General features: G+C 38.1%; 1 protein-coding gene across 4 annotated transcripts; it reads right to left on the reverse strand.

Moving 5' to 3' along the window:
* Positions 1-249: 249 nt before the first annotated feature.
* On the reverse strand, positions 250-120,151 carry ANKRD28 (ankyrin repeat domain 28). 4 transcript variants are annotated; one of them, XM_051610938.1, is made up of 28 exons: positions 120,059-120,145; positions 75,911-75,994; positions 59,295-59,373; positions 48,521-48,591; positions 45,401-45,601; positions 44,531-44,618; positions 40,070-40,212; positions 39,131-39,343; positions 32,544-32,622; positions 32,060-32,174; positions 31,541-31,623; positions 29,082-29,145; positions 27,701-27,769; positions 26,017-26,157; positions 21,990-22,101; positions 21,367-21,393; positions 20,293-20,367; positions 18,779-18,980; positions 16,694-16,781; positions 16,119-16,236; positions 15,331-15,550; positions 13,887-13,974; positions 13,707-13,790; positions 13,103-13,248; positions 12,836-12,918; positions 12,612-12,694; positions 10,311-10,402; positions 250-2,271 (listed from the first exon to the last, which is right to left on the reverse strand). In XM_051610938.1, the coding sequence occupies exons 1-28, from the start codon at positions 120,083-120,085 to the stop codon at positions 1,985-1,987; spliced, it is 3,162 nt and encodes a 1,053-aa protein (XP_051466898.1). In that variant the 5' UTR covers positions 120,086-120,145; the 3' UTR covers positions 250-1,984. The 4 variants fall into 4 exon arrangements, with proteins under 4 accessions (XP_051466898.1, XP_051466897.1, XP_051466900.1 ...); XM_051610937.1 differs by lacking the exon at positions 120,059-120,145 and adding an exon at positions 77,061-78,567; XM_051610940.1 differs by lacking the exon at positions 48,521-48,591 and having other exon boundaries at positions 120,059-120,151.
* Between the last annotated feature and the right edge of the window lie 24,028 nt (positions 120,152-144,179).

Raw genomic sequence — 144,179 nt, forward strand, 5'->3', positions numbered from 1 at the left:
AAACGTACTGCATATATAAACAAGGAACACAGGCACAAATGGTTAAGAAAGTAATAGTTAAAAGGGAGCCTAAGGGAATAATGAAGTAATTTAACATTTGAAATTACTTTAGATTTAAATGTCTCACCTTCAGTTTAGAACTAAAATGCTGGTCTAGCCTTTGGGAAGTAAATTTTACAAATTCCAACAGTCCAACAAAAGAAACTTTGTAATTAAGTGTTTCATAGATAGAAATAAATTATTCATTAGTAGAACTCACATTTGGGTTTTATTATACTCCGTAAAATATACAGGAATCTTGAAATACTGAAAGAGTGCAGGTAAATACAGTATTCAAGCAGTCACTATTTCTATGTACATGCTCATTAATTTTTCAAAACCCCCACAAAATTATCAAATAGATCAAAATATTGTCCCATGTTTCCACACTATGTTCAGAAAACCAGCTGATAATTTACAATATCATAAAGATTTCCAGTTTCACAATACAAAAAGGATAAAAAGGAAATTGGAATCAGTTTGTAGTAATTTATTTGTACTTGACCAGGACATGCAAGGATTCCTTGCATGTACATAAACAAATTCACTTGAAAATTAACAGTTATAGTTAAAGCAGAGCCAAATAAAGTAAATATCCGTATTTAACAGACAAAACTTCAGCTTACTTATGTCAGTTTTTCATTCTTCAGGCAATGAAAAAAATAACAGTAGTCTGTTATAAATTAAAAAAAAAATAAAAAATCTTCGGGCAAGTCTGAACTACATTTACAGGGACCTTCTTTCTGCTGTTTATTTTCTAAATGGAGCACAACAAAGATACACAGCTCTTCCCACAGACCAGACACTGTACTTTTTTTTCTAATAGGGAAATATACTTTTAAATTCAGCTCCCCCCCTTGTAACTCCAGGGTTTTTGGAAAAAAAAGGTGATAGGGATATACAATTTTAATCTTGCATACGTATTTATGATGAAAGGAAAGTGGACAAATTATTGAAAAGAACTCTCAGTCACAACAGGGTTATCAAGACATTTCAATTTTATAAGCAGTTTTGTAGTTTCCAAGTTACTCATGTATTTTTAAATTAAAGAAAATCTCAATCCAAACCCCAGAAGTTAAAAATCTAAATGTGTGCAACAATTACTGCTTCCCTCCCACATCTCCCACCCCTTCCCTTGTTTATTACACTGTACATTTTTCACCCTGACTTCACCTTGTTAGCTGGTTTAATTTTAGTATTATAAAAGTATTACGACAAGTTAATTTTCATTTCTCCTAAAAGAAAATAAAACTTAAAAGTACATCTGCTTTCTTTCATGGTACGTTTAATAGTGTCGGAAGGCTTGCAGATGATAAGATAAAAAATTAAAAAAAAAAAAAAAATCAACATTTGAAACCAACTCTAAGCTTCTTTTCCAGAAGTAATTAAGGTTTGGTTAAAACAACTTCTCAACCTATTCCAGTTTTCACAAAAACATTTTTAATTAAAAAAAAATCTTTAAGTTATTTGGTCCTTTGGCAATTTGCAGAAAACAATGCCTACTGTACCAAACTCATTTATTGCCTTCAAAATGGTTTTAATTTTATTGATAATATTTAAATCTAGAATCCTTTGTGTTGTAGAATAGTGTTGTTCATTTACATCAAGTAGGGTGCCCAGACTGCAGAATTTACTCCTGGCACCAGAAACAGAATGGCAGAATACAGTTAAATAAAACAGTTTTGACATTCTTTATTTTATTTGTTTTTGCCATGGATTCCAAGAACTTATTCAAGAATTTATGCTTCTTCTGCAAAATATGCTCTTAAAAATCCTCCTAAGAGTCTCACAGATTTTTTTTTTATATGCAGTCATAATAAAAAACATCTTCTCAAAGGTCTGCTCTCTCTTCTTGCATTCAAACACTGACAGCTTTATTTTTCAAAAGCACAAGCCTGACCTTCCAGCGTGAGGGTTCACTCTTCAGACCAACAAAATGTAGTTTCTAATAGGTCTCAGAATCAGAGTCATTTAGTTCGTCTTCTTCTGTATAGGGGTAGCCATCTTCCCTGCCAATATTGTTGAAAGTACAGTAGGAGCTATGGTCACTCCTCATGATTGGCAAGGAATCAAAGGTGACAGTTTTTGAGGTGTTGGTGTAATGATTAATGGCATTGAATGTAAGGGAAGGTATCGTGCTGCTCGATGAAACAGGCATCATCGTGGCCAGAATGAGAGCCAGGCAATCAGCCACATCCTTAGTGGGCGCACAGGCCAAAGCTGGTGTGTAACCTGGAAAGTCAAGAAAAAACAAAACCTCCATTTAAAATAACGATTATGTCAGAATTTCCCCAAGATCATGTCATCTTTCACTGGCAAAAATATTTTATACTGCTTAGTTCTGCACCATTTTTATAAAAACAAACACAACCCATAAAATTAAGTGCATTATCAATTAGTATTTTTAAACTTTCCATTACAAAAACAACCTGGAAGTGAGTGGACTTTGGAACAGACACATAATTGTGTGGTTAAGCAAAGTCAGACACTCCAGGCCAGCAAGAAAAGCCTGGATTTGACAATGGTGAGGAAGTCAACTGGATAAGGAGAGAGAACTAATGGCAGCCAACAGTGATAGGTGAAGGCATCAACTGGAAAGCCACTGCAGAAACTACAGCTAAACATATTAAATATTTCTTAATCCAGAAACTTCCACCAAGTTTTTAATCACCAACAGTTATTTTAATAAGACTGTCCTCTCTCAGTAACAAGCTGGCTAAATCAGCAGGGGCAGTTAATTGAAAAGGAAGCGTATACAATTTCAACCAACCTATATTAGAGTATACAGTAATATACAGTAATCTAAACTATAAAGCCAATGCCTAACTTGTATTTGAGGGATATCAATGAAGAAATCACAGAAGTCTGAGGAAACATCAACTGGATTAGTAGGCTAGGACTTGCAGAGAGAAACTACACCTCTTGGTTGCCCAACTGGTCCAACCAAACTCCTTCTGCCAGGCAATGCTGCTGCGACAATACCCACGTGCAGGAGGTCTTGGGCTGTGGAATGATTTGCAGCCAGGTCATATAGCTGTGAAATTGCTTCTGGATAACTGTGGCTCTAATAACCCTACAACACATCTCCTTCTGCACCTTCCCCCTTCCCTATGTACTTGCCTCTACTCATTAAATGTCAATAAGAACGCTTCAGATCCTCCTCAGTGGAGATCTGCACATTGCTCCTGTCTCAGGCTTTAGGCTTAACCGTTCAGCAAGGCACCTGAGGATAAGTTTTGTCACAGGTCTCCAGGTGTATCTACAACACTGAGGTACTGCAATTGGTGGTGACAATAGCAGTTCTAGGAGCATGGCAGTCACACAAGTACAATGACAGATGACAACTGATTCTGCCACCAAGGCCGAAGTAAGTTCCTTTTACCTGGCTCCTCACAGAAGCGGATGGCCAGATCACCTGGCAGCACCCTTGCAGTATCTCTCACAGCAGGTGCCCAGATATGCATGATGGATTTCTATCCACACCTTAAGAAGTCATGGAAAATGAAGCAATACCTGTTCTACCAGCATTTCAACTACTAAGGAATCATCTTTATTGCAGAAGTAGATCCAGGTCAAGTTTTATGTTAGAGCCTAGGAGTAGTTATTGTGTTGCACAACTGCACAGAAGTTTTAAACAAGGAGGCACGTTACAGACAATTGCAGCTAGAAATTAAGAAAAGAGCAAGCAGAGGACAATCTTGCAGTTGAATTATTATTTGCTCAGGACAGACTTTGTGCTTGATGCTTGGAACAGAGTAAGGCAACAGTCCCTGCCCAAAGGAGCTAGCATACAACCCAAGGAAACACACAGATAATCCAAGCACAAAACGCACCAGCTGACCAAGCGACAGGGCTGGACAGAAGTGCAGCGCAGCAGATCTTTTCATTGTTAGTAAGGGGTCACAGCACTTAAACAGCTCAGAGCTAATAGTGACAATCTGCAGGAGAGATACATTTTGAAAGGATTCAGAAGCAAGGGCCAGAGCTTGCTACACTTGGATGAAGACTGTATTTCAGGCATGTAAGGCAGAACAGAAGGCTCAAAACTGATACTCAAAGGCACACAATTTAACATCCACAGTTGCTGGAGACTGTATGAAGGTAAGATAACACAAAATAAGTTTATTCAAGCTGGCCATATTCAACATAATGTCTTTCACTATCGTGATTTGATGGAAGTTCAAAGAAGAAAAATGAACATTCACCAGCTACCTTTTTAGGTGTTTTGTTGGTTTTGCTTTTGTTTTCCCCCCTCCCTCCTTTTTTAAAGATTGCTTCTTGCTAGTCTTTGAATAGCTTTGAATATTCTTGAATACTTATGTTCTTTCTGGAACAGAGTATCCCAGTTCATCTTAAAAAAAAAGAAATACAGGCCAATATAAAGACTATATAGATTATTTGCTTCTGTTGAAAGTTCTCTAAAAACAGTGGTTGCACAAATATTTGATTGTAGGTCTTAAGCTCCTGGCTTTCATAAGTAGGAATTAAACATCACAGTTTTATTCTTGCCTTAAGACATAGCAAGATGAAGTAACTGCTTGCCCCATGAAAGACTGACATCTGTGTCCTCCACCACTTGATTTTAGTCTATGGTATTTTAAAATTATAAGAACAAATTATATTTTTACATCCCTTAATGTCAACGCAACAATAGGTATAAACAGGCTAAATTTTCTGTTAAGACGTTGGTAAATGTACTGACTCCACCAAAATACTCTTAGGCAGTTCTTCTACACTGATCCCCATAATCTGTACTTGTATCTGCATGAGCCTTCACACAACAACAACAAATTACGATCTTCATTTGTAGATGGGACAACAGAGGCAGAGTGAGGTGAAGCAGTTTCCTTGCACAACAGAAAATGGAGCCTGTGTCTTGGATGCTGACTTAAGACCAGGGCTCCCACCCTCCACATGTGGAGCTGCTCCCTCCCCTGGGGCTTGAAAGTTTCCATCAAGGCACCAATAGGAAAATCAGAGGGTTATTAATGCCGTCAGAGCAAAGACAGTTCTCGAGATAAACTGAATGAAGTCTTACACTTGGGAAAGAGAAGAAAGTGAGCTGAGGCATGATGAGTCATCTCGTAAGCATTTACAAGAAAAATTTCTTCCAGAAAACTGGAAATCTCCAATATGCACTAGAATATGAGTAAAGGAAAGCTTGGAAAAAAAAAAAATCATAAATAAAACAAACTTGAAAGGCAAATGATCACTGTAAAATCTCCATGCTGTGTCAGCTTCTGGAGTTAGAGAATTCCTCCTCTCACTACTGAGGTGCATATTAATACAAGAAATAAAAGACAGACTGTACCAGGAAATGCAGCTAGCCTGTTATAGCCTGGAAATAACCCCAAACAAGAAAAATATTTAGAAGTTGGCTGAGCGATCAAACCCAAAACTTTCAATAGTGTACAATTTCTTTTAAGACATGTAAACTTGTGTAAATAATGTCAAATTCAAACAAGTTTTTGTATCTGCAGGTGATGGCAAAGTTTCATGGTGAGAAGTGTGGAAACATGGGAAAGAACTGAAAGACAGGAGTGAGAACTGATACAGAACTGAGAACTGACCCTTAGTATGACTGCTTTGGGGAAGTATATCAGACAGTTAATTCGCTGATCCAGTTGCATTTAATCTTAAAGAGCCAAGAAGATTACATTTTTTCCAAAGATGTTAGTTGTTAAACATCTCAAAAAGTGATTTCACCACTTTAAGAGATGCTCTGTAACAAAAGCAGTATGACTTCAAATCTAGAGTTTTAAGTATTTTACAAATTATTTCTAAATTGAAATGCAGATAATTGGAGTGATGTTGGCTTTTTTCAAAACTCATGTTTTTCCGTAATTTTTTGCAGCCCAGACATAGCAGCAGAGGACCATTAAGTAGTTTTATACAGATATAAATACAAGTAGAGACTGCTTGCAAAAAAAGTCAACACAGCCTTTACAGAAAGGGACAATTTCAAAGACAAAAACGGATCACCACTCCATATCAGCTGAGGTTCTCCTGGTTACCTGTTCTAAGACACACTTCCATGTAAACACTAAAACTTTACCTTCAGTTTCACCTGATCCTACCTGAAATGCCAAGTTTGCTTGGCAAATCATTGAACTTACCTGAACTATGCTAAAGAAAGAGAATGTCAGTGTTGTGATGCAAAAGATTCCAGCACCTAGTTCTTCAGTCTGCTTTGCTAAACAGCGTTCACCCCAAAAATGCATGAAACAGTATTTAAAGCCTTTCTAAAAAAAACCAAACCAACAAACAACTTTCTCACATATTTTTACTTTAGTAGAATTAAGTAAATGTATGCTTTTTGTGGTTTTTTTTGTTTTTTTTTGTTTGTTTGTTTGTTTTTTCTTCAGAAACACACATACTCTAGCAATAGATGCTAAAATCAAAGACAAGCAGACTTGAAGCAGAACCTGGGTATCACTGCTGCCAGCTTTTCTATTTAATATAAAAGGTACACTATGGAAATCAAGAAGACTTTTGCAACAGGTTTAGCAAGTCTGATGACATACTAATACTTCTAAGGATTAAGAAAAAAATTAAATTACAGTGACAGGTGAAATCGGTTGATAAACCTCATGAAAGTTACCCTTGCTCCATCAGAGCTCAAACTATTAATCACTTTGCACAGACTGTACTTGAAGCTGGCACACTCATCCAACAGAAGAATTAATTTTTAATATTGTCAAGGCTGCTTACAATTTTGTAAACAAAGCAATTGCTATTAGAAAGAAAAGAACACACTGACGAACCAGATTAGGCAGCATTCAGAGTCACATTAACATTTAAAATCTGAGAAGAATTAAAAAGAAGTTTTAACATGCTGCAGTTAGATCCCCAGGCTGCCAGAGGAGAGTGACTTCTATGCAAAGAACATTCTTCTCTGTTATGTCAGAGATCCACCCTAACCAGGAACTGGCTGGCTGCACATCAAAAGCCCACAAAACTACAAACTACAGTTAGCATACTTGTGATGAGAAACAGAGATAAAAAAGATACATTTTCCAATCTCTTCATTTTAGGGAGTTTCACTTAGCAGTTACCCCTGCCCCCTATTTTAGGCAAGGAATGCTCTTTAAATCACCCATGTGACATTAAGTAGGGTAATTGCAAAAACACACAAAGTCACAGTAAACACTAAGAAATGAATAAACTGGAAATGTAATTTGAACCATTAATTAGCACCTCCCTTCTGGCAAAAAAAACCCCACAATAACAACAACAAAACAAACCCAAAAAAGCAACCCCCCAAAGCAGCCCCCTTCCCCCCTAACCTCAGCTGTTGCTTTCATTTCAGACACACCAGAGCATGCCGTAAGAGCTGGAGCTCTGACGCTTTTAAAAGCACATAGAATCATAGAACCATTCAGATTGGAAAAGACCCTTGGGATCACCAAATCCAACCATCATCCCTACTCTACAAAGTTCTCCCCTAAACCATATCCACCAACACCACATCCAAACAACCCTTAAACACACCCAGGGATGGTGACTCAACCACCTCTCTGGGCAGCCGATTCCAGTGTCTAACCACTCTTTCTGTGAAAAAATTCTTCCTAATGTCCAGTCTAAACCTCCCCTGTTGCAGCTTGAAGCCATTTCCTCTTGTTCTGTCACTGATTACCTGTGGAAAGAGACCAGCACCAACTCCTCTACAGCCACTTGTCAATCAGAACCCCCAGGTCCTTTTCTGCCAGACACTTTCCAGCCACACTTCCCCAAGCCTGTAGCATTGACTGGGGTTGCTGTGGCCCAAGTGCAGGACCTGGCACTTGGCCTTGTTGAAGTCCAGACCATTAACATTAGCCCAACTATCTATTCTATCCAAGCCTCTCTGTAGAGCCTCCCTATCCTCATGCAGATCAACACTCCTGCCTAGCTTGGTGTCATCTGCAAACTCACTGATAATACACTCTATGTCCTTATCAAGATCATCAATAAAGATGTTAAACAGAAACAGCCCCAACACTGAGCCCTGAGGAACACCACTTGTGACTGGCCACCAGCTGGATTTGACTCCACTGACCACCACTCTTTGGGCCTGACTGTCCAGCCAGTGCTTGATCCAACAGATCGTGTGCTCATCCAGGCCATGAGCAGCCAGGTTTTTTATGAGAGTTCTATGGGGAACTGTGTAAAATGCTTTTTGGAGGTCCAGACAGACAATATCCACAGCCTTTCCCTCGTCCAATAATTGGGTCATCAGGTCATAGAAGGAGATCAGGTTTGTTAGGCAGGACCTGCCTTTCATAAACCCATGTTGACTGGGCCTGATCCCCTGGTTATCCTCTATATGTCTTCTAATAACACTCCAGATGATCTGCTCCATGACCTTCCCTGGTACTGAGGTCAGACTGACAGGTCTATAGTTTCCCAGATCCTCCTTTCTGACTTTCTTATAGATGGGTGTTACATCTGCTACCCTCCAGTCCATTAGGACCTCCCCAGTTAGCCAGGACTTCAGGTAAATAATGGAAAGTGGCCTGGTGATCACATCTGCCAACTCTTTCAGCACCCTTGGACGTAGCCCATCCAGTCTCATAGACTTGTGTGTGTCTAAGTGGTGTAGCAGGTCTCTGACCACTTCCTCTTTAATTGTGATGACCTCATTCTGCATCTCCTCCCTGTCTCCTAGCTCACATGGCTGTATATCCATGGAACAGCTGGTTCCGCTGCTAAAGACTGAGGCAAAGTAGGTGTTGAGCACCTCAGCCTTTTCCTCATCCTTTGTTACCAAGATTCCCTCTGCATCCAATAAAGGATGGAGATTTTCCCTAATCCACTTTTTGCTGTTAATGAACTTATAGAAACATTTTTTATTATCCCTAACAGCTGTAGCTGCTTTGGCTCTCCTAATTTTCACCCCGCATAGGTTCACTTCTATAGACTTCATGAGTGACCTCCTGTCCCCTCTTCCAAAGGTCATAGACTCTCTTTTTGTTCTTAAGGTCCAGCCGAAGGTCCCTATTTAGCCAGGCTGGTCTCCTACTCCGCTTACTGGTTTTCCGGCACACGGGGACAGCCTGCTGCTGTGCCTTTAAAACTTCCTTCTTGAAGTATGTCCAGCCTTCCTGGAATCCTCTGTCCTTCAGGGCAGCCTCCCAAGGGACTTTGTCAATCAGTCTTCTGAGCCAGTCAAAGTTTGCCCTCCGGAAATCTAAGGTGGCAGTTTCACTAACCCCTCTCCTTGTTTCTCCAATGACCAAAAACTCAATCATGTCATGATCACTGTGCCCTAGACGGCCTCTAACTTCTACTTCCCCCCCAAGATCTTCCTGGTTCACCAGAAGCAGGTCCAGGAGGGCACCCTCCCTGGTTGGCTCACTTATCAGCTGTGTGAGGAAGTCATCTTCCACACATTCCAGGAACCTCTTGGAATGCTCTCTCTCTGCTGTGTTGTATTCCCACCAGATGCCTGGGAGATTCAAGTCCCCCACAAGAACAACAGCAAGTGACGGAGATTTCTCCCAACTGCTTATAGAAAGCTTCTTCCACCTCACTGCTTTGGCTGGGAGGTCTATAGCAGACTCCCACAGCAATATCAGCTTTATTGGGCCTTAACCTAATCCCAACACTCTTAACGTCATCTCAACTTGCTTCGCAAGCTCTCACAGCATTCTCTAACATACAGGGCCACTCCACCCTCTCTCCTTCCCTTTCTATCCTTCCTGAACAGCTTGTAGCCATCGACTGTGGCACTCCAGCTTTGGGAGACCACAGATGTTTGACATGACAGTATGCAAATAAGAAGTCAGTACATCTAATTTTCTTTTGCTCTTTCAAGGAATAGGATTTATCCTCAGTCACAAGGCAGTTACTTTTTCTTATTTCTATGTGCCAAAAAGCTCTAAAGAGCCAGAAGCTTGAGACCAGTAACTGAGATCTGTAACACCAATATACCTACCGTGAAAAAATGGCAATTCATCCCAGCTAAAGAGCTGAAAGTTACATTTTACTTTGAGCATTTTATTTTTCTGACCATTTTCAGTATGCCAAAACTGGTTTATTTATAGGGCATACTTTATAAAACTACAAATGCAAACCAAACATTTCAGTGCTGTGACCTGCATGGTTCTTAGCGTTTTCACTCTCCTTACACTTCTGCTGCTTTGCTAAAATGTCCTGTCACTAACACGTTTTTTTTCCATGGGGGAACCTATTGCTAGGCCAATATGAAATTTCCAAAGGGTTGCTGCTTTTCAGAGAGCCGAGTTTAAAACCACAGTTCCTATAGGGAGAAAAAGTTAAATTGTTCTTACCATTTTCATCTACAGCAAGTACACTTGCTCCCTTCCCTAAAAGCTCTTGAACTACAACCGTTAGTCCATTCCGAGCAGCAACATGCAGAGGTCTGTGAAGACAAGCAAACTCATGTATAAACCTTAGAACAAGATATTAAGATAGGTAGCTTGCACCTAGTTGAATGTTTAAGTATTTATACTTGTGTGTTATTTACACATTATATAAATTTTGTAGATACAACCGCTAAGATGGGAAAAATAGCAGGTATTTCCTTATTGCAAACAAGTTGTACAATAACAATTGTGCACCTTCTTCTTTTTATGGCACCACACATTAAGGAAGTAGCTACTAGAAAAGACCTGCCTGCTTATGAACTTTATAATTGTAAGAAGTTAGAAATATCTAGTACCCAGCTGTTGAGGAACCCCCTTCACTGAACTGTTGTACCAGGTACCATCCCACCTGAGAGTTACTGTGTATCACTGGCAATAACCAACAGAACACTAAATGCAGAATGGTAGTCACTGTACTGCATGTAAACGCTTCTAAGATATGCAAAAGCAACTCCTCAATCCACCTTTTGGAAACCAGTATATTCATTATGACTAGAGATTTAAAAAATATTTTACACTATAATGCACGAAGCAAGCAGATTACTGTTCAAAACCTCAAACTATTAACCATTAACTGTTTTGCAGTGATTTGACCTATCAAGCATGGCTTTACCTCAAATATTTCAATGATCTATTTTTCAAATGCAAGTTTTTCAAAATTGGTTTCCACTGGCTGAAATAAAACTCCACCACCACTCAGCAGGAAACAGAATACTCAGCTTACTTCCCCTTCTGCTTTATGTTGCTCTTAATTTCTTTTGAGATTCTTTAATTTGGTTTAAGTAACTGTGAACTATATTTTGATTTGTAAACAATTGCCTTACTTAGAGACCAGAAATGCAAAAGATACAAATAGGAGTAACTGTATCTATGGTGCTTACATTAAAGTTTTAAAATTCAAGAACTAATGCACACCACAGATATCCTGAAAATATACTGTAATTAAAATGACTTTAATATAGAGGCCAACAATTGTAATCCATATCTTACCACAAAGTAGGACATCATTTAAGCTTTGTAGTAAGTCAGTTTAGTTACTAAAAAACATTTACTAAACCAATAGTATTTTAAACAACTGTTAAAATCTTGCAATTTTGTATAAATATTTCAATGTGTACCTAATTCTCCCCATGACATCTCTTGATCAGACTGTATGAACAAAGGCATGGGGAATTAGAGAAGCCTGTGGTAGCATACTTTCCCACTTCTGTTCCCAACTCATTTTTTGCCTTTTCTTCTCTTGAGACATTTCTGCTTCAAGCCAGAAATGAGGGAATCAGTCCCTTTCGTGCTTCTTGGTTATTTCATGCTGCCTGAGGTGCACCATGGTGAGCACGAAGAGCAGAGAAAGAAGTCTGACTACCTTAACTACTTAGTTCAAAAAGATATTTGGAAATGGTTGGGAGGACTGTAGGAGTTTGAACATGACAGATTTCAGAAGGGATGTAAGGCCAGAGAAATATGCAAGTTGCTTACAAGTTCTGTTGTTTATTTTCTAAAAGATCTGTGCTAGCATTATTAAAACAGTCCAACAATTCGTGTACATAACTCAGTTACGTATCTGGTGTCAAATACTGCCTGTAACACTAATACATTCTTTAAGGGAAAAAAATGAAAAACAGTGATTTTAATAGCCCATCCTGACCTCTATTCCCCAGGATGTTGCACCACTACATTATTTTAAGTTTTCCTTATGTTCGGTCTTAATTCTACTTGAGAGAAGATCTTCAGGAAGCATTAAGAATACTGTATTCTCCATAATATTTAATAGAAGATACAATACAGTCTTTCATCCTAGCAGGAATAGGTGTCTTTTGCTAACAGCATCCTGAAGAACAGAAGCACATTTCAGGTAGGTTTGGTTTCTTTCTTAGCTAGCTTTGAAGACAAAGTCTTAGTTTGGCTCAAATGACTTGTTAAACTGAAGTGAATTTAATGGAAAAATTAGATAATTTATAACACAGAAAAATGTTGTTTACATACAAACCACTGAGGGGTTTGCAGTAATTCAACCAGGATTCCATGAATCAGAATACTGTAAGTTTTATTTATCATCCCTTTCACCTAGCTAAAACTAGAACTTTAAGTATAAGCAAAAACACTGTTTCACTTCAAGATGGTTCAACTCTTGATACCTATTAAGCAATTAAAATTCAATCAATTTGGAAAAAAGTATTTCCTGCTGTACTCCCTGCTGATACGTACGTTTGCAAGGCTGCATTGGTGGCATTGATGAGGTTTCTATCTGTAATCTTCTCCAGTATTAACAAGGCACTAGTTTCATGACCCTTAACAGAGAACAAACATCAGTTATATAACAAATATTCTCCAAAAATTGCTTTGAAGGCCATTTCAAAGTAACAAGTTAATATTTTCAAACAGTGCTTGCTAACCCAAAGCTCAGCACTGATAAATCAGACTACACACACCTTGCTGCATGCCAAATGGAGTGCTGTGTTCTTAGAACTGTCTTGCAAAGTCAGATCAGCTTTAGCACTGCTAACCAGCACCTCTGGGGAAAGAAAGATTTCTATTAACCAGAAGCATATTCATTAAAGTCTTAATGGCTTACATTTGTGCAAAATGATACCCAATTTTGACAAAATAGATCCACAAGAACATTAAGTATATGGGAAATTTACCCATAGTAAGATTAACAAACTTAAGAGAAGACTTATATAAAGCTTTCTCTTTACCAACTGTGTTCGTCTGTCCGTTTTCTGCAGCCATCATTAAAGGTGTTTTCCCAGAAGAATCTACAGCATTTACTTGAGCATTATGGCTGAGGAGAAGCTGTAGACACTCAACGTGATCTGTAAAAGCTGCTGCATGAAGAGGAGTCCTACAACAGATCAGAAGACAATATGGTCACATTCAGCCATGCTTTCTACTTTATTCAAAGGGGCATCCTGACTGTGATCCTGCAGATACAAAAGACTGGGTAGTCCCTCCCACTGGTCCTTTGAAATCAGTATTGCTGGAGCTGTGACTGCTGCCTTTAGCAAGTCAGCTTCAAATTTCAAATAATTCCCTCTGTGTTGTTTATAAGAGACACAATTTGATTCAGAAATAAAAAGCAGCATAAAATACTGCTCACAAAGTGATACCATTTAAAACATGCTCAAATTTGCCTATAGAATAAAAAGCCAATTCACATTTATTGATTCAGGACAGGATTTAAAAAATTAAAAATCTATTTCTAGACAGAATAAAAAAAATACAAAACCCCCAAATGATTATAGGATTTGGTAGAGCCATTCTATTACATTACATTCTTCCAATGTGCATTTACATTCTTACCTTCCTTTTGAATCTGTTGAATTTACAATACCAGCACCTAGTGTATCAATTAACATCTCTGCAGCACCTTCATTGTCATTTATCCTACAATGAATTAAACAGGCTGTTACTTACAGAATGATAAATCTTTTGTTAAATACAGCATTGAAATCTATTAATAATAATTTTGCACTTCCTTACACAGCACAATGCAATGGACTGAAAGAATTTCCTTCCATTTTCTGGAAAACTTCCTGTTCCAGGAGGAGCTCTACACAACTGTCATGACCTAAAGTAAATATAAGAGTTAGGTATTAAAAAAACAGGGAAAAGGTCTGTTTATGGATTACAACAAAAGTATGGATCTAAATTAGATTACACAATATTTTCTTTGAAAGCTGCAAAGACATATTGGCTGTATTTGATAGGGCTACATTTAGGAACTAAGCCATTTTTAGAAATCTGAAAATGAAACTGTAAGCTCTGTGAAATTTAGAAGGGACATCATGCTGTCTGAATAACATCCAGAACACGGAATTTAGCTCTTTACACTTCCACTTTTCAAACTCTTCTGTACATTCACCTCTTAGTCTACATGAAGAAGTCTCCACCATTTTAGAGTTACTTTATTAAACTGTCTTGCTAAACTAAAAGAAAACGCAAGTTGATAGTCAAAACAAAAGCTCAAAAAGAACATATTAAACCTACCCTGCTATTATTTTCAAAATTCAATAGCCTGCTGCTGTAGGGGTAGCTAACAATTGTAACTATCTGCTTGATTTTTGATACATATATGCAGAGAACCTCAGTTCAACATTCACTCATCTCTGAAGATTTGTATTTTCACAAGTCTTGCTAAATTTTCAACAAATCAAGCGTATTTCAGATCTGTTTTATTCAGACACTTTGGTCACTCTTCTAATTTTATCAATGTGATAAAGAGATGTTATTCTAATTAAAATTATCAGAGTATTACCCAGTCGCTTCAGCTGTGAAGTCAGCTTAGTTAGTTATTCACTTAAAAATAATTGGTAAAATGAAGTTCTAAGCCCTTACTTCTTGATCTTTCTGAACTATGCAACTCATAGGTGAAATAAATGAGAATCTCTGCAATGTTGGAAAGGAACACAGAGCAAAATCTTCAGCAAAGGAGCCAAATGAGTTTCCTACCTTTTAAGGCCCCCCCTCATCCCCAAATCAAAGAAAAATGTAAGTGAAGAAAAAATAAACTATTTAATCACATCTGTATACTTTAGCTTCTTATGCCTATTGAGGTTGATTTTAAGGAAGTTTAAAAAAAAAAAAAAAAAAAAAAGATTTAATCTGAAACTTCCTTCCAAGACTTCCTGTGAAGGTTATTTTTCTGACACGTGTGGCACATTTCTATTGCCAGGTACTACGCTGAATTTCTTGCAAGACTCCACGAGGAACTAAGGTGGTTTATAACAAAGCTGTAGAACGAAAAAATAAACACCTCATATTATGTGTTAGGTGTTACTGCATTCCCACTCAAGATAGCATGTTGTCACATTGACTAATATGAACTCAAAGAGGAGACTTTATATGTTGCTTTTGTAAGTAGTAACAACTTCTGTCTTACCAAGAAACCAGGACAGACCTCTATTTTAACTTGAATGTATTTTACCATTATAGCAGGCCCAATGCAGTGATGTGTAGCCGTGATTGTCTGCTAGGGCAGGTACTGGATCTGCAGATGTAGCTGACTGCAGGAGAGCTCCTAGAACACCTATATGTCCACATGCAGCTGACAAGTGTATAGGGGTTCGTCCCCTACAGTCTCGTAGCAAGGACTTAGCACCATGTTGAAGCAAAGCTTCCACACATTCTTCATGCCCAGTAACTGCCTGGGAGAGAGAGACAGGAAATAGCAAGTTTGTACATATTCATATATGTAAGACAATGTGTATAACTAAAGCAAGCAAACTTCAGACAATTTCTTACACTTTTAAGTAATAACGAAATAAGCACCATTACTATTTTTATTCCTGGAAACAGTCATTCTGTTGGAAAAATAGTAACATATTAGAATACTGATGACAGAATAATTTCTTAGGATAACTGCTAATCTCTAGGGCTCATTCAATTGTCTGATCTGGCAGAGACTACAAAAAAAAAATTTGGCATATAGCATGCATCATGCTTATCTTTCTCCCATAACAAAAAGCTGTACTCTGGGATCTCTCCTGTTAACATTTCACAGCAAGATTAAGAGACTCTAGAAGTCAAAAAGAATTCTGAAGGTATGTAGCAAAAGGGTAAAAGCTAGTCCTTTCAAAGCAGCTAAAAAGACAATTAAAAACTAAGAATGGCGAGCCGAGAATAATGAGAAATTAATTGACACTACATACTAACTCTGTATTTGAAATTACTATCTATAAAACTGGAAAGGACAGAAAAGGCATATTCTCTTACCCCTCTATGTAATGCAGTCCTTCCCCACTTATCTTTGGCATCTACATTTGCTCCTTTGTTAAGGAGTGAATAAACGCAGTCGGTGTGCCCATTGAGAACTGACAACATCAGAGGAGTCCTAAGCAGAGAGACAAACAAAGTGTAATCCACGTGGAAATTTAACAGACCAGCAGTCAGCTGAAATAGAACAACTACTATCCCTCTGGACAATGCTGTTAAAATTTACAGCACCTGTGATCTTCTCTAGCACTACCTTTGCTCTGAGAATGCCACTCACATATGCTTTTTAAATGCAAAAAAACAAATTAATATCCCCCAATTCAGAAGTCATGATAAAGTTATTCGAATCCATTTTTCAGTGTCTGGAAAATAAGACACATTGTTTCCTCCCAGCTGAGTAAGAACATTTTTCACTCCCAACATTATCGCAAAATACACAGTCACATTTGACCAAATTCAAATATCATCTCCCTTAAAAGTAATAAATTAAAAACCACCAATGTAGAATACTTAGTTTTTTGTTTTATAAAACTCAGTAACTTGTGAAGAACAGAATACGTATCATTTAAACTCACTGTCCATTTCCATCTTGAATGTCCACTGCATTCTGTGGTTCTGCATTTCCTATCAATAGCCGCAAACATTCTGAGTGACCATTTGTAGCTGTAAAACATAATAAAAATGAGTTTTACATTCATTGCCTTTGAGTATACAGCCCAGACAGAACAGTAACCTGCTCAGACTGAAGCCCGTTAGCTTGAGAGCCCACTATACAGCTTTGCCATTGTTTTAACTTAAATAAAAAACAAAAATTATGAACACTAGGAAATGTCAGAAATCAGACGTTTTCAGCTGTAAAGTATTAAGAGTAATTGATTTCAGTTGTCAGTTCCCAATAGGTGTGTTTTTTTTACATATAAATGAGGTTGCACAAATTAACGATAGTTAGAATATATGCTTATACTTTTGCTTCTTTTAAGGCACAAGTAAACACATACCTAGCCTATCACACAGAGATTCTGTTAACAAGTGTAGCATACGCATAGTTACGAAATATTAACTGACATCACATTTAGAAAGAGAGGAAGGAAATGTAACGCACAGACTAATTAACCAAGCAGTAAAAAAAAAAATAACAAGAAAAGAAACAAAAATTGAGAAATCACATTTAAATGCAACTCGTGAAAGACAAATGGCTGCTTGTTGGAGGGGAAATTATTTCTGACATATAGCTGCTGTATTCAGCCCACAAAGAACAGTGATAATTCATCTTTCTCTAGCTGACAGCAATGCTAACAGAAGTTAGGAGGAGCTAAATCAAATAGAAGAACACAGCTTGTGCTCATGGGCAACAAATTACGTGGTTAGAATGATGATGTTTTGTACATAATGCTCTTTTTACTGCAACATTTCTCTAACACTGTAACTATAAATGTCAATTTAAGTAAGTTTATTTTCAAAGAGAGAAAAAAAAGAATATAGAAGGAACTCTCAAGAAAAGTAGGCTTACTGTAGTTTTCTAGAAAATGTAGTGAGAAAATATTGCAAAGGACTGCTGTTATTTTGAAAACACTTAGGAATCATTTAAATCCTTGGAAAAAAGCAAAAGTATAGTTTTCATGTCTCTTCTCAAACTGACAAAATTCTCAGAGACTCAAGTAATTTTTAGAAGTATTTTACTGCCATGGCAGGCAACACAATTCATGTATCTAAATTTGGGCCAACAGTTAGGGCTGCATGAAAGATGAGGAGAGAAACAGGAACATGTCACTAACACCTGTCAGCACAGCCAGCCTAGCTAGCTGAATGGACAAGGACAACCCACCCTTCCAGAAATCTGTGTGGAACAGCCAGCCCTCCTCTTGAGCCAAAACGACTTCTTGGGTTAATACTGGTTTCTACTTGCAACTGCTTTGTTATACCTTTCTCAGCGTAGCATATAACGTAGAAACATGGAACGGTTTGGGTTGAAAGAGATCTTTAAAGGTCACCTAGTCCAACCCCCCTGCAATGAGCAGGGACATCTTCAACTCGATCAGAGCCCAGCTCAACCTGACCCTGAATGTTTCCAAGAATGTGGTTTCTACCAGCTCTCTGGGCAGCCTGTTCCAGTGTTTCTCCACCTTCATCATCATCAAAAAAAAAAAGTCTTCCTTATATCTAGTCTGAATCTACCTGCTTTTAGTTTAAAACCAGTACCCCATGTCATATTGCGACAGGCCTTGCTATGAAGTTTGTCCCCATCTTTCTTGCACAATAAGATCTCAACAGAGCCTTCTCCAAGCTGAACAAACCCACCGCTTTCAGCCCCTCCTCATAGGAGAGGCTCTCTGATAATTTTTGTGGTCCTCCTCTGGACCCACTCCAACACGCCCCTGTCTTTCATGTGCTGAAGACCCCAGAATTGGACACAGTACTCGAAGTAGGATCTCACCAGAGAGGTGTCAAGTGGCAGAATCACCTATCTTGACCTGCTGGCCATGCTGCTTTTGATGCAGCCCAGAGTACGTTTGGCTTTCTGGGCTGTGAGAGACACACCTTCAAAAGTCATAATCTGTTCCTAAATACCATTTCTTGTAATATTAATGACAGAGACTTCTAAACATGAAGATGATCCAATTCAAAAGCCAAAATTATACAAGTTAGCTGTTAGCACATACCTGCAGCATGTATTGGGGTCCTCTTTACAACATAATCTTTCACCAAGATTGATGCTCCCTGATTAATGAGCACATCTACACATTCCACGTGTCCCTTAAAGGCAGCAAGATCCAATGGTGTCCTTCCATTGTTATTCCTCACATCAAGGTCCAGCAATGACTGTACAAGAACTTCCAGAGCTTGATGGTGGCCATGATAGGCCTACAAAAATAAGAAAATTCATCAGTTTTTGCCATCCTTCACATTTTTCACTTTCTTACCAGAATTATATAAACAAAACTGAAGACAGTATTTTTGATCTAACATGTGGAAGAGCTACTGATGCAGCATGTAAATACTTACAACAGCTGCAACTACTTTTGAGAAAACCTCACAATTTCAGCAATAAGATTGGTGGGTTTCTTTCCATTTTATCCTTTCAGTCAGCAACTGAAACTACTTTCAGAAAATCACCTGACTCCAATTTGTGTAACTACCAGTATTTTTAATACTGTCTGTTTTATTGCTTTGTGTTATAGTTACACCACTCTCAGATTATTTCAAGTGAGGAACATATGGAAACTTAGCAAATTCCCATTAGTTTTTTAATAAATTATTTTTTTCTAAAGGCAGCAAAATGTGTAAATAAAAATAACACAGTACAAATAGCTACAGTTAACATTACTGGTAAAATAGAAGGGACTTAAGGGATGAATCACTCAGGAGATCAGAATGGCCATACAAGGATAAAAAACCAGCATAGACAATACTTTGGTGGTGTATATGAAGACAAAGTGTCAATTAGTAATGAAAATAAAATTCTACAATTATGGTTTCATACTTTGCAAAATAATTTTTAAATGCTTACTCATAGATACATAACCCTCGACACCCAGACAAAGCTAATTTTTGGGAAGTCTCTTCTAACTGATTCATTTACCAGTAATAAAGATTACTTTTTATTTTGGAGATATATATATATATATATATGTATGTATGTATATAAAAAACATACTGCATGAGACTTAGGGTACTTTCAGAAAGTACACTGTGGTTTTTCAGTTGCTCAAAGTCCTGTAAAAAGATGAAAGCTACATATTGAGCTGGTTACTCTGCATATTGTATAGACAGTTTAATCAGACCCTCTTCTACACTACTCCTTGTGCAGATCTTTCTTGAAGTGTTAGGGACAAACATTGTTCATACTAAACAATGATGAGAGTAAAAAAATTATGATGATGATCAAAGAAAAGTAATCAATACTTATAGAACAAGTCTTCTAAAAGCTTCATTAGTATAAATTACAACATAAATCTTCATTACAAGATTCCACATGAAAGCTGTTCCACAAAGCAAGTTTCAAGTGAAATGCAAAAATTGCCCTGTATAGCTCATTCAGGAATATTAGCATGGTATCATTGCATTTAATTTATTGTTAGTGACCTGTTTTAAAAAAAATCAAGAATGAATAAATTATGTCAACAACCGTTTGCAATTAGATGAGCTATCAATCACTAACAAATGAAATACTTACAGCTAAATGTAGTGGACTTATTGGTGCTCTGTTGTCTGAATCATTCAGCATGTCAGTACCTGATGTTTCCATCAGCTTAGCAGAGACAAAAATCAGAGTGAGATCAAAATCCCCTCACCTTTAGAAACATTCAGCAATATTTGCTACAGTTTCCATTATACGCAGATTGAAAAATAAAGGAAGAAAAATAGCAGGAGTAATATAAGATTTTAATTTCCTTAGGAATAGTAGATCTCCTTCAACCTTTTAAAGAGGTTGTATTGCAAATATTGCCACCCCTCCCCCATATTCACCTCCCAGGCAGTTGTTTAATTTTTCTTAACAACGCGTAGGGACACGGTTTAGTGGTGGACTTGGCAGTGCTAGGTTAATGGTTAGACTTGATGATCTTAAAAGGTCTTTTCCAACCAAAACGATTCTATAATAATTAAATAAAAAACTAATCTATAATCATTATTTTTCCTCAAGCACTCATATGAATTAATATAGATAAAAGCATACAAAGGTAAGAAGAGGACAAGTGAGAGCAGCTGTAGTAGGAAAAAACCCCAACAAACAAATAAGCATTCGGATTAGGTGAAAAGTCAGCAAGAAACTGTATTAAAAGCCAGAAGGCAGGATTTATTTCTCAGAACACAACATTTTCCAAGGAGAAGAAAACAACCCAAAAAGGCACAAGAGTTACAAAAAGGATTAAAATATCTGTGTATATACATTTCTATTGGTTACTTTCAGATCTGTTCTAAAATTTTAATTCTGGGTCTTTTTCAAGACCGTATTTAATTTAGCACACTAATGTTTAGTTAAAACATTCAAGGTGTTTGAAGAACACTACATACATTCAGATCTCTCTCACTTCTTACTATCATATTTTTATAACATGGTTATATGAAGGTTTGAGTAAAAAAAAAGGCTTAAATAATTTCTATTTTAAAATTCTGAATTGCAATTAAATCTAAATTGTAATTGCAATTATACATCTATGTTGAATAAGTCTAAAAATAAGCAGTATTTAAAAAATTGTTTCTTTTTGCTGTACAGTAATACTTTAACAGTGAGAAATAACAGACTTACAACATCTAGAGGCGTTTCGCTTGCAATCTGCAATTAAAAACATTCAGAATTCATGTTTGAATACATTTGAATATAAAAGTATAATTTGTATAAAAATACTAAGTTGCAGAACACAGAGTAGATAAAATTAGCATATCAAATAAAAGACACATTTGTGCAAAGGGATTAATAAACTATCTGAGGCTTCATTATCTAAAATTAGGTGGTCATTAGTTACTGTAACTTTACAGGTTTCTCCTACATTTTAAGTTGCTCCTTCAAATGACATTTATGAAATCTATTAACACTTTTCAGTGGGATAACCTGTGGTTATTTTATTTCAGCCATCAGAAAAAAAATTAGCAGTGTATTTTAAGTTAAGAAACAAAACTAATATACCACATACTCAATATTTTACCTTTTCATTTCAAAACGTATTATCTTTTTAAGCCAGTATCTAGGTATCTCAGCTTGCCCGTTTTCAGAGTACCAAGTGCTTAAATATTTATCCTCACAGGGGCTGAAAAACATGACTGACCTAGCTTACAAATAAAGAACCAAGGTGCAGGAATCCCGTGGCCACTGTATCATACTGTGTAAGAGCAGCTTTTACAGCTTGCATCTATGATGAAATGTCATCTTACCAATTCAAGACATAAGCGATGACCATAGGCAGCAGAATAATGAACTGCATTGTATCCTTGTTTGTCTCGGATCCCCGGATTGGCATCGTTTCTTAGCAAGTATTCCAGGCACCTATTTAAATTGACATATGCAACCATGTATCTAAATGTTGAAATGCAACTTTACATTAAGTGATAAATTGTTCCAATTCAATTGGAAAACACAATACAGCACACAGGAACACTGATTTAATGCACACTTCATGTTTGGACTAGAGAACACCTAACTCATTACAACAAGTGTTAAGGTCAATCACAAAGCTTCCAAAATTTGAAACAATGCTTCTCTGCAGACATCCTGCATCCTCTGAATTGTAAGACTTGGTTAAAACTAGTATTTCATGGCTATCTTCCTCCTAGCTAATATAACTGCAGTTACCTTTGTTAATATAAAGATTACTGGGCTTGTATGTTTTTCTGTATCAGTACATTTTTCTGTGTTTAATACAAAAGGAAGGGAACCAATAGCTGAGCTCTTCATGGCATGTATTCAAGAGTCACACACACATACACTTCCACTACCAGATACTAATTTATTCATTTACTTATATAGTAAACACACTTAGTTGTTGGCATACTTACATCCTATCATTCCTTACATTCATTACACAAAGTTGTAAGTCAGAGCACAATCAGCAGCTTCAACATAGACACTCATTCAGGAGGATAAAAGGGTAGTATCTGTTCCCTCTCAATTTTTTCTGCTTTTATGGGACTTCATGAATGCACACTAAATTATTCTACCCAATAACCCTACTTAATAATAATTTTACATTGTCTTTAATTTCAACAACATTTTACAAAGTCAGCATCATGACGGTGAAATTGCTGGAGAAGCCACTTGGTTTTATGAAATGCTCAACAGGTCACCATCCCTTCTCCTCTCTTGGATTATGAAATACTCCTTTATCAGTTAAATAAAATGCATGTGAAGCTAAAAACCACCTTATCTTGTAAAATCCAGCTTGGAATCTTTCCCCCTTAGCACAGTTTTTCTAAAGGTCTCACAGATCACCCTTATCAGTAGTGACAAATGGGGCAGTTGGATACACTGAAGATAGTTCCTGTTTATCTCAAGGAAAATGGTTTGGTAGAAAGTTAAAGGAAATGCCAACATTTGTAGTTGTATGATATGGCTACACTGTAGGGTCACATGAAAAACTTGCAGTAGGATATGGCAGGTTTAGATTTGAGAGGCAGGAATCCTAACATGACCTCTGATCAATGCCATTAAAGAGTAGAAACTTGATCATTCAAAAACCCTAGAGAAAATTCAGACCTTGGAGAAATACAGGCAGAAATCCTACAAAAGCAGCCATCTCCTGAGGGAAGAGAGCATGACCTTGTAACATCAGAACTCTTTGTAAGCTCTTTCAAGGAAAGGCCTGGAGTCAGCAGAGGGAACAGTGCAAATTCAACATCTGAATGAGATCCAGTACCAGCTGTGAGGAAATGGAAATGCATTTCAACAGAAGTAAAACAGCAGTACTGGGTCAAGGACCTGATACATTAATGTGCAACAACAGCAATTTGCTATAGTGAAGACCTGACATTAGCTTTTCCAGACAACGGTTGGAAGTAACAAACCAGGTGAGTAAAGATTAAAGGGGCAAAAAGCTGCAGAAAACACTGCGAACAAGGAAGTGTCTAATTAAAAGTACTCTGTCTCATAACACAGTAAAACATATCTGTGTTTTTAACCAATTAATTTGCACTTAATTTACCCAGGCTTTCATTAACAGCAACTGTGCTTGCATGTTTTTAATTGTAACAGGATGAGACTTCTGAGAATCCAAAGACAAGTCAGTTTGTCTCATTGAGCGAGAATTCTTATCCCTACATTTTATTTGTCCAATAATCTAACTTTGTTTGTTAATTTTAATAAATAATTCTATATTAACATTTATAGCTCATTAATAAACATTAAACATCACTGGCCTTGGTTAGTGAAATTTCTATACTTGTGTACTTTCTATATTTGTGTGCTCACAAAAAAATCCAAAACACTAAATACCCATTCTTTCTATCCAAAACAGAATTATTTTTTTGTTTCTTCTCATCCAGTAAAGAGATTAACTTTGCATCTTTTGTATACTTAAATGTCCTCAACAGGCTTCTTTAAAAGAAGATGAATCAAAGTTTCTGAAAGCCCAGATAAGTGAAAATAATTTTTCTATCTATTTATTGGTGCACTGTCTAATAAATAATTCTAACATAGGAGTGTTTTTTTTTCCTCCCCTAAAATGCTGCTTGGTTTATGTCATTCTGTGATTATGTTTCTCTCTCTAATCTTGTCAAAATTAAGCTTAACTGGTGTTTATTCCAGATCAGAAGCATTTGTTAAAGATAAAAAAGAAACATTTCCAAACAGGAACAAACCGGAAAATAATTTTCAACAAAAACATCCTTGTCCCTAAAATTTGTCTTTAAAGATGTCTCAACAAAGATGATAAAAATGCACACAAATATCTTTGGATTCTCTATATAGATAATTTCCTGACTTCCCCCCCCAGGCTTTATATTTCAACTCAGTTATCATTTTTAGCTTCATTCCTATTTTGAATATGAGCTGAGCAGTACTGGCTTTCCAGCTGTTACTAATCATTCTGCTACATCAATGTAAAAAGCTTCTCCTCAGGCCATTCTGCTTTGCAGCCTGTTTTCCACAGCCAACTGTTAATCAAGAAGGGCAATATCGTGTGGGTCTCAGAGAAGATTCTTTGAGTGATCTCCCAAAGCTCTGCAGTGCTGCCACCACCATTCTCGCTCATGCCTTCTATAAAACAGATGGCAAAAACTATGTCATCTGAAGAGCCATTATAGTTTGGAGGTTTTCAGAGCAACTGTGAAGCTAAAATTAATCCTAGCTCAACTTGTAAGAGGGCAATCAAAGCAAAATTATCTCAGCAAACTGTAGCGGGAATTGAAAGTATATCTAAAAAGCTGCAACTTCCTTTTGAAATTTGGCTTTACATAAAAAAAGGCATGTGCTTAAAGTATTAGTTAAATGGCCACTAAAGTATTCTTTACCTTTCAAAACCCAATCTGTAAGTTATATGCCACCCTGTTCCTACTGCTACCTCACTTTTTAAAAGGTGCTGTATTAAAACAAGATGCCGTGGCGCTGAGCAGCACACTCCTCCAGGGAAGGCGGAATGAAATGCAACGCTGCACACACCAGCTTATCTTGACCTCTTTGTGAGCGTGTGCACATGCAAGTGGTTCTCTTCTCTAGTCTCCTCAATATATACAATGTCTGGAGCTTAAGTAACCTCATCAACTTTGTGCTATCTATAGAAGCTTTGCGTGTAAAGCATTTAAGTCCTTAATGACTGCATTAAATGTAACTACTAGTTACAAAATAAACAAGCACAAGAGACATTTATGGATTTACGGAAGTTTCTGGGTACATCTCATTAATAAAAGTGTAACTACTTCACAAAAATTCACACTAACAAAATGCCACATATGAATAGACTAATCAAACACCAAATGGATAAAGCAACTTACAATGAAATGTCAAGTTAATTTCTATGCTGATAGAGGCCTACTCTAACCGTCAGTTTAGTTTTACAGTGGATTTTTAACTCACATTAGGAACCCTCCATAAAACATATCATCCTTCACCAGAATTTTATTTTTAAGCAAAATACCTTACTGCTCACAACTGTCGTACTAAACCCTACAAACACTATTTACTCAACCACTACAGAGCAGGTGGGATTAAAAACTACATTCCCAAAGAATTCTTGAATTAGGACATCTGCGTTATGGGGCATAACAAAAAAATCACCATACATTTTACTATGGTTAATTTTTCTCAGAAATATTTGTTACACAAAACATATATACAATATATAAACTCTCATGTTTGCTCTTTAAAAATATAAAAATATGCATTTGGCAAATCTGAAGGCAGGAAGTATACAAAACTCAGAGCTCAAATGTTTCTAAGGAGAAAGGCTTTAGTACAGAGCATGTCACTTACTTTCCATCTGTGTCTGATGCAGCTGCATAGTGCAGAGGTGTACAACCCCTCTCATCAAGGTCATTCACACTAGCTCCAGATCCCACAAGGGCAAACAGGCACTGATAATTACAATTGGCAGCAGCATAATGGAGTGGAGTTCTTTAGTACACATTCAAATAAAAAGTACAATGGTAAATAACAACAAAATAATATTATAAAGACAGAAAAAGCAAACCAAAACAATACTCCAAGCCTCCTTACAAGTTTTAACAAGTATTTGTGGTGAAGAATGCATAATAAAATATTAAAAAATGGGACCATTTACAGAACAGTATCTAGGGAATCTATTTGCCAGCCAAAATATGCATAAACTTTCTATTAAGGGAAGCTTTATATGAATTTTTTTGTGCAAACATAAAGAGGAAAATCAAATTTACATTAAGTAAGTAATTTCAAGCCACATGGAAAAATACGGACAAATCAAAGAACTGCATAGCAAGTAAGCAAGGTCAAAATAAAACTGTTAAAAGAAGTTTTTGACAAACAGATCAAAACAGATCGGAATTTTGTCTGACAGGCAAGTATAATTTATTTACTTTTAATGATACTAGCATAGCAGAGATATTGTTAAAGAAAATTTTCAAAAATATACCTTGTCTTATAACAAAATAATGAAATATTAATACTGAAGTGATGTCTCAGAGGAAACTTACTTCAGCTTCCAATACATAAACAATTGTTTATATAAACCAGTTAAGATAAAATTTCTAAAGCACCAAGATTACTCATAAATCCATTTTCTATCTTATAAAAAGTGATTGCTACCATAAATATCTCAATTTTGAGCCGACAGTCAGGCAGGTTACAGTGTCCTACCTGTTCCCACTCCCTTAAAATGACTTTTCCCCATTTTTCTCCATTTTTAACTATTTTAATCTTCTCCCTTACCTGAAACAATTGCTCTGTATAACATACATGTTAAACCAAAAACCAAGTCGACAAAAAAACAAATTGTGACAAAAACAACAGTTGTGACACATAGTTGTTCCCTTCTCACTAAAGAATTTAAAGGAAAATACAACTTTGTATCCATAACATTCTCCTAAAGTCCTAACTCCTGCCCTTCACATTCTGGAAAATAATATTTTCCATTATGTGATGTGAGATTTTACACAAGTACTGATCATGCCATCTAAACTTAAATAATCCTATACTATAAATAGAAATTAACGTAATTACAAAAGAGTTCAGAGCACAGACTAGGAAACAGAAAGGGACAGATATAAAAAAAGGAAAAGGTGAAGTAGTTACAGTAAAATAATGGATTTTTTAAATAAAAAAAGCTTAGAAATAGTAATGGATATATAGGTTTGACTAATACGTTATCTGGAAAATATCATTAATGTCCTTGGATGAAAGCAACTTTAACTCAATAGATCCCTGTTATAAGCAAAAAAGGCTCTTAAAAATTACAGTTAAATATGGAACTCGGTCTTAAAAACAAGACTGAGCATCTATTTAAAACACAATAAACAAAGTATGTTTGTAACACTTCATAACATATGCTGAAGCATAGTATATTAGAGACATCATATCTACAAACCATTTAAACTGGAACACACAGCCATGCCCACATAACAATATGCTACTTCTGTAATACTTTTAACAGTCCTTTACTATCTGCAGCTCTAGAATGTCTTACCTCCCAAATCTGTCCTTTTTGTTGAAGTCTGCACCAGTATTTAGCAGAAGATTTAGGCACTCCAAATTCCTATTAAATTAATTTAATGTTACTTGCGATTGCAAATTTTATTTCCTTAACATCGGCCTCTGCAAATACCAGAACTGCTACACTTAAACATCTAATACATTATTTTTAATCACACTGAATTATCATATTAATTTTTTTATAAGTGTATTTTAAAGTGTAAAATATATTTTATGATTCTCAGGAAACTAAACCCAGAAAGAATAAAAATTATTTCAATATTGACATTTTATTGATATCAAATGGCATGCATAAAGGCACATAAACATGAACATAATTCATAGAAATTTCAAATCTTCAAAGCACAAACAGTAACACCTGTGAGTCTCCTGCTTTTTGCTACCAGGATTCCACCACAGAGGCAAGTTTTCAGTCTGTATTTTTTCAGGCCAAATGTAAGTTGCAACATAAAGATTTTGCTTTTTAGTGTAATTAATTTTCAATACATTATGATCATCATAACAGATGTACAATACTGCTTATAGTTTAAACACTCTCTTAGTAGAGGTACAATACTGCTTATAGCATAAACAGTATCCAAGTAACTTTCCTAAACTGGACATGAATGAGGAAATGTGTCACAAATCATGTGTTTTTATATGAAAAGATAGCTTAATCATTTGCAACGAGGATGTATCTGTCAATATTTTTTGACTTAGAATGATTATGCAACAGTATTACTTAAACAACATTGAAACAGAAAAATGAAAATATCAGTATCATGGAGTTCTTGTGTCCCACAAAGTGTATCATGAAATTTATTACCCAATTCTTCCAGGCAATTTTGAGTAGCTGCTATAGAAAACCAAACCTACAATACAATAACAATAATCAATATGGATCACAACTTAAGTGATGAGCAAGTAGTTCTGACTACTTCATCCACCTAAACTCTGGAATTTAATTAAGCCTTCTGTTAGATCAGTCTTTTGTTTATGGATATGGTGGAAAACATATTTTCCGAAGTTCTTGTTCTCCACCTCATGTCCTACAGTGATCTTAGCATGTGGTAAATTCCAGAAATACCATAATCCATGGGAATTTAAAATAAAATTCAGTTCATCCCCAAGCATAAACCTAAGGCACTGCTGATTATGCTTGTACTCCCAACAATTACTTATTAAGCTGAATATTTAAAATTTTTTTACTGCTTGCACATAGAATCCATATATAAAAGCTATTTTCATGTTTACACAAATCCTAAGGGGAGAGGGGGCAGGAAAAGCAGAGTGAGGAAATAATTAAAAAGAACAGGAATGATCAGCAATTGAAAAAAGAACACTAAATACAAAAGCATGAATGCTTTTTTACATACCCTCCAGCTGCAGCTGCATGAAGACAAGTCCTGCCAAAGTCATCTGGTGTGTCAATGTCAAAACCTACAAATCAAGTCTTTTGTAAAATCATTGTGTAACACAACCTTCACAAAACTGCTCTCAGCTACTCCTAAGTTTGCTTAGCAAGCATTTCTCTTCACAGCTATTCACAAAAAAGCACTTAAGCTCTGAAAATGTAGTACTTCATTTGAAACACATCCTTGCTATTTGGAATTGAAAAACAGGTGTTCAAGTATAACTGAAAGGGTAAAAGACTTGCACTGAGGCAAGAGGCTGTATGCTTACCTATCCAATTTGCCTCCTAATATTTTCAGTGAAATTTTGTATAGAATATAAAATATATGAAGGTAATAGGAAAATATGCTAGAATTTATCAGTGTTATACAGATACATATATACATTTAACAAAGAGGGGGATGTCAGCATTGCTAAATTCAGAAGATACTTAGGTTTGATCATTGGGTCGAGCTCTTTGTCTCAGAGAAGTAACTTTGTTACGCTGGAGTGAAGGCTGTGAACAGCCCTTTAGAGAACACTGGTTTTCTCCTCACAAAATCTGCAAACTACGGAACTTCAAATTTGAGATCACAAACTTTAGTCGTGCAATTCCATCTAACCAGCTACTTCAACATGAAGATTACTATTCAAATCAGGTTTCAAAGGTACATTTTTGGTTTGAGAAAACTATGATATTCTCCTAAGAGTCTTGCTTTTGTATAACAAAACTTACGCATTCATTCATTAAATCTCCAGCTTTGGTACTTTTTACTTTTGCCTAGGAATGCAATTTTTTTCCCCTTTTTTAATAATTGCTCAACAACAATAAATAGTGAAAATCACAGGATGTGTTATTCAAGAATACTACTATGCACGACTGTTTTCCTACTGCATATCCCCCCCAACACAGGTTTTGTATGTGCCACTACGTTCTCTTCCCATTTCTATAGGCAATAACATACAGCACACAATCCAAGATCATTTACCAATCTGATCAGAAAAGTAGTCTTTGATGCCTTCCCACATCCCTAAGTTGCTTTTCTAACACCACTAACCACTTGAATGTCATTCAGTACTGGGACAAAGCAGATTGATGATTTTTTTTTTAAGGTTTGCATATAAGTATTAATGAATTTAAAAATAAGAGATTCTTAATTCACATAAATCAGATTTTTCCACCCAAAACCTAAAGGGCACACAGTCTGCAGATACCAATCCTCAGACCAAGAACTAACGTACTAATACGCTGTTGGCAGTATCTTGTCTTTCCAGTCTGAAGGCTGAACATAGTTTTCAAGTTCTTATCTGCTCCAGGCTGAATTTACATCCAAGTTCGGACAACTCATGTAAAAGTCACAGAAGGCACTTGCAAGTCTTCTGCAGGGATTCCTTTGCCATACTGAATTTCCATTAAGGACTCTGTCAGCACAGCATTGTGTGCTGAAAGGAGCCAGAATGTTCCTCATTTTGAATGCATCCAATTGAAATGTAGTCAACTATAGTACCGTTCTTTTCTGGAGTGAATTGTTGCAATGCAGGCTTGTCCAGTGAAACAAAATGCCTTAAGAGTGGTAGTTTTAGTTATACTCCTTTAGTTCTTCTCCCAGGCCTTCCTAGTGAACAATATAAAGCTGGGGAAGCAATTTCTTACTCTTCCTTTTCCCCCCACCCTTTGTCCCTCACTTCTTTATTCAAAAAACATGAAGTGCCTTCAGATTAATGTAGAACTGTTTAGTTTCTTCTTCTGTTCCAGAAGCTTCCATAATCCTTCAGACAAATCTACTTTCTCAGAATTGCAATGGTTCAAAGAGCTCAGAATTCACACTAGAGCAGCCTCCGGACAACAAGGGAAGTAATAATCTTACAACCCTCTGCAACTTCAGGGAAGAATCAAACAATGAGGGCAAAGCGCAGTTCAGGTTGCATTTAATTAACAATAAAGCACCACAATGCAACAGTTTCTCAATGCAGCAGTCCACAGTCATCAGAGCTATTAGATGCCCACTTCAGAACAGAAATAGACTGACCTGTACTAAAGCTAAAGATTTCATGGAAGGGAAATGGAGGATGCTCCATTAAGTCATTTAAAGGAACATTAGTCTTCCTCCTCGGTCTAAAACATTCATCCCATCATTATCGTCTAAAACAGTCATCCCACCTCAACACAAACTCAAAACACACAAACACAACACTTGATAGCTTACAGACGCATTATTACAACTTGGATGATGGGTTTTTTGGAAAAAATTACTTCTCTAAACATTTGCATTCACTTTAACTATGGACTGCCCATTAAGAAAACAAGCACTGGCCTTGGGCTACTAGTAAACTATAAAGATTTTTATGTATTACTAAATTAAGACTTAATTGGAAGCTATTATATGGAATAAAAAACAAGGCACAGAGCACCCACAAGATTTAAAAAAAAAAAAAATCCTACCTGATGAGAGGAGCTTTCTGCAGCAGTCTGAAAATCCACTTAATGCTGCCAAATGGAGAGGAAACATCCCATGTATACCCCGCCTAAGATACACCATAATCAGGTATCACAGTTTCATTACAATTAAAATAAAACAAACATGTTTGTGCACCAAACTGCATGAGCAAGGTGGGTTCAGCAAACGACCTAATTAGAACACTGAGCCTTACAAAAACTTCACATACTAAACACTTTCTTACAAGCTAGCAGGATGCATTACAGCAAGGGCAACAGACTATTAAAACTTTGAGAGCTTTTACTTCAAATATGTTAAGAGGAAAACCTATTCCTCATTCTTTTTGTATAAAATGCGAGGTACTAAGTAGCTACGTAAAAGTACAGTACAGGATGATACACAAAGTATTTCCTATTTCAAGTTAAAGACATCATTAAAAAAAAAAAATCATACTACTCTTGTTAATCTAACAAATACATTCCTAAATTCTCTCGGCTTGCACTCTTACCAGTGAAGTTACCTACTTTGCAGTGTCAGCACCACTCGTAATCAGTGTGTTGATTAATAGCTCATGGCCATATCTAGCTGCTATGTGCAAAGGAGTATTTCCATTCTTATCTTCACAGTCTATTTCAGCTCCTATAATAAAAAATAATTACTAAGAATATATATACATAGGCACATAGATACATTTGTTAGTGGCATTTAGTATTATTAATAGTAAGCAAAGCAGAGAAGCATTTTATTAGGTAACCATATGGGACAAACTGACTGCAACCAGGTTATGGAAGAGAAATTAGTATTTTCCTGCATTCTGAAAAATAAACAATTCTTCAATGTGATTAATTAAATTTTATAAGCAGATTTACCAGATTCCACCATTAACTGAACTATTACTGGACACTGGATATTTTAAAAAAATTCAGTACATTGTTAGTAATACAAGAGGAGGAAAATATTTATAATACTGGAAAGCTGATGACAAAACTACTCCCTCCCCTTTTTTACCATTTTGAATGATGGTTTGAGATCTTGAAAATCTACCATGGATTGCCGTCATGTGCAAAGGTGTTTTCCCATCTTTACTCTGGAAAAAATACACAACAAAAACACAGTGTTTGTGTATGGGCAGGAACAGTAATCCAACAGAAGTGCCACAAAAAAAAAAAAAAAAAGATAAAAGAGACATTATTTTACTTTCTTCAGTAGTCCCTCCTTGAAATTGTTTCTGTGCACTTCTGCAAGACAGATGCTGACAATGACAAGTCAACACGACATGGCAAGCTTTTCAGAAGAGCTGCTCTTAACGACTCTTCCAGCTAAAAGTGACAAGTCAGTGATGCCCACTCACTCAGTGTCATGCCTTTAGGACAATAATCCTCAAGAGGCTGGTGACAGCACACAACTTCAGCAACAAGCCTATGTCCAACTCTTCCCCCACCCAAGTCTAAAACGAACAATGTTTCTTTAATTTAAAGAAAGTCTGTTTCTTTATAGTAAATACAGCTATTTTATTTCAAGTTTTACACATCGTATTAGAAGACAACATATTAAAAGCTCATGTGTTCCACGGAAATTTCTGTAAAGTGCTATGTGTAAGCAGTTTTTCATAAACCGCAAGTAAACCTACTATTCAACCATAATTGGTACTATACATTTGACACACATATCAAATATGCAAATAGTCATTCACCCAGCAGAGATACCCTTCAAGCAGGCCAACAGTAATGCATAAGCAAATTTCAATTTATGACAGCACAATTTCAAAATAGTTTTTGCTATTATTATTACTTTAGGATGATTTTTTTCTCCTGTATTTTATCACAGGTAAAAGGAAAACTTAACTGCAGAAAAGGGTTCCTAGAAATGCACACATAAAATTGCAAACATGACACTCAGAAAAAAGTAAAAGCACTCTTGTATCCATCTGCATACTACATCTTTAAATTTCAAACATTGCCTTTGAAGGGTATAAAATCTTCAAGAAATACAGAGTTAAAGCCAAAGATGGTGGGGGGAACATAAAGTATGAATACAGGTATTGAAATATCACAAATTGCTGTCACATGCAAAAATGTCTTCCAGTCTTTAATCTTCCTTTGGAACCAAATGGCGAAGCTTCTGTGGATGCGTTACTGAAAATCTGCTGAAAACCCTTTTAGACAGAGCTGGATGTGGAATTTTTAGTTGTGGCACTGCAGAGAACAGCATACACTGCCTAAAACAATAAAATTATGGGAAACATTGTCTGCTCAGACCTAGATTGAAAAAAATAAAACACTTAACGACAGTCATCTTCAGATGTTTCAGCTAGCAGATTTCTTTGACTGTAAATAATCCAAAATGCACATCCACATATCCATAGCAGACACAAAGAAAGACAGAAAACGAGGTTGAAACCCACTTGATTAATTGGACTATCAATTTTTCTTGTGTCACTGGAGGCCTGAAGAAAAGGCCAAATAAATACATCGTAAGTGATGACTTCCCCAAGCAATCTCTGTGCTCTGGTTTTCTTACAGAGAGATTTTTCTTCTAATGTCTACCTTTCATCTTTCTCCCCACATTTTAGTTCTAGTCTCTTCATCCAACTGTTAAAATTCTCTGTGTCCAATTATTTTCCTCCTTTAAAACAACTGCGCATAGCTGGCAGCTCCTTTCCTCACTTTTTTTCCTTCTTTAAGCTGAAGAATCAATTAATTTAAAGAGAAATTATAATGTAAAATAAACATCATTGGAGTGAGTGACCAAAAGCTGCTTTGATAACTAATGTTCTAAACTTAAAAGGGGAAACTTTGAGAAAGTAAGGAAATAAATTTGTGAAGTAACAAGAATTTAAGGGCTCATATAACGAAGTCTGCAATTTCACTGGCTCAGACATATTAAATTTGTATCTCGAAGCACAGCTAATGAAGAGTAAGAAAATGGAGCAGAAAAAAGTAGATACAAGCCTCATCAAGCACATGAATAAAGTACCTTATAAAGACATAGGAATAACTTAACATGACAGTATTAGAAGCTAAGGAGCATTATGGTCAAGTGAGAACAGTCACAAGACTACCCAACAGGGTAGGTTTAGACTGGACATTTGGAAATATTTCTTCACAGAGAGAGTGGTTAGACACTGGAACAGGCTGCCTAGGGAGGTGGTTGAGTCACCATCCCTGGGTGTGCTTAAGAGTCGTTTGGATGTGGTGTTGGTAGATATGGTTTAGGGGAGAACTTTTTAGAGTAGGGATGATGGTTGGACTCGGTGATCCTAAGGGTCTTTTCCAACCTGAATAGTTCTACGATTCTAAGACCACTTGAGTAAGATCTTGCAAAGGACAGCAAATAAGTTACAAAATAATATTCCAGCCGTAAATGAAAAAACATAGTACAATCGAGAATGGATCTCTAGATGAACTCTCCTCACATTTACTTTAAAATGCACTTAGTGCAGATTTCTAAGACAATGTATTCAATTATCCATATCTAATCTAAAAGCCTCAGGTTCCTTTGCTACACAGGAATAACTTAACATACAATTTGTCTATCAACCTATAAACATAGAACAGATATAAAGTTAAATGAAGGTGATAATTTCCATGTTGAAACTGAACTGTAAGTAGGATTGTATTCAGAACTCTCTCCATAGACACTGTATCTAGGGAGTGATATACAGGATCAGAATCAGTAGGCAGAGAGTTCTTTAAGCAATGAAACAGCAAAGTTCTACTTACTGAGCTAGGTACTTTTTCCTGTGATGCCAACAGGTTGGACTGCATAAGCAAGGAGGTATCTTCAAAACTTTCGCTTCAATTTCCTTCTGCCTTTGGAGTCATCTATCTTAATTTAACTACAGCTATCTGATTTTACAAGATCAGATAGAATCAGATCATGTGATAATACAGCTATGGACTAATTATAACTTTTGTTGTCTTCACTGAAACTCAATGAAGCACGGTAACCAGAAAGAAATCACTCAAATTTCCTTTATCACTAAGAGAAAACGCATCCACAAAATACTTAGGATGATATGAAGTTTCCTAAGAACAGTAACCGTTTCTAGACAGAATTAACAGACAGCACAAGATGTTCTATCAAGTGATTACTCAGATATTAACTGCAGTCACACTACTGAGCTTTACTGAGGCTCAGGGGAAATGGGAGTCTATCATGTCCTAGCATTCCTCCAAGTGAGGTCTCTCCCTAGCAACAATTTCTATGTTGTAGAATCACCAATGGAAGCAAAACACTCTTTCTATTTAGGTCACTGAATTTTCAAGCAGCAAGGGGGCCCATAAAACAATTAATACTGTCCCATTACATACTAATTTCAACATGTTCTTTCATGCATGGAAAACCTGATTAGCGAGGAAAGTGCTGCAATAATGAGCAACACTTAATAAGATTCACTGTTCTACAATACTAAACAAGACACTGACAAGGTCACAAAAACAAGCAGAAAATTATTTTCTCTGCCTACAGAGGTGATAAAAACTGTATCTCTACTGTTCCAGTATCTTCTGCTACATAGTCTCTTATTGACAGGAGGCCAGCACCCACAGATATGTACAAGCACTTACTCCATCTGCCATCAAGAATAGAAGTGTTTTCCCTTTTGCTCTCCTTACTAGGTCACGCACAGCAGAAAGTGCTCTAATAGTACAGTCTAGTCTGCACCTGGATTACTAGCCACTCCCATTTCTGTTACCTCTGAAAACACAGAAACAGTTGCACATGGGAGTGAACTACTGAATCAGATTACCCAAAACATTTAATAACGATGAAAAATAAATCTTACAGCAATTATAAGAACTACTTTGAAATTCAGCCTCAGTGTTTGGAAACTGAACAGGCTTGCATTCAATTACCGCTTGGTAAGAATGCTCTAAAAGCATCCCATTTTAACTCTACAAATTATTCTTAGCTACACAACATATTCTGATTCAATTTCCTTTTGCTATTTTTAGGGATTGTTCTTCTGATTAAATCCAAGATTTACCTATATAGGTCTTTTCATTGAAGCAGAAGTCAAATTGGAAACTATTTTCTTTTGCCGCAGTTCTTGAACTTTCCAACAGTACAAGTGTTTTTCATATACAAAGTAAGGCCATTCACACTTTCAGGCACAAATTCACAGGCCAAATTCAGTCATACTGGTATAAATCCACAGAAATGCCATTAACAGAATTACAGCGGAGACATATACTGGTGTGGAAACAGGGGATAAATAGTTGCTTGAAATTGCTACACACCCCTACTTGCTTAATTTTGCACTCAACAGTTTTGGTATTTCCTAAATCAAGACATTTTAATTACAGCCAACCTATAGCTAAAGCTAGCTACTAACCTTTTCCCCAGTAAAGACATTTTCTTCTGAAGCAGGATAACTTCAGTAGCCAAACCTTTAATAAGCTCTCAGATTTCAGCTGAAATTCTTAGCTCTCTGATATGCTTCAGGCTGCATTTCCCAGCCTAATCACTGTCATGTTTCAGAAAAAAGATTCTGTCATCTCAGAGTATGGTTAAGAGAAAACCTGGGCTTACCCATACTAAATATAAGGATGTATTTTTTTTTTTAAGTTACAGAAACTGACAAATCTATGCTTTGGATTACAGAACTTAAAATTGAATGGGAAGGAAGGCAATGATATACGTCTCTGATGTTAAAACATCTTTTGTCACCTCTGAACAAAAGTTCACTCACATTATAAACTTCAAAGAATTCAGGAACATTACCACTCAGTTTGAAAATACTAGCCATTCTCTGCACAATTTCTAAGGTTACTTAGTTTTGTAACTGACTAAATGTAGCTAGCGTCTACAGCCTATGCTATCCATAAAACAAAGATTCTTATTTCCAACATAAATTATAGTACTCTTCAACCATGTTTAGTTATCCTCATAGAATGCTGGGAGTTCTTCATTTTAATTCTTAACCTACAATTAAGGTGTATTTGAAAAAACCCCCAACCACTATTACTTGCTGCACTTTGAAACAAAGCCCTCCCCACTTCTTTCTTCTGCCTCAGAAATATGCACAAAGTCATATGCAACCCAGCATGTAGGAACACAGTAATTCTTTGTAATACTTATGTTTATTATTATAAACATTATATGTATTTATTATTTATGGTTCTCTTTTTTTTTTTCTTCTTATTTGTGCAAGTTAAATATGTACTAAGCTACTGAGAAATGATGTTCAAGACCGCAGCACAGAAGTCAACCGTGCACGGCAAAACCCTCAGTCAAATCCAGCCTGGGACATTATACGGAGCAGAAAGCTGACAATAAAAATAAAGGCACCACGACCTGTGTATTTTAGGACAAGCTGGCAAGAAATGCTGTAGCACAGCTCCTTACTTCTCCAGAGCACTCTGGTTACGAATTTTTCCACAACTAAGTAAAAGTACGTTTTAATTAAATGAGCTGCATATTTAAATATATGTAAAAGTGAGCAGTAGCACACACCTAAGACTTTTCCACATCAAATAGTTGATTTTTAAAGTACTCCCAAGTTTTCAGTGGACTGTGGATTTTTTAATTACAATGGATATAAAACAGTATTTTAGAATTACCTGAAAAGCAGTGTCTTACATAAAGTGAGCCACAAGCCCCATGACTTTTGACAGAAATGTTAGCTTTTCTTATTATTCACCTCTTATCAAAATTGTGCTGAAATTCAGGCATAACCCTATTAAATATATATTTTTTTAAATGTATCTTTTAAAGAAACAAAAGGATAATTCTCTTCCTACCATGCAGGCAGCAGTACAGGCAATTAGATAATTTGCAAGAGGAACAGTTGGACTCTTCATTCCACATAACTATTTCCCACTTCCCCCAGCCTGAAACCTGTCAGGACACCAGATTCTTCCACTGAATATTTCTGAACAGTTTTCATTGCTAAATAAAATTAAAGTAATACCAAATAGGAGGTTTCACAGCTCTCTGTCACATCTCAAGATCTTATTTGACACACTTGAAAATAATAAGATTTAGGCTGTAGTTTGCTTTTATGCTTATGTGGATTAAGAAATTCTACCTACATTAAGACTAGAATCTAAGGAATATTCTGCAGCCAAAGACTTGTGACCAAGTAGAGATGTAAAATGTACCTGCTCACAATTTTTCGCTGTAATAATTAAAAAACCAGCTGTTTAAGACTTTCTCAATCTACCTACCTTTCTATTTGTAAATATACCCTTCACAGCTCTCCTTATTATTGGATTTTTCATTAATGCTGCTTATTTGCAAGAAAAACATGTCCTTCTGCATTTTTCTATATGATTTACTCTTACTTGTATGAATAGACTAGGGAAGACAAGTTAGGTAGAATTCTGGCATTTAAATATAAACAAGACCAAAAAGACAGTATTTATCTCTTTTTGGGGGGCTATTTACTACATCCCATTGAGGCTTTCAGATTCAGATCAAGTTCCTTGAAGCAACATACTAGTTCATTTTTTCCTACAGTACCTTTCACAAAAGTACACCAATCAATCATTGGGCACTTCTAAACATCATCGTAACAGCGATTTTTAAAAATTAGGTCCGATAAAGATGTATTGGATCTTTAAGAACGAATGGAGGGCTTTGGATTCACCTACCTTCCTATTTACATCTGCTCCGTTACAGACCAAAAGCTCTAAACACAATGCTCCATGCGTTGATGCAGCAGCGAAGTGCAAAGGTGTAAAACCCTTCTCATTCATTTGATTTACATTAGCACCGCAGTCTATGAGTTCGTTCACTACAACATCTTGCCCATTGTAGCAAGCTACATGGAGAGGGGTATTTCCATAGGCATTCGGTTCGTTCATCTGGCAGAGAAAAAAACACAACAAAAAAACACAAGAAAAATTAGTAGGCAAAAAACCTGCATTACTGCAGCATTGAATTATGACAAAGAAAAATCCCATGTTGTGAGACAATTTCTTCCTTACACTTGAAAACCAGAAAATAAAAGCAAGTTCTGGATCTAGTGATTGAGAAGTGTGTGTCAGGGAAGAGTACAACTGCTTTACAAGTGAGCCAACCTCCTCCAATTGTCTCCACACCAGTTTCCTGTATGCAGCATGCAACTTGACAGAACAGATATACTAACCTATAGATTTCCACTTTGTGAAGGAGGCTTACAGAAGTAAATTTTTTTGTGTCAGTCAAATGTTTTACAAATTATTTTTTACAAATAACTGGAGCAAGCAAGTTTAATTTCCTGTAGTTCAAAAAGGATTGTGTGGCAAAGCTAGGAACGGAATTCCTATTTCCTGAATTCCAGTCCAATGAACTAAGGGTAAGAAATATCAAATCAACAAAAAAACCCTACTAAATGCAAATTAATTTCCAAATGATTGTGCAAAATTTGCAAGGCTCTTAAGTTATCTTGGGGAATGAGGTTTTATAACAAAAAAGCATGTGAATGAATGTATTTGGAAATACCATTTTCACAAAGTAACCTGCCTCTAAACAAAGGGAGCGCTACAACACTAACAAGAGCATTTCAAACAACAAAAAAATACTTATACATTTGTTTCATTATTCCTTACATCAACTCCAAGATCTAGAAGATATTTGACTACACTGATCATCCCACTAGATGCTGCAGCATGTAAGGGTGTATATGATTTTTTGTCTTTGCATGTCACTTCAGCTCCATGAGCCACGAGTATTTTCACAACTTCAATATGACCTAAAAGAATAAAGACAAAAAGAATGAAGCTGCATTTTATATTAGTGAGCACAAATTTACAAACTTAAGAATTGTACAATCATTATAACATGAACAAGACAAAATTCATTTGGACTTAATCTGGAAAATAAATAATTATTCTTGTATTCTAATTGTATCATGAACTATAAAAGCAACGTAAAACATTCATCTCCAGAAGAGATGCACATAGCCTCTCCAGTAATCATAGTACTTATACTGCAAAAATAATCTTGTATATTAAAAAAAATAATCACCTCTTCTGCATACACAGAAGGATTTTTTGGGAAAGATTTGAGAACTTGAGAGGTAAAATAACTTTTTAATTATTAAACATTTACTGCAAATTTCTGTTAACAACTTGAGAGAGAATGTGACTGTCAGTCTTCCACCTTCACCTCAACTGCAAAACATACCAATTCAGGTTTTTAAGACTTTGAACATAAACTTTAAATAAATTACACAAGCATGAAAAGAAAAAAACATTGTATTTAAAAAAAAACAACAAACACCTCCCCAAAATTGAAATTCCTTTACTTGCAAAGACTTTAAAATGCTGACACAAATCATACAGGATTTAGCAAAGCTCTGTTTTCAAAACTGACTCAGGCCTTTGAGGAACTGGAGCCTTTTGAAAGCCTCAACTATTCTCTAAGTCACTGGGAGTAGAGTAAGAGCCAAAGGGGGATCTTGGGGAAGGGATGACCTGGTGGAGGCTCCAGGGAAGGGAGGGCAGGGAGCCCACCCTGAAGTATGAGGCAGTTGCTCTCACCGCCAGCTGTGTGGCTGGGCCAGGGGCCCCAACTTGGCACTGCTGCTGCGGAGGGTAACCCAGCTTTCCCCCCCCTCTCCACGCCCACACTGCTTGCTTGTGTGCACTTGGGACACTGCACACACTAAGAGAAGAACTATGAAAATGAGGTAACCAAAAAACTTGTCATTCTTGCTCAGCTCTTCATTTAACTGCCAAACAAGTCACTCACTAAAACCACACAGATAATCATAACAAAGTGTCCGAACAAAGGAGCACCATTCAGTTAAATAGACCACAACCGAGTTAATGCTTTACCTTTGTAACTCGCCCATACAGACAGATGAGAGATTCTTTGTTTTACCTTTCAAGTGACACACTTCAACCTTGGTTAAAAGAGTGGTGAGGGGCACATATAAAACTTATGCTTACCCACTCAGACATGTAAGTTAAAGGTATCGAAACCAGCCTTCGGTTTAAGTGCTTAATAAAAAGTGAAGGTCTTTGCTTTTTGCATTACTAAGAGAATTTGCAAAAGTTTGAGTAGGAAGTATCTACCCAAAGGAATCCAGACAAAGCTGTTTTGATAAACATTTAGGCACCATGATACCTTGCATGCCCAACAATATACAGAATGATCCTTCCCCTAGCTATACTGATCAGAAACAGAGTTTATCTGTGCAATGTGAAGTGTTGCAATATTTCACTTCTAAATTACTTCAGTATTGTATGAAAGGAGAAAAAAAAGAGAAATATCAACATCACACTCATCTTCTGACCCAAATATAACGGAGACAAGAATGAAAACAAGCCCTAAATGAGAGACAGAAGTACAGAAGATATTGAAAGCAGTGAAAGGAAGAGAGACACCAAACAGAAAAGTGGCAGAAAAACTTTGAAGAGAAGAAAAAAACAACCCAAAAACTCCCTGACCTGCATTGAAAACGCAAGCAGCAATCAGTGGAAGACACTCAAATGGAAGAGCAAGGCATTTGCAGCGGGAAGCACTGAGGAGATATCCTGATATACGAATGAGGGCGATGCTCACACGCAGGAATAGAAACCCATTTTAGCCTCAGCTTTGTGGCTGGACAGCAATGGAGTCAGGTGGAACGCAGGAAGGAAGGGAAACAATGGATATAACCCTAGAAAGTTATTTATAGTACACTGACGAAAACCTTAACGTAGTTGTTTCCCCTCCTCCCGCCCTCCTATGGTCAGTTTTATATTGTTGAAAAGCTTTAAGGTTTTCTTCAAACAATTGGAGCCGTATAAAATGGTTCTGAATTATGAGAGTGAATGGCACAGGTTCTTTTCCTTGTTTGAAGACTTTTAAAAGCTTTTTCTGCTCTATTCTCAGCAAGGGTTTTTAGGTTGATGGACATTAGATAAATTATATTTTTCCACCCAAACACTGTTTTTTAAGTTTCCTGTTAATAGCCTATGCAATAGCACTGACTAATATTGGAATAAATGTAGCTTATCTGAAAAATAGACTTTTATCTCATCTAGGTTTGCACAAGCTATAAAACATCTCCGTCTCTGTCATCTCAAGTAAAGGTTCGATTAAACAAAATTTTGCAAATAATCACCTGAAGCAAGGTGGTTGGACAGCCTATGGCAGATACTGCTTTGCATATGTACATAGATTACAAAATATCATAAAGAACGTTGGATCAATAACGAAGATTCTTCTTGAACTTCTCCGCTTCAAGTACAGGTATCAGGTTCAAATTGTAAGTTAGAGTATTAATATGCTGTGATGATAACTTCATAATTTGCTGGCACATTTCAGTCTTTTCCTCTGAAGACAGCTCAAGAGAGTCACGCTGGGGATTTTACAGCCTTATTCTACATTGCTGTCATGTTACTTCAAACCTGTCCTGTCAGGGACGTAAGACTAATGTGAAATTGGCCTGAAACACTGAGTTGTGCAAAGACAACAGTTAATAATTCTGCTTTCATGTGAATAGAGATGTTTGTGAGAAGATCCCTTTTACAACCACTGAGATCTTACAAACAAGTCCAATTTTGTAAATGTGTGGTTTTCTATTTGTAAAGACCAGAATTCTCAGGCCTGGGACCAAAGCATCCTTTATACAATAACAACTTCTTATCAGCCCCCAAAACTCACCATAAGGGTTTTGGTGACTGTATTTACAGAGGTACTGTCTTTTGTTTTGCTCAGTAAGTTACTTTAAAATTGTCTTTTCACTCTTAAGTTACTGCTTCCATTTGGCCTTACGTGGCAAGACTGGAAAACAGTCACATACGATACTCAGTGCCACAAGAATCAGAGATGAGATGTACGTATAATTAGCAACATAAAATCTGTTTTTAAGAACCACCACCATCCCCCCATCACATGCACTGCAAAGCATTATGCCTATTTATAAGTAATTTACTCCATAATAATAATAATCATTAATAGGAGGCTGCATATGGAGGGGCATTTTGTCTAAGATAAAAGACTTCCCAGGCAGAGTTATCCTAGACATAGAGATGTCAATGTAATGAGTCCATGTAATTTCCCAGTTTATACGTGTTTGTTTTTTGGTTTGGTATCAGATGCAGTAAAATTAGTTTGGTTTACTCTAGGAAGTAGAAATTACTCTCTTTGTATTTAAATTTAACATTTGTAAAAAATAAACATGTTTCTTTATAAACCCTATATATAAATGTTTTTACCAAGACAGTCATTCCAAGTAGCATTATCCTTTTACAACTGGAATAAAAATATTCAAATCTTTAGATCCCATTAGACATTCTCTAGAAGTTAAAAGAGGCTGTTTTGCTTCTGAGCAGGCCCAACATATTCTGCAATGACAAATACAATCAGCAGTTGCATGTGATTAGCCGAAGCTAAGAAGTCTTTGTCAGTGCCAGCCCAGAACTCTTAATCTACTTTTTCTATGATTTCCCTTCCAATGGTTTATCTTGCTCATGTTTTAAATGAAGCTGGAGATACAGAGCTCTACTATTTATTATATATATGCCAACGTAAACAATTCCTACCACTTAATAAAATGAGAGTTTGATAAAAGGCAAGGAAATACATCACTGACAAGAATGCCACTGCATTAATCAATACCATGAGAAGAATAATTACCCACTCCTGGACTAAGAATGGCAACGTAAGAATTTGGAGGTTTAGAGATGAAATACTCTTTTAAAATGCAATCCCCAAGTTTGTTGTAAGGACCCTCTGCTTCAGGTGCCCCTTTTATTGATTGCTTACTTTTTACTTAGCTTCATTACAGAAGCCTTCAACTACAACTGGATTTCTGATAATTGAGGAAGAAATTTCCTTTATTTTTCAAGAACAAAGTTACTTACCTTACTTTTCCTTTTACAACACATTTATTTTCTCACCACAAAAGCATATTTACAAGGCAGTTTGAAGTACAATATTAATGTGTTTCTGACAGGCACACAGATAACCTTAATGCTTATACTACAAATATTTTTCCTAGAAATAGATAAAACCACTAACCATAAGGGGATTTTTCTTTAATACCACAATAGAAATCAACTGAAATTGGTACATACCCATATATGCTGCCCAATGTATAGCTCGTCTGTCTTTCTTGTCAAATGCATTAATATTGGCCCCTCTAGACAACAGTAAGCTGACCATCTGAGATAAACAGAAATAAAAGAAATCCCCTGTTCATAACGGAAAGCTCTGCATAATGCTAGACAAAGAAAATCATACAATAAAACAAAAATACATGCATCTTCAAAGGATTTAAATGTGTGTTGGAATATGTTTAAATGTTGTTTGAATATTCCATAAGCTTGAAAAAACTGGTTGCCCGCCTTGGCAGCGATAATCAAGTCACAGTAAGGAACATAAAACTTGATGTCAGCAAAAATACTTCCAAGTTAAATATGGCAAAGCTGTGAATCTTTGAAATCTTTGAATCCGATTACTAAGGGATTCACTAAAATTAATTACCAAAAGCAAGCCTACTGCAAATGTCTCCAATTACCTATACAAAGTTAAAATGGGAATTTTTCAGTGGTCATTTTTCAGGGTCTGAACACAGGCAAGTTAGTTTACTAGATGTATTTCCTCCATACTTCACACATTCACTGTCTACAGAACAGGAGAATAGATTCTTTTTTCCATTTTAAATTTATCTATTACTAGTTTAACTCCAGCTAACTCAGGCAAATTTGTTTCTGTCTTAAGGGTGAATGCTGTAATAACCTTTCAACTAAATGACGTAACATGCATTTTGTACAACCATTCAGTACACAGACAGATTCAGTACACAAAAGACAAATCCAAATACAAAATGGGGATTGAGGTTTTTTGAGGAGATGGGAGAAATATGATTTTAAACCAAGAAACTAAATATTAGACATGTGAGAGACAGAACAAGTGAGAAATGAGCTAAGGAAAATAACTCTTACCTCCACATGCCCACTGAAGGCTGCATGGTGCAACGCAGTTCTGCCTGCTCGATCAGACACATTTACGTTGCTTAGGAGAGGCACCAAAGCTTCAGCACATTTCACAGCTTTGTTTGCTGCTGCTATATGTAGGGGTGTCTGCCAGTTTTTATCACGAGCATTCACATCTGCTGAATGCTTTAACAACACCTGAACAGCATCCTGAAAGCATTTACAAAAAGAACCAGCAAGCCACTTAGTAAAGATTTGAAACGCTAGCTTTTAATCCAAGGACAGTGTAATGAAATAGAACTATTTGCAATCTGTTCTTTTGTAGATATAATTTTATGCTTTGGGACTTGTATTTTATAATAAATCCAGATTTGAGGATGTTCTCAAGAACATGAACAATACATTCCCTACAGAATTCAACTGAATCAAACATTTCCAGGTCTTTTATCCAATTTCTTAAGCTGGCTGGCAAACTGTTTTGTCATCACAACTAATTTCTAAAGCTCAATAAACCTCCTTAGGATTTCTTCCATTGTTAAGAATTAGTGAAGTTCTATGAACTTATAATGCATTTTCAAAATTTTGCGAGGCAAAATTTTTGAACTGTCAAGGTCTAGAAATGGCCAAGGGAAGAACAGCTTATTAAATGCACATTTAGAGAACCACATACAAAACAGAGCATGGTCACAAGAAGTTGCAACATATACAGTTGCAAAACTCCTGAAAACCATTTTAAAATGTTGTGCTGAATTCCAAGTCATGAAAAGATTATTCATTCCCTTTTGTTAAATGTACAGGCTGTGAAAATTTTACAAATAAAATTAATTCTTACAGAAAGATAAACAAAACCCCATTAAAATTTGTGCACACAACTGGAATGCATGAAATATATCCATTAGTGGTATCAACATGACAATGAATACTGCAATTTACATTAACTTTGTGACCTTCCCACAATTCACTAATTGCTTTCAGTGACTTTCAACTCAAACACTGAGCATGCAACTAAATGGTTGGCACTTTGAACTTAAAACATGCTACCAGAAGGAGTTACTGGAAATTCTGAACTACACTGTGGTACAATAGCTCGGTATTCTTCTCAGCAACAAGTAGAATGCCAAGCAGCACTTCATTCTATTTATTAAAAAAAATATAAAATATTTTAAATCTTCAAATCTCTTCTCCTTTCAATAAGAAAGAAAATAAAAACAAACATAAAAGTGAAAATTCTGCATCACAGGCTTGTAATTTAAATGGAATTAAATGGCTACTAAATTGAATAGCTCTTGTGTTCTCTAAGACACTTCGGTAGATTTAATACTTTAAAAATCTAAAAGTTATTTTGAACTCTTGTCTTTTTTTAACCAAATATTAGGAAAAAACATGATCAGAACAAGGAAATTTTAAAACAGCTATTATCCCTTTTGTAGAAGAAAGCACCATAGTGCTAGTATAAAAATAATGTATCTTATCTTTATGTGCCTATGCATTAATGAATTTCAAGAATTAGTGAATCTGCTTAGAGTTGAGGTTCTTTTTTCATTGTTTTTTTTGTAACATAAGCATACAAATACAAAAGCCTGGAGTGTGACAGTCTTGAACTTGACAGTTGACAGCTAAATCTGTAATTCCAGTTAATTTGGAGTTTCAATGTCCTTGTTTAATTGCAGCTGTCTTTGCTTCAAGAGGAAGTCTACATGTCTTCCTGAAATCATTATCAAGAGTTTTTCACTACAGCTGTTTTTATCTAATGCCCACAACTCATATATGTCTGTCACATGGAACACAGTGCCTACACACACCAGCCACCTATGTGGGTTCCTAGGACTTACTGTGTTTATAAATAGAAAATTCTGAGAAGTGCCTATCATTGGGTAAATAGTTTGATTGGTTTACATGTGTTGTTTCCCTTTGGTTAGTATTCTGTTGGAAATATTCCACATTTAAAAAATATGACCAGGGTTGTATTTTCTTGAAGTCATCATGTGTCTGCAGCATTCCTCTTTGCAAGCCTTACTGATATAAGGAGCTTTTATTGTCCCTCAGCTCTGAAGAATGCAGCTTTTGGTGCTTTGGTCAGCTCCCATAGAGAAGCAGCCTAAATATGTCTCAATAAAAACAAATACCATTTTGGGAATAAGGCACCCTTGAAGATTAATTTTCAAACACTGTTTTGAATAACACTATCACCAAGTAAGTTAGCTATTAATGCTGGTGACAAAATCTTGTAATTTATTCAGGGAATTAAAAACCAAATACTGAAACAAGGCTTGTTTAGATAGTTCATGGATCATATACTTGAAGTTCAATCCTTGTCAAAACCAAAATATCCAACTTTATCTTCTTGAACAAAAACGTACTCAGAATCTTAAAAAAAAACTTTATTTTTTGAAACCTACTGAAATGAACATAAATTTGACTCACAATCTCAAAGGAGACAGTTTTGCATAAACTCTTCCAAATAAGAAGCTCAGCACTTCTGTTTGCTTTGATTTTCTATGGGCATTTAAATTTTTTATTAGGACATCAACAATACAGGAACAGTAACAAATTCATTTCTTATATTATTATATTCTCACAATGGAGTAACTGGTATACTTCAAAAAACTTTCTACATATTTAATTTATAACTTTTAAAGTTATTTTAAATACTATCATTACTCATTAATCACTTCTCAAAAAAAGGGTTTTTTTTGCAGGCCTTATGTAACCATTTATTTATTTAAAGCCTGAACAGACAAGCATGTAAAAAAGATGAAGAAATTAAAAGATTATACTGTAAAAGCTGTACTAAATTTTAGTTCATTTCTACTTGCCTCATGCTGAACCATTCTGGTTACTTTATGAGAAGTAAACTGGACTTGAGAACACTGCAGGCAGAATCCTGTGCTACAGAAATGGCAGAGAGCAAAGCTGAGAATTGAAGTTTATGCAGTTTTCCCCCTTTCTTCCTACTCAGGCATGTGATACATATACACATACCCTCAACAGGTCAAACAAACTGTTGCAAAAATGTTCTGCAATTCCAAACGTTTGGAGTAGTTTCACTGTGTAGAAATGGAACAAATAACAGAAGGCAATTTTAGACGCCTTATTTTAACATAAAAATAGCAAAAAAACACCCCATACCTCACTACAAGATGCCACAGCTCTGTGTAAAGGAGTCAACCATTTGCTGTCTTTGGCATTAACTCTAGCTCCTGTAACAAAAAATAACAGAAATTTATAATATATTTACAGAAAGACTGAAATATTTACAAGTACAGACATAGAACTCGTGGACACTCTAGGCTCATTTAATACAGTACAATATAAAAAAATGGAAAGGAGTCTTTTCTCCAGCTGAAGTCTACCCTTTGAGGAAATTATTTTAACCTGCACCCATCATACTCTTCCATCAAAATGGACTCATCTTTTTACACTAGGTAAACCTCTACAATTTTTGCCCTTCCAAAGGCACATAGAAGACAGTTGGGTAAGAAAGATGGGTTCCTTGCCTTAATTCAGCAACAGAAGTCTCCTACTTTCACACTACAGTTGAAATTCTCCATTAAAATAGAGAAAGAAACAACACTCCCTATGCCCCCTATTTCCATGTGGTTGGTGAGTCTGAGGCATAGATATAGAGAACACTGCTGCTGCTTCTACTAGGAATTTGGAAATTTATCTTCCCTACTCCTGTGGGTCACCCAGACTACCTCAAGACCTCCCCTTCTTGAGCTAGACTGTAACAACCTTACCTCTCTGCCTCTAAAGGCTTACCTGAGAAACAGCTGTCCCCACTCCCAAGGAGAAAGTCCCCCAAATAACTGTAAGGGACACAAGCCTGAGTTTGGCTTTTAGCATTTTTCTTCAAAATAAAGAGGAAAGAAGGATTTGGGAAATCTCCTGAAGGAAGCAACTGAACTACAGTCTAAGTTCCAGTGGCTTCAACAAACAAGAAAACTTGATTTAATGATTTAATTTCTTACTGATACACACACACATATACATATACATACACGTGTGTATATATACACACGATTAACCTTATACCTTGAGTGAAAATTTGAACAGCTTTATTTGAAAACTGCCAAGACTGACAGCTTAGACAAAATATCACATTTTTGAAAAAATATTTTGGAAATAGATGTTAACAGACCCATACATGGTATCACATGTTATCATTAACTTCTTAGTTAGAGCTTATTAACTTCTCAGGCTAAACATAATACTGTTAAGTCAAAAACAATTTTCATTTTTTTTCTCTACAAAGAATAGAAGAGAATGCAGGCTGGTCAGGATATTCAGCTGAGAAACAGAGCATTTTGATCCAAGTCTCCCAGACTTGCACCAGCAATTAAGTCTCTCCCAGTGCAGCTTAACAACCTAAGAAACTTAGCAGTCTGTATAAAATCATGGTTGTATATATTGAGCAAATAAAATATTTTAAGTCATTTCTCTGAATTAATCAGTTTCTAGTTAATCCATCCATTTAATGCTTAAAAACACAACATGGAATCTGATGCTGGATCCAAACTCCCACTTTGATCCTAGGTCTCCCAAGTGCCAGACAGAGCCTGAAGTCTAATCACTGGCTACAATTTCAGGGATTTCCCTCTTTCCCTACCCAAATTTCAGAGCTTTGTGTGTCAACCTATTTTCCAAGCCTAAAAGTTTTTGAAAAATAAGTTTGAAGGAATGGAAAGTCTAAATCAATTTAAAGAAAACCCCCACAATCTACAAAAGTAGAAGAGATTTAGTCTTACCATAAATAGCTTCCTCCTTCAACAATGACAAGGACCTAGTGTACTGCACTATATAATGTACCAACCACAACATGTTGTATCAAATTCTGCACAGAACCCAAGCAAAAAGACTCAGAAAAATGTAAAAGTCACCAGAAATGTCATGGGATTTTTGGTAAACCTTCCCAAAAGACAGCAACCTGAATGAACAGTAAGTGAGAATCTACTCAATGTATTTTTAAATTAATCTGCAACCCATGACCATCTTCCAGGTAACTGTTAGCTACACCTTGTTTCTAGCAGATGAGACAAAAATAAGAGCCAAAATGGTACTCCAAGATCCACCTGACTTCAGACCCACAGCCAACAGCCAAGGAATAAAGACCTACAAAGACTAACTGATTTCTATTTCTCATTTTAGGATACAAATGCCTTTGAAGTGTTTTAAGGATTCCTAGGTCACTAATCACCATCCTGATTTTCCTCAGGAAAATGCATTTGCAAGGTCTGAGGTCAAGTCAGGTGATGGAAGCCTGAGATAGGAGAAGCACCATGCCCAGCACAATGGGGGAAATGCACATTTCCACTGCAAGGAGTCAGGAGTCACCTAAGCTCTAGTAAGAATGTGGTTAGAGTCCAAGCTGTGTTTATGGGTTCAGCTAAGTCATTCACTGACATTACTGGTACTTCAACACGCAGCCTAAAAATAGCATCAGAAGAGAGCAGCAGCAAATACAGAAATATATAATGAAAAAGATTTTTCCAGTGGGAAGTTAGTCCCACTAGGACTGAATAAAAAATACCTGAAAGTGTTTGCTGTTTCTGGTACGCAAGCGAGCCAGCATTAGCCAAAGAAACACTTAAGGAAATCTAAAGCAATACCTAAAACTAACTAAACACAGTCCTCTCAAAAGAACAAAACAAACACAGTATCTGCCCCACAGCCCAAGTTATCTTCCACCCAGAGCAGCAAGAAAGCTTAGGTCTACGACATCCCATAGATAAATTAGTGTAATATGTAGACACTAAAATAAGTTAACTTTTCAAAAGTTAACACAAAAAGTTAGCACCAAAAAAATTGTAGGCTATGTGACAAAGGAATAAACAAATCTGACTTTTGAAAAAAAATATAAATCTCTGATGGACTTAGTTAAGAAAGAACTACCAAGCTTTTCCCCCCACAACAAACTTGTTTCAAAATTGTTACACTGAAAGACAAAGTTTTAAAGTAATAACCAGAATAAGCATACTACCAGAAAATCCATTTGTACTATTAATGTGAGAATTGTGAACCCTTTAGCTCTAGATATGTTAAACAAAATAGTATTTTACATTAACACAGATACTTCTCCCTTACATTTCTCCAAGATGACATGCTGCAAATAATTATTTAAATTTTATAAAACAGCTTCTCCAAACAGCCTTGTATCTGAAGTCATAATGCTTCTCTAGGCTGTTCTTCACTCCCTGGCACTTGGTTTCGGGAAAATGTTACCATTCTTCCCTCCCCCTTCAGATGTTCTCCATGACACACAGCTCCTTGAAACCTATTGCACTCCTACCATTGAACAGTGAGAAATTGTACAGCCTTCACCCTCTGGGGTAAAGCTCTACTCTAGATCACTGCAAATAAATGTTAGAAAATATATTACACCTTTACTACCTTCTGCTTAAGGATGATTTGCTTCACGGTTTGCTTAAAAGTCAGTTTGAACATGTGTCTGCATATAATTCACTGTACAACACTGCTGATGCAATACTATCTCTGTGAAGCTCAATCTGCTGACGTGTTAACCAGGGCATTTCTCACATTTCAAACGCCTCCAAATGCCAGTTATGCAGCAGTTTGCTCTTTCAAAACATGGTGCAGCATACCTCTAGCCCCAATTTGTAAAAACAAAATGAAAAAGAAGCCAAAAAACCCAAACCCACCAAGCTGGATCTTCCAGACTTCAGTGGCCTGTTCTTAACATGTTTGTTAAAACTGCTCAAATATTTAATTTGTTCAATGTAAAATTTCTTACATGTCAATTATTCTATGCCACAGAGTTCACAGGAAAAGGACATGGTGACTTGCCAGATGTATCAAATGCAACACTGCACAAAAATAACTATTATCTTTGCCTCAACTTAAGAACTTATTACATAAGCATACTCCTCTAAAATTGCACCTTCCAAACAAACGAACTTTTAAAGTAGAACAACTTGGCTAAGCATGGTAAGTTTACATATTTAGACATATAATGAAAGCAGGATTTTTGCTCTGCAAAAGGGGGTATGGGAAGGGTGAAAAAATATTACATATTTTTCTTCCCTCCTTGTTGTAAAGTTGCATTCATATGCAAATGACAATTAGTAAGATATGTTTTCTTTAATAAATCTAGTACATAAGCTACTGAAAAACTCAGCGAGGCTTCGTTTTAAGCAGATTAATGTTTCAAGAGACATTTCCCACTCAACACATGCACCAATTCACAGAACTATCCTGGAAGCTTTAAATGTACCAGTCCATATCTGGCAACTGCACACTTAAATGTGCTATTAGCTACCAATACCCAGATGTACGTTTTTGCAATCCAGTTGCTAGTTCATTAGTGTCAATACCCTTATGTTCGATTAAGAACCAGGAAACAGCTCTTGGAGAGACAGACAATGAATGATTCGGCAGGAAACGCTGCAAGAAGCAGCCACACACCTCCTCCCTCATCTGTAAAGTGCCATATGACTATATACAGTCCTGTCTCAGCACAGCAACTCAGTGTTCCTTTTGTAAGAACTTCTGCCATGGATTTCTTCCAGAGCTACTCTGCACCATAACTCTATTTGTAAGTGTCCTCAGAAGACTAATGAATGCAGTGGCTACATGACGTATGCGTCACTAGTTGGAAAAAGACTCAGAAAAGAAATACAACAGAACTGACAAGACATTTTCATCCTTACTCACAGTACTAACCTTCAGTCCTGAACTCCCTTCCACTGTTGTTTATAGACTGTATTTTTAGACTGTTAAGATGGTATTTTCCTTTGTTATTGAACAAGATGTATTAGTGATTGAACAATAACATATTATAAGCAAATAAAGTAAAAATGTTTTCACTGACACATTCAATAAAAACACCTGATGTTCAGTATTTGAAACTCTGAAATGTTTATTTAAAAGACGTAAATAAGATCTTTAGATTTGTTTAAAAAAGCTGACAAACTTTGTCTTAACCAGTATACAGAAATAATTTTAGGAATGATCTTTGCAGAAATTAAAAAGATCCCATGTATAAATCAATGAGAATAATCAGCTTTACTACTGTAATTAGATTCTATTTAATTATTTTCCATGGGCTAGTATTAGCTTCAGAAGTTCCTTTTTTAAATGATCAATTTTTTATCTAGAGCTGATGACTGTGGAAGTACTTAAAGTGGTAAGCAGAAATTCTCAGGCTACACTAGGGAATGAACAGATGAAGAAAACTTTTCGTTTGATAAAAGAACATGTGAACATTCATAAGGAAATACAGAAAAAGTCCATAAATTTAAAGATTTGAGATATGAATTGGACCAATCAGTAGTAGTCTAGGGTCATTTCCCATTGAAAAATTGGATACTTGGAAAATTACTGCTGCAAAAATAAAGACCTTATTGAGAGAAAGCTGCTTCCTATTTATAAGCTAAGTGCATAGTAGAGGATCTGCAGAAGAGTGAAAAAATCTGATAGGGACAGGACTGGAATATTCTTTGACCAGCCACAATGATGCCTCAACAACAGTTTTTATTTTAAAAAACCCACAATAACAAACCACCAAAACAAAACAAAAAATACCCCAAACACAACTAAAACCCACATGTAGATACACTGACCACAAAAGGGATGAAAACTACATCCAAGTCAAAGCCATCCTCAAGAACTTTGCTGCCATGTCAACCTAAGTAGTCCATTTCTCTTTGTAACTTCAGTTTCAGCTACAACTCAGCCACCAGGCCCTCAAGCTTCAGACAGCAACAGGGGGCTACCAGACTTCTTGAGCTACTCAAGATTGCTACCTTTTCATACATCAGCTTCATTTTCACTCTCCAAGAGCATTAGAGCTACTTTCTTCACAGCAACTGTTACTGCTGCCATAGGGAAGTTAAGACAGCTCAAAAAAGATAACAGCGGCCAACACCACTTTCAATAAAAAAGGAAGCGGCTGAAAGACACAGGCAGTGTAAAAGGAGCTGCTGTGAAAAGCCCTCAGTGTGCTGGTACATCTGCAACCCAGAGAGCTTCATGCAGCTGGTATTTTTGCAGTGATAGCCTTTCAACAGCTGAGCTGTGTGACTGTTATTGCATGGGCTTTTAATACTTGCACAGCTTCAGAATTAGATGAAAGCAATGCAGCTATTTTGCAGCTATGTTGTTGGAGGGTCTATGCTATGCTCCAAAATATGTTATTATTGTCATGATAGTTTTTTCAGTGTCAGCATGATTCCTACATTTTCCAGCTGACCCAGAGGAAAGCACAACAAAAACTCATGGGCTGCCAAACCTTAATGAGATTGAGTTTGACCACACACCCCTGAACACTGAGCTCCATGCAGTGAAAATTTTGGGTTAAACAAACATACATGTATTGTGTTAGTACTTAAGTATCAATGTAATGTAGTAACTGAATCTATTCAAAAGAGAACAGATAAATTAGATGTTTATTTTCATTAAGTGTGTTGATTTCACTGAAAGCAGTAATACTCTGAATGGTATTTTAAAGAAAACACATTGAAGAAGTTGCTACACATTCTGGGATCACACTAATCTGTTCTGCACCTTAGATCTCACTTGCCTCCACAATAAGACTCTGGTAGCATTTTAAAAAGTGCAGGACAAACAGAAGGAATTACTTTATTTTATAAAGAAGTCTCCCCATAATAGTTATGGGGAGTCTCCCCATAACACATGGAAGACTTAACTGAAAGAAGGGGTTGATTTTTTAAATCAGAACTTCTTAGAAAGAACAAAAACTTGGACACTCAGTAATAAAGACAATTACTTTTTCTACTTCTCGGTAGTTTGCCATCAAGTTATTTATATAGTTAATGCCAGTGTAATGTAGACAGATGTATTTGTGCAGAGTGGTACATGCACAACAAAAATACCACTGTGATGGCTCTTCGACTCTTCACAGAGTAATACAAAACTCACAATGCTTCTAAAATGGTGATTCTCAAGTGACTAAAATACAAACTTTTGTTCCATCACCTTTATGTCTCTTTTTATTTACCGTTTGCATACTTACCTAAGTAAGAACAATCCTAACAGATTTCAGAATGCTAATTGCTTATCTAGCTATATTTTATCAGAGAGAAATTATTTTAATACTTAGACATCCACAGACCATAGTGGTATGAGAATTTGCTGGCAAGATGTTCATATCCTCAGAGGGTAAGTTTATTAGTAAGTTCAGTGAAGCTCTGTCTTAAGATAAAAAAATCAAAAGGCAATCTGAATGTCCAGCCCCAAATTGGGACACGGAAGCATTTTTCTTTGCTATTCAGAGTCTGTATCCAAACCATCACCTTCAGATTCCTAGCCCAGGGAAAAGACTAGAACAGGAGAGGTCACAGAGCAACCACGAGGCTTGATGGGAAAATATCTCAAGAACTCAAAAAAGTAAATAAGTATGTTTCTAAGACTGAAAACTTATTTCACAAAAGTCTTCAAATAGGCTCCATTGGTTTTATCTTCAGAATGAACAATATGGGTTGCTTAGGTCTATAGTAAAGTAATATAAATATACTATAACAGTAATATATGACCCAAAATACATACTCGAAAGCAACATTAATCCCCTTGAGTGGGATGCAAAAGAAGTTCCAATCAAGTAAGAAAAAAACAACCCCTATGTTGTACACACGTCAAGAACAGAGAATAATGAGAAAGAATCAGGTAAGAGCCACTGTGTAGTGGAAATACTGACTACAGTAACTGAGTTCCAGTTGGAAGAAAGAATAAAAACATCAAAGCAAGCAGTCTTCTTAGGAGAGCTTGCACAAAAGGAAAAGGTGAAGTGGTTCCTAACTGCATTCCAGCAAAACTGCAAGAGGACATTACAAGTTGCAAAGTCAAGCTCTCACAAGGTGAGAAATGCTTGGATGAAAGTAACCTACACTATTTAATTCAATCCCTTGTGCAGATACACCCAAACAGGTCAATTAAAACCACATACAGAATTTTTACACACAAGCTAACTGCACAGAGAAGACTGTTGCTCAGAAACGTTATTTATTCAACAAACTATTTTCTCATTGTTCAAAAAGCAGTCTCACAACACAGCAAGATTTCTTCAAACCTTGCTGTGGTAACAGATGTTCTTTATTTGCTCCCTCATGTTCATCTACTATGACAAAAGGTAACATTATACATCTGTCTCAAAGGAGAGATTTTATCTCCAGCTGAAACATAACAGATGAATTTTCTGTATCTTTATGAAATTGAGAGGATAAATACACTTAACCTCTGATCCCCATCTCCCAACTAAGGGAGTTCTGCATTTTGAGACACCTAGACCTGATTTCTCAGAAAAGTAGATGGTGCAGGAACAGCTGCGAGTGCTCACCTTTTACAAACCACAAAGATTACAAATCCAGCATTCAAGAATAAGGAAGACTATATTGAGGACTGCTTTTGAAGAGTTTGGTTTAAGCTGCTTGCCTAAAACCACAGCTTGCAAGCAGGTAATATACAGAGTAGTGCCAAAGTACAGCACAGCCTTTCAAACCGAATACTCAACATGCAGACATCACTTTCTCATCCTGCAATTAACGCCCCTCTTAATTCACTTATAAATGGATCAACAAGTGGCTTCTGTGCCTCCTTCACTGTATCACCCTGATTTATTCCCAGTGCAGCACCTGCCTGTGCAGTTCAGGAGGCTGTGCCTCTACAGCACGGCACAAACATCTAATTGAAGTCCACAGCATAGCACACAGGCACAGTGCAGTTAGATTCGTATTGCCTATTGACTTCACAGCTTTCAAAGCTTTTGACTTTGCAGCTATTTAATACATTGTTTTGTGTAAGTAAATCTTGACATTCATTAAATACATGTTATCATTTGCAGATGACACCAAGCTGACTGGTGTGGTGGACTCGCCAGAGGGACAGGATGCCATCCTGAGGGACCTGGACAAGCTAGAGAAGTGGGCCCATAGGAACATCATGAGGTTCAACAAGGTCAACTGCAAGGTTGCCTGGGTAGGGGCACTTCTCGTCACCAATCCAAGCTAGGGGATGATGTGATAGAGAGCAGCCCTGAAGGAAGGGACTTGGGGGTACTAGTGTACTTGCAGCCCAGAGGGCCAGTCGCACCCCGGGCTGCATCAAAAGAAGTGTGGCCAGCAGATCAAGGCAGGTAATTCTGCCCCTCTACTCCGCTCTCCTAAGATCCCATCTGGAGTAGTGTGTCCAGCTCTGGAGCCCTCAACACAAGAGGAACATGGACCTGTTGGAACAAGTCCAGAGAAGGGCCACAAAAATCATCAGTGGGCCAGAGCACCTTTGCTACAAAGACAGACTGAGAGAGTTAGGGCTGTTCAGCCAGGACAGAAGGCTCCAGGAGGAACTTATAGCAGCCTTCCAGCACATGAAGGGGCCTAGAGGAAAGCTGGGGAGGGACTGTTTGCAATGGTGTGTAGCAATAGGATAAGGGACAATGGTTTTAAACTAGAGCAGGGTAGATTTAGATTGGGTATCAAGAAGAAGTTCTTTACAATGAGGGTGGTGAAACACTGGAACAGGTTATCCAGAGAGGTGATGGAGGCCCCATCCCTGGAAACATTCAAGGTCAGGCTTGAGGAGGCTCTGAGCAACCTGGTCTAGTTACAAAGGTCCCTGTACACTGCAGGGGGGGCTGGACTAGATGACCTTAAAGGTCCCTTCCAACCCCACACATTCTATAATTGAATCAGCTGCAAAGTTTGTAACATGGTCAGTTGCTTTGAGGTTTTGCTTGGTTTTGTTTTAGACATGGTGCAAACCCAAACAACAGGAAATATCCTTGTCAAATCCAAGATGTCTTTTCAGAAGAAAGGGGTCATTATGTATTTTCAAGTCAACAGAATTTGTTTTTTTTCTTGATAGGAAAAAATAGCACCCTCTCAGCAACACAGGTGAACTTTTCTCAACAAAACATTATTACAGAATATTTCCATGAGAAAAATCAACACAAAGCCAATCATCATATGATATTGATTATAAATATATAAAAAAATATAAGTATATATTTATATATAAAGAGAGTACATATAATAAACATATAAAATGATAAGACTGTATTTTGCCAAAATATAAATCCATTAAATTGTGCCTGGCAATTCAATTGAAAGTCTGGAAGTTACTCCTGTATCTTAAAAGTGACACTTTCTTGAAGCAAAATTTGTTACTAAACATTGATGGGGAGGCTAATGGGGTGGAAATAGCCAGCTTTGCACAGGTAACAGGTGTCATTAAGCAGACTGAAGACTGAAGTATTTTTATGGGACTGTTACAAGTTTTAATCTATATTAATCTTAAAGCTCCATATCAATAATTCAGTCTCAAGCCACCTGATGGGTAGATTTGGCCAAGATCAATGACAATCAATTCAGTATCTCAGTCATGAATTTTTGGTTTCAGGTTTTTGGTTGTTTCTTGGTTTTCTACCCTGTAGAATCTGCACTTTGTCTTAGTACAAACAAATAGAAAGAAAAGACAAGATATTTTAAAATTTTCAGCTGATCCTAATTATATTCTGTGCATTTAAGCCAACAGCAAGGGATACTTAAATATTATAACCAACTCCGGATGCCATCTTTTACATTCAACTTTAATTGTTTTTCTGAAGGCCACTTCAGAATCAAAGCAATGCTGCTAACATCTACCAATAACATATACACTATGAATTATTTAAACTGAACTACCTAAAGCTGATGAAGCTACAAATAAAACAGCTGCAACTGAGAAAGCTTTCTACGAAGAAATATTTTAGAGCAGAACTACACAGTATTATAACACTGATAAGTCTGGAAACCAAAACTTCAGTACAAACATATTTAATTTCTAGTACATTAAATATCTCAATAAACACTACACAGATTAAGATGTACATAAATATTTCTTCGGATGTGCATAGTGATTGGGTTTTTTTTCCATTAACAGGAACACAACATACCAGATAAAATAAGTAGTTCAATAATTTCTGCATCTCCCAGATAGGCAGCAGCATGTAAAGGGGTCCTTTTCTCATTATCCTGCGATAAGAGGGGGGAAAAAAGGTTTTATTTAAAGTAAAAAGTATGTTTTAGCATTCTGTATGAGTTATGAAAAAACAACACTGCATAAAAGTGCATCTTCCAAATATTGTACATTTTATATTGTAGAAAACAATTATTCTAAAGATGTTAGCCACATTTACTAAGACAAGCATGCTTCTCCCTAAGGAACATTTAATACCTACATAGTCAACAAGTGTTTTCCTGATATACACAGATTGACAGATGTTTGTCACTTCCTGACATTAACCCATCAGATAGAAATCACTATTCACTTGTCTCCACAGACATTAACTTGAGGGTGTCCTACACAGTTAAAAATGGTGCGTCATCTTCATATACAGCAATTAGTGAAAAACATTTTCTTTGGAAAGTTTAAGGTCAGCTTAAGCAGTTACTTTTTTAAAAGAAAATAGAAGAGCAGCTAGAACAAGTAGGAGCAATAATATTGAAATCCAATTTAAACTTTTTTTTTTTCTGTAGATAAGCAAAGAGAAGGAAGAGGTGTGATTTATTTTGCAGAAAACACTCCAGCGGATGCAATAAGACCCAGCACTTTCGGTTAGTTTGGCTGATCTAAGGTCCTTATGAAGGTACAAGAGAACTTAGCCATACACAATATATAACAATCATGAGTCACTTCTGAAAGACTAACAAAAAATATTTCTCAACTTCTTCAGGATCAATGCCAATTTTCCTGCACCAGTTTATACCTTACACAGAAAAATAAGATCACTTTCACATCACAGTGAGTGACAAGAAATGAGCAAGAATCAACCAGTTTGCTCTTCCAGAGAAGGCTGCTGAGAAATCAGAAAACAGACAGACCATCAGTCAGAATCCTGGTTCTGGCCTAAGCTGCTCTTAGATGTCTAGACCTTTTAAGTAGAGTTTCAAATACGCCAGAGGTGAAGGATCAAGATTATAAGCAGCAAGACTTTTAAAACTGCAAGACGTTTCTATTAATTAAATTGTTGTGTCACTACTGTGGTAAAATTCATGCATGTTTTAACTGTAATTTTATTGTGAAAAGCATTCCTCTCCCTTGCTCAAATAAGCTTATTCAGTGAGTCCTTACTTAAGAACTAGAAACACACAAGAAGAAAATTTAAGTTCAAGGCAGGAGATATATGATAGCAAAACTAGAGACCCAAGAAATCACTTCTAAAACATGACAGTTTCAGAACATAGAACATTCAACCTCCCCCAAGACACACAACCCCCTGCACCCCAAACAAATTAAAACTCCCTGTTTAGTCCCTGATCATAAAAAGCCAAACTTACACGGTCACCATCATATCAATGCTGCCCAATGTAATTTTTTTAATTACACACAAGTAATTCAAAATTGAGCAACGCAAACCTGATGTCAATGCACCCTGGATAAGGAATCAATACCACTTATTTATTGTTAGCATCACATAATGCCTCACATTACCAATTACTTGATAGTATGTGTCAATTGCAGTTTACATATTTATGACAAAAAAGATAGCCCTTGGCACTGAGAAATTGTCATCTAGGGGAAAAAAAAATATTAAAAAAGACAGACAGGAAGCACACAGAAAAAAAGTAATACACATATTCTACTTGCCTCCTCAGCCCAAAGGCAGTAAAGAACAGCCAGCAATGACAATCAGGTTTCTTTTCTTCAGTCTGGAGGACCAGAGCTACTATAGCTAGCTAATATTTTGCAACCTCATTTAAGCCTTTTTGATAATGCTAAAGGAACTATAACCTACAGTTTAATGAAAATAGAAAAACACGTATATTATACTGTTTGCAATTTTATTGTAGAATCGGAGAAAATAAGATGGGCCATGAGTACCTCCTGTACAGACAACATTCACTCAGGAACACAAGGTAAAAAAATGTATTCCCCACTTAAAGGCAAAACTCGTTCTTAAAAAAAAAAAATCATATTTGTTGTGCTCTTCGTTTAGTCTTGGTTTGGGTTTTCTTATTTTTGTCTTTGTTTTTAAATCTTTTTAGTGACATAAGTCATGCAAGTAACCAATCTGATAGAACCAATAAGAAAACTTCCAATAAAATGGTGGAGAAAAATAAGCTGTTTGTACAGAGAAATCACAGAATCACTAAACCTCAAATATATTTTCCTGAAACGTTGATGGTCCACACTTCTGACAAATTAAAGCCATGTTTCCAAATATCCAACCTCTACTAACAGAAACCGTTGAGCATCTTGAAACCACCAAGATACAAACACAAAAGCAGCTCAAACACAAGCAACGTTTCCATCCCAGCACTCCTATGTTTCCACACTGTGCGTTTCCAGTCATGCAAATATTTCAGTTTTGCTGAAATTAAACTGACAGCTGAAAAATAGTCAAACTCCCAGTTATGCAGCAGGGAGTACAAACTGAGAGGGTATGTATGCAGAGGGCTGGTGGAAATTTCCCTGCTCTACAGCGCCAGGGCAGCCCTGCTGGGATGCTCACAGCTTGTCATCTTCTGGGTCAACTCCAGAGCTTGGTATTTCAACAATCCCAAGCTCCAGGGTCTCTACTGACCACAAGTATTCTGCATGCTGAGGGTGCTTTGGCAGACACCCCGAGGTTTTTTTTCCCAGTTTCACAGCTGGCACTTTTTGATGCTTCCAAACAATTTTTTTAACTTTTCCGTGAGAAAGTTTTCTGTTTAGTATATAAAAAACCTGCTTTTCACAACTACTTACAAAAGCAGAAATACTGCATTCAGCAAGCTCTCATCAATATGCAGAAGTCTTTGCTTCCATTAAAAGAAATTCTAACTTTGTTCCATCTGAAGTCTAACATCTTATTGGTAACTTTTAATAAATGAAATGAGTAAAAATAAGAAGAATTCTGTATTTTAAATGCTATTAAAATATTGCTATACAGATCAACTACTTTGTATTTAAAAATAGTAATCATTTGATGAACAAATTCCAACTGGAAATACTGCATAAAAATCATTATAGTAAACAACACTAACAAAGCTTTCAGTTTTAATGAGCAACTTTGGAAGCAGACATTCTGCAGCTCTGGTGTACATCTATACGTGTATACCTGTATCATACTAATACAAGTACTGGCCCTAGTGGCATTCCTTTAACTTGATAAATTTGAGTGACACTAAAAGAAACATTTCCAAGACGTCTGTGTAACATTGATTTCTATGTTTCTTCTAGACTGTGTCATGACACGAGAAATGCATAGGAGAAGGCCTTATGATCCCCTTAAAACCAAATTTGGAATGAAGTGACTGGGATAGCGCTGCTCTGAGCTTCTTCATAATGCCCTAGACTTTAGCAAACCTAGAAGCAGGGGGATGCCACCTTCTGTTTCATTTTACCTTAAGCATATGCTTTACCTGTTTCGTTGGTTGTTTCATGGATCAAAATTTCTAAAGTGGACAAATCTAAGGCTAATTTAAACACACAGAATTCAAATGTATGGACCCTTTTAGAGGTAACAATTTATTCCTTGTTTGGGTTCTATCTCAGCAATTGATTCAGAATAACTACATACAACTACAAAGTTTAAAGGAGCTAGATGCCTTAAAGGCACAGAGGTCTCCCCCAGTGTGAAGTCCCAATGCTACACTTTTGAGTCACTAGCACATTGAATTTTATTTTCAGATTTTGCTACAGTTTCTTCAATTATCATTTGATAAGACAGAAAAACTATCTACCCTACTTTTTTTTGTTTGTTTGTTCCTCCAAGCAGAAAAGAACGTATCTAAATATTTGGCTTTTACATTCCAACTTTAAACTTCATACAAGTTTAGCTTAGGAACATAATTCTCTAATTGAGGCTACTAAGTCTTTGGAAGTATGTTCAACTACAAAGCAGTATCTTAAAAACACACAACTAGAACTTGAAAATTAGTTGTATTATTGTCACCTGAAAGCAGAAGAAAAATATTAAGTATTAGGCTTTTAAAACTTGTAAATCTGTGACAAGTTAATTTCATATCCCCACTCTGAGTGTAATCAATACATTGTTTCTTTGAGTTTTTCTCCAGTATTTCTTATTTCTCAAAACTTCACATTGTCAAAAAATTAATACAGTTCTAATATTGGGCGACTATGTTTAGAAGTAGCCCTCAGTTTTCTCACCATATTTCCTATTTAAGATTTTAATATGCAGCTCCAATACAATGAGCAAGCCTAACAAGCCACAATAATAGGCTTTTGTATGCTTCCAAACAGGAGGAAAGTATGCCATTAACCATAAAAGTAATACATACTACACAGCTAACCAGAAAGTATCCTTTGAAGCCAGATGATAGGTCCATCAGAGATGAAATGACTAGATTTGTCATAATGACTCCATTAGTTTATTGAACTAATGCTCATGCTACTATATAAACACTTGTACTGCATTTGAATGAAACAGTTTTTTAAACCCCAGTATTAAACTTCCACTAGTGAGCCTTTATCATTACACATCGCATGTCAGGACATACCCTCTTCATGTCATCTATCAGGACAGAATCACAAAAACTAAGAAGGAAATTTTCTCCTCTGGAGACCTTGTTTTGTAGGAGAATAGAAACAACAAGGGTCACTTCAGCCGTAATCTGCCAGACTCCAGTGTTGTTTCCAGTTAAGATCCAGTTAAGTACCAATTTACCAGTGCATGCCCTTTGACTTGATTCTAGGTAACAGTAATAAAAACTGTTACACTGTGAATTAAATAACTAAATCATTTATTCGTGAATGACACCCTATCTTTTGGAGACAGGTAAGTCGGTAGAGAACTACAACCTGGAAAAGGTCACAAGAGCACCATTTTAGAAAGAAAAACAAAAGTTTATCCAAACATATAAATGTCACTCTTGCTCAAGAGCACAAGCTCACAATTCTCTGAACTGCCACAAAAAAACAAGGAAACAAAAAATCCCCAAACAACCAATATTAAAAAAAATTCCAATATCCAGGCAATTTTTAGTGGATCTACGCTGATACACAAAGCAACCAGAAAGTACAGTATTTCTAGGATGTTTGAAAAAAGAGCATTAGCTACATAATTGCAAAGGAAACAGTAGCACTCCTCTCCGAAATTTGATTTTCCAAACCAAAAATCAAACACTCAGCAACTGCAAATGGAAAAACCACAGACCTGGTCAGGTTTTGAACATGGGCATATTTAAGAAACAGGATGGAAGTTTAAATTGTGAATGGGCAAAAGAAGGAGGAACCCATGCTAACTGAATGGTATGCAAAACTACAGAAATAGACAATTCTGATTATATCACTAATGGCAGTGATAAAAGACTAATAAATTGGGCTATAAAAACTTTTGAGCTATTTCCACCGTGAAAAAGAATGAAGAACAGAATGAACACTGGGTAGGAAACCTCCTTCTCTGGGACAATGAGGTATCTGCCACAGTGAGAGCTTTTGGGGAAAAAAGTATCACAGACACATCCTGAAGTGCAGAGGTTTAGAGTCTTTAACAATGGTGACCAAATGTAATGCAATCAATAACAGGACAGTTGCTGTTTTTTTACCAAATCACAAACTTTAATGTCCATAGCAACTTTGGGAAGTGTAATTTTGAATGCAAGCTAGTACTACACTACAAAAAAAGACTGGCAAAAAAGTAACTGAAGTTCAGAGCAATTCATACTGTTAAATAATATTATTCTGGAAATCCTTTCATCTAATTAACTCTTCAAATGCTAGTTGTCTTACATCACAAGCATTAAGAACTAAATACTGTTCACGTGTAATTGACTGAAGTCCTGTCCACTTAAAACAGTGACTTCAAAAGAAAGACACAAGATAAAAAAAAGTGAGTCACATTTTGTGCAAGGAACAACTATTGAGCTTCAAATTAATCTAAGATTATGAAGGCTGGACCCCACAGCCAGCTAAACTCTCAGAACAAGAGTAAACATTTTTCATTTAAAGATGTACACTAAAAAAAAAAAAAAATCTAAGTTATTTTGATGTGATTTTAATTCATGAGCATGCCTTGTTTTCAAAAAGGCCTTTCTGAAATACTAAATCTTCAAAAATATGATGTTTTACTAAGAAAACAGGCAACAATTTGTAGAACGCAGAATTCTTTTTTCACTTGGTTTATGGAAGACCTTTATTTTCGTCTGCCAACAAGTTTTACAAGTTACCTTACTCCTAAAGGTCAAAAATTATCAATAACAACACAGGATGACAGCATCTGAAGCATTTTGGTAGACATTGCATCCTTATTTCTCATAATTAAAGAGGTAAACAGCAAGAAGACTTTTTTATGTATGTCTCTTGAAATACTTGACTATGTTTTGAAACAATCAAACGTATGTGTAGTTTTTCACTTCCAAGTAATTAATCTCAAAACCCTCTCCTCTATTTTTTTTTTTTTTTTAAAGTACTGTTAGAGTCCTTTTGGAAATAGATCTTTTTGTATGCTTTAACCTTTACGTTCCTTGCAAATTTTGCAATGTTGCTCTTACTGTTACAACTCTCTCTAGTTAGATTTTTTTTTTTTAACTCAGGTATAGAACAAGCACAGCTTTTAAGAAAAACTAAACCTAAGTCTCTATCCTATTAAAACGTCTATGTAACTGCTTTTGCCCAAATTATAAAAGCTAGGATTGTTCATGAGTAAACTCAAACATCCATTTCAATATCGGATAAGGACTTGAATAACTGAGCAGGTTTTGTGAGCTGATCCCTTTCACTGGAAGTTCCAACATCAAGAATTTGGTCCCATTTATCACTAATAAAAGCTACTGAATTCTTGCCCAATACATGGAACAAATAAAGAGCTATTCTCTACACTTTGGTAGGAGCAACTTGATCTCACAGTACAGCTGAGACATTTTGGATTTATTTTCCTTCTTTTAACTCAGGAATTGAAACAGAGCAACTTATAGGGCCAAGACTATTTGTTACTGTACTAGAACAGGGGAACAGGGACACTAACAGCAAAAAAAACCATAATTAAAATTAAAACACACTCACCCACAAATATTTACAGCATTCAAAACTATGCTCTACTTAAAAACCAGAGAGAATAACATCTCATTCAAAAACATGTTCTCTTGGCTTTCCCCTTTGCAAATGCCAAGTATATGATTTCTAATCTGAACCTTTACCTGCTATGTACGGCAGAAAAAAAACCCAGCTCTTAATCACAACACAGCTGCTGATAAGAAAAAAAATATAAATAACTCTGAAAATATTTTGTAAGAAAATACAGCAGTATGTGAAAACGATGGACTTTCCATAACGAGAGCAGAGTGATGTAGAGCACATTACGTAACCCAGCCGGGGCTCGCAGAGTGAGCTGAATCAGGGACAGTGCCTGCCTCGTCTTACCCTGTCATCTATCTGTAATATTTGAGGACACGAACAAGAAAATATGCCAAGAGAGAAAAACAGTACAATACAGGCTCTGTTTATGCTCCAGTGAAAGATCACACCACACTAGGTAAGGTATGCACATCTCCATCCCAGTTTAAATCCACCACATTATGTTCAGGCCAATGACACTTTTGTCTAGAGAAGCCGGGGTTTCTGCCTTTTCCATTGCAAAGGCTAGTGCTAAAATGACAGCCCTGTACATGTCTGATGCAAATCAGGTATCCATGTCATGAATGCATTGTCCTGGTGACAGGAAAAGATGAGGTTTTCAGTTTGTGTGTTCAAAGTGTTAGCACCTCTTCTTGGAGCAAGCTAGAATATAAATAGCTTCATAAAGTAAGGTCATTTAGCTGCAAAACACAAAGTCCTTCTGTTAAGAGACCCCTGCACTATTCTGAACACTTGACTCAAAGTAGCATACAATACAATCTACATGAATACAGAGACAAATTGTTAGGCAAGTCTTGCAGAATGTATCTGTTCTGAAGAATGGGGAGTCAAAAAACTCCTCCACCCTCTAAGTGTCTGCAACAGAAAACCAGAAGCCTCCAAATCTATCAGAAAAGAAACCCTACATAAAACCTCTAGTAGTTAGGATCAAAAGTCCTCCAAAAGTACTGCTAATCTTAGGATCCAAGTATTTTATCTGCACTATTCTTTAGGCTAAGTGGATGGCAGATAAGCTTAAAAGCTAACTGTCATTATAGAAAGAGCTAGAAGCAATTAAAGCAAGACATTTGCACTCCTTTGAGACAGTAAGTCAGCATCATGTAATTTATTTGTAAGTTACCATAATTACATATACCCATATGCATATAACTAGTATTTCATGCAAATAAAAATGGAAGTGGAATTAATATTCAGGAAGGATGAGAATAAAGTAGGACTTTAATAAAGACTGAGAAGAAAACAGAATTCCACTGGTTTTGTAGATATGGGATACAATTCCCTACAGTATGTAACTAAATTTGAGTGTAGCCTGTGTACAACGGCCAAACAATATGAAGGAAATGATGGTTTTACTCATAGTGCGTTAGATATTCCACAGTAGTTATGTAAAATAACTTAAATCACTTGCAAAGTGAAGAAAGTTCTCTTATTGAAAGTTATGTTGTGTGTGCATGAAGAGTTTTCACCCAGAAAATTTACTGCAAATAAATAGTAAACTCAAATCCTATCTTCCTCTTACCAGCAATGCATCTTTAAGGACTGTGTCGATGATGGAGTTAACGCACATCAAGTCTACTGAGCTTTTTTCTTCTCTCTGCTCTTTCAGTGGGGATGTTCTGTTCTCAAATACCAATCCATTTTGTGACAGGCACAGCAACTGCCAGCAGTAACCCCAGTAAGCTCTAACTATTCAAGACCTTGCTTCTAACTTGTTTTGTAAAAGCAGCAGGAAATGTAAAACTTCATTTGCACTTTGAAGGTTACAATCTTAAGTAATAATCACTAAAAGTAACACAGCAAATCAGACATGATCTACAAAATCTTTATCACTAAGAATCACACTGGAGACTCAAATGCAAAATTCTTGAAACACATTTAAATTTTACATAATTATTCATGGTTCTCTACATCAGTGCCAATTTGAAATGTTTAAGAAGTAACAATGACTGAAAGAAAACCTGCCTGTCAAATGCCCAATTACTCTAAAACAAATTCAGTGTACAACCAATATAGTAAAAACACTTCCATGCGGACATCCAAGCTTGTTTGCCCAGTTGAGCAAACAGTATAACCCATATTAGCATAGTGCTAGGTGAGCTTACAAGACCTAATGAGAAGGTTATATTAGCCTGAGTAGCACACCACACCGATATTAATTCTTACTAAGTCTCTAAAGAATATTTCTCATTGCCCATACAAGGCTGCACCATGCCATGTAAACCTATTCTTCTTTTTAGAGAGTCCTACCCTTTTGCAAAGGTAACTTTTTGAGAGCTACCATCCACAGAATACACTGTACCAAGTAGCAATTTGCTGTATTAGTCAGATTATCCCTTAACTCTGTTGAAGGTTTATGTGTATCACTCTAGCAAGAGTGATAATTTGCACAGGCTAAACACAGTGTTACTGACGTGAAGCAAGGAATTCTTTTCCTCTTTAGACTGGTAAGGTTCTCTCATTAACAGTTTTGATTCTGAAGAAAAAAATGCCTCATTATATGATTTGATTTTAAAACATTCTGTATCTGTTTCTGTACCAGAAGAGGAACTCAAAGCCATTTGGGCACACTTTATATGGAGGCTGAAAAACATGATTCACTCTCTAAACCACTAAAAAGGAAGTAAGATATCTGATTATTCATTACAGATGACATACTTGAAAAACATTCCACACTAATTAAAGGAAATCCACAACTATGAAGCTAAGTAACAGTTAAGTAACTGCTGTATTATGGATTTTAATCTTCTTTGAGTAGCTGGTGGATACTCTTTACAATATATAACTTGCAGCAAGTTTCCACAACACTCGTAAGAATTAGGTCTCCAAAGCTCTCTCTTCTGTATTCAGTGGGGCTTCAGATGCACAGATCAAACAGCCTCATATCAGATCCTTTAGAAGTGAAAGAAGCTGTCCTATAGGAAAAGCTTCCCTGCAGCAAAGTTTCTTATATCCCTTCTGATACATAAGATGAATATTCACATTTTTATGAGCTGACTTAATTCTTTACCGAAATAACCCCTGGACATTTCCGTACGGTGGTGCTAAACTCTATCTACTCCCTTAAGCACCTCATTAAAACTTGAGCATGCTTGGTAGAAAGATGTTTAAAAGCTAACTTTGTATCTTGTTAGTAAAACACCACATGTATTTGCCTGTCCTATTCACATAATGTCCTTCTAAACCCCAAATCCTAGACCTTCTTGCACACAATATACTTCAGAAAAATCATGCATGTCTGTCAGTTCCGAGCAGGAAGAACCTGCTCCTGTCTGCACAGAACCACAAATGCTCTTCCAAAAAATAGATTCTTCACAGAATTTTACTGCTACTCTTCAGATGTAAAGAAATTTCAATGAAATAAACACTGTATAAAGCAGGAGAGTCTCATAATCTCATCAGGATGGTCACACAGGAAACTGAGGTTCCTGCTTGTGGTGGAAACTCTTAAGAAATTTTTGTACAGAAACTATCTAGAAGCAGAAAGCAATACAGTATGTTGACATGCATACTGGACAACAGCCCAAGCAAAAGTTTAAAGAGAAAAAAAATCATGCTCTCATTCTACAGCTATATTTTATTAGAAGTTCATGGGCAAAGAAGAGAGACATGAGTGCTACCTTTACTCTCCAAGATTACATACTATTTTCTTATCTCCCATATGTACAAAAACTGTATTTACATATGCCTCATGCAAAAGAAAAACATACCAAATTGAATAAAGCCATGACATATTTTAAATGCCTTTATCTAATTACAAAACCTCTTATAATTCTTATTAAAGTCTGCTCTAAGAAACAGGTTGACCTGCTCCCTGTAAGGTCTCACTGCTCCCCACCTACCCAGCACAAGATTTCTCAGACCCCCTGCTCTAGCACCTGTGCTGGGTTCCAGGCAGAGGCTGCTGGGCAGGAGCTGCTGCACTGACTCAAGGACTGTGTTCCTCAGTGGTGGATTGTTGCTGGAGGGACTATCATTATTAGTATTTGCTTACACAGATATGCTTTATTTTCTCTTCGACCTCCTACAGTGATTTCAAGAGACTGTTCTGACTGACAATTCACTATATGCTTGCTGTCATTAGCATTAGATATCACATTTTAAAAAAATTATACATATATATATATATACACATTTTATGTAGCTTGCATGTGTATATATTCAGGCACACACACACATGTGTTTTCTCCATATACAGTATATAGTTCCTACTTGCAGGAAAACTCACAGCATGTCACTGTGCTTAACAATTAAAGGATGAAATGGAATTAACTAGTATCAAGCTTGAAGGTATAACTCATCCTGTACTCTCATGATATTGAAAAGTCTTTCAAAATCACAAACAACTGCAATTTTATCCCCCAAAACTGCTACACTCTAAACTGGAAATAAAAACAAATTACAGATTACAAATAATGTTCAATCAAGCAGAAACCTTTCTAGTACTTGGTGTAGAACTGGGTCTGCAGAAAAAACCCAGTCACCCCAAAGTACAATGCACAAGCTTAAGTATGAAGATGAAAGCCAAGATACCATACCTTCATTACCTGTTTTGTCCATTTAACCTCCTTCAGGACCTTTGCTGACCAATACCAGTATTTTAATTTAAATGCTATTGGTTGTTCAGGTCAGCAGGATTTAAAGGCTTTTGCTCTGGAATGTTACTCAAGAGGTAGGAAAAAACTGTCCTTAGGGTTCCTCAATTTTGCTTTACATGGAAATCATTACGTTAAAATAATAGGATGAGTGGTTATGTGAAAAAAAGCATCACAAAGACTCTTTCTTGGTTTTTAAACTGTGCTTTGATTTGCATTATTAATTCCTAACTTACTAGGATACTTGAGACTCTCAATCTAATTCTCCTCGTACCCTGACATAATGTTGGATGCGAAATTCGAGACTTCTCACTAGACTAACAAGACAAATTTCCTCCTCTTTCAGTCTATGCAATAAACTGCAGAGTAAAATAAATATAAAAAGAGGTAACGAAGCAAGACATCATACCTTACATACATAGAACGACATCCAGCAACATTTTCCTAGTATGCAAATAACACAAGAAGTTATGCAAACCCACATTTGGCAGAACTGGGAAGGGAGCCCACACCTCTACTGCAACAGTCATCCATGCACCAATCCTTTCGCTCAAAACAACTAAGACAGTTACGTACATTTAGCTCTCCTATTGGTACCTAGCAAACTGGTGCTACTGGATGAAATTCTTTGCCAGTCCCAGGAACAAAGCTTGGGATTTATGGGCAATGCTTCATGGCTATGTATTACAGGTGGAGAACAGAGAGGGCAGACAAGATTAGTTGGTTCTTTGCTTTTGTTTTATTTTTTCTTTTTTCCCCCACAATACTAGCGTAGGTGAGCTTTTCATTTCTTTTCTGCTTACCTACTTTAGAAAAGAACCATTACATTGAGAGCTGTCCTGGATGGCCAGTAGTCCAGAACAGAAAGTATACAGATAACCTTGATTGCTGAGTCCTCAGTACAGTATGTGGAATTTAATTTTCCCCATCTTATTTTTTGCATTGTGGGAAAAACCCCACTAGTTTACACAATAAACAGCTTTAAAATACTATTTTAATCTCACAAAGCACAATATAAGTGGCAATATATAGGTGTTTCATCTTTAAGTCACTTACCACATATGCCAACATGACTACTTTAAACGTAAGCAGGGAGCACTTTTGAACACTGGGAGAGATCTATGTGATTTTGGGATTCCTCCAAAATAGTGCTTGTTTGACTTTAGCATGAGAAGAACAAGGGGCATTCTGACACCAGTTCCAGAAAGGATCAGCTGTTTTATCCCCTTGACTAAGATCGAGTGCAATCAGGTTGTAAGAATTTCATATTCGGTTACCTAAAGTATCACTTTTCATGGCAAGAAATATCACTCTAATAGGTCTAGGGGGAGGAAAAATTGTTCTGATTTTGAACAATCATTTCAACAGTCAGATCCACAGCCTTTAAATCATTTTGATGGTAAGCTGGTAATTCGTCCTCAAAATTATATTCTTAACAAATAGTTGAGATTAAATATTCTACTTAAATGATCTTTTAAAGTGAACATGCATAAGAAAAGTTATGGTTACAAACACAAATAGCAGTTTGCACCAGTAATAGTCCTTCAAATGTTAAAAAACCCAAACAAATCCTGATTCATAAAAGTCAATGCTGAAATAATTTACTTAGCTAAAACTAACTGCTGAGAAGTACATAAAATTCAAACAAGCCATACTAATCCAATCAACAAGAGCAGGAAATATTGAGGATGCCCACTAACTAATAAAGAGATATTAACTGTGTCAATTATCACACTGATAAGATTTTCCTTACTGACAAGTCTCTAAAGCTCAGGATGGTACCAAGAAATAATAAGGTTTTTTTTTAACCTATATATATACATACACACACACGTACACACACACAGAGCATAGCAAGAACCATGCATGTAACAGAAATTGTATCAGGCTTGACATACGCGATGCATGTGAAACAAGCAGATATAGTTTCTCAGGCTTTCTAGAGGAAGGGGAGGGAGAAGCAACCCCTTCCTCTCCATTTTTGCCATTAATTGGAGCCTCAAGAGAGTTCACCTTCCAAACAACACATTTGATCAAGGTTCCTGTAGAACAGTTTTGTCAATAAAAGTGCTGCATACTTTCAACTCGCAGAGAAGGTAAGCCTTTTTGAACAACAGCTTAAGCAGCTAGGGACATGCTCAGTTTGCTCCTTGTTCACAAAAGATTAAAACTGCAGAGTGGAATACAATACATAGTTTCTAAATCTAGACTGAGCCTGTGACTCAAGAAGGCTGGTGTGGCATGAACAATCTTCTTCCTGAAAAAGCCCATTTGCTATCAAGTACATCATCTTACAGTCACACACAGCAACTCATGTTATGAAAGGCCACCCATCTCAGAATCTTTCCAAATAAAACACTGTGGTAGAAGGCATAATTTGTTTTAGGAATAATGCTATAATACAGCCCAACCCAAGTGCAATCTTCAGATATGATCATAATATCAAACAGTCACCACAGCCTAGCTTTGGAAAGCCAAGTACACAGAATCAATTAAATTTGCTTTTAATGAGTCTTAAGCCAATTACAATCAATATTAAAGATAACACACCCTGAAAGTAAAAATATAAATTAAGCTGGATGATAATAGAAAGAAAAATAACCAAACACATTTCATCAAGACACTAATAACTTCCCCAGATGAATGTCACTATCACAGCAAAGACCTACAACAGCTCTATCTTCAGTTCCCTTCTGGGCTAAGTTAATTTGTAGAATCCTGCTAGGTCTCCAGTTACAGTGTCCAACCCAGGGGAAGGGAGGAAGAAAGGAATCTCAACTAATAGAATACCAACTGCAAAACAAATAGTTGCTCTAGAGAGAGGCAAAAGATTCTGCAGAGGCATTGGAGGGAATGACTCTGGAATCCAAACAAACGTACTGAAGCACTTGGAGAGCAAAGTGGAAAAAAATCCAGAATATACACCAGTCTAATACCATCCACAATGGTCAAAACAGTTTATCATGATCCTTGTCTTTATAAGGAAATATATATAACCACTTAATTTTCTTCACTTTTCCCCTCCTCTCCACACCAATTTATAACTAAGGGGACAACTTTGGAAGCAGACTATGAAGTAATCTATTACTTCCAACCAAGTACATACAGCAAATGAAAAACCCGATGAAGACAAAACAAACACAAAGACACACAAAAAAAGTCACTAGGCAGTTTACTTCATTTCTACCTAACAATTGGAGAATTTATGTGCTCATTTAGTCCCAATAAACAATGTTTCAAGGAATACATGTGAATGTAATATTAAATACTGCAGTAGGACTAGGACTTGTTGTGGTAGGAAGGAATGAATGGTCATGTGTGATAAGCATCTGACTATGCTAAAGAATGTGGCTGTGAAGAAATAGTGCATTTCCTCTGGATAGATTCTAAACACACCTTGGCTGGTACTAGCCTAAGATGCACACACATTGTCTTAAAAGGAGATGTATCCACAGAAATGAATAAAAAATGTAAGATGTAAAATGTAAAACAAACTCAGATTTTTAGTGTTCTACCTACAATATTTTTCTTCCTGGCATTCTAAGGTAGCTCTCTTCAATGACATCAAACAATTATAGGCTTTCCTATTGAAGCACCTCTGCTGAGTTTGTATTTATGGGCAACTCCTTGCCAAAACATCAGACAGAACAAAAACCGAAACCAAACTACTACCACATTCATATTGAAATCTAGCAGAGGCTTTTGTAATACATTATTTAAATAAAAGCAGAAAGATATTAACTTGCTTGCAGGCACTATAGCTATGAACACTAAACCTGACTTCCACATGGAGGAATATAAATGAAAAAAACAACAGACATTAGCTTTTAGAAATAAAAATGGCAATGTGACCAGCATGTAAATATTAAGAGACAGGAAGGATACACAGCTAATGCTTTCATAACTAAACAGAAGATTAAGTCTTTTTATTTATATAATCCATCATACAATCTTGCTTAAGAACATGCAAAACTACTCAAAAAAGGAGAAGAAAAAGTGCAACCTCACCAAATAAAAGTTAAGATTTTACAGGAAGTTTACTTATACAGGACTCCACTCCAAACCCCTCAAGACTATGGGAGGGTTCCCTTAAACTTCAGCTGGCATTGACTGCAGAATGCTTTTACATGTCAAAATACGCATGCCAAACTAAATATTTGCTTTTGGTTTACACCTTCCAAGGTGAAAGTTGAAACAATTATGATGATCGTACACTGGCCACTATGTAGCACCTCTTAGCCTTTGATTTTTTAGCATCCCCCTTGTTGTGATGCATTTGGAGGAGAAACAGCTACATACATTCCCATAGTGTTAAGCCCTAAATGGTTGGTCAGTCTGCTTTAAGAACCAATCAAATTTTCTAATGTACAGATTTTATGCTGTATTATCTTATAGAGTGTCAAACATGCATATTAGAATTTTAATAGAAAACACATACAGTCACTGCATGCTGTTAAAAATTCTGAATTTCACCCAACAAAATTAATTTCATTTCAGTGTCATTTTTAAGTCTGCAGTGTCTGGGTTCACAGCACCACAACTAGGACATGTAAACACAATTTCTCATTTTTACCTACCTACTGAAACAGCAGACTATTTTCTTATAGTTGTCTAATGTATACTATATGGTGCATTTAATTTAAAAAATAATCAAGTCTACACAGCATCACACTTAACCAGTCTAACTTTCTAAAAAGTCTGATGCAACTGTAGAAAAAAAACTTTTCTGTCACTCAAGCACTGCCAAACTAACATTTGAAAGGAATATAGAATTAGGTCTTAACTATCAACACAAATCTACAAAGTTACACTCCTCCTTCCCAGAATAAAGTGCATGTATAGGCTTTACTTCGCCTACAAAAATTAAAATTTATTCAAAGCTAATGATGCTTGCTTTTACCTGAAAATTAACATCTTCTTTCTTAAATATCAGTGCTCGAACTTCATCAGGATCTCCATTAAATATAGCTTGAACCAATGGTGGCTGAAATGAAGAAAAAACACACCTTAAAATATAATTCCATTTTAACTTTTAGTGATACACATAAGGATATTTGATACACGACACAAACACAATGACAAAGTACAACATCCCAGGCACTGAAATACAGAAACCAGCAACAGTATTTAGAATTGAAGAAATTCCAAGTTTTAAAAACCTCAAACACACAAGCATACTGTAAGTCAATTAAATATAAAAAAAAAGGGCCCAGAAGACTAGCTTACAACAGCTTAAGAGAGAACTCCTCATAATAAAATCAGGGCTGTTGTACATGCTGCAAATACAACATAAGCAAAAAACCCCTCTTATATTAGCAAGTGACTAAAGTTACTGGAAGTTTTTCACCTGTTTAGAGTGGGAAAGAGAACTGAATCACAAACATGGTTAACAAATTCACACTCACACACATCTATTACTAAATATAGCAGGACTTCTTACTGAGAAAAGCTGCTGAGGTATGCCAAGAAGTTTTAAGTCAGTAACATGACAAAATAAGTAAATTTAAAGCAATAAAAGCACAGTTGCTAGTGTTGATAATTTCCAGAAAGTGGTAACTTGAATCTAACAGTTACATCAAGGTTATGACTTAAGTTATTTTTTATTTTAGCTTATAATTACTCTTGCTTTATGTACACTATATACTGAATCAGGTCTCAAAATAAACACATCATATTACTGCAATACAAAGATTATATCACTTCCTAAAGTGGTACGGCATAAACGCACCACTGAGGAATGAGGAGCGGAGCAGGAATAAAACATTTACTTCAAATACAGTTTACCAAACCCTCCAGAAATCCTCTATTATACAAGAGCTGAGATCTGTTATAGCTGCATCATAAATAAAGTTACATGAAAAAAAATGAGCCCTTGCAAACACTAATCCTAGAATGAAGTTTCAGCTTTTCCCCCCTTTAGTACAGGCATTTTTTTACCACCTTGTCTTGTTGCAAGATTAAGCATATTCATGTTAATCTTAGGAAAATTACTACTGGTATTAGCAATGGTATTATAAGCAGAAAATATGCTGACAACCAGCATGCCTTACCAGCACGTTTGCAGGGGGTGGTGGACGTAAAGATACATTTTCCTGAGGTAATTTGGAAATAAATGTAGGAGAATCATCTTCCACCTCCTCCAAAACAACAATACAGACTCGACTCATTCGATCCGTTTGAGGAAGCAAAAGCAAACAAAAAAATGCCAGCAACAACGTATTTGGAACCAGACCACAGATACCGCAATGGGGACCATAGAGGAAATACTTTCACCTGTTCCCACGCACCCTCACAATCTTGTGAGCACTATGGCTGGTGCGTTAGCATTTAAAAAAGGACATTCCAGTCTCCCTTTACACTTCATTTTTCAGATTTAAACACCCTGAGATGCTCAAAACAATGATGAAAAAAAGTTGTTATTTAAAAAAAATAAATTCCCTAGGCATCTAAACTACAATAACGAAACTGTGGAATAGCTGACAAAAATATCCCAAGATCCAGTTCCATCCAAACAGCACTCTCTGTCACACACAGCTGTCCAGTCACAAGCAAATTTGTCTTTGTTAATGTCACAACTTCTACGTCGTCCTTCTATCCCCACAGTGAAATCATTGTTGCAGAAGACACGACACCATCCTGTTGAGGACAGAACAAGGAACAATTGCCCCGAGAGAGACAGCCACAGCTATACGCAAACTCCTGCAAGGTCAGTTTTAAATCACCCGTCACAGGCTTTCTGGTGACTGAAAATAAACGCGCCTTCTGATCATCCTGTCATTCTACAGCTTCCTTTCTCAATGTCAAAACCAGCCCAGACAGAAAAACACATCTTGTTTCCAGCAGTTACTCAGAACCTGCTTAGAGGAAAATAATTCTTTCCCATGCAAGAAAAATATCTGCAGCGTACAGCACGGCGGCAGTACATTTACATGCAATGAGTCAGACCACAGGGACAATGAACTCCTTGAATAATATTGCTGTTTGAATCCAGCCTCCCCAGACACAGCAACGCAGACGGGGTTACTCCATCGGGAACAAGCAATGCGGAGCGTTCGTTTTCCCTTCGCCAGGCAGTAGCTCAGGCTTCTCCATCAGGGAAGGCGTTAAGCAGAAATACAGTGGAGGAAGAATGCTTCAGCAAAACAAGCTAGCTACTGCACACAAAAGCTCAAATTACTGCCTTAGACCTCTTCTGCAGAAGCAGTTCATCACTCAAGTGTTTCTTTTGATCACCATGTGAATGCAGTTCCCATGATAGTCTTCATTCAGAAAGAAGAGGAAAGGAGGAGGGGGGGGGGAAATAATCAGACTCCGTACATCTTCTCTGAGCCAACTTCTTTATCCGAACATCTGTCACTGTGCCAACCCGATTCTCCTCTTCAGCTAGAGCTTCTGCTTATCAGGTTCTTTGCCTCGACAAATTAAGTTACACAATCAGCAGATAACCTTGCAAAGCTTAAAAAAAGCCAGGGTGTCCGAGCCGGTCACTAAAAGCCCATCGGAGCAGAGCAGAAACCACTGCCACGGCAGCATTCCCACTGAGCGGCAGGCTGGCGAGCAGCAACTGCAGCCTGGCAGGATGAAATGCCGAGTAATGCTCACATGTCACACTTACCAGAGAGCCCCACCACTGCTCCCACTGCAACTTCCTCTGGCACAAAAAACCCAAAAAAAAAGCAGCACTTTTTTTGGGAGGGTGGGGGGCAGCCTTTGCAGTTACATCTGTGCCAGTTCGGTGACTAACGCAGCTGAAAACGTAAAAATCCTCTAACCGAAGAAAGAGCGACTGTTTAATATTTTCCACTAAAAGCCGCAAAGAAATCTGGTATACTGGCTCTGCTGACTAACAACAATTTAGGCAGTAAACAATTCCAGCTTTTTAAGTGCTTTCATATGGCACTGGTCAGAGCAGCAAAACAGTCCTTCCTTAACTCATAGAGACAAGGAAGTCCCCATATAAACACTCTGAAAATCAAATTAAATTAAAACTTCTCTTAAAGTAATCAGTTTACTACTAAAAAAACAGCTATTAATGACCAAACCTGTATTTTTTTTGCAACTAGTATAAAGATATCCTCAGCTTGAAAAAAAACTTCATTATCATTTAAATTTCATATAATATTATAACATTCATATAATGATACAACATAATAAAAGCATATAAAGCCCTACAACTTGCTGAATAAATATTTCAATTTGAATCTGCTTAAATGGTGCTGGCTTGTGGGTGTATTATGTAAATGGCTTCTGTCAAATTTGCTGGATAAGCTTCAGTGCTACAGGAAGAGAAGGAGGATTTTTTTTATTCTTGCTGTGCAGTATGAAGGCATTTCTAATGTCCTCCAGTAGTTGGTAAGATCAGGATTTGTCAATGCTGAACAAGTTTCTAGCCCTTCAATAAAGCATTTGCACTCCAGGTTTCACCTATGAATCCAGGCAGAGAGAAGGACAGGTTTAAGTGGTATATTAAATGGTTTGGATATTAATAGACATATTGAATTCCCACGTTTGGTGGCCACAGGCAGGAAAAGCTCACATCATCACTGCTTTGAACTAGTGTCTACAACAGCTTCACTGCAACACAATGAATTTCTTAACATTCAGCTACTGACAGTTCATGCAGGTGATGGTTTTTATTAAGTGTGAAGGAGCACCTCAGCCTAAGGCTCCCTGAGCTCAGGACTGCTGGCCTGGCAGAATACAGCACCAGTTTCTGACTCACCATGAAATTTCAGATTCAGATTTCCCAGGTGTTCTCATTTACAGCATGTGACTAAGAAACATCTTTGTAATTATATTCTTCTGTTCATTATACAGAATCCAGTTGTTTTTTAATGTAATACTTTTGGTGTTAATTATGAAAAAGCAATGGTTTGTTCACTGCACTGCTTTGTTCTAGCACTTCAACCATTTATTAAATAGAAACAACACCGATTCATGTGAATACATATGGCAACTTCTTGGCCATTGCAAAATCAGTTTAAATAAAACCATGGGCATCCTCAAGGCTCATCTACTGCAACACCTTACTGTCTGCTAAGGAACACAGCAACCACAACATAGAAAATATTTTGCTTTCTATTTGTGAAATACACTCTACAGAATAGCCATTGTAGCTTACTTAAGTAACTAAGCATACATTTTAAAAAATACTAGATTTTAAGTCTACAAGCAAACTACACTGATAAAATGCATACTTGGGTTTCATACTATACACACACATGCACACTTGTTAGATAACCATTTTGTAGCTAAGCCTATATGTATACTCTAAATGAACTTTTTTTGAGAGTCAGTACATTTATATGGTAAGCAAATGCTAAGGGTTCCATATGCTTGCTTTGGAGTTACCAGCTGGACATGTTCCTAGACAAAAATAATGCCAAATTTCATTCAAATGAAAGTGGTCAATTTTTTACCTCTGCAATTAACGCTCCAAATAGATACCTTAAAATAGTATAGGACTTCACACTTGGTTAATTGTGAAAATTCAGAAGAGTTAAGAATATTTGAGCCTACTCTAGTAATTCTAGAAATCGTACATATAATTAAAATAAATGAATAGGTTCCCAAAAGCAAGTTAACATATCTTGCTTAACATATATTTTTGAATGGTGACATTACTATGGTCAAATAGTTAAAAGCCAATACATCAAGGTTGCATTAGAAAAAGAACCAACACAACTGAATCAATACTGTATTGATCTTGATAGCAATCTAAACTGTCTAAGTCAGCAGACAGAAAAACCTACTTACGCTATTAATGTATGCATGTGTGAGTGTGTGTGTGCAGGCGCAATTATTTTCACAACCAAAGGACAACCCAGTTTTAGAAACATTTAATTTTTGCTTACAATGACCTAGAACTTAGAGGCTACTTAAAATAAAAGTTCCCCCTTCCACTCCCTTCAACTGGTAGTACTACCTTCAACTCAATGCAAATACCATCTTTAATCATCTCTTCTTCGAAGAAAATCATCCAAGGTATCCTCTGGTGTGCAAAATACAAGTTTCTAATGCTACCTGACAGCTATTCTGAAAGCCAGAAGCTGAGGGTCACAATTCTACTGAAAGAACCCAAACTGTAAGTTTTTCAGCAGACTATCTAGACTAGTAACTTTCAGTGTGGGAAAAGAGGTAATAGTAAGAGAGAATGAAAGCAGAGTAAATTCAAGATGATCAATTTAAGCCTCCTCTCCCCAGACTAATTGAGGAATCATAACAATCTTTGCAAAGGTATGAAGAAAGAACATTGCATCTCTCAAAAAACCTTTTCAGTTTCTCTTTATAAAACTTAAAACAACTGAAGAGAGCAGGTCATCAGCACCCATCCTCTCCAAATGTCAGGTACTCCCAATAAGAAAGCTTATTAAATAAGTAGTAGGAAAGTAGAGTTGAAAACGGCCTAACTTAAAACAAGAATGCCACATCTACTGAGGCTGGAGAGGTGGTCTGATTGACTCCACAATATCTAATTGCTAGCAAAGTAAGATCTCTGTATTTAAAATTTTAATGGATGCAACAGAGAGCGAATAAAAAAAAAAATTCAAGTGGAAAATAGCGAGGATATATGTTATTGCCAAAAAGCTTTTGTGTTGACATAATAGCTTTTTTGAAAAAAAACCCAAAAAACACACATTTTCAAACTACACTTGCCTTTAAGTAAATCCAAGAGTCTTTCATCAGTGCACATAAAAAGAATTTATTACAAGAATGCAATCTGCAAGTTAAAACATGGATGACAGCAACCATGTCTATACCAGGCAGAAAAACCATGAACTCTGAATCAGCTAAAAATAGCAACCTTTTCTAAAGATCTACCCTATTCTCTAGGAACTGATGAGCAGAACGCTGTAGCAGCACTGCTGATGACACCAAAAACCTCACCGAAGTACATTCAGTACATCAACAAACCGACCCAAATAAAGATTTCTCTCATGCCAAACAGCATTTACAATCTTTTTTGGCACTGAGATCAATCCCATTGGTTGAATTTAATATTTTGTATAATTTAGGGTCTAGGAAAGGAAGGAAATCGTTAAAACAAAAATTTAGTACCTAGTAAGTCTTACAAACTATTTTTTTAATAATCTGTATCAGATCTGCAAGGCAAAGACCTAATATATGCATTTCTTCAAAAGACAAAGATTGCTTAGAAAAGCTACAGCTGTACATACATAGACATGTTCCAGAATAAGCAGATTTTTATATAATTTAGCTAGAGTATTTACTGAAGTGTTGCCCACATATAGACAGAGACGAGTGCTCAGCATCACCATGAATACAAGCTACAATACTTCTAGAAGACTTGTGAGTCACTCATCTGAACTCTGCTGCTTCCTACCCACTCTTGAGGGAATGAGGTGGAGTCAGGAAAGAAAGCGGTCCAAGGCAACAAAAAATTACTACCTTTCTTCCCAAATTTGCTCTGTTTATTCCAGAGCATATGTACAGCTGGGATGAAGAAAAAGAGTATTTTTAATCTCAGGACTCCACATTTCTGCTTCCAATGGCATGCAAATAGCTTTGCTTGCACCTCCCAGATACCACAGGCAGTTCTCACTTCTTTTTCTCATGCAAGTATATAGCCCCTATTAATCTACAGAACTGTTTTACGTAGTCTCTTTTTTCTTTAAATTAAGACTTTGCAATTAATAAAATCCAGTAAGTGAACAGTCATCTTGACAAGAACTGAGAAGCAAATGTAACAAAGAAGAAAAATAATCCAGCATTTATTCTAACTTTTCTCTGTTGGAGCAGTGCAAGAAAAATTAATAATTCAAAATGTCTGTGACTGAGATGTATACTTAATTTGCATACTTAAGCTGTAATCCTTTAAAAATACTTCAAAAATATCATCTGATCAAAGAGCAATAAAAGATCTTAAAAGTGTTAAGAGTCTACTAAGAAATTTTCTGTTTAAGACTGCTTGTACATTCTATACTTCTGAACGATACACTGTCAGAGAAACTCAGGTGAATCACCTTACAACCACCGTAGTACAAAATAAATTGATGTCTTTACAAAAATTCTTTCTAATATTCCAAATATGAAGTCTAGGAATCAGAGAAAAAAATCCCAATCAAAACTGAGCACAGACATGCTTAAAAAAAAACAACAGAAAAGCAAAAGTGGACATCTGAGAGAACAGCATCTTCCCTCACGATTTTCTAGCTAGGATGTCACCCACAGCCCTTCTCTTTTTATTAAGGCCAGATTTAACTTTACTGGCAGTTTTCTTTTTGGGCTGTTTTAGTGTACAACCCTGTAAACAAAACCAACAGCCCATTCTTACATTAACAAACAGTACATAAAAAGCCCTCATGTCTGTCCAGATTGTCAAGATACTCAATAAAAAAAGTATACGTGCTCTAGCTGGGAGCTCCTATTGCTCAGCTGCATCTAACAGCAGCCACCTCCCTGCCTTTGGGCTGAAATGGAAGGCAGCTATTACACCCAAAAACTTTCCTAAATAACTACCCCACAAGTCTGATGGTGGAATTGTCAGTCTTACAAAAGAAAGTAGAAGACAAAGCAACTCCTGCTTCAGGGAACAGAGACCACAAAAGATGCATCCATGAAAACAGACAAATAGATGTAGACAACCACTGAAGGTACTGTGGTGTCGGTTTTGGACGTGAGATGAGTTGATCTTAAAAGAACTCTCCTTTTTGAGAAAAGGTAAGTGACAGAGGCTACTTCTGTTGGAAAATGGAGAAAATATCAGCTCAGTCAAAGAGAGAATCAGGCAAAACACTTTAGCATTTGTTAAACCCACACAAACCCATAACTATTAGCTGTACACTTACGGTTTTTTTGCAAGTATGACAGCTTTTAAAAAACATTTACATAATACAAAAAGCAAGGCCCATAGATCAGTTACAGGTATTTTCACTGATTAGAAGAGCAAAGACAGAAAAGCCACTGGTAGCATCAGTACTTCTGGCCTCCTTATTTCCTTCCAACTCAGATAATTTTTTGTTTTCTGGCACTGAAAATTGCATCAATTACAATAACAACCAGAGTATCCTTCCAGGAATAATTACTGAAGGCAGCAATTTCAGCTGTGCAGACCAGCTCTAAAAGCAGAGCTGAAGGAAACAAACAAAACAAATATCAAAGGCTCAGACTTAGTAGCCCCTGTTTGCTCTTTCACATGTCAACTGTCCCCTCTCAGCACAACCCAGCCAGTTGCTGGGAGGTGGGACTGGACAGGAACGCAACAACAGCAGAGTGAAAATAACAACCCAGAGACACTGGAAGACATCAACTCACTGTCACAGCTTGCACTGACAGCCTGATGCTTCAGGAAGCAATACTATTACATCTTCCCAAGGAAGAGAAACAGATAAAAGACAGCTTGGCTGGAGCAAATGAATGACCGCAAAATGCTTTATCTTAGTTTTGTATCATCTATTACCTTGCCTTCAAAGTGTCTATACCAACAGTGCACACACACTTCTAAATTAACTACAACATGATCCCACTAAATTGTATTAGGGCAGCTGGTAAAACAACTAAGAGAATTCCCTTTGGGCATGCAGGCGCACACATACACTGAGAAGAATTAGCACATCTTTGATCTATTTTTCTACTGATCGATAGTCATGCTCTAAAGATGAGCACAGGAAGTGCTGATTATATGTATTTCCCTTTTGAAAATTTCTTCCTATAGTACTGCTTCTGCAGAGAAAAAAGAATCAAGACCATGGTTTGTTACAAAAAACCTAACCCACAACACTGAAGGTCAATGTAGCATTGTCTTATTTTCACCATACAATAGGCTTGCTTTTCCCTCTTCAGTAGGTATTCTGGGGCTTGCAAACAGTGCAAGGTCTGGGCTTCATGTACAGATGCTATAAGGCACAAGATCACCACAGGCTTCTTCAGAGGCTGCATCCCTGAATATCAGTAGATCTCCTTGGGGTTTTTTCTCAAGTATGGCCTAGCAGGTGCAACAGCTGCTTATTGCTCTCTCTGATGCACTGAAACCAACTGCCTATGCCTGCACAGAAAAAAAAACAATTCTCACCTACCAGCTGCTTAGTAAAAAATCCCCCAAAACCACCTGAACATGATCTTGCATTGTTACACAGGAGAAGAACCAAGTTCCAACCTTCCTGGACTCACATGGGGGTTTTTGTTTGTTTGTTGTTAACAAACTGTGGTTTCTCCAGCAGATGATCAGAAACACATCATGTTTGGTCTGTGGGGCCAATCAGCTTCCCTTGCTGAGGGTCATTTAGCTGTATGGGGTAAATGACAATAACCTTTATCCTCACTTCTTCATAACTTGGTTCATTTTGCTGAAGGCTGGAAACCCCCTTAAAGGAAAGGCAGCACAATACAACGCACCCAGGTTCAGTACTGGACAGTGCTAGTGTTGAGATTAAAAATTAGGAAATTCTAGCTGGAGCCAAGAAACCTGGAATTAAAATTCAGCTGGACTGTCATACTGCTGAGCTTCTGAAGAAGCAAATGTTAATTAGATTTCTAGAAATGAGTGCTATTCTGCTGCCTATGACAACTGACCGATGTGATTCTATCACTAGCTTCACTCTAAATGATGACATATAAAAAGCTGTCACTGCAGTGTGTTTGATGAGCTTGGAATGACACACAAATCAATTACTCCTTTCCAAGTCACATCAAGGTTATTCCACACAATATTGTTCTTTAATTTAACACAGATGTGCCATTCCCCTTCTTTTGCCCTTCCCCTTATAAAATTCCACCACTGACGCTTTTTTTCAGCACTGTTTCAGTTACACTGGAGTATGTATAATTTTCAAGTTGTTCTCCAAGTTTTGTAGAAAGAACTTAAGAGACTTGAATTTGACTAAAAGCATGAGACTACAGAAGACATTCAGGCTCATCAAACCAATTTTCATTTTAGCAGAGAACAGTAGCAGGTAGCCATCTAAAAATATAACAAATACTAGTGCCCTACAAGACCTTCTACAAATTTGAAAATTATTCTCATTATTGATCTTTTATCCCATACCACTTTCAGAATTTAGGCAGAAAAGTCAAAGCAGTCATGCCAGTCAGTAAAGGGCTTTCACAGTTTTGTGTCACTAACCACATGAACCCTTGTGGGTAAGTTGCCGTGGTTGCAAAGTGTTTGTTTTTATACATTTGTCTGAAATTCCTATGGAATTCCCACACGGCTAAAACCAGCAGTGGTTGGGAGTGCTCCACCAACATTTAAGAACGTGAGTCAGAAATGCATACCGTTTCCGCTCAGGCTATTATCTGGGAAACACTAAAAAAATTATTCATACCATTCTGAGCCATGGAAGGGAGGAAACAAACATCACATTCAACTATTTAAAACCTTCACTGATGACTCACAGCAGCTTAGGACATTTCCAGAATCAGCTGCTTTTCCCAAGTAACAAATTGCTTTTGACTACTGAAGAAAATAAGCTGTTGACTACTCAAGACAAAAAACAAGTCTGACCCACTTTCAATAGAAACATTCAACTATCAAAGAAAGAATAAAACTAACCACAAAAAGCTCAGTGGATCATACCTTCGTAGGCCATGGTCCAGAAAGCCAGTGACTTCCAAATTATAATTATGCCTATTTAAGTGTGATTTTAGCTGTTTTTGAAAAATCAGCTTGGAAATTTTGCTACAGTAACTCTGTTACTTGTCTTGTTTCAGTTTTATTAGTGGGGTTTTACCTTAGCCTATGTTTTGCTTGGACTCATACAGTTGTGTGATTTCAGCAGCCAGTACTAACAAAACATTAGTCCAGTCACAGGGGCAACAAGATATAACCAATTAAGAGTGTGGAATAACAAATAGCCTATGAAAAGCTAAAGCTAAGAACAGAGCACAGCAATGCATGTTATATAGCACTCATTGGCCTCCAGTGATTCAATGACCACGAGGGGAAGAAATAAGGGTTGGACTAAAGAAAAAAACTTAAGTAGGAGCAACTTAATAATACAGACTGCATTTCCCTCACCAGAGGGGCACCAGGAAGAGAACACTTTGCATGGAAGCAATTCCCATCCAACACTTCCCAAGTCTAGCCATCTTAGGGAAGGAAAGTGAAATTAGCTTGGAATGTCTGTCTGCTATACACTCATAATCATAACCTTCTGGTAAGTACAAGCAGCAAGAAACATCAAGAGAAAACACTATATTTGAAATGACAGACAGCAGCATTTTCTCAGAAGCCTACACAATTTCTACCATTCTAAACAGCTCTTTGATTTTCTTCATCAACAAGAAATGGACAACAAAAACCTACTCCTGTTCTCCATTTAAAAGACCTGTTCTCCATTTTTGTGATTAATAAAACTCTCCAAGAATAAAGTTTTGGAAGTCAGTAACAGTGGGGGGAAGAAGAGGCTGAAGTACTAAACGATTCAAAAATTTTCAACCTCAAGAAAGAAAAAAAAGGAAAATTACTGCCTTTGAAAGTTTCTATTCAGATTTTCCTACTCATAAGCCACGTAATGGTAAAATCTGCCTACAAGCCTAAGCTCTTCCTTCTGTCCCACTCAGGGAAGACCGCTGTTTGTAGGGGTGTTAGGTTGGTTGTGAGGGCATTTTTTTTTCCAGGATAAGGTTGGGGAGAGGAGGGTACTGAATACATTTATTAATTCTCTTTACAAGAAAATCTTTCTCTGTAAGAATTGAAACAAATGGATAAATATTTAACTAGTGTAATACTCAAATGCACATAACATTCCTATGAGTGCAATACTTTTAATACAGTTTTGGGTAGATAAGAATAGACTATGACCACAGAAGCCACAGTTCAGCTGGCTTGCTCACATGTGGGATTTTGTTTCCATACATACCAGGGACTCAATATACTATATACAAGTGAGCAAATCGAATTCTAGTTGTTATGGATACCACTGTTTTTATGTATTTTATGTCTTTTCAGTATGTAAACACTCCGCATCACAGTATATGAATACTGCAGATTCTCTTTAAAATAGTGTGGGTCAATAGCTGTCTCATGCTCCAGGATTTGGTGTTTGAGGGAGGCTAATTTCCTAGAAGTTTTTAGGAAACCTTTATACCTCCCTCACGTCCAAGACTGAGCTCCTTTCTGGCAACTGGATATACTCTGGAAAACACAGCTGGATAAAATCCACATATTCGCACACACATACGCACACTACTACAGGATGAGAGAACTTATCTGAATCTTCTGCAGCTGCCAAAATGGACGGCTTTTCCCAAAACTGAGCAAGGGGAAATACTGCAACAGCCAAGGATCTTACCCAGCTGCTTCAAACCTTGCCAAGGGTCCTCCCCTCCATGCCCAGTGGGGAGGCTGCTCCTAGGAGGGCTCTTAGACATTACTTTAGGAGAGGAGCATGTAAGCAACATTTATTCTTAGTAGTTACTTTTGCTATTAGTTTTTCAATTCTGTCATTTAGAAGATTAAACACTGCTTTCCTTAAAAAGCTGAGCAGTCCATTACTGAATTAAATTTCACAAAATATAACAAAGTATTAATTTAGAACACTAATCAAACTCCTACCAGCCTAGAAATACATTTGTTTGGGTTTTGTTTGGCGTTTTGGGTGGTTGTTGTGGGGGTTTTTTTAAGATGACATCGGAGGAAGTCTGATTTTTAACTGCTGGCCACCAGAGAGACTCTTCACTCCTTCCTTCCCCACATGATACTTGCACATTCACATCCCTTTCCTGAGCCAGCACAGGCACCTCTGTGATCTGCCTCTATTCATTTTTTTACTGGTAAATTGGAGCCAGCTCATCATGGGTTGACAGATGACACTGGAGCAGTGAGAGCATTCAAACTACACACAGCAACAGAAAGTGATTCAATTGTTTTGCAAAACCGCACCCTTCAGCAACAATGTATCAGAACTACTTCAATCCTTAAATTTTCCTTTAAAATATCTCAAAACAGACTTCTTGACACCTAAACATTTACAAACTCAGATACTATTACAATAAAGTGTATCACTCATTAAATTCTTTCCAGTAACACAAAACCTTAAGTACAGAACTCAAGTTTCTCCCATGCATCAGTATAGAAATCACTCCCAGTAAGTTTCTTTAAAAAAGGAAGTATTTTGCAACATGGAAATTTTACAGTTTAGATTAATCAAACTGTCTCCACAGTACTAACTATTCATAAAGCATATGATAAGAACGGGCTACAGAATGTTAGGACCCAGTTTTCAAAAAACATTAAAAAATGATGCATGCAGAATCCACATGTGAATAATTTATGCATTGTCATACAAGCACAAGAAAGTAGTTACAGCTTTACACAACTGTACACGCATTACTTGATTGTTAAACATGCAGTTTCTTTATTAAGAAAATAATAATTATTTAGGGTTTTACTTCTTTAAAAAAAAATAATCTTCCTAACACTGGCTTTAATCAGTCATTTATTCAGTTAAGGTGACATCTAGAGGGGAACTTGGAATTTAAATTTTGGCATTCTTAAAAGCCAACAAAATGCTTCATAAAAGAGTATTTATAATAGAGAATCAGAAAGATGGCATCAAAGGAGAACACATAATACACATGAGCAGCGCATTATTTATTTAACACTTTAAGAAAATTAACTTCTATATACCCTTGCCTCTAAAAATCGACATGTGTAGGTATCTTAGAATATACAAATAACAAAATCCCATTCAACAAATGTGCCGGTATGAAAAGGGAAAGTATCTGCTCAAGCTTTTGCAAAAATGAGACCACGGAACATCTAGTATCCAATTGTTTTCTACTGCTTTTTGGCAAGGTAACTTTTATTTTATAAAAGCATTATGAAAAATAAAAAAACCCAACATGTTTCTATAAATATACTGAGCTTTACGAATGTTAGAAACACTAACATTTACCAACAAAAAGTCAAGAATATGGTTTAGGATAGTCCTATTTGTTTATATCTTACGCACTAAGCTGTTCAAAGTCTTCTCCAGAAAACTCTACTAATGTAACCAGACTACTCAAAATACACGACAAGCAAGAGAGAACATCACTGAACTCATCAATTGTTTTATAACTTAAACCAAAATCTAGAAACCCATCAGTAAACTTACAGATCTTGTTTAAAAAACACCCCACATATTATTATAAAAATGCAACCTTTAAGTGATGTAGTAATAAATTTTTGGGAGTCTTGACTCAGCTGTTGTCACCTTCTCTCTTGCAAATTATTTTAGGCCCTAGGAATTAAAGGCAACTGCCTAGTTTTCTGAAGGAAGTGTTATCTCCCAGGCTTCTTCGTGGATGTACACTGACACCTCCTGGACACTTAAAAAATTGTTAAGGTCTTCTCCTTAGTTTTATTTTTCTCTCTGTTCTTAAAATTCAAATAACTTTTTTTTTTTCCTTTAATGCCACATTGTCCTCTTTGGAAATGTACAGGACAGTATTTGGTCTATTGCTAATTTTCTCTTAACTAATTAGCATTCATTTTGCATAAGCAGTGACAGATCACTCACAAACACTGAACCACGGAACACAGAAGGACAATGACATATGAAGAATGAGACTGGAAATGTTCTTCCCCAAATAACAGAAGCCAGCTCTGAACAATTTTTTGGGGCTACACAGAACACCTTTACTCTTCAAAGTCTGTGAAAAGCCTTCATAATTACACACATGATTACTTAAAAGTATTAACAAAATTTACCATTTCAATTTATGGCAAAGTAGCAATAAGCTTTATGTAGCACTGTTGTAACATAGAAAACAAAGGTAAAATGTGAGGTTCCTTCCAGATTCTCATTCTGGTGCAGAAGTGTGTTATGTTTCACTTTTCCCAAGAGGCTTCCTAATGTGTATTAAAAAAACCCAACCTCTGCCACTTCTTTCTTCAATGGGGCAGGAGAACAAAGAAAGATCCAAAAAAACCAAAACCCAAATGCCCCATGAAAAAGTCTGCAGCAGTCCATGTAAACAGTCAAAAGTCACACATCATACATCTCAAGACTGATAAACTACTCCCTGCTAAATAAAACTAAGTCCTCAACATTCAAAAATATCAGAGTAATATAAATGTAACAGGCACAAAATACTTATATGCTAAGGTATCCCTACACTTTTCTATAATACTGTAGAGCTAATTTAATTAACAATATTCACAAAATAATATGCAGGCAGGAAAAAAAAAAAAAGGCTTTACCTCGTCTCTTTCCCATGCCTAAGGGAAGAGGAAAAGATTCTCAAGTATTTACTCTTAATACAAGCTTTGTTTTACATTTCTTTTTAAGTGGAATTCCTGCAGCATTGAACCAAATCAAGAAGGACAAAAAGATTCACTTTCCATCCCAGAGAAACATCTCATCAACTCCCTTGTCCCACAGGGCTCCTGGCTGTAACAGAGATGGAACAAGTAAACTGCCAGTCAGTGTATTTTCCCAATACATTTCCCCCACCCCCCTTCCACCCAAAAACCAGTGGCTGGTAAATTCCATTCATCATGGAAGAAAGTTTATTTTTCAGTTGTTCCTATCACCATCTGATCAACAACAAGGGAAATTTCACACCTATTCTTATTTATAAAAGATAAAAATTAGGTCATCTTCAAGTACATACTTCAAAAAGAATTGACAGTTATGAACTTAAAACTAAAGTTTATTTTGCTCCACACATATTTTGAAGAGCTGTTAGCAACATCTGCAGATGTTAGTCCACACTAACTGCCTGAAGTATCTGGCTTTGTAACTCATCCAAACTTCAGACTCAGGTTTTCTGCATCAGGTACCAGAATCTGCAACCAGGTGCCAGACCATGGAGGAGGCAGCAGGAGTGGGATATGATAAAAAATAAGATCAGCTGTTACTAGGATTAGGAGAAAAACAAAAAGGTATTTTACCCTTATCAGTTCAAGCCACACTTACAGAAATTTAAGTCATAGCAATTTCATTTATAGCATTACAGATGTTTTGAAAGGTCAAAGAAACATGCACCATTCTGGTACTCATAGATTTATGTTTTGTGGTTTTATTATTATTGGACTGCCACAATCAGCCCAACCTTCTCGAGTTCAAGTCTTTTATCTGTATACTAGAAATGCTTTCAGATAGCTTGTAGCTGTCTGGCAACCCAGTTTTCTGAATAATTCACCCAGTAAAAACAATTTCCAACCATAAACGATTCTACCCATAATCTGTAAAAGGTGGGTTAGCAAGCGCCATCCAAAAACTAATTACTCATCCCTCAGCAAGTGTAGTTTTGGAAATATTTTAGCTAGCACCAAATTTCTAAATAAGGATATGCATCACTTTTGTATTTGCAAGAGAGCAACACAAGATGGATCAGCAATCATGGCTTTCAGCTTCCTAACTAAACCACTATTAACCACTATCTTCACAGCCACTTCAGCCCCAAGAAAGACCTACAGAGGAAAGGGGGGGGGAGGGCAGAAAACCAACACTTCTCCCCACCACGTGTAAGTCAAGACTTTGTAAGCATCTTACCTTGAACAGTAGCAGTAAAAGCACTTGCACAGCTTCTCAGTGAAAATGAAGGTTTATTGGGAGGGGAGAAGGGGGGTGAGAAAAAAAACACAAAAAAACCAAAACAAACCCACAGCATGACCACATATCCTGATGCTTAATCATTAGGTTACTAGGCTCAACTTTATACCCCAAACCAGCAACTTTTCGGGGCAAGCAGATGCAAAATTGTCCTATACTATTGTTACTGCTTCCATAACCAGAAAGAGTACAAGCAATGCATCTTTTTATTACTGGAAAGAAGTATTACTGCCAGTGGTTTGTATGTCCCAGTCTGCACTACGGAGGTATGAGGCACGGGGAAAGATCACGCTGAGTGAGAACAGACTCCAGTTTTCTATCCTGGTGGTAGAAACACAGCAATAACCATGCAGGTGCTGATTCCTGCAGGGTACAGGTCTCCTTCAATACAGAAACAGTACAATTAAAAAAAAAAAAAAATCAATCAGAACTCATGATCATGCAGTTGTTTCAGCTTTCATCCATTAGTAATCATTGGACTCTGAAGTGATGTACACTAGCTTCTCAGGTAAATTTACCTTTGAAGTCATGCATCAAAAACACCAACACTTTTCCAAAAATCAAGAATAGTCTACATATGACCTGTCCTTCCTCAATAAACAGACATGGAGAAGATGACATTTACATGTCATCTAAACTCGTACGATTTCTTTCACTATGTCAGGTTTATATATTCTTCTCTCTGTAAGGGCTTCAACTCATTTAGAGAAATCAACAATCAGCATAACAACTTAGAAATATTTTGCATTCCTCAACAGCAAGAAGCTGGTCCTTCAGCTGAGACCTATACTAAAAGAAATTTCCAAACCTATGCAAGTTTTTAAGTACTGTGAATTTATACTACTAAAGCATTTATGCAAGCAAACTAACGTAGGTTTTTGTCAACACTGACTACTTTGCTCAGATAAATTGTAGATACATACTAGCATAGGACAATCTCCCCTGGGGGAGGGCTTACCACTAATACTCTATAATTTCAGAACTATTTCTAAGTGCAAACAAACAGTCTTGATCTATTTTCTCATGCTAGAAGGAAAAAAAGGAAGTAGCTGAACTAGCAGTGCCTAAACTGGAAGGCAACAGCCCACTCGAGTCACTGCCACGATTAAACAAGAAATCAGTACCCAAATAAAGAAAAATCTCTGCCATTTCAAATGAAACAATGATGCTCAGCCCTGACACTGAGACATATAAAACAGAGTTAGGAATTGGAAGCAAAAAAACCCAAAGAAATCACAGTGATGCAACTTCAGGTACAAAGCAAAACCACATGCAAGATGCTAAAGTAGTAACAGAAGCCTATTTGTGCACTCCTAAAGACTTCCACCACCAGTCACCAACTATTATCAGCTCAGAGCCTAAAACAGGTATTCTCATGGCCTTAGACAATCCAGAAACCATAAAAATAAATTTAACCAACAAAACAGTGTCAACACAAACCAGATGGTCTCATAGATTTCTTGTTTCCATGCTATAAAAGTTAAATTACAGGCACTGCTTCCTGACAAGTTTTCCCCTTCTTCATCCATTTTATTTACATGTCAAAATACTTAAGTTATTGTGGTTACTTTTCTCTAAACATACTCAAAATGCAAAAACTGCGTAAGACCCAGTAGCTCAAGTTACTGAGTATACTAGGTTTGGCTGGGATAGAGTTAATTTTCTCCACAGCAGCTTATGTGGTTCTGTACTTTGGATTTGTGATGAAAGCAGTGTGGATAACAGAGGGATGTTTTAGTTATTGCTGAACAGTGCTTGCACAGCATCAAGGCCTTTTCTGCTTCTCACGCTGCCTCAACAGCAAGTAGGCTGGTGGCACAAAATAGGTTGGAGGGGGCAGAGGTGGGAGAGGTGAGCCCCTGACCAAAGGGATATCCCAGAACATATAACATGGTGCTTAATGATGAAAGCTGGGGGAAGGAGAAGGAAGAGAAAATGTTCCAAGCAGTGACATTTATCTTCCCAAGTAACCATTACATGTGAACGAGCCCAGCTTTCCTGGAGATGGCTGAACACCTGCATGGGTGAATTCCGCATTTGGCTTTGCTTTACCTATTAAACCATCTTTATTTTAATCTGCAAGTTCCCTCATGTTTACCTCTCCAATTCTCTCCCCAACCTGCTGGGTAGGAGTAAGCAAGTGGCTGCACCAGGCTGAGCTGCCTGCAGGGGTTAAACCAAGCTAAAAAATGGCAGAATTACAGTAACACGTAACCTAGACACATTTACATTAAGCAGAATAAAGACACTGCTTAATTACATGTTCCTTCTACTCTGAGTTAGGGACATACAATAAGGATTTTTCAATTAAGAAGTCTATCCACGATTCTAGTTCAAAAAGATCTCTGAAAAGTTTGGATATGTCCTTTACCAATCAGTTCTGTTAAGGGGAACCAGCAAAACGTATGTCAAACAACTGATGCTGGATTTAATTCCATTTACTTACTGTGCTATTACATTAAATAACACAGGCATTTTAAGCACATCAGGAAAATAAGGAAATACAAACCAGAAGCACCACACAGCAGTTATCCAGAAATTTCTTACCATGAAAAACGCCACGTGACTGGGTGCAGTAGCATCTACGCAGCATGAGAAATATTAATAATAGAGCTGAAATGGCCACAGGTAAAACTAATTCCTAATTTACATGAACAAAAAATTATCAGAATTTGAATCCTCTTTCACTAGGATTAATTATAACCCAAGAGCCCACAAGTTGGATATATTCTACAAGAATCAGATGATCTTTCGAGGTCCCTTCCAACCCCTATGATTCTAAGAATTACTACTGTTACCCCAGAAGTAAAGTTTTTAAATGTTAAAACTGTTGCTATTGTATACTGACGCAAACAAAACCATACCTTGGGTTACTACTGCAATTTGCAAAATAAGAAGCACAACTGGCATACTGATGTGCCAGTACTTCTTGAGACAGCATTGGCAGAGTAGTCAGCAACATGTGAGATTCTCCATGCCATAGAGAAAGATTCTTTGGAAGTTTCAATGGATTTGTATATACAGTTGTAACCTTTACTGCTAGTGGGTTTTACTGATGGATTTATTCTTTGTCAATCAAAGCTTCATGGATGCCTCATTACCACCCAAGGTGAAGGCAGGTGGGGAAAGGGGACAGGGGGAGCAAACTTTAAAAGATTCAGCTTTCATAGTTAAGAGGGCTTACAGAATTTAGGCAAATGGAAAGTAACCTATGGTAAGCAGGTACAGAATCTTCCAAAATAACTTCATAATTACAAGATTGTTTAGATTAGTCATAATGATACATTAATTACTCAGGTAAAAAAAACAAACCTCGGTCACATTTCCAAACTGGGCAGAGTAGCACATGACATACTCAGCCCCAATATAACCAAGGACAAATAGGGACTACTGCTTGTAGTTACATGTCCCCAGTGCTTTCTTTGTGCTGCCACTGCAGTTACCTTAGTGTCTCATACGCTGCAGAAAATGAAACTGGTTTTTGCTATTTCAGCTCCTAAACTGGCCTACTATAAGATCAACTGAACATCAGTGCAAGAGGACAGCTAGGAAACTCTCACAGGAGGGCTATGAAGGGTGACTACCTTTTCTAACATGGGCTTGAAGCTACTGTCCTTTTAAACAGCACTTAAAGTAGCTTTGCTATCTGTGCATACGCACCTTAGCTAGTGGTCTCATTTACAACTCAGAACTTTAATCATATTCCTAAAAAATGCTGTAAATAAAGTCTGACTTTCTTTATGTTCTTGGAAAGAATCATCTCACTGCTCAGCAGTTTTTATAGAGTTCAAGTCTCTAAGGACCAGATGATAAATAGTATAACATAAGCAGCGACACTCAACCAGGGGCAAGACATCTTTTCTGTAATTTCTGTATACACACCCCCATTGTTCCTGACCACACACAGTGCTCAGCAGAAGGTAAACAGCACATCTGGGATGTGAGCTGCACAAATGTGAGGTCACCCTCTGCATCCCATGGCCACCCCTGCTCCACCTGCAACACCCTCCCCTTACCCTCACCGAGATCCTTCACCTTACCAATCAAGGTAACAAGTAGAGCCCCTAAAACAGATGGCACTGGCACAGATTCAACAGTAACACTGACTGAAAAAGATGCAGATACAGTATTTCTCTGTCAACCATTCAATAAGTATGCATCTCCATGCTAATCTGTTCAGGTGAGTAAACAAAGTATGACAACTGCTTGGCCTTCTCGTACCTACAAGATCATACTTCCAGCTGCTGAGGCTCATTTTCAGCACCCCAGTCAGTGTTCAGGCTTGCTTCAAACACCTTTTCTCTTTGGTGCTGAAAATAGTCTTTGACCTTAAAATCCTTTTTTGCAGAGAGGATGCAGAAGAATTTTTCCATTTACTGCAGATGTGAGTAATTATTTGAGACTGGTTCTTTTTTGAGTCAGAGTATTAGTTTAATATACTGATGTATTGTTTTTATAAGCTTCTTCATTAAAAGATACCCTGAAAATAAATTAAAACTTTGTTTTTATAATACTTCACATATTTTCAAACCTGACAAGCACTGTTTTCTGATCTGAGCATTTTTATACTCAATGTTTATGTCTGGATTTGTGCTTATCTGATATTGTTTCTAATCTAAAATTCCGCACTTCACCCAAGAACTTTCTGAAATTATATTTTCCAATCATTGACAGAAATATAGAATCTCTACACTGAACAGCAGAGTAATGAAAAAAAAGCTTTGTTTCAGTGAATCTTCTATCCTAAAAATTTCAGTCAGAGTGTCCAAGCAATAATTTTATTCCAAATAATAATTTGGAATATTATATGCCAATGTAGAAAAAGTACAAATTAATATCCTAACTTTTTCAGAAAGGAAAGAGCATAATTGGTGGAAATAACTCTAAAAAAGGCAGCCATATCAGGTTTTGTCACTGGGTGGCAGCACACCAAAGAAAACCAAAACACTTGAGCGAGACCACAACAAAATTTCCGTCCTATCAGTACACTCTCCTTCACATCTCTCACAGAAGTGCCTGAATTCCTGGAAGGCTCTAGTTACTTCACAAAATTAAGATAGACACCTAAATTTATAAGACTGTGGACTTCACATTGAAGTAAACGTTAAAAGCTCTAAAAGAGTTACACTTCAGTCTTTCTGACTGATGTTTACAGGTTTACCTACCTCCACCAAAATTGTCAAGTATGTGCATTTAGATAGGATTCCCGAGCAGATGCAGGCAAACAGAAGCAATATTTGAAAGCCTGTCGTCCCAATGGTGCTAACCATTCACTCCAACAGAACTGGATAGGGCACTTGGATTCAGATGCACCACCAATTTGGATTTTACCTTCTTGTGCCATCACTGAAGACTTACCACCAACACGTCAAGAAAAGCCATTCCAGTAATTTAAACTTCTACCAGCATCTCTTCCACCACCTGAAACTGTTCCCAGTATTACATATGAAAGGCAGCACCACAAGCAATAAACACCTAAAGAGCAGTACTACAGTCAGTGACAAAATCTACGCATTTCAATAACTGACATTAAGCAATCGTTAGTTTTCAGATTAAATAGTTTAACAAAGACATCCAAGAAATGTTTGAAACTACTACTATTGAAGTGTGACAGAGGCATAAGGAGAACGTACAGATCTGCTGGCTTTCTTCTTCTCTTATTAATGTTGTAGTAAAGGCTCACTTACCAGATGGGCACATAGGATTAGCTATTTTTTCTTTCAAACTGATGTTGTACCCGGGCATGTACAAAGATACACAAACTACTGTGCTTTATTTCTGTAATCACATTATAAACAGCTTCATTCTGCACTATTTCTACTCTACATGCCAAACTCACCTGTGGCTAATCAATTACATTAGGCTATTACATCATTAATGCACAAGTTGCAGTGACAATTATTTTCTGTATATAAGTTCTGGTTAGTATTACTTCATGGTTTTTAACATAGTCATATAATCATAATGATTCCATGCAAAAAGTAACTAGTAAAGTCTTTATGGTACTATTTTTTTTTTTGTACCATACATAAGCTGATATAATTCAAATACCTAACCTCCAGAATACATAAGTTTAAGAGAGCAAACTATTCTTACTCAAGCTTTAGGGAGACTGAGTCATCACTTTAACCTCAGCATTAGTAAATACACATGAATCACAGAAGAGTAACTTTGATATTTTAAAATACAAAATAAATTCAAGTAAAAAAGACAAGCATTCCCTCCTTTTCCCCCACCCCACCAAATAGCTCACTGCTGTCTAGATATATGCAGTCTGGCATAGATCTTCATTTTTATCAGCTTTATTAAAGCTGTATTTTCATCAAGACACACATACACATACGAAAGGACTTAACCTAATCCAGCATAACAACAAAAACATAAAATGGAGACCAGGAGGGAGAGATGAAAGCAAACACAGGAAGTAAGAGAAGTGCAGCAGTTCGCCATCAGAGGGAGTACAAGCCCTAAACAAAAGCGTTCAGCTTCCAGGTGAGAGCAGACATGCAGTTCTGGGGCGATTATATACAGGCTGAAGGGAGCACCAGTCCCCCAGACTTGTGTTGATAAAGGGCACGTATGGGAAACAGCTCAAAGAAAACACAGTTGTTGTTGAAAAATAGAGCTTCCATACTTTTTTCATATATAGACAGGAGTGGCCATGGGAAAATGAACAAAGATTTCCAAGCTTTGTCCATGTAAATTAGTAATATTAAATAAAGGTTAGGAAAAAGGTGCTCGTGATCCTTTAGTTTTAGTAAACTTACTGCCTTCAAAAGGCAAGAAGGATACTGTATCACAACAGGGACCTTGATTTTGGGTCTGACTGAAGTGGAAAGGAACAAGCTGAACAAATAAGGCACCTCACTATACACCATCCTGTACTTATCCCATGCTCTCACTATCCCTTATCTCCTCAGCATTACCTGTTAAAAGCAGATCTTCAGCTGAGGTGTGTATAGAAGAGGGGAAAATTATCCCATTGAAAGAGAAAACAACAACCTCCCCCCTCCACAAAACAAATACACGACACGTTCTTAAGTCTTCTTTTCTATACCTGCTACTCAAGAGGGAAAAGAAGCCATTTTTCAGTGTATTCAAGGCCTACCAGATAAGGTCTAGTCAACATTGAAGCTCTATTAGGCTCAGCCTATTTGAGGAGGGATAATGTTTCCTTATTTACTCATCTCCAAAGTCACAGAATACACTAGCTTCCTAATACAGTAGGAAAAAATAAGTTATCTGTATTTCAGAAGTATTGAAGAAGTAGCAGAGTAGAATTTAACTGGCGGAGCAATTTTCTCAGGTAATCTTAATTTTTCCTATGTTAAAGTGGCCTCAGCTAAACCAGCAGAAGGTTGGCATCTTTTAAAAATTAAGTCAATTGCATTTCAGACAGGAGGATGGGAAGAAAAAAACAACAACACAACTGCATGCCCAATTCTAAAAGGCAGGTCAACTAAAATCTGATGGAATCAGAGCAAAATAATTCCAGTTGGGGCGGAGGGAGGGAAACACTATCTGTTTCACAGGAATCAAAAGCTGGAGGCACATACTTGGTGTTAAGCACCTCGACTGCTTAGGACAAGTGTAAATGAGTCATACCATCTGTAGTCACATTCAAAGGATAGTCTGGCAAGATAACAGGGAGAACACAAAGCAATATGACGCTCTTAATGTTACAGAGGCAGCTAAATTGGGGATTAGAGGAAGACTTACCAGTTAAAATAAGAATGACCTACGGTAACAAACACTGAATGCTGTATTCTCTGAATTTAGAATTATTTGTAGAATTCTACCCAGTGATTTATAGTGCTACAGAGATACCTATAGGCTCACCTAAAAAGACACGGGAGTGGATTATTAATGCTTTGTATCATATGGATAAATTTATCCTGCAGAACAATGCAACAGACAACCAAAGCAGAAAGTAACTAGATTGGAGCAAGAAGTCATTCTGGAACATCAATAATTCAGAGAGAAGCCATTTAAGATAGCCATTTGTTACAAAGAAAAAAACACATTAAAAAAAAAGAAAAAAGAAAAAAAACCCAACCACATCAAACCAACAACAAAGGTAACATTGTCAAGCAGTCTTCTAAATCAGGTTATGCTGAGCAGAGTAAAAGCAGTAACCACAGCGGAAGAAACAACAAGGACCTCACAAAGAAACAGTGTGCGACTAACTCCCAGAGAAGGGGGCAGAAGTCCCACCTGAAAAGATACCTTGTGGCAGTATCTGAGCAAAGGTGGGCAAAGTCATTGCCAGCATCCCGAGCAACGTGCCACAGAAGGGTCCTGTTTCCAATGCAGCTGTATGGGTCAGGGAACCAAATTAACAGAAGTGAGAGCCAAGGTGTAAAAGGCTTATCATGAAAAAATATGTATGTTTATGTCTGATGGTTACATTTAAACTAGAGCGCTTACAGGCAGAACACCAATTTCTCCCAAATACATTCCTGGGTATCTCAGGAGCTGGAAGAGGGAGAAGAGGCATCCATCTGCTGTTCCAAAGTCCTTGAGATAATGTCTTTGTATTTATACCAAGCATTTGTACATTTAACAAGATATGTTAAATGTACAATTCATTTAAAATGGTATCTTGCTTTCTCCTAATTTTTATGCCTTCATATAACTACAATATGAGAAAACTTGTCACTCTGAAAAAAAAGAAAACAAAAAGAAATCTAATCCACTTATTTCGGTTCATTTATTCAATCTTCTGACTTTTTTGTTGGTTGAAATAGGGCACGTTATTTCAGAGCATTCTGTATATTATTTTAATACCATTTAAAACTCACAGCAGGTTTAGCTGTAGAAGATATTCACAAGTATGTCTACCTCCAGTAATGCCATTTCACAAGTAGATACATTAACATAAAACTATTATCATTAAGATATATATGTCTGGCTGTGAGCAGAGTTGATCTGGGGAGAGGCGAGGACGTGAGGGGAAGGAGGATGCTTATGCCACACCATTTTCTCAGTGACTACCTATTTACTAAGGACTACTGCTCAAAGGAGCTTCACAGGCAAATGAAGCAGTAACTCAAGTGGTTTCATTATGAATCAGCAGAACTGTCAGAGATCATGGCAAAAGTATTACACCATGTTTAAATAAAAGCAGATTAAAAAATAGATTAAGAGTGCTCCTGCTGTTGAATCCTACTTAATTATTTGCTATTCAGAAAAAAAAGCCTTAGGCTTGAACAGTTCCCTAACATAAAGCAAGAGGTGCAACCATCAGCCTGAAAGCCTGGAGAATTGTGAATCTATGAAGCATCCCAAATGACATAAGTGAAAACACATGTTGATCCCCTGATGTTCACACCACTATTAAAAATGAAAAATGATCATGGCAGAAGAGGAGTAAGATCCTTAGGGGATTTCACAAACCTTTATCTACATACTATTTCAGTGTGTGCACATGTATCTCTTCAAACAATAACTGCATATACAAAAAGCAGTTTCAACTTAAAATTTTCTTATGATGTACCTGGGATTGGCACAGCTTTAAAAAAAGCCCAAACTACTGAGGCTCAAATACTATTTTTATGGTCCTAAACTTCGTTTTTACAATTCTTTTTGTTATGTACTTCAGAAAGAATTTCAATTTAAAAATTTGGGAAGAAAACAAAGCAAGTAGAAGATTAATTCTGATCTGACATTAACAGGACAGATGAAAAGGCAGACAATAGCATTGCTCTTTAAACTGAGGGAACAGAGCTTTAAATACTATTTCGCACATCTTTTAACAAGGTAATTATCTGGATAAAAATAAGGTAACGTGCTATGAGTCACAGCAGTTCATATACGAATTAACTCATCAAGAAAGTTCACAAACAATACAGATATTTTTTTTTAAAACGTACACCTACTTTCCAAAACACTGTACTTTTATATGACCAGAAGAGAGCAATGATTTCTAACTTGAACAGATGCTTGTCACATTCAAAGAAGAGAAAACTATTCAAGAACTGATGTTCATACACATCAAAGAAGAAAACACAGTTTCAGAGCTATCTGAGTCCACTTTTATCCATAGTAGGTCACCTCTCAAAGATAACAGTTTGCTTCACAGAAACCCAAGAGGACTGAAGAGTTAAAACCCCTCAGAATATTACTCTTAAGAGTGACTTTCTGGTACATAGCTGTCACATATTTTAGAAGATGCATGGGAAAGCAGCAGTTAAAAATGGGTATTGGGTTGAGAACGGAAACCATTGCCTACTTTAGGTATCTGCCAAGGAGCAAAGATTAGACTTGATCAATAGTATTTAGAGGACAGCAGGGTAGCAGTTGCAGAGGGAATCTTATACCACCACATCACTTTCAACAAATCATTTTTTTAATTCATGGGTTTTAATAATCACAGAATGATAGAATCAGTAAGGCTGGAAGGGACCTTAAAGATCATCAAGTTCCAACTCCCCTGCCATGAGCAGGGAACCCTACCACTAGATCAGGTTGCATCAAAACCTTGTCCAACCTGGCCTTAAAAACCTCCAGGGATGGGGCATTAACAACCTCCCTGGGCAACCCATTCCAGTTCCTCACCACCCTTATAGGGAAGAATTTCTTACTATTATCTAACCTAAATCTCCCCTCTCTCAGTTTAAAACCATTGCCCCTTGTCCTATCACTATCTTCTCTGATGAAAAGCCCCTCCTCAGCTTTCCTGTAGCCCCTTCAGGTAATGGAAGGTGCTATAAGGTCTCCCTGGAGCCTTCTCTTCTCCAGGCTGAACAGCCCCAACTCCCTCAGCCTGTCTTCATAGCAGAGGTGCTCCAGGCCTTTGATCATCTTGGTGGCCCTTCTCTGGACCTTCTCCAACAGGTCTATATCTTTCCTGTGCTGAGGGCACCAGACCTGTACACAGCACTCCAGGTGGGGTCTCACCAGCGCAGAGTTAGAGGGGCAGAATCACCTCCCTGGCCCTGCTGGCCACACTTCTTTTGATGCAGCCCAGGATGCAGTTGCTCTCTGGGCTCCAGCACACACTGGTGGCTCATGTTGAGCTTCTCATCAACTATCACCCCAAGTCCTTCTCCTCAGGGCTGCTCTCCAGCCATTCTCCCCCCAGCCTGTATTTGTGCTTGGGGTTGTGCCGACCCAGGTGCAGGACCCTGCACTTGGCCTTGTTGAACTTCATGAGTTTGGCACTGGCCCATCTCTCCTGCCTGTCACAGTCTCTCTGGATGGTGTCCCTTCCCTCTTGGGTGTCAACCACACCGCATAGCTTGGTACCATCAGCAAACTTGCTGAGGATACACTCAGTCCCACTGCCCATGTCTCCAACAAAGATGTGGAACAGCACTGGTCCCAGTGCTGACCTGAGGGACACCACTCGTCACCTGCCTCCATTCGGACATTGAGCCATTGACCACAACTCTCTGGGTGCGGCCATCCAGCCAATCTCTTATCCACCGAGTGATCCATCTGTCAAATCCATGCCTTGTCAGTTTGGAGACCAGGATGTCATGTGAGACAGTGTCAAATGCCTTGCACAAATCGAGATAGATGACGTCAGTTGCTCTGCCACCATCCACCAAATCTGTGGCCTTGTTGTAGAAGGCCACCTGATTAATCAGGCATGACTTGCCCTTAATGAAGCCACACTGGCTGTCACCAATCACCTCTTTATTTCTCATGTACCTTAGCAGACTTACCAGGAGCATCTGCTCCATGACTTTGCCAGGCACAGAGGTGAGACTGACCAGCCTGTAGTTCCCTGGGTCTTCCTTTTTCCTCTTTTCAAAAACAGGGGCTATGTTCCCTTTTTTCCAATCAGCGGGAACCTCACCAGACTGCCATGACCTCTCAAATATGATGGAATTTTAACATTTCAGTCACTCTAATACGAAGGTGGGAAAAAAAGGAAGAAGGGTTAGGAGCATTTTAGAAACTACTGTGAAGCTACACATCCATCCAAAAGAATGATAAAACAAATCCTGTTTCCAACGGAAAATATGCATTTTCAAAATGAAATTAAGTGACAGACATAAACAAAATGCCTACTGGAAACATTCAGCTCATGCTCCAACAGGAACAAATCATCACAGGTAAAAACCTCCCTGGAGTTGTTTCCCCCTCTGAAAGAAAAGCAATACACTTTAAAAGAATATTTTTTGAGTAATTTTTGGAAGAAAAAATTCAAGTCCATCCAAATGGTCTCACTGGATCTTTCAGGAAGAAGTGCTGTGGCACATATGGAATTACCATGCATGCAGTTATTTCTCTATTACCAGGGCCAGCAAATCAAGTGGCAGTTGTCCTCTTAATCCTATTGACTAAGTCTTGAAAAGGCCATTTAAAAAAGAGGCAGAAAACCATAGCAAAATATATGGAATAAGCAGCTCTTAAAATAGACTTAGGAGTCCACAATTTCAAATAAACATTTCCAGCACTGGTAATGCACACTTTTTTTTGTTGTCTTATTGGCCTTGCACTTGCTGTTACAGGACAAAATTATGGCTTTAAGGTGGGACACAGAATGACCTGTTTCACTTGGAACAGAGGCATTAACTGTATCCATTCAAGCTTTTGACACAGCTCAATGATTTATACCTTTTACTTCCAAAAAAACAAAATTGGCCAGCAGACTGAGCACATTTTCAGTATATGGATGTAGAAGCACCTCATCTTACAAGAAGTCCAAATCAACCAATGACAAGTCATATACCTGCGCAAAAAGCATGATTTGCATTTTCCAGTTCAGTGGGGTTACATGGGAAATGCAGAAGATACCTCCACACACTTCAGGACTTTCTTCCTCCAGGGAAGAACACTGCTGCTTGGAGAGGATGCACAGCCCAACAGCCAAACATCTCCTTTACCTGCACCCTGCCAACTGCTCAAAGCTAAAGTCCTGACTGTCACTTCCACATGAATGCAGGTGGAAAGCTGCCCTTGTTACCTGCCATGCACAAGCGCCACAGTGCATTCCACTATGTCAATATAGCCTGCAAAGGGAGGAAAGTTAGGTGCCTCAGACTGCCAGAAGCCAGTCATCATCTTCTTCTCTATCTGGTCAGAGGACTGATGTGCTTAAGCGCACAATTTTTAAGTTCAACATGATGTGAGAAAAAAAGGATTTTTGCACAGCAAATCAAAGAGCAACAAACATTACAGTTCACAGGCAATGTTATACCTAAACCCACCTGCACAATGGATGCAGACATTCCCAGGAAAATTAATCCAAACTAAGTAATGCTATCAATCTAAAGCAGACCACCTAAACCAAACCAAGGTCTTGATAATTTATAGGTAAATTTGCATGGACTAAACAGAATTCCCTTCCAAAGTACATTCAGTTAACTCCAAAAAACTAGTTGCAGTGCTCTTAAAAATAAATAAAACTAGTCAGATTTTTCCTTGACAGACAGGAATCCACGGAGAATTGTGCCACATGCAAATTCAATGTTTTTCACTTCTTTGGAGGTAAGGTGAGGAGTCAGATGGGAAAAGGGTGGGAGAAGATGAACTTACAAACACAAAAAGCATGCACTAAAAATCATGGTGTGACCCAACACAACCAAAATCAGAGACAAAAGCAACACCCTACTAAATGAATATTCCAGCAAACATAACACATCTCTTCACAGCTGCAAAGCAGTGCTGCACCAGACTACTTAAATCCCTCCACAGGGAGGAGACAAGCAAGATACCACTAAATACTATGAAGAACACGTCACCTGAGCATACCCCTCTTCGGTACAACCAGACAATTGCTTTAACACTTTTTCAACTAATTTTCAGCTGTGTTCAGATGAAGGGTAAACCCAGTCAAACCAAAGTCAATTAGCCTGGTTTGTATTTTTGATTTTCGGATGCATTTAAATAGCACCCAACAAACTATACAATGTTTTCATTACTTCACTTTTATTACTTTTGCTATACTTTTAAATTTATTATTTTATGAAGAAATTTAATAAAAGCAGAAAACAACAACAAAAAATTGTTTTAATTACATGTGCCACTAATTTAAAAAGCTCCCCGAAAAGTCTCAGGTTAAGTAGTCACCATATGAAGAAAATACTATGGACAGTTAGTGAGTTGAATCAATCACTTGGGGCTGGTCACAAAGTCTGTCAAAATTTTAGGACTAGTACAATTCTGTCAGACTGCACTTTATAAGAGAAGCTTTTTTTTTCCCCAGCTTCTTCTGGTTTTCAACACTGAAAAACTGAGCAAGAGGAGTAACTGTAAAGAAAATACCATTTGTTCCAGAGAGGCTACTGTTGTCTAATGCCGCTTTCAAACAGTGAACTTCCACAAACTTGTTCCAAGTGTTTAGCTCATGGCTTCCGTCAGTGAAGCAGTTCAAATTAAATTCTTTGGCAACAAACAGATACTACTTATTCTTTTTTTGGTTCTTTGAGTGTAAGTAGATGCTATACTTACGTATTATAGCAAGCTATATTCATTTATTTCCCTACTGTATTTTTTTTATTTAAATTTTCCCTGTCCTGTTCTCTAAATCCTCAAGCTGAACATTCCCTCAAAGTTCCCACACTCCACGCCAATAATCCACACTGAAAATAGATTAACCTTTTGTCTAGTCTTATCACCAAGAACCTTTGTACAACATAATGCAAAAAGTACAACAGAAAGAACTCCCTATCTCTTAAAAGACAGGGAACATTAAGTACAGAATAGCAAAAAAGTGTTCATAAATCTAACTGAATTTACAATGTTGCACCTGATTTTTAGACATTATTAGTCTCCTAATACAGGTGTTCTTAATACTTTGCATACTTTAATAACTTTTTCAGCACAGCAAATAAGATTCTGATATCCTGTCATATTCTCTCCTCTTACAACGAAAATCTAGAATCAGATACTTAGGTAAGTTTTCTTAAATATCACAGAATCATTCTGGTTGGAAAAGACCTTTAAGGTCGAGTCCGACTGTAATATCAAACTACTTTTCTTATAAACACTTTGAAAAATATTTATTTATTAGATGTTTTTCAGTCCATCATACTCCCCCCTCCCCCCCCGAACCCCACCATCCCAGTGTTCATTTCTGTTTTACACTTTTAGGTCACTTGCAGGTTTTGTCACCTACTAGGAGTAGCACTGATACTGCCCTCCAGTCACCTGCTCCAGAGCAGAGCAGAGACAGCTTGCCTACTCATGAAGTAGCCCTTAAAAAACGGCATAAGATTTTTAGGCAAATACTAAAAAATTATAAAATTGTGCTGATGAGCAGCTTCAAGAAGCAGGAGCCGTAACTGGACCTTCACTGAATCTTCCCTGCTTGCCTCTTAAAAAAATACACAAAAATTATGAGGGCTAAGAGCTCTCACTTAAATCTTCCATATTCTTTGCTTTTTAATTCAAAATATTTATAACAAAGATACCTCGTAACAAACATACAGGTGATATGTAGGGTACTATTTGTGTGGAGATTGTTAAGTACAATTTAATACCCTTACTTTCCAAGGTCATTATTCGCAGTGTATTCTTAGAGTCAAAAGACATGGTCAATTTTAATTTTTTTTTTAAAGCAAGCTTTGTTTATTCCAGAAAAATAAACCAGACTCAAATGTATGAATAGCCTCACCTATAACCCACTGAATTTAACAGCTTTGCAACAGGATCAAACTGGGAAACAGAATGAGGTGAGGAATAATTAATGTTGGCAAGGTTTTCATTAATCGTGATTCAAAATGCTATTTTTTCTACTTGTTGAAAAAAATATTTGCACAACCAATGCATTTATGTTGTGAGATTCATATTACCATGCTACCTAATATGTGGAATATAAACCAACAAATTTAACTACTATTTCGCATTTCAAATTCCTACAGAGCTGAGAAGAAAAATTTTCTTCCACTACAGAAGACTTCAATTTATTCTTAGACTTAAATGCTTAGTTAATTCCTATTTATAGAGATGTGACCAATTACTACTTATTTCAATTTAGTCATTTCTCTACGAGCATATATTCTTCTTACATATTTCCCTACCCCAAGCATACATCTCTGAGCAGGGAGATAGACAGATCACTTGTCACAACAGGCATGATGCCAAGCAGTCGCTGGATGGTGTCCAAGAATTAGAGCTGCGCACACAGAAGCATAAAAGCAAGTCAAGAAGTTGAAGGGCTTTCTGTCCATATGTATTTCTAAGAGAGAAAAGGCTGCAGCAAGTTCAGATTACTTTTGGTATACAGTTTTTAGGTAACTGGATTACCTGAACGTGACCTTTTGCTTTTACTGTAACCTCTTGAGAAGAGGTGGAAGGCAAAAGCAAGCCTTTTTGATCTAATTTACAGAGAGCACATGATCAGCCTAAGACAGGAGAAAACCAAGTTCAGAATGCTGCAAGAAAACTGGCACACAGTTGTCACATGGGAGGTGGGAAAAGGCTGAAGGTTCTGAAAGATAGCACATGTGGTAAACAAGTATGTTGCACAGAACTTTTCTTGTTTCAGTGTTTTCATAGTCAGTGTAAGTCAACATGACATGTTATAAATAGAAGCAGATATCCTTAAGACCCTAGGTTCTCTTACAATTAAAGAGGAATTCACAACCATATTCAAACTCCAAAACATTCAGAAGCCAGACAAGAAAATTAAACTTGTTGCTGAGTTTCAAAACACATTCTAAGAAGTTTCAGACCAACAGAATTCAAGTTACTTTCCCAGAGAGGTCCAAGACAGACCACACTCAAATTCCTCCACTCATCCTCCAGCCCCCAAAACCAAAGGACACTCACGGTAGACACCTCTTCTGTGATTATAGGACCTCTGTCACAAAGCAAGACATTAGACTAAGTTTATCTCAGCAAAAACACTCCTTTTGAGCTCCTACTTAGGGAAACTTTCAAGGAACAACTTCTCAGTCTAACCTAAACATTTTTTCTCTTCCCTCCCTTTCCACCACTTTGCAGAAGTAAAGAAGGAACAACCACTTAAACTCAGCTGCAACTAAGTATCAAACCATGGCCTTAGGCAGGAGATTAGAAGCCAGAGTTTCTATCATTATTGTTAGAAACTTCACAAATGAAAAACACAAACCAAGGAGAAGCCTGCCATTAAACTCCACCTTAAAATTATGAAACTTCTGCCCTTTTATAGAAATTTGCCTACTCCACATGACTTTAAAGATCGATGTTCATTCAGGCAATGGACTCAATTTCTCACGCACACAGTCCTATCCTATACATTAGCAGAAATATTAGCATTCAGTAGTTCATGTATCAGTAGTTCCTTCTATCTGTCAGCTGAAAATGCTGAGCCTTCAGTGTGGCACATAATTTCCAAGTCACATGATTAGCATAGTTTTGTGTGTTAATCAACCTCTTAAAAGAAGTGCAGAATAAAACCTCCCCATATCCTAATGTTTCTGCCTGTGCTGAACCTTGCTTGTTACGGGTCATTTTAATTGTTTCTTATCCAATGGCCTGAAAAACAAAAGATAGTGCAAACACACCCCAAAGCATTTGCCACCTAAGTTCTGCAGCCACACCACACACTATGCAAAGTAAGAACCTAGCATTTTGAACAGGCATCCTGTGACGATGCATTGCTTCACAGCCACACTACATGTCACTGCACTCCAGACAAGAGCAGGGCACGAAATCTGGAGGTCAGATTACATCGTCCCAACGATTCCTTCTCTTTTCAATTAACCATCCTCCTCTTACCTTGTCCAAAAACAAGTGGTGTCAGGCAACATAAGGGAAGCACTAATGGGCACTGTACTCACAATGTATATTAAAAAAAAAAAAAAAGATGGACGAATTTCAGCAGATGCAATAAGGGGTCCCACAGCATAGAAGGCTGAACTCCAGCAGACATTTCCGAGATCTCTTCTGCAGACATATTTATTCTGTCTTTGGATTCAGTTAACTGTGGCCAGCTGCTGGCACAAGACCAAGATTCAGGCCTAGAAGATTTATTTCTTCTCATTCAGGAGGCAAAGAGCCAATTTTCTAAAGAACTTCCTCCAGAACAATGGTTCCAAAATGACTTTGCAACACCTCCAATCAGCATGGAGGAAAGCACTGCTAATATCAGCATGGCAAGCTTCCAGAGAATGGGAGCTGTACTTCTCTAACAGTCTCCACAGACAACACTGGCATAGCTATTCCTCCTGTCATTCAAACAGATAATATTTTTTTGGCTTCTGCAAGTTCCAGTGAAGAACTTCATAGAAGGAAACGTATCTCATTGCTCTCCATGTAAGAGGTTGGATGTCAAGACAGGAAACCAGCGCAATAACCTAAACGCTTACAATATTTTCTACAGCCATTGCAGCAGCAAGTCAGAGCCTTCCAGATGAAGCTTAAGTTGAAATGCAAAGATGTAATCAACAGCTTTGAACAGTCATGGTAATTTTTCTGCAAATTTTTTCCACTACTGTGGGCAGTCATGAATTATGGTACTTCTGCTTTGATGCTAGCAGTTATTCTTTAATTACGTATGTAAGAAGTCTAGTATTTTAATGATCACTAAAGCAGTTTTAACACATATGCAGAGCATTGCAGGAATTGTCAATCTTCAGGTGAGAAAACCTCTGCTCAAATGTAAACTATGAAAAATGCCACTTTTTTAAGCAATTACAGCTTGTTAAATGTTGTGAGACAGACAATTCTTAAGAATTCTGAAGAATTGTCCTAATGTGCAAAACTGAAGCCCTTTCAAAAATAAAAGATGGGGCTGCATGCAGATATATTTGCTCTTCCAAGACAACAGATTTGACATATTTGACCCAAAACCATTTTTTTGACCCTCTGGGTTTAGAGAAATGGTAAAGGGTACTCTCTTCCCTACATTATTCACAGCATTCGAAGTTATAGATGGTGGGAGAGTCTCCTTCCTCTTCCATAGAAAGGTGCAGCAGGCAGAAAAAGTCACCAAAGACTTGAAGTCACAGCAGAGCTCCACAGCATAGCTTGATACCTGTTGATTTTTTGATGATCCTTGACTATGAAGCTCTGAAGTTCATCAGAAGAGCTGTACCAATACTGTAACGTCCTAACCATTTTTGTCCTTTCTCACTTCAGTGCTTTACAAATCCCTCCTCCGCCTTTCTTTTGTCCTTGTTACGAAGACCTTCAAGGAATTCCTGTCTTGAGCTCTATATATTCAGGCATGGATTAACTTCATTATTCACATCTCTGATTGAAATAATTCTAATTTGTTAAAATTATGGTAAAAAGAAGAATAGACAAATGTCTATGAACAAGTCATAATGTGTTATTCTTTACTTGAAAAGTTCTATTTTAATACACTTTGAAGTCTGGATTCTCAGTAGTGTAAGATAATAATGTTTAAATGTCTGTGCTCTTGTGGATGGAAAGAAACAGAAAACATCACGGCATAGGAGTGGAAGAAATACATTATGAGCTGGGTGGTTACAATAGAATCAGGAATGATGCAGGACAGTAATGGCACCTGCACCCTTGCAGGTGACAGGGAAGTGAAAGTGTCCTTCTACAAGTCCTCCTTAATACAGAAAATTATCCCCCAGAATGAAATAACACTTAAAAAAAACAACAGACACAGTAGAGCTGTAGAACAAAAATACTGATCCTGGAACTGAGACAAGAGCAAAGGAAATTATCAGGCAGTACCAATACAGGGTTCAAATTTGGAAAAGAAACTACAGCAACACAATATTAAGCGTAAGACCTCTTTCTACTGATCCTCACATTTTAGCAAACAAAGCAAGAACTGAACAGAACTCTGCAGTTCGAAAGGAACAGAGGCGAGGGCTAGGGAATTCCATTAATGTGCTATTTCTGAAGTGTCCTTGTATCATGACTTGGGATGTTTCACTAATTCAAAACAATGAGTACTAATGTAACCAGAAACTAATGTTAACATTTTGTTTTTCTTCATGTGCTTATTTTATGCATGCCTTTCCTTCATTTTAACCTACCAACAATACTTTGTAGTGTGATGCTGGTGAGATAAGGAAGTGTTAGTAAAGACAGAGAAAAAGCAACAGGAACCACACCAAGATCTGAGGCAGGAAAGAGGCACCAAGTACTCAGAATGAAAAGAAAGATGCTGCATAGACCACCTGTCCACTACTATAAGCAACGGACAGAAGCAGATAACGTAAAGGTGTGACAAGGAAGGAGAGAATACCAATTACCCCTGACATGATACAAAACTGAGTCTGCAGCAACACATTTAGATGACTACATTATGCATTAGTTACAGATATATATATATGCATACATGCATATATGTTATATACTAACATTAGTTAGTATATAAATAACTACAGAACTTCCTGAAAGCATTTTTTCCCACCCAGTTCAGCTGCCTATGTCTCAAGAAGGTCCTTCAGCCATGAGCCAGGTATATTCTTGGTCTCTTTGTGCTGCCTGCCACTGGATGACCAGGTTCCTGAATGGAATGTTCAACTTCCTCCCTGTCAGAGGTATTAGTATAGATGGAGTTATCAAAATGTAGAGGACAAACAGCAAAATCCTGAATTATTTACAATGGCTGGAAATTCTGTAAGCTCTAAAAAGGCTCATTTTGGCCTCAATGCTTTAACTACTGCAATTTTATTCTCATTTTGTCATGCTGACCAAAATCCTTGCTTGCACCCCCTTCTCTTCCTTCGTGAAGGCACTGTTCAATCTTCACTTTCCAGAAGTCAGAAAAACCACAGATGTACCCATACTTTCTTCTCTACACCAGATGGAAGTGAAATACACAAAGTACCTCAAGTATGATTGAGTTACTGCACAGTGACCAAGAATAACTTATAAGCAAATGCTCATCACCTAGAATTAGGAAGGCCACTAAGTGACAGCTCATTATTTGGAAGTATGGAAACATTAAAGATTTAGGATGGCTTTGTAACAATTCAGGGCACAGTCAGACTAACCCATGCAAATAGGCAGTTATGTACAAAACCTGAACATTCACTAAGTTCTTCTAATATGAGTCAGTTTGTGATTAAAAGGCATTCTTTCCTACTTGGGTGCAGGAAAGCTTCTCCCCCCCACCCCAACCCTGTAAATGTAGTTCTGTAGCTTACCAACATAAGCTTAAGCAAAGCAGTTTGTTTTTTTCTTGTTTTACCCAACCCCTCAGTGTTAGAATAGGCAGAGATTTGCTTTACACTTCTCAAATTCAAACAGAGTTTCAGTAATTTAGTGAGAAAAATATTTAAGTGTTTAGTCTGCCCGAAATGGGTAGGCTTCAGTCATATAAACAACAATCTACTTGCATGGTATTGTTCACTCAATTTACATACCTACTGTAAAATAATAAATTAAAATCTAAGCTTATAGTCAATTCACAGTGAGGAGCATCTCATTATTATAGAAGTAATTAGGTGCTTCAGCTAACAAGTAGTTCATCAATCTACAAGGATGCTAGAGATAACTATTTTGCCCCTTTTTCATTTGCATATTACTGCTGGTGCCTCCTCTTTAACTCTCTGCACCTACCCAGCTGGCTACAAGTCTCACCTCCCTTCCTCTCCCAACTACTCAGTCCTACCAGTCTTGCATTAACTCTAGTTTTTGTGCTGAAATGGGTCAGTGCTTAATAATTCATCAACACCTGAGCTATCACAACTGAATTAACATGGTTAAACCGGTACACTTCCACCCTTTGGCAAGAGTGCTACTGTCATCATGAAGGAGAGGAAGAATAACGTTCCCTGATGCTCTGGAGCTTAAATAGTAAGATTTTTGTCCTCATGTGCACAAAGGATAACACAAAGACACCTTATTTCAGATTCGTCTTCAGATGCTAGATTAGAACTTAACCTCTACCGCCAACAATGAATGAAAACAAAACCCCCAAGAATCAGCACTGCAAGCATGCTCCCAGCACTTAGCTATGAGCTGTTTTGTTTATTTTTTTATGTGAAATGTTTTATGATTCGTATTATGATACAGGTTATTTAAACACAAACATTATAAATAACTTTTAAACAGTTAGTCACTGTAACTAAGGCAACGAATCTCCCACTCAATTTCCAGAAATAGGATTAGAGGTAAGAACAAAATAAGAAGTTGGCAGGAGCAAGAAAACAAATGATCAGGTATTAGTTTGACCTCAGGAAGGCCCAGCTGACTAGAGAAAAAGGTACAGCAACTGAGAAACAAACTAGCTGATAAAAACTGAAGCGGAGGGTATGAAGCATATCATACCAAAGATGTTTAATTTTACTCATGTTATTCCAAAACCCATTGCAGTGAATGGAAGCAATGACAGAAAATTGAGAATGTAACAATCCACATCAGACAGCCGATTGTTAGTTCAGAGTCTGAACAGCTACTAGCTCCTACAGGAACCATCGACATTTTTGTGGGTGCTAAGGAAGCCACTTCTTCATAGGCAAGTGCACATCTGCCTCATTTCTTTTTCCCCTGATATCTGCCTCCAAGTAATGGTCACAAACCTTCAGTGAATAGGTCACAAACCTATCTACATGAATAGACCTTTATAGCCTCACAGACAGAAGGCCACTGAGTTAACAGGATCTGCCATAAGGATCTGACTGCAGAATCAAGGCTTGCTTTGTTTCTCCTCCACTTTTTTTTTTTAAGACGTTCATTTTCTTGACCAAGAAGAACTGCTTGTTCACAAGTCAGAGTTCTCGAGCTATCATCAGGGAATCTGATCCCCCAAAAAGAACACGTGGTAGAACCAGGTTCTCTCAACACATTCTAAAGGAAGGGCTGGTAATTACTTGGTACAACAAGATAAACTGAGTTCAAGTTACTCAGTTTTCCATCAATTAGAGAAACTTATCATTTCAGTACATGTGAGTTCTTAGCCTAGGAACATGAGAATTACTAGAAGACTTAAGGTGTCTTGATACCTATTACAACATCCTAATTTAGTTATCTTGTATACAGTTAAAACAGATTAGATACAAATTTCAGGAAGAATGTGTGATGGAGAATAGAGCATTATGAGTAGCTCTCAACTTCAACATGATTCCCCAAAGTCATGTTTCTTTTAAAGAAAAGTACCTTTAAATTAACTTCTACCAAAAAAAACCCAAACAAACACATATCTCATTAGATTGTCTGAACAAAATTTGTAGAGCAATACCACGTAATTCCATTCTCACTGTATCCCTCCCTCATTGAGCAGTAGCAGCTCCTTTTCATTACCACAGGAGACCATTCCTCCTCTTAGTGTAACAAGGAACTAGTTGGGACATTTATTCTTGGCATGAATTCTAAAAGAATGAAGTCTAACACTGGCAGTAATGAAAATAGCAACCATAGAAGCATTCAGAGCGTTCACTATGACACTGCAAACATTTGTTTAACTGCCAATTGAACAAGATCCATCTTAGCTAAGAGAAAGATATAAATGGGCAATAAAGAAGTCACTGCTCTCACTGTTCAAGGACTTTCAAGATAAGTGGTCACTCTAATATCCTCATGCAGTTGTTCATATTCCAATCTTTTCCACTCACATCTGACTTCTGGGAATAAATGCATTGCCTCAAGCACAGTCTAGTAGTCATATAGAAAAATCCCCCTTTGAGTGCCCACTACTAAGAGCCCTAAGATTTCTTTCTATTACAAATCTGAGTCAGGAAAAACAGGAAATGTATAATTAAAACTATAATGCACTGAAAAAGCAGTGTAACAACTATAATGATGCTGCATCCAATGAGCTTTGCCACAAATAGTTCCATAGCTGTAAAACTAAAGAAAAAAATCAGCCAGTTTTGACCGGAGCTTCATACATTTCAGCAAAACTCTACAGAAATGTAGGCTTATGCTAGCCTAAAAGATAACGTGTAGGCACACAGGCAGGTAGGGCTTGTAACAGAAAAGCCACGAATCCTTCCTTCATTAGGCAATCCAAATTTCATCTAGCCACTAAGAAAAATTGGGCTGTCATTTACTCTTCATGTGCAAGACAGACTAACAAGCCTCTAAAGCAATAATTTCCCTGTTCTGAGAATGGTTAGAAACTATGACTAAATAGCAAAAAAACAGAAGACATGTAGCCTTTCACAGTTAGCTATGTAGAGTTGAAAGGGCTTTTATACAGGAGACCAAGGCATACCATTATGAAGATTCACAGGCAGGCTACTCCTTTTCTTCCCCTACCCACTCACCCCCCAAAAAAGTCTGACAAAACACCAGTGAACCTTGACCTAAACTTTGCTTTCAATGCAGTTTCTTATAGGAAAGTAATACAGTGTTTCAGGAAGAAACAAACTTTCAGAGCCTCCCTCTCACTTGGCATTTTCAGCTTCTTATCTCAAAGAACCTGGTATACAGGCACCCATCTATGAACACGCAATATAAAATATTCATGAAGTATGAACACCAACAAACTGAAGAGCAAATACCTTAATCGTATGGTACACTTAATATATTTTTCATCTCTACCTGGAATGGCTTAACCTTCAGGGCCAGAATTTGTAGATTTGCTTCCTCTGTTTTTAAATATGTCTGTCCAATGTGGCACAACAAACGAAGAGCAAGAAGAGCCATTTACAGCTTCTATCCTGACACCTGAAGGATTGCTCCTTCTATTCCTTAGCTAAAGTTTGCTATTGGGCATTACAGGTCTTGGCTTTGCTCAATATAGTTCAATTTAGCTTCAAAAACAATTTTTGCAAATACAGCTTATGGGCTTTTTGATACCTCATACACTTTGAAAGCAAATGTAAATAATTTCTGGAAGTTCAATGCACACTCCAAATTATTTCAAAACTTAAAAAGATATTTCTACCTCTTAGGACTGCAAAGCAATAAAGCTCAAGCAGTGTTAACATGGATTTGTACCTGCTGGCTGCTTGTTGAACCCAAGGAAAGGTCTACCCTTTATTCTGAAAGCTAAACATACCCAATCAGCCTCCAAAGACAACTAAGCATTTGAGCGTCACAAACGCATGAAGTATCTGTAGGATACAAAAGTGAATTAAACCAACTGCAAGCTGAATTGGGATTTCACCCTCTGAGCTCAACAAAGAGCCTCAGAACAGAATTTCCCACCTCCATGTAAGTTCTCTAGCACTGCTTTTACACTAGCTTGCAATAACTTAAAAAAAACTGAAGCAAACCAAGTGTAAGCTTGCATGCCCTAAGTCTGCTTCTCCCCAGCATAATTCAGACATTTAAATGAGTATATTATCAAAGAGAAAAATGAACTATGTTGATTTGGAAAATAAACCCCATCTTTAGAATTACATTAATATTTTGTTCCAGAAAGTTATTAAACTGATTGTTCTAAAAGGAAATCACTTCCCTCCTTCATACTAGCTGAACAGTACAATTGAAAAAGCAGCCTTTTTGCTTCCCCGTGAAACACAGCCACCAGTGAAGACCAACTCACCACAGGGACTACAAACACACGTGACAATTTCCCTTACTCTAAATGACTGCATCACTATGAAGTTAAGTATATGGCTCAAGGAAGCAAGTAGCATGCTTTGTGTAATACTGAAGATAAACACCTCTACTTCCATACAGCACCACGAGTTGATTTTTACAACGAGCAGGTGGTGTTACAATCTGAGGGCAGCACCTAGTCCTGAAGTCAAGAGATCTTGCAGCATGCTGCACAAGAACTCTGACCTGGAAGAATTCCCTGTAATTAGCCAAGCAGAAATAGTTCATGTTATTAAGATTCCCCATGATTTTCAGCATTCTTAAAGAAAGCAATTTTAACAGAATTTAGTTTGTAATAACCAATATATCAAGCAACTGACACTTACCCAGAAGAAATACAGCTGCTGCTAAAAATCACTCCTTCCATAAAAGCCTCTTCAAAACCAGCATTCCTTTCCCTGATCCTACCACCGCCCTTTTAAGTGAAGGAATACTGCAAATCCCAGTGTATCAGTGCACATGAAGCCTCTAAAAAATCCACCCCACACTTCTGCATTAAAACTTGCATTATGACAGAAGCTGAAACCCTCACAAGCACTGCTCTGTCAGACCAGTGGTCCCACATAGCCCAGTATTTCACCTCAGCATCAGTCAACAGCAGGATTCTTCCCAGTTCTGAAACACAGTATTTTCATGTTAACATATTCATGACAGGTTTTTTAATAGCTGTCTCACAATGATTACCTGCAGAAGCAATCACTGCAGCTTTAAGAGAATGGCTTTTTTTAATAGAAAACAAGTGTTCATGTCTGTGGAGAGCCTCCCATAGAAGAACAGCAACGAAGCCTAAAAAAGAAACCTAACTCAAAGACACTAAGTGTGCTGCTGGTCCACAAACATTGCTCATTCCTAGACAAAGTTCTAAAAAAATATGAGACTTCATCAAGTTTACAAACAATACAGCAAGACGAAGATCCCAGTCCCTCATTGCTAAACATTTTTTAGAACAAAATCCCAAGGGACCATCCCACTTATGTGTAAAAAGACAGAGGTATATGCAGACTGATGAAAGGTCTAGCAGGTAATGATGAGCTGATACTGATCAGCATAATAAACAGACATAGGATACCAGTTGCCTAACCATTGCCAAGTTTCTGGATGTTTTTTCTAAGGGGCTTTTTTTTGTTTTGTTTTGTTTTGGGGGGGAGAGGGAGGGTTTCCCCAAACCCTACAGTCAGTTACCTTAAGGAGTATCAAGGAGACCAACAGTAGGGTCAGAGTTTTTGCAGAGAATTTTGTCTAACACGTATGAAAACACTAGAACACACATTTTCTAGCAAGCATCTCCTCACACGCTGCAAACTGGCAGAGCAGACCCTCCCACCTTTGTATCTTGATACTGCACAGGAGACAATAGGTAAGACAGTGGAGACAGCAGGAAAGGACAGAGCAGCGAAGACAAATATTTTTCATAAGCTGGGATGGAAACCGAAGAGTCTAGCAAACAAAGAAGGGTGTGATGTGATGAAAGCAACAACCCACTGAAGGCACGTCAAGCCTCCTGGTTTTCAGGAGGGGGCACGGGCTGGCGGAAGGTATGCCTGGACCCCGGGGGAGAAAAACAGCCGCCGAACAAAAGACTTGAAAGGCCTGGAACGGGAAGGTGCTGCGCGAGGGGACGAGCAGGCAGCTCCCGGGCACGGCTGCCGGGCTCCGGCTCCGGCTCCGGGAGGCGCGGAGGAGGCAGCCCCGCCTCCCGCCGCGGCAGGGGGTCCCCGCGCCGCTCCCTGCGCACCGGGCGCTCCCTGCCCCGGGCCCGGGCTCCCGCGCGCTCTCCCCCGCCAAAACGCGAGCCCGGGGCAGGGCTGGCCCGGGGCGGCCCGCAGAGCCCCCCGCCGCCGCAGGGAGCCGGCCCGCCGCCGCGGCGGGAGCGGGCGGGCCGGGCCGAGGGCGGGCGGGCCGCCGCGCCCACCTGTTAGGCCCGGTACCTGCGCGGGGCGGCGGCCTCCGCGCACCCAGCCGGCGGGGCCACCGCGGGGGCACCGGCCCCGGGAGCACATGGCGCCTCCCGCCCCGGGCCGCGCGGCGGCCGCGCCGCCTCCCCTGCCCGCCGCCTGTCACGCGCGCACGCCCGGGCGCAGCCCCGCGCGGAGGGGGCGGGGAAGGGCGCGCAGCCGCCGCGCCCGGCGGCACCGGGAAGGGAGCGGGGGAGGAGGCGGGGGGCGGCAGCCGCCTCGCGCACCCACCTGCTCGCGGAGTTTGAGGAACACCATGGCGAGGCCGCCGCGCCGCCCGCCCGCCCGCCCGGCCGCCTCCTCCGGCCGCCTCCTCCCGCCGCCGCCGCCGCCGCGCGGGCTCCGCTGCCCGCCCCGCCCCTGCCCGCGCGCCGGACACGCCCCCCCGCTCGCCCGCCGGCGCCACCGCGTGCCGGGGACTCGCGCCGGGGACTCGCGGGCGGCGGCGCGCGGCGGGCCCGCCAAGGGCGGGGCCTCCCCAAGCCCCGCCCCCCCTCCCCAAACCCCGCCCCCCCTCCCCAAACCCCGCCCCCCTCCCCAAACCCCGCCCCCCCTCCCAAACCCCGCCCCCCGTAGCCCCGCCCCCCCCCCTCGCGCTCCCGGGGAGCTTCCCGAATGAACCGCCCGCCGGCACCAGAGGCGCCGCCCGCCCCGCCGGGCGCGCCACCAAGGGCCGCGCTGATTGGCTCGCGGGGAGCGGGGCGGAGTAAGGGCGGCGCTGATTGGCGGGGCTGGCGAGGCGGGCTGGCGGGGCCGGGGCCGGGGCCGGTGAGGGGCTGAGGTTGGCTGGTACGGCCCGGTAGACGCGCCCGCTGCAGAGCCGGGCTGCGGGTGTGGGGGGAAGCAGCAGCAGCAGCAGCAGCAGCAGCAGCAGCAGCAGCAGCAGCAGCAGCAGCGCTGGCCGCGCTGGGCAGCCTGGACAGGCCCGATAACGGCGCGAAGAGATGCCCCGCTGGGCTGCCCCACGTTGCGAGGGAGCAGCCGCCCGCAGATAGAGCACAGCAGGTCATTCTGCAGAGAGGAGGCCCGTGTCGCTATGTACGGAGTGTTGGTCTTCTTTTTTTTGAGTCGTAAGGTCATCGAATGGCCACGGTTGGAAGGGACCCTAAGATCACCTGGTGCAGCCCTCCTGCGTGGGCTGGGACCCCCCGCTGGGCTGGTTGCTCAGAGCCCCGTGGCACCTGGCAGGGCCCTTTGGGCAGCAGAGGTGCCCCCCTCTTCTGTGTTCTGAGAGGGCGTTTACAGGCCTGGTGGCAGGCCTCTGTCCATCAAACGCATGCAACACCTTTATAGACCGGACTTGGAAAAACCTCCTGTGAAAGGAACAAAAAGCAGCATGCAGAACACTGAAATCCAGTGGTGTCTTGCTCTCCCATAAAATAACACCGCAGCCAGACAGCCCAGCATGCTAACTGTGACCTGGAAGGGTTATTTTCTCCTGAAATTTGATTTCCCCCTCAAAAAGTGAGACTGAAGAGACTGATTTTGGAATTCTGTATTGCTGATAGGAATGTTTCAAGTTTATTGACTTCCCTGTAGCTTCAAAATAGACTGTGAGTTCTTACCATACGTAATTAAGTCTACTTAGACTTCCGTATCACCTTAAGACGAAAGTGAGTTTAATAAAGCTCACTTTGTGAGCAAATTGTATTCCGTGTGAACACTCACTCGTGTGTTTTCACCCTGCTTGTGTGCTTGTTGATTCCCGTAGGAGCCTGGCACATGAACATACTCCCTTGATGGCTGGCAGCATGAGAAGAACAGAAGGGTTTTCTATAGGTGCTAGCTGAGGCAGATCTTTCGTTGTCTTGGAACACTAGTGGCCTGATGGGGTGTGCTTGTTTATGTTATTTTATGTTAATTGGTTCAAATTGCAGTCTTACTTTACCAGGCAAAGGAGAAAACGTTGTCACACTTTCTAAATCAATTTTGTTGACATCTAGATACCTCCAGAAATGCTGATTATGGTGAGTCAACGTTTTAGTTCATTTCAAATAGCGCCCTATTTTAGTACTTTTGCATTCTACCCAGGGGTTTTATTTGTTTATTTGTTTGCTGGGGAATTAAAGCGTATTGTATGCAAATACAAAACAGGTGGATTTTTGACACTGTGCAAAATGGTTTAGGACCGGGATAGCAACGTGGTAAAGAGACTGGTGGTTGTGGAAATTAGAGATAATTTTATCAATGCAGTCAGTGAAGGAGAAAATGACATCAGGAGACATTGCCTTTGTCCGTCCCCACGTTAGGCTGCTCCTTTTCAAAGTGAAAAGAATGTCTGGGAGCTGATAAAGTTCTGCTTCCTCCTGTAAAGCTTATCAGTTTACGGAGTTATTCAGAAAAACATCTCCTTTCAATACACCCGCTATTCAGAGCGGTTTCTGTATGTAGAAAAGTCTTCATCTGTTAAAATTTCACACCTGGAATCAGTAGCACCTCTTGGAGCTTGAAGCCAGGCACTCTTTTAGTAGGGGAGGCTGCATCTTTATTTTATTGGTTTCCCCGCTCCTTTCTCCAATACTCAGGCTTGTAGCTAGGGACCAGGCCTGCTGGTTTCACCACCTGTACTTAAATATGTCATCAACCAACTGAATGCTGAGCCCAGATATTTGCTTTGTTCCTGTGAGTAACATGAATACATTTAAGTGGTAAAACATGGGAGTTACAATACAGATCCTGGAGATAGCCTTCTGGTTCAGTTTAAGCACGAGTGGCCGTTGAGGTGCCTTACATAAATGAAGGTAGATAATGCAGAAGGGGGGGGTTTTCTGCGAGTTGTTTCCATGATGTCAATCAGTTACATGTGAGTCCTTTTTCTCAAGTCACGATATAAATTATTGTCTTATCATTCTGCATAAAACAGTCCACATGGTTATTACAGCTGGAACAAAAATATTAATAGTATCACCAACAATAATACTGGATCTACTGGTGTCCCACGCAATACAGTATTTGACTGCAGAGCAATAGAACTGATAGAAGTGAAACCTCAAAAGTTAAATGTAAGTGCTGTAAGGAAACAAGCCCTTCTGCTCATTTATTACCATGTATTTCAGGTTAACTTCACATAGGTTATTTTAAAATGCTGTTACAAGGTAAGTAAGTTCCCAGGCACCCCTTAGAAACACTAACATTTCTGATAATGTTCAGAATATGCATCCATGGAAGTTAGAAATTTCCACACCACCTTCTAAATCAGTTTGTAAATTATTAGCAACACAGCTCTCCTGAGGGCACACTTTTCAGCAGAGTATGATAGGCTTTAACTGCACGGCTCCCGTTACTGTTAATGTTAAATCTTGATGCTGTAACTTATCCCACAGCGTGTAACACTACCCGGTGTTTTAAAGATAGGACCATATGTGCTGCACTGAAATACATGGGGGGATCAAATTGAAGAGAATTGTAGAAACCTCATGCTAGAGATGTTTTGTGAAGTCATCTGAAACATGCTCATGATTTATTTAGTTTGCCAAGAATGCCCGTATACTTAGCTCTTTTCAACAAAGGTTTCAACCCCAGCAAAGCAGGTATTTATTCTTTTTTTCATTCTTCTACATGAGTAAGCAGGCACAGAGGTTGAAAGACTCACACAAGGTCATGGCATGAGTCACTGCCGTGGCTAGGAATAGAATCCAGGAGACCTGATTGCCATTCTCCTCCTTCAAACACTCCTAAATTAAAACAGAGCTTATTTTATTTTTCCACAAAATACAAGGTGTCTGAAATCAGTATAATGTTATAATTTCCTGTGGAGGGATGCATTTATCTTTATGACCCTGAATCAGCATTACTTGTGAGCTAGTCCTCTGATGGAAAGCACACTTGTTTTATAATGGTATGCTGGGAGCACCATCATAAAGGTTTTTACACATGCTGTGACACGTTTTATCCATCAAATTCTAAAACAGTCAAGGTTTTGTAATTCTGTCCCAGAGATTACATTTTCAATCATTGGCTGTTTGTAGTTACTGATTGTAATGGAAACACATTGAATATCATAATGGGATCATCAATCAAATATCATTGATTGGCATTTCTAAACTACCATTATGCTCATGAATGCTCATTTGACCAATTTCATCCCTGTTTGGTGCAGGCAGAAGGAGAGAGAACTCATTTTCCCTCCTTATTCAAAGAACAAATATAATATCCAGAGGACAGTAGGGCAAATATGAGTGTCCTCTGTACAATCAGCAAGCAGCAAGGACATGCCAAACTGATGGAAGTTCCTATCAGTCATATATTCCTAGGGAAATTTTAGTAGAAGTGAGATGAAACAGAAAATTAAGATTATGTAAGATGAGCCACAATGGTAAGAAATTATATTACTTTGTCAAACCGTGACACACTTGCATTTTGATGGGGAAAATGTTGTAGGGTGTTTGCAAGATGTTTGGTGTGTACTTCTGCTGCCTAATTGCTGAATATATTAAAAGGATACCAAGGTAGCTTTTATGAAGGTAGCAACTTTGGCTTGAACTTGAACATTAGAAATCTTGTTCATGTCACATTTCTTCTACTTGAAATAACATGCATCTTGCTTCCCCTCGTCCCCCTTAAAATTAAGTTTGTCTTCTTCAGCAGAATAAAATAAAGTCCTGAAAGGTATAAAGGACCATGGGCTCTGGGCTGACTTTTAAGAGGAAGATTTTATCCTAAATCTTCTTACAATTTCTTTTTTTAATAAGTCTCAAAATTGATGAAAATAAGTTGTACACCTTTGGGAATGGGATTATAAAAGGCTATTAATTTTGAACATCTGTAAAGCAAAAATGAATCTAATAAAAATTAAATAAGTAAACTGTACCTTTAAACTTAACTGAGACAGGGAAAGAGAAAGAAAAGACATGATTAACATGTCTCCTAGTATTTGCACATTCCAGGATGACTTCTTATAACACTGTGCATATCAGTGCCCTTGTACATTCCCCCATCAACGTGAAATATTGTTTATAGACTAGACTAGAATATTTTATATATTTCTTAATAAAAACAAAATAGAATATTTTATTAATATTGTATTTAATTAAAAATGTTTTGTTTATATAAATAAACAAATGCCTCAATATGTCATTTTGCCATGCTCATTGTACCTCAGAATGGCCGGTATTGACTAACTGGAAACTCCAGTGGGATGTGATCTTGGAAATTCTTTTTCAGGCTTGGCCAGTTCTTCAGAGAGTAACACCCAAAGTGAAGCACAAAATGGAATGAGTTTTGGTCAGTCCTCTTGGCTCTCTGAAAGCTTAATGCACCATGAAAGTCTTACTGGGAGGTTTTACATGACCTGCTGCACAGGAATTTATTTTTTTTTAAGCTGCATTTCACCAGTGCTCTAGCAAATGGAATTAGAAGTGGAATATTAAATAAGAAGTGGAAGTAGTGGAAGTATTAAAGTGGGAATGCTGAATTTCATGTGAGAAGCAAAATAAGGTTCTGATTTCTGAACAAGAAGCCTCTGAACATCTGAACCCCTTACTTTCTGATGACAGATGATGTAATTCTAATATCTCTGCCAGCTGCCTATTTAGAGAACAGGATTTTTGCATGTATAAATTTCCTTCTCTTGATAAGCTAGAGATGACTTATTGACTATATCCTGTGTTTTTGCTTTCAGAGTGGTTTGGTTTCAATTGTGGGCAAAGTGTACGGTTTACATTTTTGGTTATAAAGCACTTAAGTGGTCACCAGAGCAGGGGGTGGGGCAGTGAAGGAAAACACGTTTTTTCAAACAGCCAGATCTTAGTTGAAACGAGACCTCTGAAAATTAGCTACATGTAGTGCAACATGAGCTCAGAAAGGGGGATGATTTGGGATTCTGCTTGCACATGTTCCCCTTTCACGCATGATACTGCAGGAGTAGGTGCCATGGAAAGGCAGACAGTGTGTCCTGTAAAGAAGGGTGGAGACAAAGTTGAAGCTTGTTTTACCTATACTGTAGTTGCTGCAGTGATGCTGCAGCTTTCTCTGCTCTTGTTTCTTTCAAGACTGCAATATAAACCAAATGCAGCAACTAGACACATCTATTCTCACCTAGTAATAATTTATTGCCTGCTGCCATTTAAAGTGAATGGCTGTGACACGTATGAATGTGGTAGTGCTCCTGCATTGCCAGATGCTGAGAACCTCAGATAAAACTTGTAAGTTCATAAAATGCATTTACTTGTTTCTTAATTGCTTACAGGAGAGGACATTTCATTGTCTAAACATAGTGGAAGAATGATCACTGGGCGTCCATTGTGAAATAAAGATTCTGTCATGAAGAGTGTCTGTCTTTAAAGCTTTTTTTTTTTTCTTGAAGTGCCGTTTTCTTGAATACTTTGATGGTGTACATGAGCCTACATCCACACAGATATGTATGTAAACACGTCTCAGATAAATACTTTTATCATCTAAAGGAATAAAGTGCTCGAGGCAGAAGACAGGAATCTCTGGGAAATACACTACTGTGATGAATATATTTGTCAACTGAGTGCCATAGTGATGAATTTCAACGAAGATGAAAAGGTTTTTCATGACAGCGAGAAATTTGTAACTCAAAGAAGAGAAAATGAAGCAAACAGTTTGCATTTATCTTTGCATCTTAGTAGACAACCTTATTCCTGTTTTCATTATGTCTTCATTCTCATGCTAAGGATTTCCATTTGTATAAAATATTAAGAAGAAATGGAGTCATACAGGTAAGGGTTAGTACTTCTGTCAGTCACAGCAGTTGGAGAACCTAATATATGGTTATTTTAGTCTGAGGTTTTCCATTAGTACTGATTCTAGAGCTGCTTTGGACCTGACAGTTGACATGCACAGAGAGAATGCATTAAAACACCTACAACTTTATTATTAATTATGATTTGATAACTTGCTTCCTCCACCCTCCCCTAGAACTTAAGCCACAACAAATTAAATCAGAAGGGCATTTCAGGTCTTTGATTGCTGGGTCTGCCACTGCAGCGCTGAAATCTGTTTGCTTTCTTTTAGTGGGTGCAAAGACTGAGCCCTGAAGGCGAGCAAGCTGCAGGCAGTGTGGTTTCCATTTGGGATCCATACAGGTGAACATGCTCTCCCTTTTTCCCTGCCAGAACCTGAATTTCTTAACCCATAGAGCATGCTGCATAGTCTGTATTTTCTCTTTTTTAAATCACAGAATCATAGGGTCACTGAATTTTCGGAGTTGGAAGGGACTTCTAGAGATCATCTAGTCCAGCTCCCCCACTAAAACAGGATCCCCTGGAGCACATTAGTCGGGTCTGCATCCAGGTGGGTCTGGAATATATCCAGAGAAAGGGACTCCACAACCTCCCTGGGCAGCCTGTTCTGGGGCTTTATCACCCTCGTAGTAAAGAAGTTTTTTTCTCATATTTAAATGGAACTTCCTGTGTTCCAGCTTGTGCCTGTTGCCCCTAGTCCTGCTAAGTATGATACTTGCTTTGGAAAACTGAGAAAATAACTTCCAGATCAGCCAGCACTGGGATGAATGTAATTAAAGCTCTTGTACTGAAGACTTTAACACCAAATATTCCCTAAAGTACTGACTGTAGACTTCTACATTGCCGTGAGGTGAGTTTGCTAAATTTAAATTTATATACACAGAAATATTAAAATTAAATTGAAATAGTGGAAGAGTTCCAGGTAACATATTTGGCAATGGTTCTATACAGGCTACTGGTCTGTGCAATATAGGATTGGTTTAGGGAAAGCCTTTGCATTTGCACACATGCCCATTAGTAAGAGAAGCAGAATGTGAATATGTACTGAAAATGCAGGACACACTGGATTTTTGTTTCTAAACTGCACATTTTCCAATTATATAAAATATTAAAAAATAAATTTATTATGTTTTCAAGAACTATGTAATGCACTCATACCATGGAATTTAAAATGCCTTATGTTATCACAGTATGTTTTAAGTTGAACATCCTCCAAAATAGGGAACTTGGAAGAGAATTGCCATTAGACCTGCCATAGATACAATGCTAAGTAGCATCCTCCTTATGTTTGAAATACGGCTTAGACACACCCACTGATACATAACTATATGTTATACTGATAAATGTGTATATGTATATATTTCCCTATTGCTGTCATTTAGAGTGGGCATTTGGCTATATCATGGACGTTTCATTTTATTGTTATTGTTTGCTTTAGTGTTTTAGCTAAGATTTCCTGCCATGGGTTTCTTTTGCAACTTTTTATAAATATCAGAACAACACTCTTCTGGCTGCAGAGAACCTGTTTCATTGCCAGATACTCCATGTGAAGACAATGAAAGGGCAGTTTCTATCCCAGAGATCTTGCCCTGTTAGCCTAAGGCGAGTGGCAGCGGTGCAGGACATGGAGATGAGGTGACAGTGGTGGCTGGTGTCAGCTAACGGGTAACCTGACCAGTGTTGGGTCCTCCCAGGTGGGATGAACTGGTCGGGACTGTGGCTGGATCAGCTTTCGGTGGGCTCCCTGCCACGGGCAGGGCTGCATGAGTGCTGACACCTGCAGCAAAGGGGCAGGAGGGCCTGAACGGTGTCAGACGAGTTTTGTGGGGGTCCCTCCTGCTGGGGGTTTCTACAGAGGAGGTACAGCTACGGCACCACCCAGCCAAAGGTCAGAGCTGCTGATCTGCTCAGGGTGATTTCAAAGGTTTGAAATGTTCATGACATGGATAAACCAGTGAGGTCGAGGTGAGTGAATCTGGTTGTGCTTTTAACACTGCCAGAAAGTTAATGTTCATCAGAGCATCCCAGGGCATAAAGAGCCCCGAACCCACAGCTCTCTGGCAGCTTTTTGGCAGAGGAAATCAAGCTGTGTGGTGCTTCAGCTCATGATGCACTTTCCCCAGCTGCCCAGAACTACCAGCTGCCTACCTTGAATTATACCTGCTTGGAAAATGGACCAGCTCTACTGCTGGATGGCATCTGGTGTTAGAGTTTGTTAATAACTTCACTTACAGAGACCAGCTAGACTTGTGCTTTTCTCCAGACCAAACAAATTGAAATAAAATCTAGCTCATAAGTCCTTTTACTGGCTAATGCTTTTTCTTCTTCTCCACATGAAAACCTAATGCAGACCCCTTCCCCCAACATCTGGTATGGACACTTACATTTTCATGGCTGAGGACACTGCACCACCACACTCTCAGCATGGAAACCCAGCAATGCGCTCTGCACTGACCTGGCCAGATCCTGCATACAGGGAGCTGTAGCTGCTTAGACAATTGTTAACAGGTACATATAATTACTCAGAAGCCAAAACAGAGGCACTGTGCAAAGTAAAGTGATTTTGGCTGGAAATCAAGTATTCATCCACCTGAAGTCAGTGTTTGTTTTCTTTTAGTAGGCTTTTGGACAGGCTCACCTGGGACTGAGCCATGTGAGGACATACAGGAGAGGAAGGGAGGGAAGAAGAAAGTTGGCACTTCAGTTAGGGCAGTAAAAAGCTGCATGTCTCAATCCGGGACATAGATATGTGTGTATATATTGGCAGGTCTGTGCAGATTTTCCCCTGTGCAATCATTCTTGTGTTTTCTCTTGGACCATCAGCTATGTCAAGCTGGAACTTCCCTGTAGCCAATTTCCAAACTCTCACAAAATGCTTCAATGGCATAATAAATAATACCTATGTGTATACTCTGATCAACCATAAATCCAAGAGGAGGTATCCATAATCTGAAACTTTTACTAGATCACTGAAGGTTTTGATCTGCAGAGGGTTTGCGAAATTAAATCCGCAGAGGGGGGAGAAGCAGCGTTTCCTGAGGATGACCAACTTTTTTTATTTTAGAGACCTCATGACTTCTAGAGGCCTGACTCAGGATTTCTGAATGCTTGGATTTGGCACTACTCTCATTTCCATTATCGCACAGCCCCTTTTCCAGATCCCCATAGCTGGCATGGTGCTCTCCCACACTGAGAAAAAACAAGCCGGGAGAAGTGAGCCACCAGCTCTCCCCTCACTCTTTCCCATTCCTTAACAGAGGAATTTCATGAGGAGGCTGTGGATTCCTGTGAGCTGGCAGAAGCAGCACCCTGCTGCTTCCACCCCTCACTGCACTGCGGGGACGAGAGCATCCCCAGATCACAGAATGACAGAATCACAGAATAATAGGGGTTGGAAGGGACCTCTGGAGATCATCTAGTCCAATTCCCTAGAGCAGGTTACACAGGACCTCTGCCTCCAGAGAATGAGACTCCATGGCCTCTCTGGGCAGCCTGGTCCAGTGCTCTGTTACCCTTAAAGAAGTTCTTCCTCGTGTTCAGATGGAACTTCCTGTGTTCTAGTTTGTGTCTGTTACCCCTTGTCCTATTGCTGAGCAACACTGAAAAGAGACTGGCTCCATCCTCTTGACATGCTCCCTATAGGTATTTATAAGCATTAATAAGATCCCTTCTCAGTCTCTCCAGGTAAACATAACCAGGTCTCTCAGCCTGTGTCCGTAAGAGAAGTGTTCCAGTCCCTAATCATTTCTGTAGCCCTCTGCTGGACTCTTCAGTAGTTCCTTGTCTTTCTTGAACAAAGAAGCCCAGAACTGGACACAGTAGTCCAGATGTGGCTTCATTAGGGCAAAGTGGAGAGGTGGAATGACTACCCTCGACCTGCTGGCCACGGTCTTCTTGAGGCAGATACACCACCAGGGACCTACTTCTGCTGCCTAGTCAGCCAGGCTGTAAAATACCTTTTTCTTTCTGTTTAGCTGTTGGTTTGTTTTTGGTTTTGTTGTTTTTTTCTATTTTTCCTGAGTGATTCTTAATTCAGATCTGTCCTCTGAGCCAACTTGTTGAACAGACACTAGAAATTATCCTACCAGCAGTGGTCAACGACATCACAGGGCTGAGAGAGAAGGTTTGAAGCCGTGGGAATGCTTCTGCTGGCTGCTGCCAAAATACATGTGGCATGAAAGCTCATCCCTCTAGCAGGGCTGGGATGTCTCAGGGTGCTCACTGCTTAGACTAGAGACCTCAGGTCCTTGTAAAATGAGTATGGTAGAGAGAGGTTTTTAAAAGTTGCCTTTTTACTGAAACAAAGAAGCTGTGAGATAGCTGGTGAGTGTTCGTGTCAAAGCAAACACTTCTGTGCTGGACACAATACATTTCCTTTGAAACATACAGGAAAGTGATGTTAATTACCTCACCAATTACCTCACCAAATGTATGTGGTTCCTCATTTTTGATCCAGAGCTATCCTGCTTCTGTTTGACTTTGATTCAAAATATCAGGCTTAAGAAAACTCTGGAGAACAAACAAGGAAATCCTCGCTATCACTTCTGTAATGTAAACTTAAATTTTCTTTCCTTTCAACAAAAAAATAAAGGGACAAAAAAGGAAAGAAATGTAAATCCCTTTTCTTACATCTGTTTAATTTAGAAAGAATAGAAGTATTCTATTTACACTCATTCTGACATATTTAGTGCTGTTTTTAAACACCCTTATGAAGTCTAATCATCCTCCCAAAAATAAATTTGCATTTAACAGTGTTTCACAGTACCTCATAGCTTACTCTCAGTGATATATCAAAAGAAATATGGAACACTTTCTTTGCTGTCTCCCACAGCAGTATAATAAAGAAAATGGAGAAGCTGATTTTCTCCTGCAATATGTGTCCCAAAGACAGTTTAAGGAGCCTGTGATCTTTTCTGAGATTGTATTTTATGTTTACATTCAGTGTTCTAGTAGTTTGGATTAAAAAAAAAAACAAGACAAACAACAAAAAAACCCCTCACAAACCCTTGAATTTGACAGCATGCAATATATTTAAATAATCTAATTGTCTGGTTAAGGTATGGAAAGGGATACATTAATTTAGGAATGGCAAGGGACAAAGGACTAGCTGAAAGGCTTCTAGTGCTGCATTACTATCATGCCTCTCTTAATTTGTAGCACTGGCAGTAGGCATGTGGCAAATCTGGGTATAGTGCTGCAGCTGCTAAGCCCTGTGACTTGAGGGTAGATCCCTACAATTCTGGATAGCCAGAATGGCAGGGACCTAGTGTTGTAGACCTTTCTCCAGAAAGAAGTCACATCTGCCTGTGGAAAGTGCACAAGGGTTTCTACCTGTGGAAGCAAAAAAGCCAGTGCTGAATTACCTTTCATCCTTGCAAATTGTCACTATGCAGTCAGTGTCCCCACCTGGATAGGGCAACTTGGGAAATGTCACAGGTGAGCTGCATGTGCACATACTATAAAGCCAGGAAAAATGCTGCTTTTCATAATTTCACTATTCCTTATTGCCTAATACACAAACATTTATATGATGTTAAATCTGCATGGTGATTACATAAATATATAACGTATAGATCTGTTACGAGAATTTGTTAGATTTACCTAATGACTGAGATGTCTTCTAAAAAGAAAAAAATTACAAGTCAGATTCTGCCACCCCCTTCAGCATCCTTCCACTACCTTTCCAGTGCAAATTTATCCCGAAGCAGTACAACAGCTTCTTGGTGCATTCATGGAAGAAAAAAATAACAGAAGAAAAAGGAGCTTGGAGTCCTGAGGGGTTTATGTTGCAGACCAGAGGGTGGCTGGAATAAGGGGCTAGTTAGGACATCCTTGAGACTCCAGCAATCTCCAAGTACAGGCTGAGGCTCTCAGAAGCTGTTGCTGTTGTCAGAAACTATTTGGCTGTTCTAGTCTATATCCTCAGACTCAGGGACAACTGCGTGTGTGACTTTGTACCCTGTTTGCTGCTTTTGCCTTGCTGGCTGCTCAGCTGCATTTGTGCATTTGCTTCAAAAAAGAGCTGCTGTTAACAGATCTGGGTAGTTCAATATTGTTAGAGTGGTACTACGCCTTATTTCCAAGTGACTATGTTTTTGTGTGCAAGTAACAGAAAACACTGGAGTTCTATTTCTAGGGAAAGAACAAACCTATTGGATGATCAAGGGAAGCTATAACAGAGAACTGATCAGGACAAATCTAAAAGGACAGTGTAAATCCATTAAGGTGGTAATTGTCTGGGTGTGATAACCTTATTTTAGATACTGCACTTTTCTTGTAACAATACTAACACAGCACTATAAAATTTAGGGCTTCTTTTCATGTCTGCTCCATCCCAGTGGGATCTCTGCCTGAAATACTGCTCCAAGGGGTACAGCACATAATGAGTCCCTTTGAAACAGCTTCAGTAATGCTGAATCCATATAAGTGCAGATGCCAATTATACTAATGAAACTGCAACGGGACCATATTTCTAGCTGTCTTCTAACAGAAGAAAACTATTGTCACACTCAGCAACTAAATTTTTGTAGCATACCACTGCAGAAAACACTGAAACTCACTGTATTGTGCAGGTGATCCCCAATGTACCCAGAGCCTAAACTTGATAAAAAGACCAAGAAAGCAACAGGTAACTATAGAGAATCTGGAATTTTTTTCCCTATATTCACTTCTCCACTTTTCCTATATCCACATCTCCAGAAGATGCAAGGCTAATGCAGACAATATCTATATGGCTCTCTTTCCCTTCTCCTTGTTTCCCTCTTAATGCAATACTCTGTCCTGAGGAGTAGGCACTGGAAAACCATTGAGGGCTAGCAAAAGTTCAGGATGGCCCTGAGAAAAACAAAGGCACATTTTTTAACATCTTATCTCTATTTCCTCTTTTGGGCTGATAAGATCTCTTTCAGAAATATGGCATTCTTGCCTTGGCTAGGCATTGCTTTAGGCTCAGGCAGGACCAGTCACGTGTGGTTTCTCTTTTCCTGTCTTGCACTCTCTCACACAGCAGTTCCTATGGCAAGGAGAACTCTTCTCAGGCAAAAAGTGGGAGGTACAAAGACTACATGTTAAAATATGTACAGTCCCCCACTGCCCTTAAGTGCCCTTTGACTAGAAGCTGCACATACTTTCTGCAGACACAGCTCCAAAATAAATGTCTCAATCAGGAGGCCAAGGAACTTAACCTAAATATTTAAATTTCAACAGCGCAGTAGTATATTGTCTCAGTGCTTCACCTCAGGCTGTAATTTCAATTCAGATTTGCATATTAGATGGACAGTATATATTTTTGCATAAATGACATGCACACCTGTGCAAACTTAGAGTTCCAGGTTTCTCCATCAACCATGTAGAAATGTCATTGTAGCCTGGAAATGCTCTAGTCATCTCTGCAGTACATCATGGGCCAAGGTACAAATCGGCTTACGTGAAAAGGCTATTAAGGCTACTATAACGTCCTGCTGAGGACACTTTCAGGGTGTGATGGGAGTAATTAGTATAAATAATGAGAAGATGCAGACAGAAATATGTATTAATCAGTAATAAAGGCTTTCATACATGATTAGTCAGGAAAAGAGAAAATGGCTATGCAAGACTGACCGGCCTTTACGTTATTGGGATATTATTTCTTGCATGGGTGGGAAGTCCTTCCTCACTAGTGTTTTTCCACATTAGATCCAATCAGCATCACTACGATTCCAGGACTGCAATGTTTCAGCAGCCCTTAATCCATTCTTCATGCACACTTACTACAGATACTACAGTCTCATAGAAACAGCTTTGAAATCTCCATTGTTGCAAATGCACCTGCATCCAATTCTGTCATGCAGTTGTAGACAATGACAATTGCAGTCCACAATCTTTTTGTAAAACCAGTGAAAACATACAAAAGTTAAACTTTTCTTTCCTTTATAAAACAATAACTTGTTGTCAGATTTTCCCATCCTCTCAGCTGCCTTTGAAGAGACATCTTGCTAACCACACTGATGCCATGATGGGCAAGAGATGCTTGGAATTACCACTGCAGTTTAAAGCTGGCAGTCATGTAGAGACAGACCTCAATCTCAGCCATGCCTGTAAATCCATGCCAGTGTTCCTCCCTTACTTCCCAGGGCATTGGCTGAAGAGCAAAGGCAGCCTACACTGGGGGGGCAGGGGAGTCCTTGAGCTCACAGTCCCTGAATGAGCTGCTTTGTCCCTCCTCCACAGACTGCAGAGCTGTTAATGAAGCAGTTCCTAAGCCTTTGCCATTTACAGCCTGTCATTTAAAAATCTATCTTCACAAGTTTCAAGGCAAGGTAGGAATACTAATCTTTTCAGGTGTCCTGACATTTACTGTGCCTTTTGTTGATTCAGAAGCCAGAGATGTGCTATGATATTTGATCGTTAGGCTGTTCAGATGCCCCAAACACAAAGCAATTTCCAAAATTGAATTTCCAGGCACTGATATTACCACATAGTGCTGACGATATTCAGAAAACTAAATATTTGTTTTTCTCAAAAAAAACCCCAAACATTTTGGAAACATTAAACATACATACTGTTTGCTTAACTGGTTCTGTATTATTTCTCTGTTACATACAGCTCTATTTTAACTTAATTACATTTGTCATCTGCTCAATACTCTACAAAAGGATTTGATTTGAAAAAAGAACTGATTTCTCTACCAGAGGTAGCATTGATTTTTACTCCAGACCAAAGGGGCAAACAGCTGCCAGTATCTGAGGGAGTGCTCAGAATGAAATGTCTCCATTTGAAGAAAAGGAGCAAGGAATGACATCCCATCTCATCAAGGTAGGCCCTTCCCTCTGCATTTCACTGTGGGCTTCAGCTTCTCATCCTCAGATCCAAACAGGCACTAGATATCGTATGAGAGGTTGGTGGTGCAACCAGGACTTGAGGAGTTCACTACACAGGGAGCAGATGAGAAGCATTGCCTTGCTTGTGTGCTTCTGAGGATCATGTTGTTTCTGTGAGTGATCTGAACTATTCAGAAGACCTGCATACATCATACATGGAGTGGCAAAGGTACATACAAAAAATGTAGAAATACATAGAAGGGAATAAAGGTATGTGAAAAACTCCTTTTAAGAGAAAACACCATTTAAGAGAATTTTCTAGTACCTTACGCTATTTGAAGCTCGACTATCCATTTCATTGTTCCTTGCTTGCTACTCACTGCTGCCACCACGTGTTACCACATTTTTCATTCTGAAATAATGATGCCCCTTGGAACAGAAATGTTCACACTGCTGTGGGCGAGAAGGACCAGAAAACTGGTAAGACACTACCCACTAGAAAGGATGTGAGAGGGGCAAGCCATTCCTTGGAAGACCGTGCATTGCTGGAAACAACATACCAAACTTCAGAAGACCCCCCATATAAGCAAGAGCATTGAATTCTGAATTGAGGATTCATGCTAATTAATACCAGTAGAGTTTCTGGATGTGTGTTAGGAAGTGCTAGGCTGCTACAGTTACATGCACTGACTGCCTCCTTCTCTCCCATGCCTTCCTCTTGCACTTGGATCTTTTGTTAGGCTTTTCAGGAATGACAAATGCATTAACAATGAACAAATGTGGGCAGCACTCAGGAAAGCAGTTTCTTCCTAATTCCCATGATCCGGTAGTGCGGATGTTCCCTAAGAAATGAAAGCCAGTCTTGCAGTTCAGGCTTATTAAGAGTAATAGTGAATATTTATGCTGTCAGTACAAATGACTAATTAAAAGGTTTTTAACATTTGCTGTGTTTCCATGATGCAAAATGTAACTTTTACCCATGTCTTACACATTGTATTAAAAACGAATGAGGCTGAGACCTTGTAGGACAGGAAATTCTGACAAGCTAAACTTTCTCCAGAGCAGCTTGATTCTCTGCTAAATTTATCTTATTTAAAATAACTCTTTCAGGGTGACATTTAAATGACAATCTGTTGATAGCTAATCACAAGCTTACTGCATATCATTTAAATGGAAGAGCTCAATATGACAATTAACGTTCGTGTAACAATTTGCTGGGTTATGGTCCTGTTGAGGGAAACATGGAGCAGCCCATGCACAGCAGAGCTGTTCTCTCTTCCCTCTGTCTGAAAGGTCTGGAAGCACATCCCTCAGCATACATCCAGTGTTACCATTTCTCATGTTGGGTAAGGTGTTACCAGCACACACTGCTGGGCCAAGGCATAATTTCAGAATGTCGGCCTTCCTTTCAAACACAAAAGCAAATTTAGTTTCCAGCTTTCATGACTGAGGAATAATGAATGGATAATTCCAGCTCCAAACCAAGAATGATGCTGAAGAGGTGTATTAAATCATGTGGTGTTTCAGCCACATGTGCTTATGCATATGACACTGCTGGAAGTTTGTCTAACATCAGTGGTCCTCTACACACATGCTTGCAGCCCAGCCTGTGCTGATATACCTTGCTGAATCAGCATAAAGGGAAGTGATAGGGAGATAACACTTGATCAGAACTTTGCGAAGAGGAAAGGAAATGGGAAAGACACAGATACGAAAGACTGTTCTTGATTTGCATAAAATACTGCCTATTTGGGAACAAATCCTACTTTTGCACAACATTTTTAACTCCAGTGCCTAACAGGAGGTTTTTGAGAAAACAGAACCAGGTTTTGCACAGCCATGCATGGTGAAGGGCATGTGAGAAAGCAGATGTGGCTTGAAAGAGATACTCTGACTGGATATAAGGAAACATCATAAAGGCATCGGGAGATGCTGCCCAAAGAGGTTGTGCAGTCTGTGTCCTTGGAGGTTTTTAAGACCTGGCTGGAGAAAGCCCTGAACACTCTGGTCTGCTCTCCTAGTTGACTCTGCTTTGTGAGGAGGCTGAACAGGAGCCCTCCTGAGGTCCCTCACTACTTGGGCCACCCCATGATGCTGTGATGCTATGAGCTAAAATGACAACAAGAGCAGACGTCAGCAGTGTTGAAAGGTAACCATCATACACTAACATTAAAGCCTGAATTTTAATAAACATGACAGATCAAAGTAGTTGTTCGGTGTTTTCAAGCATCAGTTTTCAAAGAAACATTAAAAAGTGTGGGATTCACATTTTATTCTGTGGGGCAAGAACACCTTTTTCAATGGGAAGAGGGAATAGAAGGAAGCTCTGACTTCATTTGGTGTAATGCTAGTGTAGGCATCACTTCTGTGATCACCTGTGTCCTACTTAAGTGTTTTCAAAAATACAGAAAGTACAAGGTCACTTCTGTACTAGGGCCTAGATCACTCCAATGGAATTAACTTCTTTATTTTGAGCCAAAACAATTTCCACTGCCAACCCTCCTTGTCACGGCATGTTCTTCATCTATGTCCCAGTTTTAGGCCTGATGGCAGACACCTAACAGTCTGTCTCAGGCTGTCTCCAACATTACGTAATTAATATTGCATTTTCCTCCATTCTTTCTTCCATTTCCACCTCAGCATGAATTGCTTTGTTACTGCATACTCTCCTGTTGCTTACTGCCTACCTACTACTAGCCCTTAGTGAAGCAAGAAGAGAAGTTAATGTAAATACCAGGAGCATACTAGCAGTAAAAATTAGTGAGATTGTATTTGATTTCACTTGCTGGAACAGTGATAGTCAACCCCTACTTTCACCTGATGGAGTCATGTTATTTTGTACTTGAGGGACCAGATAGAAGACAATTAGGTCCTCAGTTTTGTGCTATTGTCTCTGACTCTTGTTTAAGGTTGTATTTCATTATTATGATGCCGTGTTGCCATCTATTTTTTTTTGTGTTTGGCAGAGGAAAGTGCCTGTGGCTCCATTAATTTACTTCAAAGCTGATGTGGGTGTCCTTAGTGCTCTATAATCTTGAAACAATGAGTGTTGCCATGTTGGAGCTGTCAGTACAGCATTTGATGGAAAAAAAATAAAGTGTATTTTGGAGGATGTGAAAGGATTCAAATCAGTTTAGAAGACTAAATAAAGGCAATGTTTCTTCAACAGGGTAATCCATAAGAGACTTTCCTACCAAGTGCAAAAGGATCTAGATCAGCTCCCTCCAGGGCAAGTCTAAAAAAATATTGCAAATGATTTAGGCAGCCATTAAATATGACCTTTGTTCTTGGCAGCAGCACAAGGAAAGCAAGAAATAATTAAGCAAGCGACTGTTGAAAGCACTGCCGACCGATTTCAACACTGAGTTTGTTTTCTGCTGCGAGATGACGTTGCCTCTTGTTTCATTTTCCCATGTTGAAAGTAAGACACAAATGTAATTTCACATCTACAAATCTAGTTATGGTAATTAGCATTATACATTTGGAATTGGCATAAATTATTTCCATACATATTGCAGCACCTAGCATTACTGTTTAGATTTTTATGTTTCTGGGTTATGAATTTTTTAGTGATCCTCTGGAATCTGCCAAGTAAGGTACAGCATATTGCTGAATTCTGGAAAAAAGGCAACATTGGGCCAAACTCTCCTTCAAGGCATAAAAAATAAATAAGAAAAGTCTTTCTGTGCTTTGTCCCTTCATCTCACTGAGCACAACCAAAACAGTTTAAATGCTCAACAGCATTGGACATCAGCCCTGACTACCAACAGGTGCTAGAAAGGCTTTCCAAAATGCCTAAGTATTTAGCTACCAAACTCCTCTTGATTCTCATGAAATTAGGCAGTTCACCACTAGAGTTCAGGTTCTTTAAGATATTGCAGCAGAAGCACAAAGATTTTGATTGTTTTCACAATCAACCCTCACTCCCACAAAAAAAAAAAAAAAAGAAAAAAAGAAAAAGTGTCTCCTTTTATCTCGCCCTAAACACTTGCAGTGAAGTGCTATACAGCAAAATACACACTGGGGTTCTCTTTTAAGCAGGTATATTAAAGGCTAGTTCACCTTGAATATCTTTTCTCTCAGTTTTATGAATCAGAGAGAATATTTCTTGACTGTATAAAGAATTATAAATTTGAATAGGTTTTGAATCTTCAGATCTATTACAGGAGACCCTCACCAGGATACCTCAGTCAGAAGGCAATGGTACTGTCAACCCTGATAAAAGAAGATAGAAAACAAAAATTTTCTGGCATTAATGTTCCAGGAATTCAGGTGTTGAACTAACAACCAATTCTTTTTGTGTAAATAGGAAAAACTGGACAGGAAGTGGAAGGTCTCACTAGAAAGTTAATGAAAAATAGAAGTCTGTTCTGTCTAATCGCTTCTATTCTATAGTTTACCTTTCCCAATTTCCTTGTAATAATTGCAGGCACACTAATTAACATGCACCATTTCCAATTCCAGTATATCACAAATGGAACAGAAATCAGCAATGTCATAAAGCTGTGAAAAGTCAAACTTTACTCTAGCGTGCTGTGAGCACAGGCCAAGAAAAGTATGGATCTAGTGGAGAAAGCCAGGGTGAAATAATGATATGTTATCAAGACACTGTGTTTTAAAAGGTTAAAAGACTTGGAGTTACCTCGTCAAGCAAGCAGAAGAGTTAAGGAGGGATGTGATACCTCTTGAAATACATAAATATTTAGAGAAGTGACATGAACTATTATTTACTGCAATATTCCCTGTGGAAAGGATGCAACCCGAAGGGCTTCAAATGCAGCAAGGAAGGTTTAGGTTAGATAGTAGGAGACAAAATGTTTAACCATGAGGGCTAGCTGAGGACAGGACTAGGTGGCCTGGAGGGGCATGCACTTACCAGCAGGGAGTGGTCTTAATAGCATCTGCCAGTTGTGGGAAAAGTCTGGCTGGCTCTGCCTTGGGGCAAAAGGATAGATTAGATGAACTATTGGACCCCTTTCCAGCCCTCTTTGCTATGATTCTGAGATTGATCATTCTGGAAAGCCTTTCTGCAATTATTTCCACCAGCAACATTAATTCCAAAACCAAAGCCATTTTATTTATGGGATACATGAGCACATGTGGATACAAGTTCTCTGAGGAGAGGAGCATTGCATCCATCATTTTATCATCATTTTATTATCATTTGTTTCCAAGTTATAACAGAGTGCTCTGGTCAAACTCAATAAACTTGTGAGAGCCACGTTAGTAGAAAGCATCTGTCTTATTTCAATGTTTTGAAGGTTAGAGGCTAGATGCTCAGCAGTAGCTTCATTTCTGTGGCCTAAAGGGTCACTGGGAGGCTAGCTTAGGCCCAAAAAATCAGCTTTTTGAATTTGTGTTTGTTTGTTTGTTTTTCTAAAATAACATCAAGAGAACAATTTTTCATAAATCTTTAAATAATGAATGAACTCTTCTCCATTATTTCTCAATGTGTACCCTTAAATAACAAGCCATTACACTAGTCACATCATAAAATAAAACTGGTTAGAAACAGGGTAAATAACTGATACAGTTTAATAGTCCGTGTAAGTAAAATACAATTGGCAAGCAAAGTGATAAATAGGTTTAATCCTGACATTGTGACGTAATGAAGCTAACTTGTGGAAACACAGATGATTATTTGCTTAAAACAACCAACAGTTTAACCTTGACAGGGAATACAACTTCCAAGCCAGCCAGAGGAGATTGGAGCATGAAGTTCTGTATGCAGATATCTACGTCATTTTGGAAAACCGTGCCTTATGTGCAAAGGAATGTTTCCCCAGCATCAGAACATTATTATTAACCAGTGGCATCCAAAAGGGAATGCTTACAGGTACACATACTGATCTGGGGCTTTCTTTGGTTTTTCATCTATAAGAAGACAAGAACCTGACAGGAAATCTAGTCCTAGGAAGAGCTGCTCTACATGTTGTTTGTATTCCCTGGCCTCCAAGACTAAGCTGCTTAATCTGAACTCTCATCTTTGTGTATTCTCCTTGAAGAGAGGTCCTCGGCCACTGCTTCAGGAGTTCAGTTTCCTGTGCCTCCACTTTCCTGAATATATGCCAGTTTAAGTAGGAGAACTGCTATGTGCATTTCCATCTATTTGAAAATACAGATGTATTATCATCCTTCCTATGAAACACTTTAAATTCCACATCCCAATCCATCATCTGTCGACAAAGACAAAAGCTACTGACAGTTTATCAGCTTTCCTCCTACTCCTGGGAGGGGCTGAGGATGCCACCTGGGCAGTCCCCTCTTTTACTCTCTGCAATCCTGGCAGAGATCAGGTACAGATGGTGCTCAAATACCAATGGAGAAAGAGCCCTTCTTAGTGTTTCCCAAAGCTTCCCAGCCTCATACCCCCAAGCCTGAGGGTACCTTTTTGAGTTGTCCTTCCCAAGAGGTCTGGCCCACCACTTCCATTCTGTCCCTTGGAGTGAATGTTTGGATACTGTCTACCCCTCCCCTCCGCTAACTACCTAGGGGGCCAGAGTCATTATATCCTGTCGTTCTGCATTTTTTTTAGTTCTGTGCCTCATCAACACCCTTTTCTGTAAATGGTTGGTATTTGCAGATTATTTTCCCCTCAGCATGTTGAAAGAGCTGCTAGGCTTGTGGAAGACATCAGCTCAGAACATAAGAACATCTGATAAAATGTACTATAAAGTCCATTAAACTCCCATCATGATTTGTACTCTGTCATTAATAAGGCTGTTACTGCATCTCATGTTTATCATCACAGCCTCCTGTCTGGAAGCATTAAATGTTTTTACAGCTCACATCTGAGATTTTTTTTTTTGCATTATTCACCAGCTATTCAATTCTGTTACGCATTGTAGCACAGGAAAAAGGTTGCCACCACAGTTTCCCAAAGAACAAGCATAAGAATCAAAGTTAGATGTCAAAGTGCATTCACTTATAACTATTTAAGGGAGAAAGCAGGGTTTATTCTGTTACTAGCCAGCATTTTCTGACTCTTGGGTTAATGATGAGTCTATCAGATGCTATTGTTCACCTGAAGCTATAATCAGACACAAAATGTAGATTAGGCCATTTCTATTATTCTATAGTGTGTAAGGTTAGTGTCCTGTACTCTGGAATTATTCTCAATCCATTTCTATAGGACTTTAATATCTTTGTCTAGATATAAAACATGATACATTCACTGAATACATTCATAATTTTATTCTTGTAGTTTAAAGCAGAATCATCCACTTTTCAGAAAAAAGAAAAAACTTCCCACCAAATCAAAGATATTACAGTGAATAAGGAATGGTAATTCAAGCTACGCTTTTTGTTTCTTACTAGCCTGGTGTCCTTCCTTCTACTCTTTTCTGTTCAGTTTAAGTAATTTCACTTCCTAAGCCAGTTCTTTAGCTAAACTAGTGCTCTAATTTTATGTTTATCTTGTGGCCTGCAAGACATTTTCTTTGTGTGATTCTGCAGTGTGGTTTCCTTACAGTTCTTACTGTCTTTGGGTTCAGAAGAAGAAAGAACATTTAGACTCTTTTTCCAATTCATCCTGCAAATAATTTAGTTCCAAGAATGCTCTAAATATTAAAATGCGTGGCCTCGCAACATGCTGCTCATTATTTGGTATCCTAATGCACTCTGACTGCTTTTGCAAACAGATGCTCCAAATACTGTTCTTAATTAAATATCAAGGGTTGGATGCAAATGTTGGTCCATGCCAGCAGAAGATAGCACAAATCTTGGCACCAGGCCTCAATCCAACAAAAGGATGGTTGTGAATGCCTGAAACGTTTGCAGGCTCCCCTGTCTTGCGGGAGGACTTGCCAGACATCAGGATAAGATGCAAATAGTCTGGATTCTGGGGTGTTTCTCAGGTAACAGAGTGGCAGTGCAATCCAGATGGCTGCTTGACAGCATAATTTAGGTACACTTTGGACATGTTGCTCTCCAGTCAGGCTGCAGAGAGCTGCTTAGTCATATAATCAACAACCACCACCACTACAAATCCTTTGAAACTTTTAGTGAAGATATAGGAAGAAAAGAGGAGTTAAAGTCAAGGAAGGGAGAACTATGAACTGAGCTGTCACTTAAATAGTGTCTCTCTTTTCCGCACTGCCTCATGGGATTTTTGCTGTTCAATAGTGGATGTGCACTAGTTTTCAGATAGCAATGGAGATGGCAAAAGAATTGTTTCGGGGTTGTGGCGTGGCTCTTAATACTCAGATTTTTGGTCTTCAGTCTTGACAACTAAAAGATACAAAACACTTGGAAGAGAGGCAAAGAAAAGTGCAGGTAGAAAGAGGATCTTTTCTTTGAGCTGATGACTTCTGAACCATGTCAACATTGCACAGAGCAACTGTTCTTGAAAAGACCAAGCAGCTCTGGACAGCACCATGACTGTACCACAGATTTTGAAGATTTCCAAAGATTCAGCATTTTCAAAGACTGAGCATTAACTTGCAGTGTCAAGGCTGAAGAAAGACAAGGACATAACACAGTCGGATCAGCCATTGTATAATATACACTAACCCAGCTGAAGCAAAATTTTAGATAATTTCTTCTCATGGGTTCATAATTCATTGGAAAAAAAAAAATATCTTGGACAGCATGACTAAAAACTTTAAGCAAGAGGCACACATAAAATTAGGAGAACAAAAAAAAGAGCAATAAAAAAAAATTGAAGAAGAGGCAAAAATGTGACTTTGCCTGCTCAGTTTCTTCTTGGTTCCCTTCTCTAGCTTACTGGTCAAGTTATATCTTTGGCTTAACTGGATACCCTGGGCTCAAAGTCATGGGTAGCCTGGGGCTGACCAGCTAATAGAGCTAGAAAGATTTCCAGGCTGCCTGTTCTCCCAGTGTCTGTGT

This window comes from Apus apus, chromosome 2 (assembly GCF_020740795.1).
Source record: "Apus apus isolate bApuApu2 chromosome 2, bApuApu2.pri.cur, whole genome shotgun sequence".
Taxonomy (NCBI): Eukaryota; Metazoa; Chordata; class Aves; order Apodiformes; family Apodidae; genus Apus; species Apus apus.

Excerpts from the sequence above, each read along its gene's own strand:
- ANKRD28 (XM_051610937.1), bottom strand. The coding sequence starts at position 77,177 with ATGAGTCGAGTCTGTATTGTTGTTTTGGAGGAGGTGGAAGATGATTCT. Across the intron at positions 13,975-15,330 it reads GCATTGGGCCTGCTATAATG|GTCATGACAGTTGTGTAGAG; the intron begins GTAAAATACATT and ends TATTTACTTTAG. Across the intron at positions 13,249-13,706 it reads TCAACAGATTCAAAAGGAAG|GACTCCTCTTCATGCAGCAG; the intron begins GTAAGAATGTAA and ends GATCTGTTGTAG.